Raw genomic sequence first — 119,511 nt, forward strand, 5'->3', positions numbered from 1 at the left:
CCTGGCTTGCAGATGTCCGGCAGTGAATGGATACTCAAAGGAAGGAGAGCATCTGCTGTCCCCTGTCTGGATCCAGCACTTTGAAAGAGAGGTTGTCCCAGGAAGACCAGTTCCAGTGTATGGACAGAAAACCTTAGCATCAAGCAAGGCCGCACGGTTGCTGAGAGCTTGGTGGCCATCCCGGGTAAGCGGCATCCTAGGGCCCAGAACGGACGCAGGTCAGTACACCTGATTAACAATTGTACTTCACTGTTTGGCGCCTAAAGTAACAGAGACTAGCCTAGGCCTTGTATGAGCTAGTTAGATAGGGTTATAGCTTTGTTAGGCCTTACTGTACTGGACTGCAGCGCAGTAATTGACTTGCAGGCTCTGCTGTGTCTGCCAGGTGTGTCTTCTATAGCGGCACAGTACGACTTGTAGGCTCTGCTGTGTACGCCAACAGGCTAGGCCTGTCCCTCGGACAGGGACGGTGACTGTGGGCCTGGGGTATTACTTATACTGTTTGTACTTGTGTTAATACTGTTTCCAAAGTAAAGTTTATATTCTTGCATATAAAGCTGGTGTCAGTGATGCTTCCATGTCTGTGACTTTGCTGTATCCTGGGGAGCCCACCCCGGTACACGGCTTACGAAAGTGAAATACATGAAGTTTAAAGATGGTGGTAGTGGGGGGAGACACGTGGCAAGGAACAGCTACAGCAAAAGGCCCAAACAATAAACACTGCGTCCGATCTCCAAACATGACGTCACGTGCAGCCCGGGTAACTCTTACTTCAGCCGGATTGCTGTAAAGAAACTTTTCATACGAGACGAACGAAGCAAAGTGAAACTTGTAAGATTTATAGGAACCAACTCTTATTACCAACAAACAAAAATGAAAAGCAAATGGAAGTATTTAGGCCCAAACGAGCAAACCTGAGGTAGCAGATTCTGAGGCGAAGCCTGGCGCGTGCATGCTATGGTAGCAGAGAGCAAAATAACAAGCTCCATGCTGCAAAGAAAGAATCCTACCACCAGAGAACCTAGTGTGCTAATGACACCCAGCGGCAGCTGTGCACCTGAAAACACACACCTGTGAGTGAGGGTGTGGCTCGTATATGAAGAGCCTCCGCCCCTCCCACAAATGCAGGCTGACTAATCAGCCTTACCAACTTGTAGCCCTGTGGTGTAATCCTAAGCTGACCCTGATTACTAAATATCAGGAGCAGCCTAACCACAGGGCACTCGTCATTAACCTGTTCCGAACACATGACGTAGGGGGGTCTTGTGACCTGGGTCCTGTGACCCTCCCCCCCCCGTGTCGGCGATCGCGGTTTGCGGCTTTTACAGGTTGTGGCGGTGCCATCGGGTCCCCGTGCAGCTGTAGGGGGGACCCGATGGCATGGAAGGCAGCGCCATGCCTTCCAGTGAAGAGCCTGTGAGATCCAGCCCCCTGGTATTGGAATGCATTGTAAAGGGGATTAGACCCCCAAAAGTTGAAGTCCCAAAGTGGGACAAAAAAATAAAGTGAAAAAATAAAGTTGAAAAAATAAAGTTGAAAAAATAAAGTTTTCCCCCAAAAAAATTCAAGTAAAAATAAACAAAAATGTCATATTAGGTATCGCCGCGTCCTTAATAACTTGCTCTATAAAAATATCACATGACCTAACCCCTCAGGTGAATACCGTAAAAAAAATAAAAATAAAGTCATACACACCCCAAAATAGTGCCAATCAAACCGTCATCTCATCCCGCAAAAATCATACCCTACCCAAGATAATCGCCCAAAAACTGAAAATACTATGGCTCTCAGACTATGGAGACACTAAAACATGATTTTTTTTTGTTTCAAAAATAATATCATTGTGTAAAACTTACATAAATAAAAAAAATTGTATCCATATTAGGTATCGCAGCTTCTGTGACAACCTGGTCTATAAAAATACGACATGATCTAACCTGTCAGATGAATGTTGTAAATAACAAAAAATAAAAACGGTGCCAAAACAGCTATTTCTTGTTACCTTGCCTCACAAAAAGTGTAATATAGAGCAACCAAAAATCATATGTACCCTAAACTAGTACCAACAAAACTGCCACCCTATCCCATAGTTTCTAAAATGGGGTCACTTTTTTGGAGTTTCTACTCTAGTTGTGCATCAGGGGGTCTTCAAATGGGACATGGTGTCAAAAAAAACAGTCCAGCAAAATCTGCCTTCCAAAAACAGTATGACATTTCTTTCTTTCTGCGCCCTGCCGTGTGCCTGTTCAGCGGTTTACGACCACATATGGGGTGTTTCTGCAAACTACAGAATCAGAGCCATAAATATTGAGTTTTGTTTGGCTGTTAACCCTTTCTTTGTAACCGGAAAAAAAATATTAAAATGGAAAATCTACCAAAAAAGTGAAATTTTGAAATTGTATCTCTATTTTCCATTAATTCTTGTAGAACACCTAATGGGTTAACAAAGTTTGTAAAAATCAGTTTTGAATACCTTGCGGGGTGTAGTTTCTAGAATGGGGTCATTTTTGGGTGGTTTCTATTATGTAAGCCTCACGTAGTGACTTCAGACCTGAACTGGTCCTTAAAAAGTTGGTTTTTGAAAATTTCTGCGAAATTTCAAGATTTGCTTCTAAACTTCTAAGACTTGTAACGTCCCTCAAAAATAAAATGTCATTCCCAAAATGATCCTAACATGAAGTAGACATACGGGGAATGTAAAGTATGGAAATAACTATTTTTGTAGGTATTACTATGTATTATAGAAGTAGAGAAATTGAAACTTGGAAATTTGTAAAAATATATTTTTTTTACTCCATTTTACCAGTGTTATGAAGTACAATATGTGACGAAAAAACAATCTGGATAAGTCAAAGCGTTTTAAAGTAACACCACATAAAGTGACACTGGTCAGATTTGCAGAAAATGGCCTGGTCCTTAAGGTGAAAATGCACCCGGTCCCTAAGGGGTTAAAAGGGCGACCCCGTCAGGAACCTCTACCTGTGAACTGGCCCTGGTTGGCCCTAATCTAGTCCCACTCCCTACATGCACGTTTCATATTGGAAAAATCATCAGGGGAAATTTAACTAGAACTTTAAAAATAGACGATCGGTTATAACACACCCATATGATCATCTGTTATGTATATGGACAAGTGGGAAAGGGACTACTAGATGAAGCTCCTCAACCACATATACGGGACATGTTGCTAGTCACGGGCAATAGATCTATACTATGATATTTAGTAATCAGGGTCAGCTTAGGATTACACCACAGTGCTACAATAGGGCTTATACTGACCCCGCCGCCTCCAGCCACCAATGGTCCGATTGGAGCAATACATCTGGTTTCATCAGGACACAGACTGCACCCTGGATTTTGACGACGGAGCGGTAGGACTACGGTTATCCTAAGTGCCGCCGTGCACCTTTATCTTATGTTTATTGTCTGGGTGCCGCCGTGCACATTTGGTCTTTACTACCGCTGCTTTTGATCTCATCATTATTTTGTATGATTTATATATTCAGGGCCTATCCATTTTAAGGTATTAGTAAAAGTTATGTTTTAATACAACAAATGACCACTACTTTATGTTCTACAATCTTGATTCATAGTGATGTCTACCTTTGACAAGTAAATATTATCATTTCTTGTTTATTAGGTCTTTTGCCGTCACACGATAGTCAGCCACCCTGGAGCAATTGTGACTTAATCTTAAATATTGCCCCTTTGGAATACCTTTTTTAAGGGCAGCAGGGTGGCAGCTGTCCCACTGTAGTAGACTATTGGTGGCGGTCTCTTTTTGAAACAGACATGTGCCTAGACCACATTCCTGGTTCCTGAAGATGGTCAAGTCCAGGAAGGTAATCTAATTAGCATGAATTTCTGACGTGATGTATAATCCCAATTCATTCTTATTGAGGTCCTTCACAAAGCTGTTAAACTCCATAGCATTCCCTGACCAGTACATCATCAATGTACCGTAACCATAAGTTCATGTGATTGGCCCATTTGTTGGTATCCTGTGCAAACACCACCTCTTGTTCCCACTAGCCTAGGTAGAGGTTGGCATAGGTGGGCTCCCAGGGGCTCCCCATTGCCACCCCCCTGAGCTGGTGGTAAGTGCAGAGATAAAAAAGGAACACTCTATATTACGTTTTTTTGTGAGGCAAGGTAACCAAAAATGGCTATTCTGGCACAGGTTCCGTTCTGGCAGGTTAGATAATGTTGATAAAAAAAATGGCTGCACAACTTTACACATACAAACAATAGAGCTGAGAAATGGGGATCATTCTAAATTAAAGTGGTAATATACCTACTATAAATGGAAAAATGGAAGCTCTCTGTGGACATTTTTGATCATACTTGTGTCGGGCCCATCTACCAGGCATCAAGGTGGCTTCTGCAGATGGGCACCGAACCTGGTAGATGGGCCCAACACAGGTTTGATCAAAATGTGCGCAAAGAGCTTCCATTTATAATAGGTATAATACCACTTTAATTTAGAATGACCCCCATTTCTCAGCTCTATTGGTTGTATGTGCAAAGTTGTGCAGCCATTTTTTTATCAACCATGTTTGCTTTATGGATATGCCGCTGTGACTATGAATGTGCCAGTCTAAATTTTCCTGTAGTAGGTTAGATAATGTGCTATTTCTATGGAGCAGTTTGTTATGGACGTAATGTTATTAAATGTCAACTTTCTTTGTTTGTTTCAGTTTTACATAATAAAGCATTTAAAAAAAAAATATATATGGTTTTGTGTCTCCATTTTCTGAATACCATATTTTTTTTATTTTTCTGCTGATTGTCTTGTGCAGGGGCTCGTTTTTTTGCAGGAAGCATTGACGTTTTTATTGGTACCATTTTGGGGTACATATGATTTTTTGATCATTCATCATTACACTTTATTTGGCACCGTTTTTATTTATTTATTTTTACAGAGTTCACCTGAGGGGTTAGGTCATGTGATATTTTTATAGAGAAGGTTGTTACGGATACCTAATATGTCAACTTTTTATTTTATTTATTTCAACACAATAAAAGCATTTTTGAAACAAAAAAAATAATTTTGTCCTAGGTAGGGTCTCATTTTTTGCGGGATGAGGTGAGTTTGGTACTATTTAAGGGGCATACGCCTTTTTGATCGTTTAGTGTTGCAGTTTTTGTGATGTAAGGTGAAAAAAAATTGCTTTTTGGCACTGTTTTTATTTCATGGTGTTCACTTGAGGGGTTACATCATTACGGATGCAGCAATACCTAATATGTCTAATTTTTTTTATTTATTTCAATTTAACCCAATAATAGTGAGAGCTATAGATTGTCTTGGGTAGGGACACATTTTTTGTGGGATGAGGTGACGGTTTGATTGGTTCCCATTTGGGGGCATACAGCTTTTTGATCACTTGGTGTTGCACTTTTTGTGATGTAAGGTGACAAAAATGGCTTTTTTGGCACTGTTCTTAATTATTTTTGAACAAAAAAGCCAGTGCAACTAATTATCAAAAATAATATCAACTTTATTGTAATAATATATATATAAAAATATGGAAGAAAAAAAGGCAAGCTGGAAAAGGATATACAGAGAAGCAAAGGGCAACACCTCAATGGACAGCCATGTACCTCCGCAGGATACCAGGCCATACGCTGTGTCTCACAATAACTGGTAATGCGTCTCTTAGGCTACTTTCACACTGACGTTTCTGGGTTCGCTTGTGAGATCCGTTTCAGGGCTCTGACAAGGGGCCCAAAACGGATCAGTTCAGCCCCAATGCATTCTGAATGGATAAGGATCCGCTCAGAATGCATCAGTTTGGCTGCGTTTGGTCTCCGTTCTGCCTTAGAGGAAGACACCTGACGATGCGGAACCATCTACAAAGGGAGCCTTGTGCTTCCGCAGCTGGCGTCACGTTTACTTGCTCTATAAGAGGGACATGCTTCGTAGAAACCTCCTAAGGGGCAATGGATACCCCAGACATGGCCCTTTAGTGGAGCATTGCAAAATCCACATGTTAAATATCTGCAGCAGGTAGGATTGTGTGCTGTGTAGTTAGTGCAGAGTCTGCAGTGTGTAAACAAGGCCTACAGAATAGGACAGATCTGCTCCCAGCAGTGAGGGGTCTCACTAATAACATGTATATGAGGGGATTACTATTTCCAACATAAGAACTGGCAAAGTACATGTAAGGAGTTTAGACTTGGACACATCTTCTGACTTGAGGGTCTCAATGACGTCAGAAGACGCAGGCACAGAACACCACACAGCCTCTGGGCGCACGGCTCCGGGGTGCTGTGACGTCACGAGCCGCATGACGCAGAGCTGACGGGCTCATTAGGAAATAGACGTCCGCTCGGAGAAGCCAATCAGCGGGAGGGGGCGTGGCTCCACGTCGCCTGTCAGAGGTCTGTTCCGTACACAGACCATGGCTGGCAGGAGCGCGGTGCTGCTGGCGGGCTGTACGTGTGTGGCGGCGGCTCTGCTGCTGTCTGGCGCTGGCCCCGCGTGTCTTCTCTCCGCCCTGGCTCTGGTGCTCGCGCTGATATGCGGTAGCGGCTGCGGTATCTCCGGGAGCCCGTCCCATGTGTGTGTGCTGGTCCTGGGAGACCTGGGCCGCAGCCCGCGGATGACGTATCACGCCTTATCGTTGGTTAGGAACGGGTTCAGTGTGACCCTCGCCGGCTTCCGTGGTAAGACAGCTGAGCTCAGCCGGTAGGCTCTGATTGGTGAGCGCTCCGGGCTGCCCCTCCACAGCAGCCGTGTCCGCTCCCTGTAGAAAGCGCTGTACGTTAGGGATGGTTACATCTGCCCTCCGATGGAGTGCCCCACGTGGGGTCTGCACTTGTGACATGCAGGTGTCATCATCCCTTACAGTTGAGTGAATCAAACCTGACAAAGTGGAATTCAATCAGAATTTCAGGGAAAACTTGATTTGCCACGAAGCCGAATTTCCTTATGCTTCGTGGTAACGAATCGAATTTCCCTGAATGACGGTAAAAAAAAAAGAAATCATACTTATCTCATCCGTTTGATCGCAAAGAGCTGACCGCCACCATCTTGATTGAACATCTTGCGTAAAATCCTGTCCACTGTGACATTTGACATCACCATGGACCACATAGGATTTTGTGCTGGATCTACAATCAATATGGCGGCTAGCTCTTCGCGATCAAATGGATGAGGGCAAGTATTCATTTTTTTTACATTTTATTTTACACTGTAAGGCCTCATGCAAAGGGCCGTTGCCCGGCCTGCATACAGCGGGGCCGCAATACACAGGGACTGGCCGTGTGCACCCTGCATCACGTATGTGGACCCATTCGCTTGAATGGGTCTGCAATCCAGGAAATGCAGCGCGGCATGGAAGCACGGATCGGAATGTTGAATGTGTCTCGATCCGTCCCGGCCGCCGCACGGATGTTGCCCTTGCATTGTGGACCGCAAATTGCGGTCCCCAATACACGGAACGGCCGCGCAACGGTCGTGTATATGAGGCCTAATATTGATATCAGATGCCGCGATCAGCTATGAACGCGGTATCTGAGGGGTACAATGATGGGGGCGGTGCAATCAGATTTTTTATTTTATTTTTATTCACATAGGACGTGCTACCAGTGGTAAATCTGTGCAGATGTCTTCTGCAGCACAGCGAGGGCTGAGCAGTATTAAAGGGATTCTGTCACCTCCCCTAAGGCAAAAAACGATTTAAAACCAGCCATGCAGCACAGCTTACCTGGATTAGGCTGTGCTGTTCAATCTTGAAATCCGTCCAGCAGTTAGTTCAAAAAACGAGTTTGATCAATGAGGAAATGCGTCCTGAAGGTGCCCAGAGGGGCGTTTTTTTCTTCTGAGAGAGCCCAGTCCCGCCCCTTTTTCAGTGCCCAGCCCGCCTTCCTTTTACTTCCTAACTGCCGCCTCCAGCCTGCCACAGCCTCCCCTTCCTCTCCTCCCCCTCCCTCTTGCCGAACGAAGTCTCGCACAGGCGCAGTACCCACTGAGGGCTGCGCCTGTGCGATCATCAGGAGACTGAGGGCGGCAGCTTCATCTTCGTCACTGGGCATGCGCCGAGCCCAGTGACGTCCGATGCTCGCTCTTCCCTGCTGACTGAGGGAAGAGCGAGCATCGGACGTCACTGGGCTCGGCGCATGCCCAGTGACGAAGATGAAGCTGCCGCCCTCAGTCTCCTGATGATCGCACAGGCGCAGCCCTCAGTGGGTACTGCGCCTGTGCGAGACTTCGTTCGGCAAGAGGGAGGGGGAGGAGAGGCAGGAGAGGCTGTGGCAGGCTGGGGGCGGCGGTTAGGAAGTAAAAGGAAGGCGGGCTGGGCACTGAAAAAGGGGCGGGACTGGGCTCTCTCAGAAGAAAAAAACGCCCCTCTGGGCACCTTCAGGACGCATTTCCTCATTGATCAAACTCGTTTTTTGAACTAACTGCTGGACGGATTTCAAGATTGAACAGCACAGCCTAATCCAGGTAAGCTGTGCTGCATGGCTGGTTTTAAATCGTTTTTTGCCTTAGGGGAGGTGACAGAATCCCTTTAACCGCTTCCCTACATAGTGCGTTATGGTGACTTGCTGCATTTTGATGTACTAGTACGTCATGGTAATCGGGCGGGCACAGGAGCGGTGCGCACCCGATCACTGCAGGGGCCCGGCAGTCCCTGATAGCCGAGCCCCTGCTGCATCAATGCTGGCAGATTAACCCAGTGCTGACCACGGCATAAAAAGGTGCGTGCGGCGGGTGAGGGAGCCCATCAGGTCCCTTTCCCCTGATTTTATAATAAAAAATAGAAAAAAAAAGGAAAAAAAAACAAATATTGGGTATGACCGCGTCTGTAACAACCAGCTCTATAAATATATCACATGATCCACCCCAAAAAATAAAAACTGTGTAAAAGAAAAAGCTATTTTTGTCACCTTACATCACAAAAAGTGCAACACCAAGTGATCAAAAAGGTGTACACAAAATGGTACCAATAAAACCATCACCTCATCCCGCAAAAAATAAGCCCCTACATAAGAAAATCGCTTTATAAACAAAACAAAAAACTATAGCTCTCAACATAGAGACATTAAAACATCTTTTTTAGTTTCAAATATGCTATTATTGTGTTAAAGTGAAATAAATAAAGTATGCATATTAGGTATTGTCGCATCTGTAACAACCTGCTCCATAAAAATATCACATGACCTAAACTCTCAGGTGAACAACATAAAAAAAGAAAATTAAAAACCGTGCCCAAAAATTTTTTGGGTCACCTTACATCACAAATATTACAACAAGCGATTAAAAAGGCGTACCAGTATGTCCCCCAAAATAGTACCAATCGAACCGTCACCTCATCCCGTATAATTTGAGACCCTACCTAAGACAATCGATCAAAAAATAAAAAAGCTATGGCTCTCAGACTATGGAGACACTGAAACACAATTTTATTTGGGGGGTTTAAAAAATGCTATTATTGTGTAAAACTTAAATAAGAAAAAGTATACATATTGGGTATTGCCACGTCCGTAACGATCTGCTCTATAAAAATGTCACATGACCTAGCCCCTCAGGTGAACGGTGTAAAAATTAAATAAAAACAGTTCCAAAACAACCAATTTTTTGGTCACCTTGCCCCATAAAGTGTAAAAATTATAAAAAAAATCATATGTACCCAAAAATGACAACTTTTCCTGCAAAAAACAAGCCCCTGCCCAAGACGATGGGCAGAAAAATAAATAAAAAATATGGCGTTCAGAAAATAGACACAAAAAAAATTACTTTTTTTTTCTAAAATGCTTTATTATGTAAAACTGAAACAAAGAAAGTAGACCTATTTGATATAATTGCTTCTGTAACAACCTGCTCTATAAAAATAGCACACTATCTACCCTGTGAGATGGATGTTGTAAAAAATAAAAGCGGTGCCAAAAAGGACATTTTTTGGCTACCTTGACAAAAAACATAATATAGTAATTTAAAATCATATGTACCCCAAAATAGTACCAAGAAAAACTGTCACCTTATCCTATAGTTTATAAAATGGGGTCACTTTTGGGGAGTTTCTACTCTAGTTGTGCATCAGGGGGGCTTCAAATGGGACATGGCATCTAAAAACCAGTCAAGCAAAATCTGCCTCCAAAAACCATATGGTGCTCCTTCCATATGGCGCTACCACATATGGGGTGTTTCTGTAAACCGCAGAATTAGGGTAATAAATATTGAGTTTTGTTTGGCTGTTAAGGGTTTCTACCACCAGAAATACTGTTATGTAGCTGACTGATATAGCGATGCGTTAATGTCAGCACTACATAACAGTATGTTTCTGACATTTGTCCCTGCAGCTGTTTTTGTAAAATAAGCACTTTTATCATATGCTAATGAGCCTCTAGGTGCTATGTGGGCGTAAAATCAGCACCTAGAGGCTCGGTCTACTCACCCTTTATCCCGCCCAGGTCCTCTGTTTTGCCCACCCTGCTCCTCTTGATTGATGTCACTGTTCCCTGCATCGCAGACGAAATCCTGCGCCGTTCACTATTGTATTCGGCGCAGTGAGTGAATGATGCGCTCCTGGTGCCGGATTCCTCACTGCGCCTGCGCCGACTACGTCACAGTGAGGAAGCCGGCATTAAGAGAGCGGCCTTCACTCTCTGCGCCTGCGCCGAATACAGAAGTGAACGGCGCAGGCGCGGGATTTCTTCTGAGATGCAGGGAACAGTGACATCAATCAAGAGGAGCTGGGTGGGCAGAACGGAGGACTTGGGCGGGATAAAGGGTGAGTAGATCGAGCCTCTAGGTCAGGCATGTCCAAACATGCGGCCCTCCAGCTGTTGCAAAACTACAACTCCCAGCATGCCCTAATAGCTGTAAGATCCAGGCATGCTGGGAGTTGTAGTTTTGCAACAGCTGGAGGGCCGCAGTTTGGACATGCCTGCTCTAGGTGCTGATTTTACGCCCACATAGCACCTAGAGCAGGCATGCTCAACCTGCGGCCCTCCAGCTGTTGTAAAACTACAACTCCCCAAATGCCTAGCTGTAGGCTGTTCGGGCATGCTGGGAGTTGTAGTTTTGCAACAGCTGGAGGGCCGGAGGTTTAGCATGCCTGACCTAGAGGCTCATTAGCACCTTCCTCCATACATTTTGGGAGTCTCCCACACGCCTTTTCACAAACTCACAATGTGCCTTTTTGTGATATTTATTTTCTTATTTTCCTGTAGTGCCTGTTAGTATGAAAAATATGGTAGATTTATTGCACACAGTGATCTATTCCAAGCGTCTATTTCTTTTAATGTTGATGATTATGGCTCACAGCTAATGCAAACCCAAAAGTCAGCATCTCGTAAAATTATAAGATTGTGAAAAAGTTCAATATTGTAGACTCATGGTGTCACAGTCTAATCGGCTAATCAACACAAAACACCTCCAAATGTTTCCTAAACCTTTAAATGGTCCCTCAGTCTGGTTCAGTAGACAATCATGGAGAAGACTGCTGCCTTGACAGTTGTCCAGAAGACAGTCATTGACACCCTCCACAAGGAGGCTAAGCCACAAAAGCTCATTGCTGAAGAAGCTGGCTATTCACAGGGTGCTGTATCCAAACATATTAATGGAAAGTGGAGTGGAAGGAAAAAGTGTGTTAGAAAAAGATGCACAAGTAAGGGCCCTAGCACACGACCGTAGAGACATCCGGTCCGTGAGCAGGCCATATGTCCCGGAGCAGCATTGATCATGCGCACGGGAGCACAATGATACTGTGCACATCGAGCTGCCTGTGGGGCTATTGTCCCGCACTCATATAATCTTATTAGTGCAGGACAATAGTCCTGCGGGCGTTTTAACAGGCACAGCATCGTTGTAATCTATGATGCTGTGTACACCCGTGCGCATGATTAATGCCGCTCCGGGGCATATGTCTCGGAGGGCATACGGTCGTGTACAAGGGCCCTAACAGGGATAACCGCAGCCTTGAAAGAATCGTCAAGTAAAGGCCATTGAAGAATATGGGGGAGATTTGCAAGGAGTGGCCTACGGCTGGAGTCAGTTCTTCAAGAGCCACCACACAGATGTATCCAGGGCATGGACTACAACTGTCTCACTCCTTGTGTCAGGCCACTCATGACCCAGAGACGTCAGAAGTGTCTTACCTGGGCTAAGGAGAAAAAGGACTGGACTGCTGCTCAGTGATCAAAAGTCCTGTTTGTAGATGAAAGTAAATTTTGAATTTCATTTGGAAATCGAGGTCCAAGAGTCTGGAAGAAGAGTAGAGAGGCACACAGTCTAAGTTGCTTCAGGTCCAGTGTGAAGTTTCCACAGTTCTTGATGGTTTTAGGAGCCATGTCATCTGCTGCTGTTGGTGCGCAGTGTTATATCAAGCCCAAAGTCAGCACAGTCTTCTACCAGGACATTTTGGAGCACTTCATGCTTCCTCCCACTGACAAGCATTATGGAGATGCTGATTACATTTTCCAGCAGGACTTGGCACCTGCCCATAGCATCAATATCTGGTTTACTAACCACGGTATCACTGTGCTTGATTGACCAGCAAACTTACCTGACCTCAGCCCCGTAGAGAATCTATGGGGTTTTGTCAAGAGGAAGATGAGAGATACCAGACCTAAGAATGTAGACGAGCTAAAAGCCAACTATCAAAGCAACCTGGGCTTCCATAACACCTCAGCAGGGCCTCAGACTGATCGCCTCCATGCCAAACCGCATTGATGCTGTAAGGAGCCCTGACAAAGTATTGAGTACATATACTGTACATACTTTTCAGTAGGACAACATTTCTGTAATACATTATATATATATATTTTTTTTTATTGGTCTTATATCATTTTCTCAGATACTAACTTTTGGGTTTTCATTAGCTGTAAGCCATAATCACCATTAAAAGAAATAAACTCTTGAAATAGATCACTCTGTGGGTAATAAATTGAATTACTGAAATAAATAAACTTTTCCATGGTATTGTAATTTATTGAGATGCAGTTGTATGTTATTTATATAATGAAAATAGTGCATTCGGTTTACTTGGACGTGTTTTTACGTTAATTGAGAGAGAAAAATATTCAAGATTATAATCTATAATTGAAAAAAGTTAAAATAATCAAGATTACATTTTTGCCAGAAATGCCTAAAACGTAATATGAACAAGATAAGTTACAAACTGGTACAGGCGGAGAGACATCTGTAACGTACGTATTTGCTTTCTGATGGTGAATTACTGCTGCAAACAAACCAGTAGTAGTATGTACTTGTAGTATGTACTTGTATGCTCTGGGCCCACACTGAACCTAATGACACCTCCAATTGTATATAAGAAAGTCACGGCATGCTCAATTACATGCCATTATATGGAGGTATTCATCTCTTCTGCAGCATCTGAAATCCCTACAGGTCCGTTTTGGATGATATTTGCCCCAAATCTGCAGTATGCTGGTGACACCGGGTATAGATTTTCCCACTAGTTCTGCAGCCGTAGTTTCACACGTGTGTAGACTCAGCCGGAGCACTGGAGCACACTGCCATAGTTTGGTCGGTGTTGTATTGATCCATACAGACACCTTTAGAAACACGTTACAAATGACGTATTAGGCCATGTCCACATTTGATGCCATTTGCAGTGGAAATATCTTCTGCCACGTGTCTCCCACCAAATCTGCGGCACATTCACCATGAGTTATGCAGATGTGTTGTGGATTTGACACAGACTTTACCTTCTTATTAATTGCAAAGGATAAAATCCACAATGGCAATCTGCAGCATAAAGTGACAAGACCAAGGCCAATTTCCACAGCAGATTTGTTTCCACAGCTTCACTATAATCTCGCCCATGTTGCTGACTGTGCAGATCTGTATCCCTTGTAGAATTGCTTCCAGGGGAGAATGGTGGCCATCATAGTCAGTATGAGGTCTTAGGGCAGCCTCCTCGTGGAAGCCGTTTCAGACATAACTGTACTGTGCGGGTTGTGAGGTTATAATGTTTCATTTTTCACTCTTTTCTATTTCTAACAGAAACTGAGCCGCACAAAGATGTCGTGGACCATCCAAAAATCAAAATCCACCAGCTTTCTGACTTCAGGGTGCTAAAAGGTAACGGTCACTTCCTCTGATTTGTCAGGTGAAGAGGTGTATAAGGCTTGTGCGTTAAGCAGATCCGGCAGGAACAACCTGCCGGATCAGTCACTGCCAGAATGCCGCCTGGCCCCATTCACTATAATGGGGACCGGCAGAGATCCAGACACAACCCGCCAAATATGCAGAGGAGAGGCTTGACAAATACCAGGGCGCAGGGATATTTGTTCGGCTGCTCCACTGCAAATTTTAAAAGGTGCGTCCGAATTTCCGCCGGTCCCCGTTATATATGGACGGAATTCCGGCAGTGACTCCGCAGATGTGAAACAGGCCTTACTCGAAACGTCTTATCTATGAGATTCAAGCTGAAACATTTGGATCCAAATATTAGTTCCCTATGAAGGTTGTGCCTTATCTCGGGTTTTTCCCCTTGCTCTACGTTGCCCTTCCTCCTTAACCATGGTGAGGCCTGCACACTTAGTCACATCTAATCCTGGAAGGGGAATATATAGGGAAACCTGCAATAAAACGAGAGACATTTCTGTCTCCAGGTTAATGGAACTGCATTTCTGTTCCCTCCACCCTGATAATTAAAACCACCTCCTAATATTGCGTACATCGCCCTTGTGTTGCCAAGAGTCTGGGCCTGTTGTGGAGGCACCTTTCCATCATAGATAGTCAGCTACAACTTTTTCATCTAGTTTGCTACACTAGGTTTGTTCATGTCAGATAAGGCCAGACTGGATAGCCCACGCTCCTCACCCGCATCAGTGAGCCTTGGGTGCCCATGATGCTCTTGCCAATTTACTGGTGGTTCTTCCATGAACCACTTTTGGTAGGCACTAACCACTGCAAACCAGGAATGCATCAGTCCTGGTGTTTTGGAGGGAATTGGATCCACTTGGCTAGCCATCACTATTTGGCTTTTGTCAACAACGCTCAGATCCTTCTGCTTGCCCAGTTTTCCTGCTTCTAACACACCAACCCCAAGAACTGACTGTTCACTTGCTGCCTAATGTATCCAACCCTTTCATCATGGGTGCCGTTGTCATGCGATAAGCAGTGGTTGCAGGCTGAGTTTACACAACCCGTTTTTAGATGCAGTTTTTGAAGCTAAACCCAGGACTGGTTTTGGTTTCAAAAGCTGCATCTAAAAACCTGAATGTGTAAATCCAGCCTCAAAGGGGGTAGTCTTATCTTAAACATTGGTGCCATATCTCTAGGATATGCCACCAATGTCAGATAGATCTGGGACCCATACTTATCTCCAGAATGGGGCCACTCATGTGCGGCCGCCCTCCATCCATCACTTTTGGAGGCCCATTCTGGAGATATTCTAGCCACCAATATCTCAGATAAGACAACCCCTTTAATGTTGTGACTAATTAGTAAATATAATGAGAGAACTAGGAATTAAAATCATTCTGTAGTGGAAGCTATCTTTTTTCACACTTGGTATTGAAGTTACAGGCCCCACGCCTGAGACTGCATCAGTTCTGATGACAAATCTGATATCTGTCAAATGCTTGGTTTTCATGGAGACCTTGTGTGGATTAATACAGGCTTCAGTCTGTTTGGTCCCTTCATTCATACAAGGTTTTCAAGACAATCCTGCACCTGACAGACGTCTGGAATAGACGTGCTTTCATTAGTGCCTCGGTAGTGCAGCCTCAGGCTTTTGACCTAAAACTGCAAGTGACTGTATGTCAGCATAGACAGCAAAGAAAGTGTCAGCTAGAAATTTCTTCTAGGAGGTATCTGCTTTGCTTCAACTGCTGTGACTGAAATGTAAATGAATACGAGTGTGGACGCACAGAATAAATGGTGAGCATTTTGAGAAGTTTCTGTGTGCCAGAAGCCATTTGTCACATCATAGTAATTTCATTTTGCACCTTTTGGCTTCTACAGCTTTTGGTCGCGTGCACACGAACGTGGTGTGTTTTGCGTTCCGCAAATCGCGGATCTACAAAACATGGATGGCGTCCATGCGCGTTCCGCAATTTGCAGAACGGCACGGACAGCCTTTACGTATAACTGCCTATTCTTGTCCGCAAAGCGCGGACAAGAATAGGACATGTTATAATTTTTTTGCGGCGCAACGGAACGGAGCAATGAATGCAGACAGCATACGTAGTGCTGTCCGCATCTTTTGCGGCCCCATTGAAGTGAATGGGTCCGCATCCGAGCTGCCAAAACGGCGCCTCGGTGCTCGTTTGAATCGTTCTATTATGGAATCGGCCTGATGTTATCGTTCTCTCCCCACCACCACCCCTATTCGGTTGAATATTCATCATAGGCAGCACACTGACCTGATTACACAGGGCAGATAGTCGAGCGTACGTAAGGCTGCGGCTACACCTAGATCAGCTTGAAAATATCTTCCAGCTCTAGTGAGTAGCTTAGAATCTGCTGGAGCAATTTAATCGCTAGAGATTAAGGGGAAATTTATCATTCCTCTACGCCATGGATTTGGCATACAAAAATTAGCAACACCCAGTTTTAGTCGCAACTGCCATTTTTATGCCACCCTCATGGGGGCGATCAGCTCCAGCACATTTATCTTAATTTCTGCCAGAAACTGGGGCAATGACTGAAATCTATGACAACTACAAGCTGGAATAGGTGATAGTCTGGCGCATGGACTGCTGAAGGTGGCCCCAGAAGCCCAGGGGCCATCAAGACAGAAGTGGCACACAAATTCCCAAGATTCTCATGTTACTCTGTGAAGGAAGAAGCAGCTTGGAGATCTCTCTGAAGTCCCAGCATTAAAGAAAAAAAAAAACCCTAGCTACTAGTCTGCAGCAATTTCATCTCTGGCGATTATAACCCTCCAGCTGTACTCGCTTCAGCCATTTTGAATAGATTTTCAATGCATTTCCTATGGACAGTGATTTATATTTTTATAGCCGCAGCCTACACCTAGCCGTCAAACACTCCTATGAACGCTTGTTCTCCATTATTAGCCCAAAATCGGGCAGTGTAATAGGCCCTGAAGAGGAGCTGAACAGATTGAACTAGAGTTAGGCCTCATGCACACGACCGTTGTGTGCATCCGTGGCCGTTGTGCCGTTTTCCGTTTTTTTTCACGGACCCATTGACTTTCAATGGGTCCGTGGAAAAATCGGAAAATGCACCGTTTGGCAGCCGCATCCGTGAGCCGTGTTTCCTGGCCGTGAAAAAAATATGACCTGTCCTATTTTTTTCACGGCCAACGGTTCACGGGCCCATTCAAGTCAATGGGTCCGTGAAAGAACACGGATGCACACAAGATTGGCATCCGTGTCCGTGATCCGTGGCCGTAGGTTTTAGTTTCATACAGACGGATCCGAAGATCCGTCTGCATAAAAGCTTTTTCAGAGCTGAGTTTTCACTTCGTGAAAACTCAGATCCGACAGTATATTCTAACACAGAGGCGTTCCCATGGTGATGGGACGCTTCTAGTTAGAATACACTACAAACTGTGTACAAGACTGCCCCCTGCTGCCTGGCAGCACCCGATCTCTTACAGGGGGATATGATAGTACAATTAACCCCATCATATCCCCCTGTAAGAGATCAGGGCTGCCAGGCAGCAGGGGGCAGACCCCCCCTCCCCAGTTTGAATATCATTGTGCGTCCCCCCCCTCCACTGTTGTTAACTCGTTGGTGGCCAGTGTGCGCACCCCCCTCCCTCCCTCTATTGTTTTAATACATTGGGGCCAGTGTGCGCGCGCCCCCCCAACCCCCCCTCCCTCCCTCTATTGTTTTAATACATTGGGGCCAGTGTGCGCACCCCCCCAACCCCCCCCCCCCCCTCCCTCCCTCTATTGTAATCATCATCGGTGGCAGCGGAGTAGAAGATTTTCATACTTACCTGGCTGCTGGCTGCTGCGATGTCTGCGTCCGGCCGGGAGCTCCTCCTACTGGTAAGTGACAGCAATGCGCCGCACAGACCTGTCACTTACCAGTAGGAGGAGCTCCCGGCCGGACATAGAGATCGCAGCAGCCAGCAGCCAGGTAAGTATGAATCTTCTACTCCGCTGGCACCGATGATCGGGGGGGGGGGGCACACTGGCCCCAATGCTATTATTACAATAGAGGGAGGGAGGGGGGGGGGGTTGGGGGGGCGCGCACACTGGCCCCAATGCTATTATTACAATAGAGGGAGGGGGGGGGGGGTTGGGGGGGCGCGCACACTGGCCCCAATGCTATTATTACAATAGAGGGAGGGAGGGAGGGGGGTGCGCACACTGGCCACCAACGAGTTAACAACAGGGGAGGGGGGGCCCACTGGCCACCAATGAGTTAAAAACAGGGGGGGGGGGGGGGGGGTCTGCCCCCTGCTGCCTGGCAGCACCTGCCAGGCAGCAGGGGACAGTCATGTACACAGTTTTTTTGTATATTCTAACCTGAAGCGTCTCCATCACCATGGGAACGCCTCTGTGTTAGAATATACTGTCGGAAATGAGTTTCACGATATAGCTCATATCCGACAGTATATTCTAACATAGAGGCGTTCCCATGGTGATGGGGACGCTACAAGTTAAAATATACCATCGGATTGGAGAAAACTCCAATCCGATGGTATAACAGAACTCCAGACTTTACATTGAAAGTCAATGGGGACGGATCCGTTTGAAATGGCACCATATTGTGTCAACATCAAACTGATCCGTCCCCATTGACTTGCATTGTAATTCAAGACGGATCCGTTTGGCTCCGCACGGCCAGGCGGACACCAAAATGACTTTTTTTTTTTCATGTCCGTGGATCCTCCAAAAATCAAGGAAGACCCACGGACGGAAAAACGGTCACGGATCACGGACCAACGGAACCCCGTTTTGCGGACCGTGAAAAAAAACGTCCGTGTGCATGAGGCCTTAGTGGGAAGCTTCCGAGTGTGTGGTGGCGTGACTTTCCAGTGTGAACACGACCGCCTACTGGACTCGTAAGGCCACTAAATGACTACATTTCACGTTCTAGGGAATCATTCCCCACTGTCGCCTGCTGCCCACAGATAGGACGGCATGTTTAACCTGACAGATTCCCTTTAAAGGAGTCGTCTGGTACAGAAAACGTACCTTATCTTGGTAATACATACCTTACTCACAAGTCCCCTTCCAGGTTCTGTCTGCTGGCCTCCAGGGGTGACGTTTCGGCATTGTCATGTCACTGGTGCAGCCTACACATCATAGGAAGGCATGATACAGAGACCATTGGGGGACCTAGGAATCGTCAGGGGATTATTACCCACGTTGTTATTTTAGATGATTTTGCACTTAGTCAAGCATTTCAAGGGTCCAGGCAACACCTTGATCATTCATGTTCAGTATGACAAATCTCAGACTTGGCAAATAAAATAGTTATTCTATTTCTATTCTATTTTAGTTGGACCAAGAGTCTTTAGGTATGTCCTAAAGGTTACTGTGCAGGCTTTCCAGCTCTTCTGGGAACTGCTGAAGATTGATCCTCCATCCTTTATCCTTCTTCAGGTAAGGATTGACTTGATGTAAGGGGAGTGTCCTTTCTGCTGCATGTCAGGAGGAGTGTCTTTTCTGCTGAAACTAAGCATGTGCGGCCATCTCGGTGAGCCGGACACATATAAATAACAAGAAAAACAAACAGCAGGTGGCGCTACACAGATACATTTTGTTGAATAACTCAGTGGCTATGCGTAATTTTTAATTACATGCAGTTACAAAAATAGTCAGATCCAGGGGCTGGTTTAAAAACTGTATATAAAAAAAAATATAACCCCTGCCCTATGGAAAATGAAAAAGGGACACCTCAAAAATGATTTTGGTAGCTCAAGAAATAAAAATGTTTTGGGCCGTTTTACCACCAAGTGCACAAATGCTCCAAAAAATATCTGGTCCTTTATGATTATGATTAAAACACTGTGGCCATTAAGGGGTTAATGTAATGATATTAAAAGAATTGTGTTGCTTTCATGGTAAAAGTGCACCATGGTATTAATCTGACTGCAGAGGGAAGATGTCGGCTCTGGATGTGTAACTGACGCTTCCGAAGTGTCACAGTTACTGAAGGTCCACCGTTGATTTGCACCAGTGATAGTAGGATACAGCTCTGACATGATCCTGAACTGCTGCACTGGCCGTCCGGTTTAGAAAACCCATTCTTTAGTCAGTTTAGGAAGATCTCCGATCCACGGATCCGCAAAACACGGACATAGGCAATGTGTGTTCCGCATTTTGCGGACCGCACATCACCGGCACTTAATAGAAAATGCTTAATCTAGAATAGGACATGTTCTATTTTTTTCGGGAACGGAAGTGCGGACCCGGAAGTGCGGATCCGCATTTCCGTATCCAGGCAGCACATTGTGCAGCCCCATAGAAATGAATAGGTCCGCAATTCCGTTGCGCAAAATGCGGTGTAAATGGACCCTTAAGCATCTCCTTCACTGGATAACTTTGTAATGCTTCACTTTTCTTCTGCATTGGAAATATGCCCCCCTGCTACCCTCCCTACAGATTACAGGACATGTCTGTGGACACCCTGCCATCAGTTTATCATTGGAGGGATTTGTCTTTAATGACTAGTATCATGTTACAAATAAGATTTATAAAATTTACTAGATAATTTCTACATTTCCAGTTTGTATAAGATTAAAGGGGTTTTGTTACCTCAGCAAATAGCATTTTTCATGTCGAGAAAGTTAATACAAGGCACTTACTAATGTATTGATAGTATCCATATTGCTTTCTTTACTGGCTTGATTAATTTTACCATCACATTATACACTGCTCGTTTCCATGGTTAAAACCATCCTACAGTCCAGCAACGGTGGCAGTGCTTGCACGCCCCATTCACACGACCATATTTTTGGTCCTCATCCAATCCATATGTTTTGCTGTCCGCATCCGTATGTCCGTTCTGTAGCCCCGCAAAAAAAAAATAATAATAATCGAACATGTCCTATTCTTTTCCGTTTTGTGGACAAGGATAGGCATTGTTACAACGGATACGCAAAAAACTGATGCAACACGGACTTCATCTGTATTTCTTGTGGATTCACGTTTTGTGGACGGCACACATGCGCAGCAGCTCCTGTCCTAGCCACCTTGTATCCGTGCTGCAGCCGTAGCCATAACATCTGGAAATAAGCAGTGTATAATATGATGGAAAAATGAATCCAGACAGCAAAGGAGGCAGTATAGATAATAACAATACATTAGGATTTGTATTAACTTTCTCTATATCTTAAATGTCATTTGCTAAAGTGAGACCACCCCTTTAAATTTCCTTCTTTATGTTGGTAAAATCTAAAGGGGAAATTGATCAAACTGGTGTAAAGTAAGTTTGCTAAATCTCCCCCTAAGTCTTTTATTCTTGTCTTTTTTTAAGGTAGAATCCTCCTGGTTTACCTGCCATAGCAGTGACACGGTTCTTCTGTCTTCTGAGAAGATGTCAACTGATAATTGATTGGCATAACTATGGGTACACTATTATGGGTCTGACGAATGGACCTCGTCATCCAGTTGTACGTGTTGCAAAATGGTTTGTATATTTGTGTCATTTAATACTAAAGAGATGTAGTTGATTTTGTATCTCCTTCTCTAAACGCCTCCTGCACTGATCACTTTGGGATGTATCAGACCTACAGATGGTCGGGTGGACCATCACTAACAAGCAATGATCTGCCTGTGTAATACTGCTCATTCATCAGGCAATCACAATCTTTAGACAGGTTAAAAAAATTGTTTGCCGGACTCGTATTGTGTTGTCTAATCACGATCTTCTGCTGACAAGTAATGATTCTGTATGGGGGTGAGCTATGGTATTAGTGATCAATTCTCCCGATACTGTGGAGGAGATTGCTGCATGTAATAGCAGGCAATTATATTACACACCCTGATCAGACAGATGATTGTTGAGAGTAAAGTGTTCCTACTGGAGGAGACCACTACTATTACATGCAGCAATCTCCATGCTGTACAGTGGTTTGCCGGCAGCAGCTTGCTGAAAGATCTGGATTGCCTGATGAACGTTTGCTTGTTCATCGGGCAATAGGTGGCAGTATTACACTGCAAGATGATCGCTAATGAGTGTTCATATTGTATGTACGCTCTTTAGCGATCATCGGACAGAAAATCTGCCCATCTAATACACCCTTTACACCCTGACCTGAGAGTAAGGCCTCGTGCACATGGCTGTTCATTTTTTTTTTTTTTGCGGTCCGCAGATCCGCAAAAAACAGAAGTTGCCCGTGTGCCTTCCGCAATTTGCAGAACAGAACGGAACGGGTGGCCCATTGTAGAAATGCCTATTCTTGTCCTCAAAACGGACAAGAATAGGACATGTTCTATATATTTTTTTTTTTTTTGCGGGGCCACGGAACGGAGCAACTGATGCGGACAGCACACAGAGTTCTGTCCGCATCTTTTGCGGCCTTATTGAAGTGAATGGGTCCGCATCCGAGCTGCCAAAACGGCAGCTTGGATGCGGACCCAAACAGCCGTGTGCATGAGGCCTATACAGGAGGCAGAGCCACAGTTTCAGCTTCACTGAGAGGTCAGGTTACAGTTGCTATCCAGTTCAGGGACATGCATTTCCGGGCGCCGGGCAGTTAGTTTGTTCAGTAGCTTAGCCTTTCTGCGGGCTAGTAATGATGTCCGGTTCATGAACGAATCGTTCTTTTGAATAGATTCATTTCACTGAACCGGAGGAGTCGCTTCATCTGACTGAGCTGATCCATGTGAAACATCTGTCAGATAGCAGAGCAATAGCAGAGACGCTGGCAGCAGGGAGGAGTGAAAGCCAGCCCCGCCCCTCCCCGCCCTGCAACCAGAGCTAAGGTACAAGCACAGAGTCGCATACAGTACATGGAGTCGTACACTGAGTCTGAGAATCCAATGATCCTACTTAGTTATAGACTCATCGTGTGTGTCTAATGACCAGGTTGTAGCAGTATAAAGCCCTTTAAGTGCCCTCCATACAATAGAATGCCCTCCACTCAGTATAATGCCCCTAAGCACCCTTCCATATAATAGAACGTCTCCAGAAGTGCCCCCCTACTCAGTATTATGCCCAAATCAGTGCCCCCAGCTCCCCCTTCCTGTTCTAGTCGTCAGTCAGGTCACCACTGATGTAACACTTAGTACCTCTCCGGCTCCTGTCCTTCGGTTCACTTGCTTGTTAGCCCGAGTCATCCGAGAGCCGACTCAGCAAGTGAATTGAAGATTCAATCAACTGTGCATGCGCACCACCTGAGCTTCGGTTCACTTGCTTGTCAGCCGACTCAGCAAGTGAATCAAAGATTCGATTCATGAATCGGTTCTTCTAAATGAACTGATTCAAATGAACCGATTCATGTAAAAGATCCGAACTTCCCATCTCTACGGGCAAGTAGCAGGGCTGAGATGGCTTTGTTTACTGAAGTGGTGGATGCAGTGGATCTGCGACGAGCTGGGGGCATGGAGCGGCGGTGACCGAGCAGTGGGCGTAGAGCAGTGACGCAGCCGCGGTGACAGAGCGGGGTGGTGTAGTGACAGCGTGGGGAAGAAGAAAGTACAGAGCTGGAGGGGCGGAGCAATGAAAGGTTCTGTCACGTCTCCGGCTCGGCGGGAGGAGCAGTGACAGAGCCGTTACAGAGCCAGGGGCATTGATAGAACTCTCAACTCTGCCAGCATCCCTCAGAGGACCCCCTTTCTGCAGGTGTTGTCAAACTGGGAAGGTGAAGGGGGTCCTTTCCATGCCACATCAGCAGCTAATTTGCCTAAACCACCTAGAGGTACGGGTAGTAATGTGCTAAGAGCAAGAGTGTGCACTAAACTAATTGCTGTGATCACATTAAGGCCTCGTTCACACCAGGCAGTGTGTTCCGGCCTGATTCTGTCCAGAATGCACTGCACCGCATTGCGGCCGGGTAACTATATTGTGTGGTCTGTTGAAGTGATATACACCATAACCATGCCCAACGGCTGCAATGAGATCGGCTGCACAGGATCGCAAGAACATTATGCCGGAGGTCCAGTCCAAACAAAATGCTGCAAGCAGCATTTTGACCGGACCTCAGGCATAATTGTGCCTTGCGATCCCGTGCATCCGATCGCATGTGGCTACGGTGCCATTCACTTCAATGAATCGTCACGCCCCCTCCTGCCCCCCAACATAGTGAGCCGGACGCGATGTAATTCTGGACAGAATCATCTGGTGTGAACGCGGACTAAACGTAGTCATTTTACACCACAAAGACTGGAACGCAAGCCAGCCACCTCCCTGCATAAGGAAGCGTGGCGGTGCATTGAACTATGCTTTTGATTTAAAATTATTTTTTGTATCAGGACAAGTAGATTGTCATGAGGGACAAGTAGATTGAGCCCCCACTTTAGTCCTTCAACAAGTGTTTTTTTTTTTTTATTTAATTTTTTTATTTCCACACCCCTGCAGTTTATGGATTGGAATGAGGAGCGAGTGATGACATAAAGAGAGCACCACATAGATGCTTCTGCTGTGTTTCTGTCTCGCTCCAGTGTCCAATATACAGCTACACTGCTCATTACTGCTGCATAATGACCATGCTGTTTGTGTGTGTGTGTGTCGTGGGGGGATAGAGATGGGAGTGCTTGATCTCCTCATAGTCTCCAACTCCCACATTCTCCCCACCCCCTCTCCATTGACTTCTGTGGGCAGCAACTGTAACCTTCTCTCAGTAAGCTGAACATCAGTTTACTCTGTACTGCCTGTGTAGAGATTTTCTCAGTGGATTCAGAATGAGTGACTTGGGCAGAGGGGAGTCTGATAAGTAAAGAGAGAGGCATTTTTCTGTAATAACCTACTGCATATATTTGTCAAATCAATAATAGGAGTTACATTTAGAGGGTTATCCCATGATTAATGTAAAAAATGAAAATCAGACATTGTATAGTACATGACAGTCTCTTTGTAACAAAGCTAGAACCAGCCCTGTACCTCACATAGATCCAGAGATCTCTCCATTCATTGCTGTACTAGATTTATATCAAGCTGACAGCTCAAGGGAATGTCTTTCCTGCCGCAGCTCAGGAGGCGTGTCCTTTCTGCTGGCCCTCTACCTATCACAGCTCAGGAGGCGTGTCCTTTCTGCTGGAGCTCTACCTATCACAGCTCAGGAGGCAGTTGGAGGATGAAACTGAGCATGTGTGGCCGGACAAAGAAATAAGAAAAAGAACAAACAGCAGGTGGCGCTATACAGATACATCGTATTGAATAACTCCGGGGCTATTCTGAATGTTTTATTACATGCAATCACAAAAGTATTCAGATCCAGGTGCTGGTTTGAAAACTGTAGAATATTTTTCATGGGAAAACCCCTTTAACTCTCTTCCAGGTATGAAGAAATATTTGGCCGACTGTCAAATTACAATTTCTGTGTAACAAATGCCATGAAGGAAGACTTGCTACATAACTGGAAAATAAAGTAAGACTGCGTTACATAGGAGATGATGTAGTTGTGTGTAAGATTATTATATAAAGTTACATGGAGAACAGAATGAATCTTTTAAAGTGAAAAAACCACAGCACATAATCCAGAGAAACGCAGCCCACTCTTAATGTGACGGCATACGTTTACTTTCATTATGCCTTTAGAAGAAAACTACGGTACAGTAGTAGAAAAAGCGTTGGGTCCCTGATAAATATGGTAGATGGTGATTATAGGATAAACAGGTTGAAAGCTATATTTCTATGTACAGTAGCTATTATTTTGAATACTTGTGTCGATCTATGCATAGACTGTAAAAGAGGGTGGATGAGATCTGCTAATCCTTTACATATAGGGAAGGGGGGGATTTATCATTTCATTGGTGCCGCAGAACTCTTAAGCCTTTACTGCATTTTTACGTCACTGACGGTGCTTTTGAAAAAGGCATGCTTAGCAATATTAATTAGTATCACTCCAGATTGTTTAACTGCAGTTTTTTTTAAATGTCACAAAAAGATCTTATTTCAGTAGTGGATAGCGTGCAGAAACTGCAATATTATCGCTAGACAAAAGCACAATGTTGAAATATGCTCCAAATTCATCGCACACAATGTGATGTGTGATAAATTTGGTACAAATGACGCCAACACGGACACGACGCAAACTGACTTCATAAACTCCCCCTCAGTGAGCTGGACTGATGATCAATCAAAGGGAATCTGTCAGCAAATCTAACTGTATGTAACCCAAGCCAAGGCTACACAGTGCTGCCTAACTCAAGGAAAACCTTCCTTTCTTAGTATTGTGTGTATTTCTGTACTGCAGAAGGCGACTTTCACACTGGCGTTTTTGCTTTTCGTTTGAGATCCGATCAGGGATCTCACAAGCAGTTCAAAACGGCTCAGTTTTGCCCTAATGCATTCTGAATGGAAAAGGATCTGCTCCGTTCAGTCTCAATTCCTCTCTGGAAGCGGACACCAACACGCCGCCTGCAGTGTTTTGCTGTCCGCCTGACAAAACTGAGCCAAACGTCCTGGCACACAATGTAAGTCAATGGGGACGGATCCGTTTTCTCTGACACAATGGAAAACGGATCTGTCCTCCATTGACTTTCAATAGAGAAAAGGACGCATCCATCTTGGCTAGGGTATGGATAATACAAATGGATCTGTTCATGACGGATGCATGCGGTTGTATTATTGTAATGGATCCGTTTTGCAGATCCATGATGGATCCGCCCAAAATGCGAGTTTGAAAGTAGCCTTATATGTAAATGCAGACTCAAGGTGCCCAGTGGGGCATGTATAACTGTTATAGGAGCCCAGACACGCCTTCTGCTGGAGCCCATGTCCTCCTCTTTACATGTTCCCTGTACCTGCCCACTCCCTCCACTGCAACGTCACAATCTTCCTCCATCTCTGGCGATCTGGTTGGCATTGTCCCTTGGCAAAATCATCTGTCAGCTATTGCGTATTGAATGCCCTGCAGTGGGCATCGGCCTCCCTATTCTTAGTGCGCATGCACTGAGGCAGCCAGAGTTGAGGGAGGATCGGGGCAGGCAGTTAAACAGAGAAGAGGATGCAGCACACCCATGAGCGCCATGGCCTCTTCAATCAGGATAGGTCATCAGTATCAGATTGGGGGGTCTGACTCCTGGAACCCCTGCTGATCTGATGTAGATGACTCTTCCTGAGGTTAGATCATCAACCCCATTAACAAATTGTAGTGTTTCGTATCCCAATGTTAATTTTTCATGTATTCAAAAGAAAAAAAATTGTGTATTCTGATAACAGATTCATGTGCTTATTTATTCATGTTTCATCTTAAGACTTTTGATAGGACATAGAGCATGCTATGTGAGCACTTCTCTCTCCTCGTTCTAGTGATCGTTGGGGGTCTCTGCTTAGACCCCCACTGACCACAACTTTTGCTACATCTCTCTGACATGAAAAACCTTAGTGACCCTTTAATCCCATGACTTTTACTGTTGCAGATCCATCACTCTCTATGATAAGCCAGCATCAATATTTAAGGAGACGCCAGTGGAGCTCCAGCATCAGCTATTCATGAAGCTTGCAGTGGACTATGCTGCTTTTAAAGCTAGGTACAAACAATGTTGGATTATAGAAAAAAAGGATAAAGATGTGCTAAAAAGAAAAAAAAACATATAGAGAAGCTGATAAACGACAACAGGTTTATTCATGGCAAGTCTTTTATTGTACTGTTACTTAAAGCGACCCACCTGTTCAAGAAAATAAATTTACATTACCTGGGAAAAGAACACTTACCTGGTTGACCGCCCGTCCTTTTCCGCCTCAAATCTGCTAATTGCTGGGCTCCTGTTCTGTCATCCAAGATGGCGGCGCCACTTCTCAGACTACAAGATGTACACTGTGCATTGGTAATCCAGCTCTGCTCTTGTATCGGCCAGCACTGTTCACGTGAGCATTGACGACTAATCTGAGGGCAGCAGGAAGTGTCTTGGGCTAGTGTGCATCAGGTAGTCTGAGAAGTGGTGTGACCACCTTGGATGACAGAAGAGGAGCCCAGGAATCTGGTGGCTCTGCAGCTCAAAAAAGGAAGACCTCTTGGAAGTGTTCTGTTCCCAGTTAATGGGATTTTTTTTTCTTCTTAAACCTGAAGGTCACTTTAAGGGCTGTTTCACACGAGCATGTGCAGCCCCTATGCCGTCACTATGATCCTGTAGACGTAAGGTCATGCAGTGGCACACAGCATTATAAATCAGTATAATGCCGTGCACTACTGCAAGACAAGCAGCGTCCAGAACGGAGGATTACGCTTACACATGGAGCATGATTTCCAGACTGCACACGCTCGTGTGAAACAGCCCTAAGATGAACAGTTTGTTTAAAGGGGTATTCCCATCTCAGACAATGGGGATATATCACTAGGATATGCCCCCATTGTCTGATACTGTAGGTGTGGGTCCCACCTCTGAGACCCGCACCTATCTCGTAAACGCGGCCAAAAACGAAGCCGGCAAAGTGGTGGCCAGCAGTGCTGGGTCCGGCCACCACTAAGCTTTTGGCCCACCAAAAATAGCCGTGTGGCGCACTATTTTTGGAATCCCCATAGAAATGATAGAAATTGACCCTTTGCAATGTATAGTGTGAAATCCAGTGCCACTACCTTACATGTATCCACTTAAGCTGAGTGCAGGACTACCTACAGTATGTGCCAGTTTTCAACCTTTAGACTACTTTCACACTTGCGGCAGGCGGATCCGGCAAGCAGTTCCGTCGCCAGAACTGCCTGACGGATTCGGCATAATGTATGCCAACTGATGGCATTAGTAAGACTGGATCAGGATCATGATCAGTCTTAAAAATGCCTGATCAGTCAAAAAAATGCATTGAAATGCCGGATCAGTCTTTCCGGTGTCATCCGGCAAAACTGATCCGGCATTTACTTTTTTTCACCTTTTTTGGGGGTCTGCGCATGCGCAGACCGGAAGGACTGCTCCGGCATTCTGGTATTTTGATCCGGCACTAATACATTCCTATGGAAAAAAAATTCAGGTAAGTCTTTTTCGGTGCCGGAAAAGAAAAACGCAAGTGTGAAAGTACCCTTAGATGTAAAAAACTGAGTTTAAAGTTTTTATTAACTTGTATTTAATGAAAACTTCTTTAAGGACAATTGTCATGCAAAAAAGTTCATTTTGCATTAAAAGGACTCCTCTTTCTCATATATATATATATATATATATATATATATATATATATATATATATATATATATATATATATATATATATATATATATAGTGTGTGTGTGTATATAATTTTTATTTTTTCAGATCAGAATGTACAGAATCCCACATAGAAAGATCTGCATTCACAGAGAAAAACCTTACAACTGGTGCTGTGACCTACCGTGAGGGAAGACCTGCCTTACTGATCAGTAGTACAAGCTGGACAGGTATTGCTGCTTTTCATTCCCTTTTCTCACATGGGACAATAATAATTTAAATGGAGACTTTATATTTTCAGTATTTTGTAATTGTAAGTAGTCATTACCCTTAGTACGATAGAGTATTTAGGCTACATGCACACGACTGATGTGAGTTTTGCGGTCCGCAAAACACGGATGGCGTCCGTGTGTGTGTTACGCAATTTGCGGAACGGTGCGGACAGCCATTGATATAACTGCTTATTCTTGTCCGTTTTGCGGACAAGAATAGGACGGGTTATATTTTTTTGCGGACCACGGAACGGAGCAATGGATGCGGACAGCATACGGAGTGCTGTCCTCATCTTTTGCGGCCCCATTGAAGTGAATGGGTCCGCATCCAAACCGCAAAAACTGCGGCTCGGATGCGGACCAAAACAACGGTTGTGTGCATGAGGCCTTATACAGAGAAGTATTCTCTGAATTCAGCATAAATCTAGGACTCTATAATGATATGGTTTTACCCCTAGAACCACCATTTCTGAGACATATACCACAACTTGACTATTTCCTTGAATCCTTACGCAATCTTGTCTTCCTTGGAAAAAATACTTGCATTACAGCTATAAGAAGGGAAGGGCGCTGGTTGTATGCTACTGACTACTGGTCTATTGTGTTATAATGCAATATTTTTTTGTTTCTACAGAGGATGAAGACTTCAGTGTATTGTTATCTGCACTACAAGGTATGTGCATATTGTGATCTCTGCTTTTTTTTTTTTTTTTTTTGTCCAGCAAGCAGGATGTACTGTCACTCTCAAGATGTATTACACCTGGTTTAGAGAAATAAAAGTCCATCCATGATTTGATCTTTAATGGAACGCACACTTTGCAGGGATTGCTTGGCTGCTAATATTTTTTAAAGGCTTAGAATGGCATAAAAAGGAATCTGTACTCTCCTTACCTATCCCCTACTAACCCTGTTCTGAAACATCCTGGGTCCGTCGTTGTTCTCCAGTGATTAACTAAGTGGTCATTTCCTGTTTGTAGAGTCGGAACAGGAAGAGGTGACCAAGGGAGGGACCCAGAATTCATCAGAGCAGCAGGGGATCGGTGATGTCAGTATTGCTGTTTTTATGCCTTTCTGACCATTAAAGAAAATGACCGCCCTTTTAATATAATAGGTTGCAAGTCAGAAATCTGCAGTATAACCTTAGGACATTTTTTTAATACACTATGAGTATTAGGCTGTCTTTACATTAGTGCTAGAGATCCGGCAGGCTGTTCGGCAGGGAACAGCCTGCCAGATCTCTATGCATTGCCAGAAGCTTGAAAGTCGCGCAGCAGTTTTCTTCCGGACGATTCTTCATTTTTGCTAGGTTGTGGCCGAATCTCCACATTATAGTTAATGGGGCCGGACAGACGTTCAAGCTACCGGAAATGCCGGAATGTAGAGAGATCTGACAGGCTGTTCTGGCAGCTAGCGCGGGTGCCTTTTATACAGCTGTGCGCAGCTCCCATCGACCACAACAGAATTTACAGATATGTCTCCTTGTGGCCCCCAACAGGCGGCTAAGATTTTTACATGTGTGTGTGTATATATTATATTATATCTATATTATATATCTCTATATCTATCTCAAAGATTTGCTTTGTATGAAAGAAACAAGGCAACATCCAGGGCCATATAAATGATATCAGGAAAAAACATTTTAAATAAATGATGATAATATGCTGCTGTGTGTAAAACCTCCTTTTAGATTGCTTTTTAGTTAACCACCTCCCGTCCGCCCATAGACTATAAACGTCCCGGAGGTGGTTCTATATTTCTGAATGGACGTTCCAGAACGTCCGTTCAGAAACTGCAGCTGCACGCTAATCGTGCAGCTGCTGATCGGGTTGCCCACGGTCAGTGACAGCAGGGCAACCCTTAGAGAAGGCAGGGACAATGCCCAGGTGTCCCTGCCTTCTGGATCGCTGCATACACAGCGCTCACCGAGCGCTGTGTATGCAGAGCAGGAAGCGCTATGGAACGGAGAGTGCAGGAGCTGTGTGAGGTCTTTCACAGACCTCGATCAGCCCTGCAATGAGGCTGTACAGCGCAGTATAGTGTTGTACAGCCTCTCTGGGGGGGGCATTTCTCCTGTAACTGGGTCAGCCCCAGTTACAGGAGAAATCAACAGTGAAAAAAAATGAAAAAGAGAAGTGTCCCTCAGGGGTCTTGTATGACCTTATGGGGGACGAAAAGTGTAAAATAAAAAAATTAGAGTTAAAAAAATAAAATAAAAAAAGGTTTCACATGTAAAAAAAATAATAATCCCCAAGTAAGGAATAAAAAGAAAAAATGTTAAAAATAGAAAAAAATTAATAAAATAGACCTATTTGGTATTGCCGCGTCCGTGATGGTCGGCTCTATAAATATATCACATAATCGACCTAGTCCAATAAACACCATAAAAAATAACTGTCAAAAAAAGCCATTTTTGTCACCTTACATCACAAAAAGTGCAACACCAGGTGATCAAAAAGGTATATGTCCCACTAAATGGTACCAATAAAACGTCTCCTCATCCCGCAAAAAATAAGCCCCTACATCATAAAATCTCTAAAAAAATAAATAAAAAAAATATAGCTCTCAGAACATGAACACATTAAAACATATTTTTTTTTTGTTTCAAAAATGCTATTATTGTGTAAAACTTTAATAAATAAGAAAAAGTATACATATTAGGTATCGCCACGTCCATAACAATCTGCTCTATAAAAATGTCACTTGACTGAACCCCTCAGGTAAAAATAAATAAATAAAAACTGTGCTAAAACAACAAATTTTTTGGTCTCCTTGCCCCATAAAGTGTTATAATGAATGATCAAAAAATCATATGTACCCAATAAAACTGGCATCTTATCCCCTAGTTTCCAAAATGGGATCACTTCTTGGGAGTTTCTACTGTAAGGGTGCATCAGGGGGGGCTTCAAATGGGACATGGCATCTAAAAACCATGTGGAGTTCCCTTTCTTCTGCGCCCTGCCGTGTGCCCATACAGCAGTTTATGACCATATGTGGGGTGTTTCTGTAAACCGCAGAATCTGGGTAATAAATATTGAGTTTTGTTTGGCTGTTAACCATTGATGTGTTAAAGGGGTTATCCGACTTTAGGGCTGCAGCTAACGATTATTTGAATAATCGATTAGTTGCCGATTAATTTCTTCGATTAATCGATTAATCGGGAAAAACGACAAAATTACAAAACAGAGGTTTATATGATCTTACTTGAAAAATTATGTTCAAAGGCCATATTAAAACAAATTGTGGGCGACACTATTATGGGGGATCTGTGGGCGACACTTATGGGGGATCTGTGGGCGACACTTATGGGGGATCTGTGGGCGACACTTATGGGGGATCTGTGGGCGACACTTATGGGGGATCTGTGGGCGACACTTATGGGGGATCTGTGGGCGACACTTATGGGGGATCTGTGGGCGACACTTATGGGGGATCTGTGGGCGACACTTATGGGGGATCTGTGGGCGACACTTATGGGGGATCTGTGGGCGACACTTATGGGGGATCTGTGGGCGACACTATTATGGGGGATCTGTGGGCGACACTATTATGGGGGATCTGTGGGCGACACTATTATGGGGGATCTGTGGGCGACACTATTATGGGGGATCTGTGGGCGACACTATTATGGGGGATCTGTGGGCGACACTATTATGGGGATCTGTGGGCGACACTATTATGGGGGATCTGTGGGCGACACTATTATGGGGGATCTGTGGGCGACACTATTATGGGGGATCTGTGGGCGACACTATTATGGGGGATCTGTGGACCACACTATTATGGGGGATCTGTGGACCACACTATTATGGGGGATCTGTGGACCACACTATTATGGGGGATCTGTGGACCACACTATTATGGGGGATCTGTGGACCACACTATTATGGGGGATCTGTGGACCACACTATTATGGGGGATCTGTGGACCACACTATTATGGGGGATCTGTGGACCACACTATTATGGGGGATCTGTGGACCACACTATTATGGGGGATCTGTGGACCACACTATTATGGGGGATCTGTGGACCACACTATTATGGGGGATCTGTGGACCACACTATTATGGGGGATCTGTGGACAGCGTAGTTATGGAGAGGGGGATCTGTGGACGGCGTAGTTATGGAGAGGGGGATCTGTGGGTGGCGCAGTTATGGAGAGGGGGATCTGTGGACGGCGTAGTTATGGAGAGGGGGATATGTGCACTGTTATGGGCATAACAGTGCACAGATCCCCCTTCCCATAGCAGTGCTATACACAGACCCCCCTCCCCATAGCAGTGCCATAGACAGATCCTCCCCCCTCCCCATAGCAGTGCTATACACAGACCCCCCTTCCCATAGCAGTGCCATAGACAGATCCCCCCTTCCCCCTACCCCCTACCCCCTAACAGCCCCGGCCCCGATCCCGATGCTTGCATCTTTATTTTACCTTTTTACAATGACGCTCCCGCTCCTGTAACAGCCAGGCAGAGCGGACGGCGGCGTAACGTCACTCAATCACGTGACGCGCCCGCTCCGCCCACTTCATGAATGAAGGAGGCGGAGCAGGCGTGTCACGTGAGTGAGTGACGTTACGCCGCCGTCCGCTCTGCCTGGCTGTTACAGGAGCGGGAGCGTCATTGTAAAAAGGTAAAATAAAGATGCAGCGACCGCCCGCCCGCCCGAATAGCAACGAATCGGCGATTATTCGATAACTGGATTCGTCGACAACGAATCCAGTTATCGAATATAATCGATTACATCGATTAATCGTTGCAGCCCTATCCGACTTAAATAAATCTATTCTAATTGCTTTTATTGTAGACCAGTGAATGATTCTTAAAATCACTTTCATCACCTTTCTATCACTGTTTGGCCAGTTCAGTTCTGGGTCATGTGACCCCCGATGTTAGCAAGCCTGCTCTTCTGATGACGTTTCGTTTACAGCCTTTTCCCTGCTTGAGGGAGTGTCCAGGCTGTGTAAACGAAACGTCAGAGCTCTGGTGCCCTCCCCCCTCCAGCTCTTCTCACTGCCTCGGCTCTGCTCTGCTGATGACGTCTCGTTTACAGGCTTCTCCTGCTTGAGGGAGTGGCCAGGCTCTGTAAACGAGACGTCAGAGCCTCTGGTGCCCTCCCCCCTCCAGCTCTCCTCACTGCCTCGGCTCTGGTATGCGATCGCTCATGTGCAGTACATACCAGAGCCGAGGTGATCTCTTCTCCGGCAGCAGGGTATGTCATTCCCTCCTGCATTCACTGGGGCTAGAGGTGGCAGTTTGTAAACGTTCCCCTCTGCATCTGGGGATCATTATTACAGCCCTGCCCCCCCTCCCCCACTAGTACACATTGAACACCCCCTGGGAAATATAAATAAATTATTGGCCTTCATTATTATCATCATCATTATTCAGCTATATAAAAACCTTATCTGCCACCAATATATGTATTTATCTAAGCAATATCCATATTGAATATATATTTGAATAATATAGATATTGCTTAGATACAGATAATGCTAATGATATTTTCACACTAGCGGCAGGACGTATCCGACAGGCTGTTCACCCTGTCGGATCCGCCCTGCCGCTATTTGCCCGTGCCGCTGGACGGATCCGTTATTGCAATTCATTTCTAGACGGATCCGCACCTGGATCCGTCTACAAATGCTGTCCGTTGTCACACTGATCGGCGGATCCAGCAGGCACGCAGCTCTGACGACGGAGGTGCCTTGCGGATCCGGCGTTGCAAAACAACTGAAGGACGGATCCGTCCTTCCGGTCTGCGCATGAGCAGACCATGAAAACTGTGAAAAAGACTGCCAGAGGGATCCGTCCATCCACATGGCAAGCAGATAGACGGATCCATCCTTCCAGTCTGTGCATGCACAAACCGGGAATACTGTGAAAAAGACTGACAGAGGGATCCGTCCATCCGCATGACAAGTGTGTATTTTTTATTTTTTATGCAAAGTGCAGAGCAGGGTGAAGGAAAGGTCAGGTTGTTCACGCCCAGAAATATTCATGAGGCAGAGCTCAGGCTTTGTTGGTACACGCCCCCTCAGCATGTACTTCAGCATGTAAACACAGCAATAACACAACCATGAAAAGGTGTACATATGGGTTTTAACTTGATGAAATCTAGCTTAACCAAATTATATGTATATCCTGATGGATTTTAAGTGTGTTTTTTTTTTTTTCTATTAACTCAGATAACCCCTTTAAAGAAAAAATTGGATTAAAATGGAAAATCTGCCAAAAAAGTGAAATTTAAAAATTTGATCTCCATTTTCCTTTAATTCTTGTGGAACGCCTAAAGGGTTAACAAAGTTTGTAAAATCGGTTTTAAGTAACTTGAGGGGTGTAGTTTCTACAATGGGGTCATTTATGGGGGTATCCACTATGTAGGCCCCACAAAGTGGCTTCAGACCTGAACTGGTCCTTTTTAAAAAAAAGTGGGTTTTGACAATTTTCTTAAAAATTAGAAGAATTGCTTCTAAACTTCTAAGCCTTCTAACGTCCTAAAAAAATGAAATGACATTTCCAAAATGATGCCAACATAAAGTAGACATATGGGGAATGTTAAGTAATAAATATTTCATGAGGTATCACTTTCTGTTTTCAAAGCAAATTAAAATTTAGAAAATTGCGACTTTTTCAAATTTTTGGGTAAATTTGGGATTTTTTCATAAATAAAGGTGAAATATATTGAGGCCCCATGCACACGGCCGTTGTTCACGGCTGTGTGCGGGCCGTGGAACCGCGGCCTGGATCCCTTCCTGTGAGCTGGAGCGCACGGCGTCACTGGTTGCTATGACGCCGTGCGCCCCCTGCTGCCGGCACAGTACAATAATACACTGGTATAGATCATACCAGTGTAGTACTGTATTGCGGCGGCAGCAGGGAGCGCACGGCGTCATAGCAACCAGTGACGCCGTGCGCTCCAGCTCACAGGAAGGGATCCAGGCCGCGGTTCCACGGCCCGCACACGGCCGTGAACAACGGCCGTGTGCATGGGGCCTGACTCAAATTTATGACTATCATGAAGTACAATGTGTCACGAGAAAACAATCTCTGAATGACTTGGATAAGTAAAGGCGTTCCAAAGTTAGGCTACTTTCACACTTGCGTTCAGAGCGGATCCGTCTGATGTCTGCACAGACGGAGCCGCTCCTATAATGCAGACGATGGGATCCGTTCAGAACGGATCTGTCTGCATTATATTTTAGAAAAAATTCTAAGTGTGAAAGTAGCTTCAGACGGATCCGTCCAGACTTTACATTGAAAGTAAATGGGGGACGGATCCGTTTGAAAATTGAGCCATATTGTGTCAAATTCAAACGGATCCGTCCCCATTGACTTACATTGTAAGTCTGGACGGATCAGTTTGCCTCCGCACAGCCAGGCGGACACCCAAACGCTGCAAGCAGCGTTCGGGTGTCCGCCTGCTGAGCGGAGCAGAGGACAAATGGTACCACACTGATGCATTCTGAGCGGATCCGCATCCACTCAGAATGCATTAGGGCAGTACGGATGCGTTCGGGGCCGTTTGTGAGAGCCTTCAAACGGAACTCGCAAGCGGAGCCCCGAACGAACGCTAATGTGAAAGTGGCCTTATTACCACATAAAGTGACATATGTCAGTTTTGCAAAATTAGGCCTGGTCAGGAAGGGGGCAAATGGCCGAGATGGGAAGTGGTTAAAGGTCTTGTCTGAGTTAGGCCTCATGCATGTGACTGTGTTTTTCATCTGTGTGCTGTCCGTATTTTTGCGGATAGCACACTGACCCATTCATTTCAATGGGCCACTGAACTTGGAAAAAAAAAATTCGGGGGATCTGTGTGGCCATTCTATAAACTTTAGAACATGTCTTATTCTGCTCCGTATTGCAGACAAGAATATTCCTTTCTACTGATAGGAGTTAGAAAAATGTGGAATGCACATGGAAGGTATCCATATTTCTCGCCCAGTTTCCTTGGGGGACACAGAAGACCTTGGGTATAGCTCATCTCCCTAGGAGGCGTGACACTAAGAAAAAACTGTTAAGCCCCTCCTCCACAGCTATACCCTCAGCCTGGAGAGAAAGGCTGCCAGTTTTTGCTTAGTGTCCAAGGAGGCAAGACACTCCCTGCTACTGCAGGGCTGTTTTCTCCTTGTTTAAATTTTGATTTTTACTTTTTCTTTTCTTTTTGTTCCAGACAATCAGGGACAACAGAGTCGCACTTGACCTCTCTGTTTCTCCCGGGGTCGAGCTGCGCCAGTGCTGGTCATCCGCACTGCTGCCTCCCCCACAGAAGGCAAGGTGGACCAGGGCAGCCCAGCTCCCCTGCATCCCGCCAGCGCAAGGGTCGCCCGCACGCCAAGCCCCTCTTCCAGCGTCCTGCCACTACGGTGCCAGTAGCTGAAGGGGCGACCCTGCTGGAACAGACCGAGGGTGAAGACGGCTATGGTGAGAGAGTGGCTTCTCCAGCCCTACGACCCCCTCCCCCCACCCCGGTCTCCTGCGTGACTGACCCCCATACTTTAGCCTATCCAAGCAGAGTGGCTATTGGGTGGCTGGACCTAGGCTGGTCCCTGGGGTGTCGCAAGGCGGCAATCTGCTACAGCACTCACCCATTCCCTCTCTCCCCTCCATAGATCATAAGGGACGCGGCAGCCTCACTACAGGATGGAGGTCCGCGCAAAGAGGGGGCGCTTGCCGGTGCGTGCTCAGGGCAGCCGCAAAACTTTAGTCCACGTTCGCGGCCCGCTGGGCCGCACCATCCGGTGCTCCTTCCCGGGCCCCTGACTCTTCCTGGCCGCGGGGTGGCTCCCGCGGCCGGCGTTACATGTGCGAGCTATGCTCCAACTAGGCCCGGCCGACCTTCGGTCCGGTCGGCCGGACGCCGCAAATTTTGGCCCAGGCGTCGCGGCCTGCTGGGCCGCACCTCACGCTCCTCTCGGGTCCCTGATTCTTCCGGCCGCGGGGTGGGCACCCGCGGCCGGCATTGGCTAGAGCTGTGCTCCAACAGGCGCCGGCCGTCGGTGCATTCCGGCCGGCCGGGCGCTGCATAGTTTGTCAGGCTTCGCGGCCTGCCGACCGCAATTCCGGCACTCGGGGTGGTCTCCCGCGGCCGGTATGTGGGCACCCGCGGCCGGCTTAGGCCGGCCGGTACTTTAAATGCTTGCGGCCCCGGTCATCCGGGCGCCGGTAAAATTTAGGCCCCGGCTTCACAGTCTGCTAGGCCGCAAATTCAGGCCTCTGTGGGGGGGGGGCGGGAACTCTCCAGGCGCGAATTCTTCCCGCCTGGAGGTTCCCCCGCCCCCAAGAGTTCACAGCGCCGAGCCCCCCCCCCCCCCCCCCCCCCCCCAGGCCAGATGCCTGTTAACCCTTTGGGTACTGGCCGGCTCCGGATGGGCCTGTACGGCCTGTGCCCCTGTATGGTTGCCCCCCTTTCTGCCTCAGGGAGGCTGTAATATTAATAAATAATAATAATAATATAATAAAAAAAAAAAAAAAAAAATTATAATTTTGTTTTGAATAACTGGTCTTGTGGGCTGCGCAGGACGCGGCAGCCTCATCATTCGGTATGCTGTCTGTAGGCATGCCCCCCTTTCTTAGGCGGTATGTCGCGCTCCCCGGCTGCGGCGCTGGCCAGGGCATGTTCCCCCTCCCAGGCGTTTTCTTGCCCTCTCCCGGGATACGGCGCTGGCCAAGTGCATGCATAAAAATTTTTCGGGCCAGTATGCGTCACCCAGTTCTGGTGGCTGCAGGTGCATGGCCCTCCTTCCTAGGCGGAATACTGCACTCTCTTTGGCTGCGGCCTGGCCTTGTGCATGACCCCCCCTTTTTTCTAGGCGGACTGCTGCACTCTCACCGGATGCGGTGCTGGCCATGTGCACGACCCCCTTCCACAGGCGGGACGTTGCACTCACTGGATTCGCTGCCGGCCATGTGCATGAACCCCTTCATAGGCGGAATGCTGCACTCTCACCGGTTACGGTGCTGGCCATGTGCATGAACCCCTTCCATAGGAGGTATACTGCACTCTCCCCGGATACGGTGACGGCCATGTGCACGTTCCCCTTCCATAGGCGGAACACTGGACTCTCACTGGATTCGTTGCCGGCCATGTGCATGAACCCTTCCATAGGCGGAATGCTGCACTCACCGGATACGGTGCCGGCCATGTGCGTTTACCCCTCCCATAAGAGGTACACTGCACTCTCCACGGATACGGTGCCGGCCGTGTGCACGTTCCCCTTCCATAGGCGGAACACTGAACCTCACTGGATCCGTTGCCGGCCATGTGCATGACCCCCCCCCCTTCCGTGGGCGGTGTGCCGCACTCTCACTGGATTCGCTGCTGGCCTTGGACATGTCTCCTTTCCTCAGGCGACATACGTACACTCTCACTGACTGTGTTTGTTCTCTCGCCAGTGCGTTGCTGGCCATGTGCATGGCCCCATCCATGGCGGGGTGCTCGCACTCTCACTGGATGCGATGCTGGCCATGTGCATGGCCCCCATTTCTGGGCATGAGCATGCCCTCTAACTTGGGTGGAATGCTTGCACTCCCATGGAATCTGTGCTGGTCTTGTGCATGGCCACCCCTTATTCCATGGGCGGCATTTTGCACGCTCACGCGATCCACGGCTGTCCGTGTTTATGCGGTGCTGAACTGGTACACGTCCCCCTTCATTGTCGGAGTGGTGCACTCTCACGAAATTCGGTGTTGGGTGGATTTTTGCACAATCACTTAATGATAGAATAACCCTGTGCATGCCCCCTTTCCCTAAGTGTACCTTCCTGCGTTCTGCTGGACATGTGCGGCCATGGGCATGGCCCCCTTCTGGGCGGAATATGGTATGTCCTACTTTTCCATAGTAGGTACTGGCCTTGGTATCCCCCCCTTTTGGGGCGGGCTTCTGCACTCTTGCCGACTGCTGTGTTGGCCAGGTACATTTCCCCCCTTTTCTGGGCGGACTGCTTGCGTTCCATTGCATGCCGTGCTGGTCTTGTGCATGACTGCCTTTCAGGTTGCACTTGCACTTCCGTTGGTATGGTTGGACTCTGGCTGATCCTTCGCTGAGTGACTATTTTTTTGCAGTGAGCGGACTTTCTTGTGCGCTCTGTCCGTTGTTTGGGCCGGGTATGCCTTCTCCTCCCATGGGTGGGTTGGTCTTCTCACTGCTTACGGGGCTACTCGTACGTATGCCTCCCTTTCTCCTGCAACATACCTTTTTTCTCTTGAGATACGATGCTTGCAGCTAGCCTTGCGCTATCTCTCTAAAGAGCTCGTTCTGTCCACCTGTGTGAGCCTACGGTGGTGTTCAACAAACAGCTAATGAATGCCCAATGTGTTCAAAGGTATATATATATACCTTATATATAAGTAGACGAGCTCTACTTGTTCGCTACTGCACCGAGCTGGGTGGTACTCATTCCTTTCGTCCCTTCCGCCCGGGGTGTGTTCGTGGTCCCTAGATGCGTACCGTTCGTCCTCCCGCGGCATTGTTTCCCTGCGTTGGTGGTCACATAGTCGAGAGTGCTGTCTGCAGCGTCCCTCGAATTCTGCGTTTTCTCTGGCGGGACTACGGTTCCCTCGCCTACGACCATTCCTCCTCTTCAGATGCGGTGTGGTGTGAGTCCTTCCGGTTGGTGCCCTCTGCGCTTCAGTCTGATCTGTTACCAGGTTCGGGCCGCTCTTCTCGGGAAGATCACCCAACTTCTCTTGGGTGCTCGCGTACCCAGGTCCGGAGGACCTCCATCTTGGGTTCTTCAGGGTATTCGCCTTCTGCGGGCGGTGAACCGGGCGTCGGTGTAGCGGGGTTCTGCTCTTGAGCTGTCCTATGGCTTCCCTGTTGCCCACCCCTCCTTTCGGTTGGAGGGTGTTATGCCGGCCTCTGTCTCGACTGCCTTTTCTCGCCGGCTCTGTTTGGCTCCCGCTCGGTACAGTTCACTCCGATGTGGCTTCTGTCCCGGCCATGCTTCAGAGGCTTTCCTTCGCTGCCCTCCCCTCTGGGGAGAGCATGGTTGTTCATGTGGATGGTTCCGGTGTTCCTTTTGGCCTCGTACTGTTTCCCTTGTTCGCACTGGCTGTACTAGCTGTGTGCCTATTTACCGGGTCTGCCGCGTTCTGTCCTCCAGCTGGGTGCAGATTGAGTTTTTTTCCATTCTCGGCAATGGTTCTGCCATGGATTTACCTTCTCGGTAACTTGGGAGGACTACCATTCGGTCAGGGTTGCCCTTGGATCTCCCACACTGGGACTGTAGAACGGCTTCCGTTCTGGCCGTGTTACTGGTCTGCGCATGATCTCGTTGGGTTTTCACCCGCTTGCCAGGCGACTCTAGCGGGCTCGTTAGTGTTCGCTCCTGGCCGTGTTTCGTCCAGGTTCTGTTGTAGGACTTAGGGTTTTTACCTGGGGTTCTGTGGGAAGCTGGGCGTTTTCCCCTCTCTGCCTTTCTTTCTCCATGGTTCTGTCTTTCTCCAGTCCGGCCTGGACCTGGGACTGGGACCCTGTTGCTTCAAGTGTCGGCGCTGTCCCTCCTCTTTCAGCGTTCCACGGCCCTCTGGGCCTGTCAAGACCTTCTTCCATGGAGCGGCTCTTGGGTTCCCTTTGTACTGCCCTCCGGTACCGCCCTGGGATCTACATACTGGGTTCTTGGCGCTCCTATCTTTCCTTTGGAGCCGTTACAGTAGTTCTCTCTACTCCTTCTGTCCTGTGCGGTTGTGTTTCCGTAGCCGTCGGGTCTCTGACGGGTGCCTGAGTGGCGGTCCTTCTTGTTCCGAGCCTTCTGTCTTTCCATAGGACAGGGCTGTTCTCCATCCCGTCTCTTCCTTCCTTCTGAAGGTGGTGTTTGTCTTTCAGTTCCGCGAGGCATTCGTCCTCCCCTTCCCGCCCCCGGGAACGGACACTTCACCGTTTGGACGTTGTTTGGGCCTTGCGTTTTTGCTTGGAGATCTCCGGCTCTTGTCGACGTTTGGTCTCTTGTGTTTCTAGGAGGTCCGTGCAAGGGTTGCGGCCTCCAGGGTGGCTTCCTCCGCTTTCTCAGAGTGGCTATTGTTGTGGTTACCGCACAAGGGCAGGGTTCTGCCTTTGGTGTCACTGTCCATTTCACCAGAGCGGTCGGTGTCCCCTGGGCCGGAGGCATTGGGCTTCGGCCATGCATTTGTGCAAGGCGGTCACTGGTCTTCCTTGCACACCTTACCGAGTTCTACAGGGTGCATACTCGGGCTTCAGCGGATGCTGTCTTGGGCTGCCTGGTCTGCAGGCGGCGGTTTCTTGATGCCTTCGGGTGCTTCGCCTTGGTGCTGTAGTCCCTCCCCTCTTGGACTGCTATTGAACGTCCCAAGGTCTTCTGTGTCCCCCAAGGAAACTGGGCGAGAAAACGAGATTTTTGTATAACTTACCAGTAAAATCTCTTTCTCGCTCTTTCCTTGGGGGACACAGCACCCACCCATTCTTTGTTTTTATCTACGCGAGTTTCCGAGTTTGTTTTACCCGTTGGGTAGTTGGCTTGTTGGTTCCACTTCTTGGGCTTTGCCTTTTCTCACTACTTGGACACGCAACTGGCAGCCTTTCTCTCCAGGCTGAGGGTATAGCTGTGGAGGAGGGGCTTAACAGTTTTTTCTTAGTGTCACGCCTCCTAGGGAGATGAGCTATACCCAAGGTCTTCTGTGTCCCCCAAGGAAAGAGCGAGAAAGAGATTTTACTGGTAAGTTATACAAAAATCTCGTTTTTGTGGATCCATTGTCTGCACTGCTGTTAAAGGCACACTACTACCAATTTTTTTTCTCAGTCTATATGTGAATATTCTATGTATTTAATTTTTTTACAGAAAATAGGTGGATGGATTTCTGGATATAATTTTCTGAAGTCACTCCATGTATTCTACTTCCAGTCTCGATTCTTTAATTTCTTCTTTTATTTGCACTCTTAGGCCCCTTTCACACGGGCAAGTTTTCCGTGCGGGTGCGATGCGTGCGGTGAACGTATTGCACCCGCACTGAATCCTGACCCATTCATTTCTATGGGGCTGTGCACATGAGCGTTGATTTTCACGCATCACTTGTGCGTTGAGTGAAAATCGCAGCATGCTCTATATTGTGCGATTTTTCACGTGACGCAGGCCCCATAGAAGTGAATGGGGTGCGTGAAAACTGCACAGCATCCGCAAGCAAGTGCGGATGCGGTGCGATTTTCACGCATGGTTGCTAGGTGACAGTCTATTCACTGTATTATTTTCCCTTATAAAATGGTCATAAGGGAAAATAATAGCATTCTGAATACAGAATGCATAGTAAAACAGCGCTGGAGGGGTTAAAAAAAATTAAAAATAATTTAACTCACCTTAGTGCACTTGATCGCGAAGCCCGGCATCTCCTTGTGTCTCCTTTGTTGACTAGGACCTGTGGTGAGCATTAAATAGAGGTAAAGGACCTTTGATGACGTCACTCCGGTCATCACATGGTACGTCACATGATCTTTTACCATGGTGATTCACCATGGTAAAAGACCATGTGATGACCGGAGTGACGTCATCAAAGGTCCTTTACCTTTTCCCGCAACGCACCCGCCTCTTATCCGGGCAAAAAAACTGACGCATCTGTGAAAGAGGCCTTAGGGTACTTTCACTCTAGCGTTATTGTTTTCCGGCATAGAGTTCCGTCCTAGGGGCTCAATACCGGAAAAGAACTGATCAGTTTTATCACCATGCATTCTGAATGGAGAGTAATCCGTACAGGATGCATCAGGCTGTCTTTAGTTCAGTCTTTTTGACTGATCATGACAGAGATAAAACCGCAGCATGCTACGGTTTTTTCACCGGCCAAAAACACTGAACACTTGCCTGAATGCCCAAATTTTGTCCCATAGGAATGTAATAGTGCAGGATCCGGCATTCAAAATACTGGAATGCCTTTGCAGACCGAAAAAAAGGTGCAAAAAAAATAATAATAATATGCTGGATCCGTTTTCCCGGATGACACCTAAAAGACTGATCCGGCATTTCAATGGATTTGTAAGACGGATCAGGATCCTGATCCGTCTTACAAATGCAATCAGTTGGCATACGTTTTGACGGATCCGGCAGGCAGTTCTGGCGACGGAACTGCCTGCCGGATTCCTCTGCCGCAAGTGTGAAAGTATCTTAGCACAGCATACAGCCTCGCTTGACTTTTTCAGTTAGACCATTCACTGTGGCCGGAGGGGGAATGGGGTGAGTGACTCCATTAGATCATTAAATCTTACACTGATCAGGGCAATGCTCTTCCGTGGGCATCTTTATCTAGGCCTATGAAGAGAACAAAAGAGCCTTCATACTGTTATCCAGAGTCTACATCTATTTATGTATTTAGTTTATGCACTTATATAGCACTACTATATTCCACAGTGTTTTACAGACAACAACATCCAACTGTCCCCAATGGGTCTCACAATCTAAGTTCCCTATCAGTATGTCTTTGAAGTGTGGGAGGAAACCCATGGAAACAGGGAGAGAACATACAGACTCCAGGTCGGATTCGAACCTAGGACCCCAGTGCTTCAAGGCACCAGTGCTAACCACTGAGCCATCGTGCTGCCATACATCTACATTTATACTATCAGATAACTTCTTGCCTTCACAGCAGCAGTAAACTAGATTTTGTGCTACAGAAGGACAATATTTTGTATTTAATTTTCAATGGTATAGTACTTCTGAAATGAAAACCCACAAAAAGTCTAATGGAGCTCTGTAGTATTCACTTGAACAGACAGATCCGTCTCATAGAAGTGAATAGGGACGCCATACTTGTAATTACACTGCAATTGCTGCAGTGAGCAGGTCAACAGAACAGATAAGGCAGCGCTTGTACAAGCACCGCTTTTTCTTCAACAGCTGATCGGTGGGGGTGCCGGGAGTCGGAGTCTATCTGATATTAATGATGGACAGTCCTGCAATGCATAGTTTCTTAATACAGGATATTGTTTCCCTCCTATAGGAAAGCCAGGCTTCTCAGACTGCATTTAATTCAATGAAATTCAGTTTATTGTTGAAATTTGTTTTGCGTTTTGTTCCCTTTAGATTATGATACGTCTATTACAAATGGGTTCAAGCTTCCCTGTTTAGTCTGTGCTATAACAGGTAAAGGAACTTTGTTTCTGTTGTTTTAACCACTTTGTACTATTTTTGGAATATCACATTTATAAAAAAAAAACAAAAAAAAAAACTTGACCTACATTTTTTTTTTTTTCTTCTGAACTGGAGGTGGCTGACAAGTCTTAGTCTTTCTATAAAAAAAAAAAATGGAGTAGCAGCCATACTGCTAAGAAGTTAATTCTGAAGTGACCGTGTGCCTAAACCTTTTGTGGTCACTCTTGAAAATACACAATGGAGCAGATAAACCTTGGCTTACAATAACTGAGGTGTGACTTCAGCCTAAGGTGTGCCCTGTAATTGGCATCAAGGATGTCTTCAAACTTTTAATCAGTCAGTCTGTGTTTTATTTTATTTTTTTATACAAATGCCCAAGGTACCTGCTTTGTACTCCTGTGCAACAGAACTGTGCAGCGTGCCACACAAAAAAATGTGCATTAGGTTGTGGTCCATTGCAGGCCCTCTCCATAAACCATTCCTAGTTCCTCCAGGCCAGAAGACACCTGCAAGGGACAGAGACAAAAAGGCAACCCCTAGCCAAAGCCTGGAGTATGCCCTGGCAACCCTCAGCCGAAAGTACGCCAAATCTGTGCTCAGGTCTCTACCAAGGCGGGGGATGGGGGGGGGGTGTAGCCATCTGGTTCCTCCCTTCCCCCAAGACCTCAAGGAAGGTAAACCATAAGGGCACTGCAACCCCTAGAAATCCTTGTGACAAACGTGGAAAATGAACACAGTGAACATGAAGCTCAGCCCGGACATTCGGCCAGAATTATAAAAATGTCTCCACCTTACATCAGGCCGGAAGGCTGGGCAAAGAATAGAGTGTGCTCAAAATTTGTCAAAGTGCGTGATTTTTTTAAAGAGGGCATTCTAGTGTTTGGATATATTGTATTATTTTTAGAAGTCATTTTGATTAACTGTATTTTGGTCATGTGTCATTTTAGGTAAGGGGCCCCTGAAGGAATATTACTGTAAGTTGATTGCAGAGTTGCAGCTTAAGAACATCCAGATCTGCACGCCTTGGTTGGAAGCAGAAGACTATCCTGTCTTACTTGGTAAGGAAATGGTAGGAGTCGTGTAGGTTCCTTGTTCTGCACCTTTCATCTGTATCTTACCAATTCAACCTGGTTATTAAAGGGATGCTAAATGCTGAAAAACAAGAAGAATTAAGCATAATCTGCTAAGGAAAGTTTGTGTCTGCATGGACATCTGCAGGCTGCTGCAGAAAGCGGTTAAACGGATATTCTGCAGTCGGAGATGTATCTCCTTCCTCCTCGTCTCTCCATCTTCGGCTGGAGAACAGCTTTGTGCACTAGCGTGAGCTCCCAGGCTAGCTGGAAGTTTGCGGGGCTTAGCACGGCATTCACTTTAAAGGGAGGCTGTAAGCTACTTTTTACATTAAACTGTCCTCATTGTGTAGGTGATATAAACCGTTCACAATGCTCAAAAAACCAACTTTCAATTGATATGGTAATATCCCTATTGATATGCTTTTCCCTGTGGCCCTAGTTGTTAACGCCTACTTGCCTTGCCGGAAGCCAGCCCCATATCCTCCATTGTCCCTGCTCCTGAAGTCCTGCATCTGCACACATGACTGCTGGACCCAGGCATGCTCCGTACAATACCGTGGGCAGCTGCATCAATAAATGGAATGCGTCTGCACCATTTCCTGTTGTTAATGCAAGATCGGGAAATGGCACATGTAGATTTCGTGCATTAACCCCTTAGGGACACAGCCTTATTTCACCTTAAGGACCAGGCAATTTTTTGCAAATCTGACCAGTGTCACTTTAAGTGCTGATAACTTTGAAACGCTTTGACTTATCCAGGCCATTCTGAGATTGTTTGTTTGTTTTTTTTCGTCACATATTGTACTTCATGACACTGGTAAAATGAAGTCAAAAAAATTATTTTTTTTACATAAAAAAATACCTAATTTACCAAGTATTAGCAAATTTCAAAGTTTGTTTCTCTACTTCTGTAATACATAGTAATACCCCCAAAAAAATTGATGACTTAAATTCCCCATATGTCTATTTCATGTTTGAATTATTTGGGGAATGATATTTTATTTTTTGGGGATGTTACAAGGCTTAGAAGTTTAGAAGCAAATCTTGAAATTTTTCAGAAATTTGCAAAAACCCAATTTTTAGGGACCACTACAGGTCTGAAGTCACTCTGCAAGGCTTACATAATAGAAACCACCCAAAAATGACCCCATTCTAGAAACTACACCCCTCAAGGTATTCAAAACTGATTTTACAAACTTTGTTAACCCTTTAGGTGTTGCACAAGAGTCATTGGCAAATAGGGATGAACTTAATGCCTCATTTTCCATTTTAACCCATTTTTTCCACTAACAGCCAAATAAGACTGCATCTTTATTGCCCTGACTCTGCCGTTTACAGAAACACCCCATATGTGGCCGTAAACTACTGTACGGCCACACAGCGGGGCGTAGAGTGAAAAGTGCGCTGTTTGGTTTTTGGAAGGCAGATTTTGCTGGACTGTTTTTTTTGACACCATGTCCCATTTGAAGCCCCTCTGATGCACCCCTAGAGTAGAAACTCCATAAAAGTGACCCCATCTAAGAAACTACACCCCTCAAGGTATTCAAAACTGATTTTAATAACTTTGTTAACCCTTTAGGTGTTGCACAAGATTTAATGGAAAATAGAGATTTTTACTTTTCTCGCCCATTTTCCTTGGGGGACACAGACCTTGGGTATAGCTCAGCTCCCTAGGAGGCGTGACACTAAGTAAAACTGTTAAGCCCCTCCTCCATCAGCTATACCCTCAGCCTGGAGATAGAGGCTACCAGTTTTAGCTTAGTGTCCAAGGAGGCAAGACACTCCCTGCTACTGCAGGGCTGTTTTCTCCTTGTTGTAATTTTATTTTATTTTTGTGTGCAGAGATTCCGGATGGAGTCTCTCAGGTCCGCAGTGGCCTCCCTGGAAAGAGGGGATTTCATGGCCTCAATCGACGTTCAGGATGCATATCTCCACGGCGGATTTCCTGAGCCGGTCCACCATCGACCCGGGAGAATGGTCCCTGCACCCAGAGGTGTTCGAAGCCCTTTGTCTTCGCTGGGGTCGCCCCGACGTGGACCTCATGGCTTCCAAATTCAACCACAAGGTCCCCCGATACCTGGCCAGGGCACGGGACCCGAAGGCGTACGGCGCCGACGCGCTCGTTCTTCCGTGGCGCGAATTCTCCCTTCTGTACGTCTTTCCTCCTTTCCCCCTCCTGCCACGGGTTCTTCGGAGGATCGCGGCAGAGGGCGTTCCCGCGATTCTGATCGCCCCGGATTGGCCCCGCCGGTCTTGGTACGCCGACCTAATGTTGCTGTTGGCAGACGCACCGTGGCCACTGCCCTCCAGGGAAGACCTTCTCTCTCAGGGACCGATCTTCCACGAGCATTTAGGCTCGCTACGTTTGACGGCGTGGCTATTGAGACCGCCGTCTTAACGCGACGGGGTTTCTCCGCGGACGTAGTCCGCACCATGATCCGTGCTCGTAAGCCCGTGTCCTCTAGGATCTACTATCGGGTTTGGAGGTCCTATCTGGGGTTCTGTGAGTCCCGGAGCATCCCACCTCTCCGGTTTTCTCTTCCCACGATCCTGTCCTTCCTCCAGTCGGGTCTGGACCTGGGGCTGAGCCTCAGTTCTCTGAAGGGACAGATTTCGGCGCTGTCTATTCTTCTCCAGCGTCCCCTGGCCCCTCTGGGGCCAATTAAGACCTTCTTACAAGGGGTGGCTCACTCTGTTCCGCCGTACCGCCCTCCAGTTCCATCCTGGGACCTGAATGTGGTGCTCTCGGCGCTCCAATCAGCCCCCTTCGAGCCTTTACGGGAGGTCTCCCTTCGCCTTCTGTCCTGCAAGGTCATTTTTCTTGTGGCCATCACATCTCTCCGACGGGTGTCGGAGTTGGCGGCTCTTTCTTGCTCCGAACCTTTCCTGATCTTCCACCAGGATAAGGTTGTGCTTCGGCCTGTCCCGTCCTTCCTGCCAAAGGTGGTCTCCGCCTTTCACATCAATGAGGACATCGTCCTTCCGTCGCTCTGTCCCTCTCCTTCCCACCCCAGAGAACGGGAACTGCACCGTCTGGATGTGGTCAGGGCGTTGAAGATTTATCTGGAGGTCACCGGATCCTTTCGGCGCACGGACTCCCTGTTTGTGGTTCCGGAGGGTTCGCGCAAGGGTTTGGCGGTCTCCAAGGTGGCTATTGCCCGTTTCATTAAACTGGCGGTGTCTGAGGCTTATCGAGCCAAGGGTAGAGCTCCGCCTTTCAGCGTCACTGCTCATTCCACCAGAGCAGTCGGAGCTTCCTGGGCGCAGAGGCATCGGGCCTCGGCTGAACAGTTGTGCAAAGCAGCCACTTGGTCCTCTCTGCACACTTTCACAAGGTTCTATAGAGTGCATACGCATGCATCAGCGGATGCTGCTTTGGGCCGCCTGGTTTTGCAGGCAGCGGTTTCCTGATGCTCCGGTGGTGGTCCGCCTTGGGTTTGTGGTCCCTCCCTTCTTGGACTGCTCTTGAACGTCCCAAGGTCTGTGTCCCCCAAGGAAAATGGGCGAGAAAAGGAGATTTTTGTATAACTTACCAGTTAAATCTCTTTCTCGCTCTTCCTTGGGGGACACAGCACCCACCCTTCTGTGTTTTGTTACAGGGTTATGGTCTGGCGCCCCGTTGGGTTGCTGGCTGGTTGTTTCCGTTATTGGTTGTTATCCTTTCACTACTTGGACACGCAACTGGTAGCCTCTATCTCCAGGCTGAGGGTATAGCTGATGGAGGAGGGGCTTAACAGTTTTACTTAGTGTCACGCCTCCTAGGGAGCTGAGCTATACCCAAGGTCTGTGTCCCCCAAGGAAGAGCGAGAAAGAGATTTAACTGGTAAGTTATACAAAAATCTCCTTTTTTGGCAGATTTTCCATTTTAATATTTTTTTTTTTCCAGTTACAAAGCAAGGGTTAACAGCCAAACAAAACTCATTATTTATGGCCCCGATTCTGTAGTTTACAGAAACACCCCATATGTTGTCGTAAACAGCTGTACGGGCACACGGCAGGGCGCAGAAGGAAAGGAATGCCATACAGTTTTTGGAAGGCAGGTTTTGCTGGACTGTTTTTTTGACACCATGTCCCATTTGAAGCCCCCCTGATGCATCCCTAAAGTAGAAACTCCAAAAAAGTGACCCCATTTTAGAAACTACGGGATAGGGTGGCAGTTTTGTTGGTACTAGTTTAGGGTACATATGATTTTTGGTTGCTCTATATTAAACTTTTTGTGCAGCAAGGTAACAAGAAATAGCTTTTTTGGCACCGTTTTTTTTTTTGTTATTTACAACATTTATCTGACAGGTTAGATCATGTGGTAATTTTATAGACCAGGTTGTCACGGACGCGTAATACCTAATATGTATACATTATTTTATTTTTTTTATGTAAGTTTTACACACTGATTGCATTTTTAAAACAAAAAAAATGTTTTAGTGTCTCCATAGTCTAAGAGCCATTGTTTTTTTCAGTTTTTGGGCGATTATCTTAAGTAGGGTCTCATTTTTTGCGGGATGAGATGACTGTTTGATTGGCACTATTTTGGGGTGCATATGACTTTTTGATTGCTTGCTATTACGCTTTTTGTGATGTAAGATGACAAAAAATTTCTTTTTTTACACCTTTTATTTTTACGGTGGTCATCTGAGGGGTTAGGTCATGGGATATTTTTATAGAGCCGGTCGATACGGACGCGGCAATACCTAATATGTATACTTTTTTTATTTTTATTTAAGTTTTACACAATGATTTCATTTTTTAAACAAAAAAAAAAATCATGTTTTAGTGTTTCCATAGTCTAAGAGCCATAGTTTTTTTTTCAGTTTTTGGGGCGATTATCTTGGGTAGGATATGATTTTTGCGGGATGCGATGATGGTTTGATTGTTACAATTTTGGCGTACATGCGACTTCTTTGATCACTTTTTTATTACCTTTTTTGGGAAGTAAGGTGGGCACAATTTCAATTTCATCATAGTTTTTTTTATTTTTATGGCGTTCACCGTTCGGGTAAAGTAACATGACCAGGTTACCGTAATAGATCAGGTCGGTCAGGTCGGTCGTTACGGACACGGCGATGCCAAACGTGTAGGGATTTTTATTTATTTTTTTTCATTTTTAATCAGTGTTACCTCCCAAGGTAAGGAGTTTGCAAAGTTTCTGCAAAAAGCGCAGCAAACCGCAGGTCTGAATTGACCTGCGGTTTGTTGCGATCGCGCGCCCCCCCCCCGCATTTAGCCGAGGTGCCTGCTCAATGATTTGTACCGGTACGTCATGTGTCCTAAGAGGTTAATGTAGTTCCCCATAGTGGGCATTGTATTGCACATGCCTGGGCACATGCCTGTGCCATTTGTGAACTGTCTAGATCGCCTACAGTGCAATGAGGGCAGTTTAATAAGTGACAAGAAGCAAAAGCTGGAAGCTGCAAAACTAAGAAAGCTCCTTATAAAACCTCCCCCTGTATGTGTGCAGGGATACTAGACCTTACCAGGCCACTGACACTACTGCTTTCCCAGGCGCCTGAATGTCAAGTCTGCCTGTATAGCCAGGAGAGATTTCTGTCTGTTTGTCTGTCTGTCTAGGCAAATCTGTCATTGATCAGTGTTTGAGGCCTGCATTACAAGTCTTGTGGAGCAGCACACACTGACCATATACCGTTGCCCTCACATTGCGCGAGTAACCCAGCCTTCCCAAGGCCCTGAAAGGCGCATCTGCCTAGCTGTGGCCCTATTTGGGAATAAGGAATGATTTATTTAGGTATACTTATTACTTAGCAGTCCCTACTACAGGTCTGTATAATTAATTTATATTCTACAGCACTTTACAGGTATGATCATCATTAATTTGTTACCCAGCTTTCCCAGGACCCTTAATGACAAATCTGAGCTATGCTATAGCATGGAGGATTTGTCACTGGGATTCTGACTCAGTTTTTCCAGTCCCCTGCCTAGCTAATCTAGTTTAGATATTTTTACAATACTGGGGATTTTCCCACTCCTAAACGTGCTGATCTGAGAAAGCTGGGTAACAGCCTCTGTGGGGTGGTGATGGGGGTGTATAGGTTATATAAAATGCAATGCCACCCTGATATTGTGTGTGAATATCTCATATGGTACCAGGGCAATATAATCTGTTGTCACCAATGCAGCTGCACAGTGTTGTCACCCAGCTTTTCCAGGACCCTGAAGGGCAAGATGTAAAGCATACTATATATGTAGTTTGATCTCCAGCATACACCACATTACTCAGCTTTTCAAAGCTGCTGAAAGGCAAATTTTCACAATTATGCAGTGATGGGAATTATTATCACTACATAATTATGCAGATTAGCTATTCAGTATGTACTAGAGTTGCATCGGGTATCGAAGTTTCAGTACCCAATACTTTTAGACCCAGATCGATACAATACCGGGTCTTACTATTTAACGATACTAGGCTGTACTGCTGCACAGCCTAGTATCTGTTAGAGACCATGGCACGAGCCGCTCTCAGCTCGCGCCATGTTCTCTTCAGCAGCATAGTGGAGGAGTCCCTCCCTCCCACTGTGCCGCCGCTGCCACCAATGAGCGCTTAGTACTGGGAGGGGCTGAATGAATGTAATTAAAGGGGTTCTGCACTTTGTTTTAACTGACACCCGGGACCCCCGCTGATCAGCTGTTTGAGAAGGCAGCGGCGATCCAGCAGCCACTCCACTGATGTCACGACTAGTATCAACTAGTGTGGGCGGGGCTAAGCTCCATTTAAGTGAACAGAGCTTAGCTCCGCCCACGCTAGTTGATATAGTCGTGACGTCAGTGGGCCGGCGGTAAACAGTGAGAAGGCCGCGGCGCTGCTGGAGTGCCGCTACCTTCTCAAACAGCTGATCGGCGGGGGTCCCAGGTGTCGGAGCCCCGCCGATCAGAAGCTGATGATCTATCCAGAGGATAGATCATCAGTTAAAACAAAGTGCAGAACCCCCTTAACATCTTAATTCAAGTGTAGGCAGCGGGTGTCGGCGGTGGTATCACATAGTCGGCACCCGCCCTCTATGACAGGGTGCTGCGATCCCCAACAATTAACCACTCGGGGGTTGCACCATATTAGTTGTGACTTGTATTTCAGCTTGACTCCATTTAATGAGGTTGAGCTGAAATAATGCGCACAAGCTGTACAAATGCAGCCCTATTTATCTAATCGTGTACAAATGGAGCTGTACTTCTCACACAGTTCTGATTGTTCTAGGATCCGCTGACCTAGGAGTCTGTCTTCACAAGTCATCCAGTGGTTTGGATCTTCCCATGAAAGTTGTTGATATGTTCGGCTGCTATCTTCCTGTGTGTGCTGTAAAATTTGAATGGTAATATTTGATATGCTATTTATTCTTTATTCCATGGCGGCGTACATCCAGCTGGGGTCACACAAATATAGAAATATAAGAAACGGACAGTACAGAGGGGTAGAGGACCCTGCCCGCAAGAGCTTACAATCTATAAGGGAAGGGGAGGACACGGTAGGTGAGGGTATAGCATGAGATACAAGCCTAGATATGTTTAGAAATGTAAGAAAGTAAAAAATGTGTCTGATGCACAAGATGGGTGAGACTTGAGCATTTTCACCTCGGGAGTCCGCAGGTCCGCCTGTGCTCGTCGTGGCTACTGTAATAAATAGGCTGTTGGCGATGAGGGGAGAGTAAAGTGCCTTAAGGCCTACCTTCAATCACTAGGCACCTCCACGTGGATGTGAGGCAGGGGCACAGAAGATGCCAACACATTGGGGGACATTTATCAATAATGGCGTAATATGTGCAAAAAAATACTAACGTTACTAATCAAAAAGTGATTTATTTCACCTCATATCAAAAGGCGCACGCCACTTTTAAAATGTGACGTTTTAAAATATAAACCTGATTATCCGCCTATTTCTGTTTGCGTGATTTTAACACCAATGGCACTAAAGCGTGACATATTTGCAACTTAAGTAATGTTTGCGACATTTCCACTGGTAAATTGCAACTTGTCTCTAGTTTATAAAAAAAAGCCTCCTGTTTTTTAACTTACCTCTCACTTGTTCCCTCAATGAGTTAAAACACCAGCACATAAGCTGGTTTAATTGTCCGCAACAATTTGAGCCATTTCTGTCGATAAGCGGATTATAAAGGCGTAATATGCCCAAATTTGTTAGCCTTTTGCCCACTTTGACATTTATAACAAATTTTGGGAGCATTTACCATGTTTCTGGCACAACGTGCTCAATAAATGTCCTCCAGTGTGCTTTCAGTCAACTGTTAAAGTCCTTTACATTAAAAAGTGTATTTTCCTAGAATTTGAGACTGTAAAAAGCCAACGTACTGTACATGAATCGTATTTCTGCCAGAGACATCCCACTGCAGTATATACGGTGAATACGTCCTGTGCTCGGCCCCCCGTGTCTGAGAGGCACTGACATAGTTTACCACTGAGCTGTGCTGCATCCCCACACAGTGCGGAGTGTACAGTCAGCACTGCAACGTTACAGACTGCTATATACTGTACATGAATCGTATTTCTGCCAGAGACATCCCACTGCAGTATATACGGTGAATACGTCCTGTGCTCGGCCCCCCGTGTCTGAGAGGCACTGACATAGTTTACCACTGAGCTGTGCTGCATCCCCACACAGTGCGGAGTGTACAGTCAGCACTGCAACGTTACAGACTGCTATATACTGTACATGAATCGTATTTCTGCCAGAGACATCCCACTGCAGTATATACGGTGAATACGTCCTGTGCTCGGCCCCCCGTGTCTGAGAGGCACTGACATAGTTTACCACTGAGCTGTGCTGCATCCCCACACAGTGCGGAGTGTACAGTCAGCACTGCAACGTTACAGACTGCTATATACTGTACATGAATCGTATTTCTCCCAGAGACATCCCACTGCAGTATATATATGGGGAACACGTCCTGTGCTGCATCCCCACACAGTGCGGAGTGTACAGTCAGCACTGCAACGTTACAGACAGACTGCTATATACTGTACATGTGTCGTATTTCTGCCAGAGACATCCCACTGCAGTATATACGGTGAATACGTCCTGTGCTCGGCCCCCCGTGTCTGAGAGGCACTGACATAGTTTACCACTGAGCTGTGCTGCATCCCCACACAATGCGGAGTGTACCGTAAGTCAGCACTGCAACGTTACAGACTGCTATATACTGTACATGTGTCGTTACTCACAGTAAGTGGCTAAAAGTAATGAGCAGGATTATTTTCTCCACAGCTTACATGAACTTGTTAAACACAATGAAAACGGTCTGATATTTGAAGATTCCAAAGAGCTTGCTGAGCAGCTAAAGGTATTTAATCTGTCGCTTGTCTTGTATCTGTTACAGGGATTGTCTGCAGGTTAGAAATAACAAAGGTCCTCAGTGCTCCAGCGCAGATGGTCCAGAAGCTGAACTGTTTCCATTGCAGCGGCTATCATGCTGTACCGACATGTCACTGCTGCAGCCAATCATTGGTCAACAAGTCACTGCTACTCTTGATCATAATCATAGTGTATGGTGATCTAGGTTTAGCTCATCAGATAGATGTACTTCAAGTGTGTGAAAATCAGCCTAAGGGCCCATTCGCACGACCATATACGTTTTAGCAGATCAGCATTTTGCAGATCGGAGAGTCCCGCCCTATGATAGAAATGCCTATTCTTGTCCACAAAAACAGACAAAAATAGGACATGTTCTATCTTTTTTGCGGGGCCTCGGAACAGAAGGATGTGGACAGTACACGGTGTGCTGTCCACATATTTTGCGGCTACATTGAAATGGATGGGTCCGCAACAGATGCGGACAGAAAAATATGGTCATGTGAATGGGTCCTAAGTTAGTATTCACACGTTTCATTCCTATTACAGGTGAAACGCCGAAAATTTGAATATTGTGAAAAAGTTCATTTATTTCAGTAATGCAACTTAAAAGGTGAAACTAGCATATGTGATAGACCCATTATATGCAAAGCGAGATATTTCAAGCCTTTGTTATAATTTGGATGATTATGGCTTACAGCTTATGAAACCCCAAAGTCACAATCTCAGGTATGCTTTGCTCAAGGGGTATGGATTGATTAGCTGACTAGAGTGCGACACTTTGAGCCTAGAATATTGAACCTTTTCACAGTATTCTAATTTTAAGTTGCATTACTGAAATAAATGAACTTTTTCACGATATTCTAATTTTTGGAGTTTCACCTGTAGATTGTTTTTATCTTTTGTAAACCTTAAACCAGGAGTAGCCCCCCCCCCCCCCCCCACCCAAAAAAAAAAAAAAAAAAGTATAGGGGTCCATTCACACATCAGTACTTTTCTTTTCCCATTTTTTGCGGATCTGTGTTTCTGCAAAAACCTTCAATTTTTACCAATTGTACATCTGCATCCATTCCGTTTTTTTGCAGAAAAACGGAAGGATGAATATATATTGCTAGGGTACAAAAAAATGTTTTTCTATTTTCTGGAAACTGATCCGCAATTGCGGATTACATGGAGATGACATATTGATGCATTACGTATGTCATCCACATTTTTGCGGACCCATTGACTACAATAGGACCACGGACCGCATTTTGCAGACAGTAGTAACTGACGTAACTGATGCGCACAGCACACTGAGTGCTGTCCACAATTTTTTGATGGGCCTTGGAAATGAATAGGTCCGCATTCCGTTCCGCAAATTTGCGGAAACCGAGGCGGATTACAAATTACTAACGTGTGAATGGACCCTAAAAGTATAGTCTCATCCTGCGTCTGGTGTGAGGTCACACAGTCGTCACAGGTGAAAAATTTCAAATGTTTTAAAGAGGACCTTTCACCGGTCCTGAGATTACAATATCTGGCACTGTAGGGCATGTTTAGGAGATGTCAAATCGCTATTTCCCCCTGCTGTGCCCCAAGTTCTCTTTTGCCATCCTGTGTGCTTATCAATGGCATCGGTACAGAGAGAAGACGGCCGCGTTTCTCAGTGGTGGTGATCTGTCCAATCACAGTGGACTGTGTCACCACCATTAAGAAAAAACTGCTCACGTTCTCCGCTGTGATAGGACAGATCACATCCAGGGAGAAGGAGATGCCCCCTGAGAAACTCTGCTGTCTCCTCCTCCCTGAACCAATGCTATTGATTAGCATACAGGGCGGCAAAAGAGAATGGGGAGCACATCGCCACAATGGAGCAAAGTATGAGAAAAAAATAGCGATATGACATCTCTTAAACATGCCCTACGGTGCCAGGTATTGATATTGTAATCTCAGGACCGGTGAAAGGTCCTCTTCAAGTATTTGGGAGCAGAACAGCTGATTGGCAGGGCAGCCAGAAGTCGGACCCCTGCCAGCCTGATATTGGGAACCGAAGGATAGGCCATCAATACAAAATATAATATATAAAAGAGAACCTCCTTATATAAAGTAGTTGAGGTCTAATTGGGTTGTCTGACTGCTGTATAAAGGACTATGGAATAGTCTTTGTCTAATGTCATACACTTTGCTGGTCCTGTACTATGCGGTGGTTATACCACATGTAATCCACACTGCTGTATGAATGCCAGCATACTACCTGACACTTGATTTGTCTAATGTCATACACTTTGCTGGTCCTGTACTATGCGGTGGTTATACCACATGTAATCCACACTGCTGTATGAATGCCAGCATACCATCTGACACTTTGATTTGTCTAATCGTCATACACTTTGCTGGTCCTGTACTATGCGGTGGTTATACCACATATAATCCACACTGCTGTATGAATGCCAGCATACCATCTGACACTTTGATTTGTCTAATCGCATACACTTTGCTGGTCCTGTACTATGCGGTGGTTATACCACATGTAATCCACACTGCTGTATGAATGCCAGCATACCACCTGACACTGATTTGTCTAATGTCATACACTTTGCTGGTCCTGTAATATGCAGGTGGTTATACCACATGTAATGCACACTGCTGTATGAATGCCAGCATACCTACCTGACACTTTGATTTGTCTAATGTCATACACTTTGCTGGTCCTGTACTATACGGTGGTTATGCCACACGTAATCCACACTGCTGTATGAATGCCAGCATACCACCTGACGCTTTGATTTGTCTAATACAAAGTGCTACCTCGATGCAGAGGGGACCTATAAGGAACATAAGTGTGTCAGTCAGTTGTAGGCAAGAAAGCATTTAGTTGTTCAAATAATATAAACTATTTCTTTTCACAGATGTTATTTATGGAGTTTACAAGCAATTCAAGCAGACTGAAACTGTTTCGAAAAAATCTTCACAAATCCAAACAAATGAGATGGGATGAAAGTTGGGATCAGACTGTCCTACCGATATTTAGGGACAATTGCAAAACATAACGGCATAAAAGGCAGAAGTACAGGAGGAAACCTTTACCTCATACTGGAGTCGTCAGGATGCATGGAGCTGAAAAACATTTGAATGGACAGAAAAAGGCCCTGGTCAGAGGGTTTTTTCCAGTGGAATTTGGTGTGGACGCCTTTGCCAAAAAGCCACTGGCAGCAGAGCTGGATCTACCTCCCATTGTTTTCAATGGAAGGCCACGTTGCACTTCATGCGGCTGTGGTTTAAAGTCCGAACCGCACCTACTAAGGTCATGTTCTTTCTCGGCGCAGTGTCCAGATGGAAGTCTGTGGAACCAGCGGTCTGTGTCTGCTTGTGGTTTAGCGCCATTCAACAGGCCTAAACTGTGAGCGGATCTGCACCATTCAACCTGAGAAGCTGCAGCTGATTTTGTTTGTTTAAGCACTAAGTCCCAGATCTAGAGGTGTCGCACATTCCAAAGATACATTTACACCTTGTTACATAGATCACAATGAAAAGGACCAAAGTGCACTCTGATGTACTGTAGGCCGTCTGCGTATGAACGATCACACTTCCATGTGGACCTGCGCCTGGCTCCGTTATATAGCTTCAGAATTGGTTGAGTGGGTTTGCTTATCAGGTCCCTGCCTGGAGTGAGATGTCAGATTGGCCTGTAAATATTAAAGCTTGTTCTGGGGAATAAATATGGTACAATGTGTGTGTGCGGTAACCTTCCCATACCAGCAATAGCATAAGGCCACGTTCACATGTATGAATTTTCATAAGGCTGAACCTCAGACTTCTGCATGTGACTAACCTGCCACAGAATCTGCTTTCAAAAGTGACCTGTCACATTGGGTCGCCTTACCCAGGCCAGTAACTAGCACCCACCGATGATATCAATGTTGAATGGTTCTCGTTTGACCACTTTCCCCTGTACGTATTAGGGCCTTAGTGACCAAACTGTTTTTTTTTTTATCTTTGCGTTCCCTGAGCTATTAACCGTGGCATCTAAGGAGTTATAGCTCTAGGTTGTTTTTTCTGCCGATCTGGGCTGTTAGGGCAGGAGACCCATGCAGTGCCTGTGCTTAGGCCGATGTAAAAAGGGGGACATAATTCCATCATGTGAATGAATAGCTGAGGCTTTTCGTGCATCAAATCTACAGCATGGTACAGTACCAGAAAAACGGATGAGAATCTCATAGTAAAAATAAGTCCATCCAGTTCAGCCTGTGCTCCTGCAAGTTGATCCAGAGGAAGGCAAAAAAATAAATAAAAAAACAACCTGTGAGGTAGAAGCCAAAATTCCTTCCTGACTCCAATCAGTATAACTCCCTGGATCATCGGCCTTTCTCCAGAAATCTAGTAACACAGTGGAAAAAGTAGGGTCTTTTAACGTGAAATCCGCATGCCAATTTATGCTGCGCATCTCTCCTGTGGGTTTCTTCCTTTGCAATGGAGAGGGTAAAATATGCTGGCTTTTCTGCAGGAAAACTACATATAACTGTGGAAGTGCAGCAAAAACCATAGCCAATTTCTCTGGTGGATTCTCATTCACTTGTGAACCCAACCTAAGGGTCCATTCACACGTCCTGTTTTTTTTCATCCTGAAAAACGGTCCGTTTTTTGCGGATCCGTTGTTCCTGAAAATGTTTCCGTATGTCATCCGTTTTTTGCGGATCCGCAAAAAACGGGAGCATGTATACATTTCAATAATCAAATAAAGTTGTTTGGATTTCTTTGAAAAAAAATTAAAAAAAAAAAAAAAAAAAAAAAAAAATTTATGTGTTTCCAGGAACGGAATCCGCAAAAAACGGATGGCATACGGAATGACATCCGAATGTCATCCGTTTTTTGCGGATCCATTGACTTTGTATTGTACCAGGATCCGATTTTTCAGGACAAGAATAGGACATGTTTTATATTTAAACGGACATGCGGAACGGAACAACGGAAACGGACAGCACACATTGTGCTGTCCGATTTTTTCCAGGACCCATTGAAAATGAATGGGTCCAGATCTGGTCCTGATCTGTTCCTGAAAAAACGGAACAGATCAGGAAAGAAAAAACGGACGTCTGAATGGACCCTTACACTAAATTCATACACAAAACAAAGGATGTCTGTCATGGAAGCCCGAACCCTGCCTTCTGTTACCCTGGTCATGACCTCGAGTGCTAGTAAAACTGATGGTCTTAAATTGCACCAGCTATAATACCCCCTGTAATTCAACACACTTTCCTCCGCCATAGTCCAAGAGGTATCTACCTAATCCTCGACCAGATAATTATTGGAGACCTGTGTCTGGTAGATGAGTACACTGCCAGCATCCATAGAAAAGACACCCGTGAACCAGGGTGGTTTATACAGCACTTTTATCACTTACTATACACTGCTTTCAGCCTCTCTGTAAAATATTTACACTGATAAAGTCAATTTCAGAATTTGCACTGTACAGTTTTTATCATATGCAAATATACTCCTCTTGTGGTCCGGGAGAACCTGCCACCTTATCCCAGTGTCATCTAGCGGGAGACAAAAGAAAACAGATTCATCTTTAGGATTGAGCACACGTATGGCATCACACACAGCACTTCTACACTGTACCGTATGACTGTCATGAGGACAGAGCACAGGACTGTTACTTCACTCCATTAGTATTTAGGATGCAGTCTTGTGAGCATTCAGGGAAGGGATTTATTTTGTTTTTAAACTTCATGTCTTTTTGCAGTTTTGCTTTTCTTTGACCCAGTGCGGTAAATCTGTGTTAATAAGGCAGACCAACCTGCTGCTAAAGTACAATTCATAATGACGCAGATAGAATTCAGGACAGCGGCAGTGTACTTTCCAGGAGGAAGTCACACAATCAAAATTTTACTGACAATTGGATCTTTAAACCTTTAGTGACCAAAGAATCAGCTTTTTACAATGGTCAATGATGGGCCGACAGTGGCCTAGTCTAAGCACTGCACAAGCGCGGCTCTCAAGTGAGAGTCCGGCTCCTGCCCTAACGGCCGGATCGTGGCATCTAACAACTTTAGAGGGTGGTAGCTCCCTCTGTCACGCATTGGCAGTCCCGCATGTCTTAGTCTGGGAGCCCGGGGACTAATGAAAGCCCCATGCCTGCCTGGAGTGTTTGCCCATCAGGCTTTGTTTCTCTGGCAGTATAGCCCTGACAGGGTATAGGCAGTACAGTGTATTATAGAAGACATAAAAGCACCTATTCAAGTCCCCTTGTTGGACTAGTAAATGGTTAAAAAAAAAAATATCTTCAAGTAGAAAATGCACTTACATTTTTAGCAAAAAAATCAAATCCCCTCCACATATTTGTTGTTGCCGCGTCCATCACGATCCACACTACATAATTATCATGTTGTTTATGGTGCACAGTAAGCACTGGAAAAAAAAAACTGCTAGGCCCAAAACAGGCTGGTCACTAAAGGTTGTCCTCACCTGCCCTACTGATGGACTATCTGCAGGATAGCCCATCAATATCTAATCGGTGGGGGTAGCTCCAGAACTACACAGCTCCATCCATTGTGTAGTGGAGATGCTGATTACTGCATCAGTATAAAAGGAATGGACAACCCCTTCAAGACTGTTGCATCAATCGTAAAGGAGCTATCACACATAAGAACTTCTCACCGATCCACAGAATAAGTGATAAATATATGATTGAGGGTCCACTCACTAGGACTCCCACCGACCACGACAATGGAGTCCAGGGGTGAATGGAGGAATGGTGCATATGTGCTACTGTGCCATTTCTCATATCTTTATGTCAGAGATAGATAGCCGTACTGTGAAGAAATGATACGTTCTAATGGCCGGTTACTAAATGGAACTGTGGTATGTGCAACTCTAGGTGTTTATCTAGAAATGGTATTTTTTGCCAAATTAACACTTTGTATGCTGCAAGTGAACGAAGTAACTGCAATCGGACATAAACATCACTTACCTAACGCTGCCTGAAACAGTCGGTATGTGTCGGGATTACGAATAGTCGATGCGACAAAAACGTCAAGTTTATTTCCAGCTTTTGTACAGTGAAAAAGCTTCTTTAGTACTCTAGTAAACGAAGTTACAATCTCTGGATCATACACCACATCTAGAAATCGTAAAACATTGTTAGTATGGAAATACGTTTCCCCTTCCGACCTGTCTATGCATGACAAACTACAGCACGTTGGATTGAATGGACCCGTGGCGTGCTTAAAGGGGATGTCTCACTTCAGTAAGTGGAATTTCTGTAGAAGTTATTACAAGCCACTTACTAATGTATTGTTATTATCCATATTGCCTCTTTTGCTGGCTGGATTCATTTTTCCATCACATTATACACTGTTCGTTTCTATGGTTACAGACCACCCTGCAATCCATCAGGGGTGGTCGCGCTTGCACAATATAGGAAAAATAACCAGCCTATGTGCGCTCCCATGGTCCCAGCCACCAGAGAGGCTGACCCTTTTTTCTATAGTATGCAAGCAGAACCACCACTGATGAAGTGCAGGGAGGTATGTAACCATGGAAACGAGCAGTGTATAATGTGATGAAAAAATGAATCCAGCCAGCAAAGGAAGCAATATGGATAATAACAATACATTAGTAAGTGGCTTATATAAACTTCCTCTACATGATAAATGCCACTTACTGAAGAGAGACATCCCCTCTATAGAGGTTGTCCAGGATTTATCGAGTGGGACCTGGGAAGAGAGCTAAACTTGCCTCTCCCTGCCCTGTCTACATGTCACCGCTGTGTTATATCTGAGGCCAGTCATAGGCTGCAGTGTTGCATGTGGCCCCATCTATGAAGGAAGTCTATACACAGGGACTGAAAGTCCAGTGAAGACAGCCGAAGGGCCCGAATGAAGCGGCTTGCGGAATGGTGCAAATTTCACTGAACGCATCCTGAGCCAATCCATCCTGCTCATGTGAAAGGGGCCTTACTCTGTTCCATCATTGGTTCTCTAATACTAGAAAAGTCAGTTCAGACAGTGAGACCTGCCGAATCTGCAGACTGGTAGTCTCCTGATATCAGACACTGGGTTAAGGGAAACTGGATTTTGATCTGCCTAAGGGCTCATGCACATGACTACAAACAGCAGATCCACAATATACGGGCACTGGTGCGGACGGATCACAGACCCATTAAAGGTGAATAGATCTGCATCTGTCTATGCCAGCGACACACAGACTGCCCGTGCAATGGGCACTGCAATCCACGGAACAGGTGGCACACATTGTGCATGAGCCCTAATCCTTTCATCCCCTGGAAGATAATTGGTGCCTGAAAACTGTTTAAGGCCTCACGCACACGACCGTGCTGTTTTTTGCGGTCCGCAAACCGCGGATCCGCCAAAAAAGGAAGGCGCCCGTGTTGCCTTCCGCAATTTGCGGGAACGGCGATATAAATGCCTATTCTTGTCCGCAAATCACGGACAAGAATAGGACATGTTATATTTTTTTTGCGGGGTCGCGGAACGGAGCCACGGATGTGGACAGCACACTGAGTGCTGTCCGCATCTTTTGTGGCTCCACTGAAATAAATGGGTCCGGATCCGAGCCGCCAGAATGGCGGCTCAGATGCGGACCCAAACAACGGTGGTGTGCATGAGGCCTAAAGCATATTGGTGTAAGAAATATCCACAGGATATGCCATAAATGTTTGACGGGTCCCAGAGGTAGGACCAAAATCTATTAGACATTTATGGGACACGATATAATGTGTATATACCATAAATGACTAAGGTGGGAATGGAGCTGTTGGGATGACCCCCCCCCCAGTATAGCTGGACCTGCAGAGGGAATCATAATTACTGGATTCCCGCAGCTGGGTTCTAGCTCCTTCGCACCCCTGCCGGTCTCCCTACGTCATCATCCGGTTTGATGTATGTCATGTGGACACTGGAGCCAATGACTGGACACAGTGGTGACATGTCCCCCATGTGTCTTGTGACCCAGTGAAGTGACATGACTCATGGGGGACATGTCACCACGGCAGCCACGTGACCCGCAGCAAACTGGACTTTGACGCAGCGAGGGGCGTCTTCCCAAAAGATGTGGGTATGCATGTTTGTGGAGGAATAAGGAGAATGCTGACATTTCACAGGTTATAATTTCCTGGTACCTGATGCAATGACCACGTCCGCTTCCAGGTTCAGAAGTTGTTGTTCTGTAATGGATTCCCAGTCGAGCTCCATTACTGACACAGTCTTTGGGTCTTCACTCAGCATAAAGCCATTGAGCTGAATGTTTTCTCTGAGCTGCTGAAGGACTTTCTGGTGACAGTCAGTGAACGTGTATTTCTTGGGAGAACAGCTCTTACATATGGCCAGTCCAGTCAGACCAATTCCACTCCCGAGCTCTAGAATTGTTCTCAAAACATAAAGAACAACGTTAAAATGTCACCACTCAAAATGTACAATTCATCAGCCAACATTGTCTTAATGGGAATGTGTTCTGCACGAGGCAGCATGAACTGGAGACTGATATCCATCAGGTTAGCATTGTACTTCCTTTATGCTCTAATATTTAGCCTCCCTTCATCCTCGGTGGGTGTAGTGCTATGATCATTTGGTCTAGTGACACCTTGGTGCATTTACAAGTGCAATGATAGACGTAAGACTGGGGAATGGACTGCAATTCTATATCTTCATGCACAAGGTACTATGTATGGTGGGAGATCCTATTCTTATATATGCAGGAGGGATTTATTACCTCATTACAATAACGATATGGTTGTAAGTGTGACATATATTGGGACCTAGTGACTGGGGGGTTTCACTATCACAGTACCTTCTGCATTGACCTTCAGTGTCGATATTTATGTATTGTATGTCTTTTTAATGAGACACAATAGAGATGTTATTTGTACTGCATGTGTGGTGTCTGTTTGGCTGTTTGAACTGGAGACTGATACCGTGAGCAAAACGCTGGGTTACTAATTGGCGCGGTCATTTTATTAGAATTAGTACTGGACAGCAACAGCAGAGCCGAGCACTGGAGTCCGCTCAACATGGAGCATGAGAGTCCTGATATTTATGAGCTTCCAGCTCTACCACCGCTGACTGCCATAGGGAGATAGCAGTCAATCTGCGGTGGGGAGGGGAGCGGAGCTCATGACTATGAGGACCGCAGAGCTTGTGCAGTGGACTCGGTCATCTCTAGCGCTTGACTGGTTTTAAAGGATTTACACAAAATGATAGGGTCAGTTCAAGTAAATGTCTCAGAAATGTGCTCAAGGTATCTGTCCCCAGTTTATGCTGCCTTCAGATAGGACAGCATAGACTGTTAACAGATTCTCTTTAGAAGGGGTTATCCTCGTAAGGATAATTGTTCTGCCCCAGAACAGGGAGATTCATTTCAGATCACGTCTTTCATTTCTAATTCATTCTGCTGCAATTCTCGTATTGCTGTAGTTATTAGTGTGGTAATAGCACCATCTAGCGGTGTTAAAAATGTACTACACTTTGTTTTTCTGTTAATAAAGATTATTGTATTGTGGGAGTGTCTACAGTCATCAGGGACACATCACATCTTTTTCTTAAACTTCACCATCCTTTTGCGAGCATATCTGGTGAGACATATACCTTTGTTTCATGGACATTGTGTTATGCAGAGCTGTCCAGCTAGTTCTAATCGGTACTCAGGAAGTTGTTTTAACTGTTAGATGCTAGGCATGCAATCCATGTATAGGCAGCCATTTTGAACATATGTTTTCTCTGTTACTGTAATATTATTGTACATGCCATTCTATATGTTTTACTTATGCGGCTATTTGTATGCTTATAGTTTTACCAATCTCAAATACTCCTGTTTTGCCAATAAACAAGTTAGACTGCAAATAACAGTCCTCTTAGTTGGAAGACAGGAATGGTTTATGCTGAATGTCAGACTGCACACTGTGTGAACATGCATGAAGACAGAACAATAATGATGACATTATATTATATTATCACATTGTCAGGGGTCAGAGACGCGGCACCCCCGCTGATGGATCTGTGTCAGGGAGCTTCTGCGCTCGTCGGATCTCCTGTGAGCGCTGCAGCCTCCTGGCAGTGGGTGGTGTTGTAGCTCAGCCCTACTGACTTGAATGGGGCTGAGTTGCAACTAGGCCATGTGACCGGTATATGGTGACATCACATGCACCTAGCCTCTTCTAACAGCTAATCGGTGGGAGTCAGACCCCCGCAGATTTGATATTGATGAACGATCCAGAGGACAGGTCAGCAATGGTAATTCCTGGAAAACCCCTTTAATGGCATGGAGAGATACAGGCATTGCATATTAGGAAAGTCTGTATTCTCATAATCAAATCTGTATATTTACACATGCCGGCTTACAGGCATTCTATTGGCATGATTTGCATCAGGTGCACATACGCATTAAAGGGGTATTGCTGTAAAGTAACTTAATTAATTTTGAAGAAGGGCTCAGGGAATGCTCTGAGCAGAGTTAGAATATACCACAGCCTGTCAATCACCATGGAGAGGGGCACATTGAGTGCTCTGATCATTAAAGGGGTATTCCGGTAAAGTAAACATTTTTAAAAAACTACATTAAGGCTGCAAGCTGTGACCCAACCAGAACGCATACATATAACCAGAGTTTCAAATTACCTTGCAATCCATTTGTCTAGCTTCTGTGTGAGCCTGCAGCACACAGAGTATCATGGGAGCTACCCAACAGCAGATGTCCAGGGTGGGATCGGCCTGCAATCTAATGTGCATAGGAGCTACCCAACAGCAGATGTCCAGGGTGGGATCGGCCTGCAATCTAATGTGCATAGGAGCTACCCAACAGCAGATGTCCGGGGTGGGATCGGCCTGCAATCTAATGTGTATAGGAGCTACCCTACAACAGATGTCCAGGGTGGGATCGGCCTGCAATCTAATGTGCATAGGAGCTACCCAACAGCAGATGTCCAGGGTGGGATCGGCCTGCAATCTAATGTGCATAGGAGCTACCCAACAGCAGATGTCCGGGTTGGGATCGGCCTGCAATCTATTGTGTATAGGAGCTACCCAACAGCAGATGTCCGGGGTGGGATCGGCCTGCAATCTATTGTGTATGGGAGCCAACCAACAGCAGATGTCCGGGGTGGGATCTGCCTGCAATCTATTGTGTATAGGAGCTACCCAACAGCAGATGTCTGGGGTGAGATTGGCCTGCAATCTAATTTGTATAGGAGCCATCCAACAGCAGATGTCCGGGTGGGATCGTCCTGCAATCTAATGTGTATAGGAGCTACCCAACAGCAGATGTCCGGGTGGGATCGGCCTGCAATCTAATGTGTATAGGAGCTACCCAACAGCAGATGTCCGGGTGGGATCGGCCTGCAATCTAATGTGTATAGGAGCTACCCAACAGCAGATGTCCGGGGTGGGATCGGCCTGCAATCTAATGTATATAGGAGCTACCCTACAGCAGATGTCCAGGGTGGGATCAGCCTGCAATCTAATGTGTATAGGAGCTACCCAACAGCAGATGTCCGGGGTGGGATCGGCCTGCAATCTAATGTGTATAGGAGCTACCCTACAGCAGATGTCCAGGGTGGGATCAGCCTGCAATCTATTGTGTATAGGAGCTACCCAACAGCAGATGTCTGGGGTGAGATTGGCCTGCAATCTAATTTGTATAGGAGCCATCCAACAGCAGATGTCCGGGTGGGATCGTCCTGCAATCTAATGTGTATAGGAGCTACCCAACAGCAGATGTCCGGGTGGGATCGGCCTGCAATCTAATGTGTATAGGAGCTACCCAACAGCAGATGTCCGGGTGGGATCGGCCTGCAATCTAATGTGTATAGGAGCTACCCAACAGCAGATGTCCGGGGTGGGATCGGCCTGCAATCTAATGTGTATAGGAGCCACCCAACAGCAGATGTCCGGGGTGGGATCGGCCTGCAATCTAATGTGCATAGGAGCTACCCAACAGCAGATGTCCAGGGTGGGATCGGCCTGCAATCTAATGTGCATAGGAGCTACCCAACAGCAGATGTCCGGGTTGGGATCGGCCTGCAATCTATTGTGTATAGGAGCTACCCAACAGCAGATGTCCGGGGTGGGATCGGCCTGCAATCTATTGTGTATAGGAGCTACCCAACAGCAGATGTCCGGGGTGGGATCGGCCTTCAATCTAATGTGTATAGGAGCTACCCTACAACAGATGTCCAGGGTGGGATCGGCCTGCAATCTAATGTGTAAAGGAGCTACCCTACAGCAGATGTCCAGGGTGGGATCGGCCTGCAATCTAATGTGTATAGGAGCTACCCAACAGCAGATGTCTGGGGTGGGATCGGCCTGCAATCTAATGTGTATAGGAGTATTTGGCGAGTAACAATGCTGCAGTGGGCATTTTATAGTGGATTTTGAATAAACTTTTCTTACCGATTGTTGAAGACATAATTATTTTGAATTGCCCATTCAGCTAAGAAAAGAGCAGCTTCCCATGTCACTAGGCCTGTGGTTCCTGTGGAGATTATGGCAACGTTTTCAGACAATGTAATGAGGTCCCCTGTAGGCTGCAAAAGAAATGCTGCAACTGTATTACATTGGAAAGTGTTCTTCTAACTGTGGCAAATGCTAAAAACTAAACAAAAGGGCCCTAAACTGCAAATAAAATGGCCACAATGTGACCAGAAATTCCGGGATGCAATCTGAAGTCAGCAAATTCTTTTTTTTTTTTTATTTTTTTATTCTGGAGCCATAGTTGTATTTATTTCAAAGTCTGGACGGTGCATTGTATATGGTAACATTTCAGTAACTACCGGTAAATTCTAATTTCATAATTTGAAGATCGCTTTCCTTTTAGTCATCAGCACAATGTAGAAAGCCTGATTAATTAGACTGCATTGCAGCCGCATCACTATGTTATAAAGCAACCAAGCAGTGACTGCTATGTATCTCTATGTATCTGTATAAGGAATGCTAACTCAAATTCAGAATAGGGGCTCATGCACACAAACATATATTTCTCCATTTTCGTGGCGTTTTTTTTTTTTTTACAGACACAGATATGGCAAATTTCAGGTTCTGCAATTTATCAACTGTGCCATGGCGAATGGGTGTGCAATGACCTGGGTACTACACCCCCTGGAGATCAGCACAATCTCTGTCCTCTCCTTGTGTGTTAATCACACACAAGGAGAGGACAGAGATTGTGCTGATCTCCAGGGGGTGTAGTACCCAGGTCATTGCACACCCATTCGCCATGGCACAGTTGATAAATTGCAGAACCTGAAATTTGGCAAGCAATTTGCCAACTGTGCCATGGCGGCTGGGTGATCTGTCAGGGAGCAGGAGTAAAGGTACGTGACATTTAAGTCAAATTCTCTATCCAATGCACATGTCACATGCACCCCTTCGCATTAGAAAATAGGATGGCGTTCCCAGCCACCCATGTCTGTCTATTCAGATACCTCCATACAATTGGACCATCCTGGATATTAGATAATTATACTTCTGTAAAATAATTGTTTGCTGATGTATATCGGCTTGTGGAAGGACACTCTCGTCATCCACTGGGTCAACGGGCCTCTATGGACACACTGGTTGTATGCACTGGGAATTTTCCTTGTATAGTATACGTGCACTGCAAACACGTGTGAACACAAAACCCCAGTTAAGATTTATAAAACAGATTTTCAGTTGCAGACATGTCAATGAATCTGCCTCATGTGAACATACTCTTGGGCCTTATAAACATATGCCTGTGGCATCTTACTGTGGAGCAATAGGCTCTCCATATGCTGTCATATTACAGAGATATTTTCCCTAAAGGGGTTCTCCCATGATTTATGTAAAAATTGAAAATCAGACATCATATAGTACATGACAATGTCTTTCTAACACAGCCAGAACCAGCCCTGTACCTCACATGGATACAGAGATCTCCACATTCATTGCTCTGCTAGATTTATATCAAGCTGACAGCTCAAGGGGAGTGTCTTTCCTGCTGCAGCTCAGGGGGCGTGTCCATGCTCTCCCTATCACAGCTCAGGAGGCAGTTAAATGATGAAACTGAGCATGTGCGTCCATCTCAATGAGAAGGACATAAAAATAGGAAAAAAATCAAACAGCAGGTTGTGCTATACAGATACATTTTATTGAATAACTCAGTGTCTACGCTAAATTTTTAATGCCAAGCAATTACAAAAGTATTCAGATCCAGGTGCTGGTTTGAAAAGTGTAGAATATTTTTCGTGGGACAACCCCTTTAATACAGAATCTGATAGAACAGTTAAGATTATTTCTCTGTTGGACTCAGGACCACTCAGGCTGCCCCTACACTGTATGGATCACGCCGTGCGCCATCTTTCAGAGGTATCCATGTAACTTATAGACCCAGATGTAACGGAGTCTATAAATGTAATGTGAACAGAGCCTTATGGGCACAAAACTCAATAATTAATACTGCATTCAAATTAAGACTGTTCTCTTTCAACACATGAAGACATGGGAAGGAAGCTTAGTTCTAGTCTCACCGTTCTTCCCATTAGTGAACACGCCAACGCTTACCAAACAGTAACTTTTGTAGCAGACTGCAGTGTCTTCTGAATTTAGGATTTCAGCCAGTGCACTGTATAAATCATCGAGCGGTTCTGCTCCAGTACGCTCATGCTGCAGAGAACAGGGTGAGAGTTACTGCCTTAATATCTGTCTTCACCATGCAGCCTCATATTTAACCAGAAACAATAGAATTGTACTAGTGTTATTCATAGACGATCTATAGAAAATAGCAAAACCGTAAGGGGAAGCCATCATCAGCTGTCTGCATACACACCGAGCTGTGGTCCTATTCTTTTCTAGATCAGACGCTCCGTTCCCAAGTTATGATACTTTTTTTTTAATATACAAATTAGGCCTTTGGTGCAATGAGGGCATCACCATTGCTCTTGTTGCACCCATGCCTAGTTCCTTTCTGTAGCCAGCCCCTCCCTCGCTGCTTTACCGCCGCCTGGCCCTGTCAATCAAAGCAGCCAGGAGAAGGCTTCTCCCAAACTCGGTAGCACTCTGTAATAGAGGCTCTCTTGAGTTATAGAGTCAGACTACACTACAGCCTGTCAATCACCAAGGAGAGGGGCACATGGAGTGCTCTGATCATTAAAGAGGTATTCCGGTCAAGTAACTTAATTTACAAGACTACAATCCCCACAATCCCTAGCTTTCCTGCTGTGAGTGTTGCCGTTTACTGATTGGCTGCCTGATATACAGTCCAGTCATGCCCCTTCTACTCAGTAATCACCAGCACACTTAGGCTCTATTCACACGTCCATAACATGTTTTGCGGATCCACAAAACACGGACAGCGACAATGTGCGGTCGGCATTTTGCGGTCCGCACATTGCCGGCACAAATAGAATATGCCTATTCTTGTCCGCAATTGCAGACAAGAATAGGACATGTTCTATTTTTTTTCGGGAACGGAAATGTGGACCCAGAAGTGCGGGTCCGCATTTCTGGAGCCGGGCCACACATCGTGCGGCCCCATAGAAATGAGTGGGTCCGCAATTCCGTTCTGCAAAATGTGGAACGAGATTGCAGCCATGTGAATGGACTCTTTGTTTCACAAGACATTTAGCTAGAGAGCTGATAGCACCACACTGAGCATGCTCGACCTGACAAAGGTTCAGAACTACAGGTCGATGCCACGGTAATTTATGAGGAAACACAGTGGGTAGAAGGGGAGGAAAACTACTTTTATAACTAGTGAACGGTAAATATGTGAAATTTACATTATATTAGGTAATTAGTGGAGATGAATTAGTATAAAACATAACTTATTTTTATGTTAACCGGAATACCCCTTTAATATAGCAGACTCAATCTAGGAGACCAGTGTGTTGTTTCAGTGTCCATAGTAGCCAAATAACATAACATTTTCTTGTGCTGTTTTGGCAACTATTAGTATGGACTTGTAGATGCAGATTTATACCCATGAACCTGTTACATGTGCACTTGGCAGCTGAAGGCATCTGTGTGGGTCCCATGTTCATATGTGCCCGCATTGCTGAGAAAAATGAAGTTTTATCATATGAAAATGGGCATATAACAGCAACGGGGACTCCTAGGGGCTCTGCTCTGTCTGCTGCTCTGTGATTGACAGGACCAGGCAGTGAAAACATCAAACTGCAGAGGAAGCAGAGCCTCTAGGTGTAACGGCAACGCCCCCGTTGCTCTTATATGCTCATTTGCATATATTAAACCACTATTTTTCTCAGCAATGTGGCACATATGAACATGGGACCAGCAAAGATGCCTTCAGCTGCCAACCTGCAACAGGTCAGCCAGTATGATAGGTACGGATCTGGGGACAGAAGGGAACCCTGCTAACCCTTGATTTTTTTTCTGTTATATACAAGTAGAGTCCTATGAGCCAATAGATTAAAAAAATGGTATCGAGTGAAGATCATGTTCCCCTGGATTGTGTATTTTATTTCTAACCATTACTGACTGATGTACATAGTTAGATGTTTTATATTGCAGTGCGAAATTTTGTGAAATACATTAAAATAAAAAATCCAGGGGGCATAATGTTTACTTGATCCACGAGATCTATCCCTCTTCTGTGTGACAAACCACCTTTTTGATTAGCTCAGACAAGAAGAGTCTTCGGTACTGTAATGATGGCGGGCACTTCTGACACACTGGATGATTCACGGTCTAGAAAGAGAAAACCACTCATTAGGAACCACGTACCCCACAGTATAGCTAAAGAAGCTCTGCTATCTGGCACACTACGGGGGTCATTTATGATGTGAAGTATGCCACTTTTTGGTGTACTTTTGATCAGGGCTGTGGAGTCGGTAGATAAATGCTCCGACTCCGACTCCGACTCCTCAGTTTTTTGTACTTCCGACTCCGACTCCGACTCCCCGACTCCTCTGTATTTAATATGCAAATGTATTTTATACATTCCTTGAAGGAAAGAAAGAAGTTCTTCTAAGCTCTTCTAGCACAGAGAGGTAGTTGGGCAGAAGCTGCTGCCTTCTCCTTTGTGTGCTGATCTTCTGCTGAAGACAGGGCAGTGGGAGGATCCAAGAAGGGACATTTATTTTAAAACATGATTTCCCTAGAAGAATCCCATAGTCATGTTTAAAGTTTAAGATAACATTCTGAGTTTACACGTTTTATAGCCTTAGCTGAATGACAGCAGTTTTTCCAATGGTTTACAGCAGGGATGTCAAACTCGTGGCCCTCCAGCTGTTGCAAAACTACAACTCCCATCATGCCTGGGCAAACTACAGCTATCAGGGAATGATAGGAGTTGTAGTTTTGCAACATCTGGAGGGCCATGAGTTTGACATCCATGGTTTACAGCTTCAGTCTTGAACTATTGACCCTCCATTCCCTTCACTTATACAAGTGTCTCTAGTCCTGCAAAACACATATTTACTTAATCCCTTATCAGTGAGAGGCTAGGCTAACCATGGGCATTGTGTTCCCTGTAACATCAGAACACAACACAATGCAAAGTATATGTATTGCCACTCCTAATTGTGCATTGCGTACCATATAGTGAAGCATATGAAAAGCATGCTTCTTCACATCACTGAACGCGTTTGTTTTGCGGTTACGTGAGGCACTGCATGCATTGGCCTTTATTCTTACAGTAGAGAAGTCATTAATTATAACTGTTTATGAATTCGGACATTTAAACTTGCTTTTTTATTTTTTTATTCCAATTTAAATTTAGTAGGAGTCGGAGTCGGAGTCGGTTCATTTTTTGCCGACTCCGACTCCAGGTACCCAAAATTGACTCCGACTCCGACTCCTCGACTCCGACTCCACAGCCCTGCTTTTGATGCAGATTTGGTCACAAAGGGGATTTGCGGCCAAATCTGCGACTTTTCCCTGCTCACGCCACTTTTCTGAAGTGGCAGAAAAAGGGGACGGGCCAGCTAGCTCGTCTCATTTATCATTTTCCACTCCTGTTTTTGGCATAGAAAATGACTTAAATCTATGTCAGCAAGGGAGCTGGCGTAGACCATGGCCAAGCGCCAGCAGAAATGGACTAAGATGGGGCGTCTAAATCGCCGGTCTTAGTAAATGTCATCTACAGCTGTGGTCTCCAACCTGTCACAAAACTACAACTCCCACAATGATCTGACAACCCCATGGGTGGCAGTAGCTTGTTCTTAAAGGGGTTGTCGCTTCCCATAAGAAAAGGTTATGTGGAGGAACAAATTCAAACATTACACTGCATTGAAAGACATTTTGTAAGTCATGTGAATAAAGTCCTGCTCGTCCATTGTAGACTTCCAAAGGGTTCCATCTGCGGAGAAGTGCTGCAGGGCAGATACTCCCAGTCTCATGTTCGTTAGAAATAATTCCAGCTTTTTAATCAATGTAGATAAAAATGCTTATTACATAAATACACACGGAGAGCCTCTGAAAGATCTCCACCTGACGCCAAATGCTAATGTCTCCCAAGCCTAGGAAAGCTCTAGTGTCCCCACTGCTGTTCGGGGGAAGGTAACAACTTCATATGAAGTCTTCCTGTTCAGCTGTATACCGTAAATGCAGCTGAACAGGAAGAATCAGGAAAACATCCAGTCAGGACCGGAGCAGAAGAGCCGCATCCAGTCCCATCAGTCACAAGAGACTGCGGACTGTGCAACGGAGGGGTAAGTACTGAGCAGACTATCTTCTCCACAGATTAGACATGGGAGGATTTGTTAGCAAGTCCTGGAGAACCCATTAAATAGCTAGAAATGTTCTCTTCTCCTTTGTGCTACATTAACATCAGATCCCGTTATTGATGGGGGAAACAATGAGAACGGATCTTAGAAACACAGTCTCAAACCAGTGTACAGTGGTTCCTCAAGATACAATATTGATTGGTTCCAGGACAACCATTGCATGTTGAAACCATTGTAAGTTGTGTAATTGGTTCCAAAGCCCCAAAATGTCATCCAAGATCAGAGAAAATGAAGATTTAAGAACAATAAGCCGATAACTAAGACAGATAAAACATGTCCTTACATATAGCAGTCAGGAATAGCTGCTAACTATCAACTACTACAGCTATTTTACCAGAGAAGTGACCATGCTTGGTTGGATCTGAGTCTGAGGCATTGTATGTTGAGTCTGGTTTCAACTTATGATGTGTCAGAAAAGACCATTGTATCTTGAGGGACCACTGTATTATGCACCCATATGACAGATGAGTGTCCAGGCCCGAACACCAATTTTCTGACCTGAACTCACAGCATCTTAGGGATTTTTAATCCAGAGAATTCGGGTAAGGCTACTTTCACACTTGCGTTCGGAGCGGATCCGTCTAGTGTCTGCACAGACGGATCCGCACCTATAATGCAAATGCTTAGATCCGTTCAGAACGGATCCGTTTGCATTACCATGAACAAAAAAAATATATATATATATTTTTTTAATGTTCATGATAGTGCAAACGGATCCGTTTTGACTTTACATTGAAAGTCAATGGGGGACGGATCCGTTTGAAAATTGAGCCATATTGTGTCATCTTCAAACGGCTCCGTCCCCATTGACCTACATTGTAAGTCTGGACGGATCAGTTTGCCTCCGCACGGCCAGGCGGACACCCGAACGCTGCAAGCAGCGCTCCCGTGTCCGCCTGCGGAGCGGAGGACAAACGGTGCCAGACTGATGCATTCTGAGCGGATCTACATCCACTCAGAATGCATTAGGGCTGGACGGATCTGTTCGGGGCCGCTTGTGAGAGCCTTCAAATGGAACTCACAAGCGGAGCCCCGAACGCAAGTGTGAAAGTAGCCTAAGTAAACCTTGCAGTTGGGTCGAGACACTTATTTGTATTGCAGGCGCATAAATCTGGTGATAATAGAGTCACGTGACACTGGCCTTAGGCCGGATGCACACACTGCATTTTCTAGCATTCTACATGATGTTTCCAATGCTATTTTTAGTGTTTTTTTGCAATTTGGTTTCTGCTGCTTTTCTATCAAAAATGAAAAGTTTTAAACGTTATGTTACAAAATAGCAAAAAAGACTTGAAATGCTACAAAAAAAAGGCTTGAAACTTGTGTTTAAAAGGAAGCCATTTAATATCTGAACCGTCATGAGTAGGGATGAGCAGATCGACTTCGGATGAAACATCCGAAGTTGATTCGCATAAAACTTCGTTCCAATACTGTAGAGAGCAGGAGCTCCGTACAGTATTAGAATTTGGGATTAAAAAACTATTTCCCGAACTCGGGTTCTGTTCTAAGTGGTACCTTGGAACCAAAACTGAGTTTGGGAAATGGTCTTTTACAGTAAAAATGAAGTAATTACCCAAAGTCTTGCGAGACTTCGAGAGGCAATAACTTCGGCTCATCGGAGCCAATACCTTCCAATACTGTACGGAGCTCATCCCTAGTCATAAGATATACAGTTTCATCAGGCGTGAAGCCCAGCTAGCGCTGTACGCTGACTCTGCACTCGCTCACCATGCGGTTGTAGTCTACACCATGTCAGAGGTACGTTTTTACCTTTTCCAAAATAATGAGAGCAAATGATGGCTGTAGGGTCAACTGATGGTCCAATTCCTGGAGAAGAGAAGCACTGAGTAATATCAAATAAATCTACAAACTACACAGACTATGCCTTCTCTTAGGGGTAAACGAAGGACGCGGGGGGCTTCCCAATAACGGGTTTTTAGGCAGGTGAGTTCCAATATGATACGGCTGTGCTACTGGATCAGATACGTTTGGTCTGAGATAGTGGATTTCTGACATATTTACTGGACTGGTAACTCCAGGATCATTTTAGGGAATCCATCTTGAAGGATAAACCATCAATGTAAAATCCCCCTCCACCTTTATTACATTTCAACAAAGACTATATGGCCAATAATTACGTTACTGATCGGACCAAGTCTCACCTTCCATGGTAAGGATCCAATACGTCTACAACACAGAAAGTCTCGCTGGAATGTATCGCACAAAGAAGCTTGAGCAGTGGACATAACGTGATCATGTAGAGCCATCTGTGCAGAATTAAATGTCATTATCGTAATTGTTTTTCCACATTGTATATACAGCTTTAAGGGTCGGTCCACGCAGGGTTAAACGCTGCGGATTCGTGTGAGGCAGATCAGCAGAGTTTTGCTGTATCAGCAATATGGATTGCACACGGCTGGTGACCCGTGTATTGCGGAACGGCCGTATGCGGCCCGCAATACAGCCATGTGCAAGAGGCCTGACCCTAAGTTCACACCTGAGCGTTTTACAGCGCGTTCAAACGCACTGTAAAACGCTCAACACGTGAAAACCAATGCTTCCCTATGGCCCTGGTTCACACTTGAGCGTTTTACAGCGCGTTTGAACGCGCTGTAAAACGCCCGACGCATAAACAAGTTCTTGAGCTTTTTCTTGGGCGTTTGTCGCACGTTTTGGCCCATAGACTCATTGGACAACACTGCAGTCAATTACACAAACGCGCGTTTACTACTGCAAAAAACGCGCATAAAAACGCGCGACAAATACGCGCGTCTCAGAAACGCTCAGGTCTGAACCCAGGGTGAGGCTCCTTTCAGATAAGCGAATTCCACATATCGGACTCGGAGCGTGAATATGAGACAACACCCGTCCTCACCTCCCAGCACTGCTCACAGTTCTGAAACGTACTGTATTAGGCCCCTTTCACACGGGCGAGATTTCCGTGCGGGTGCGATGCGTGAGTTGAACGCATTGCACCCGCACTGAATCCTGACCCATTCATTTCTATGGGGCTGTTCACATGAGCGGTGATTTTCACGCATCACTTATGCGTTGCGTGAAAATCGCAGCATGTTCTATATTCTGCGTTTTTCACGTAACGCAGGCCCCATAGAAATGAATGGGGTTGCGTGAAAATCGCAAGCATCCGCAAGCAAGTGCGGATGCGGTGCGATTTTCACGCATGGGTTCTAGGTGACAGTCTATTCACTGTATTATTTTCCCTTATAACATGGTTATAAGGGAAAATAATAGCATTCTGACTACAGAATGCTTAGTATAATGGTGCTGGGAGGGTTAAAAAAAATAAAAACGTTAACTCACCTTATCCCCATGATCGCCTAGTTCCCGGTCGGTCTCTTCTTTAGCTGTGGCTAAAGGACCTTTGGTGATGTCAGATCACATGCTCCATCACCATGGTGATAGACCATGTGATTGGAGCATGTGATCTGACATCACCAAAGGTCATTCAGCCCAAGCCCACAGCTAAAGAAGAGACCGACCGGGATCTACACAATCATGGGGAGAAGGTGAGTTAACGTTTTTTTTTTTTTTTTTAACCCTTCCAGCACTATTATACTAAGCATTCTGTATTCAGAATGCTATTATTTTCCCTTATAACCATGTTATAAGGGAAAATAATAGAATCTTCAGAACATCAATCCCAAGCCCGAACTTCTGTGAAGAAGTTCGGGTTTGGGTACCAAACATGCGCGATTTTTCTCACGCGAGTGCAAAACGCATTACAATGTTTTGCACTCGCGCGGAAAAATCGCGGGTGTTTCCGCAACGCACCCGCACATTTTTCCGCAACGCCCGTGTGAAAGGGGCCTTACACTGACAACATAACGTCAGTGTTATCCAATACATTCCAGACCTCTAAGGGTTATATAGCATCATAAATCAATATAATGCTATGCAAACTCGGCAGTGCTAGGAGGTCAGGACGGGAGCTGTCTTATACTCATGCTGTGAGTCTGGAGCGTGACACTCGCTCGTCTGCAAAGGGTCTAAAGGTACAGGGACTCCTAAATCCGATTTTTGTTGCGGATTTCAACCTCTGCATTGTAAAGTGTCAAATCCATGGGGGAGATCTGCAGCATAAATTAGATTATTATTATTTTTTTTATCATATCCACTTTGATGGTACTACAAGCAAATCTAAGGGCACTTTCACACTAGTGTTAAAGTTTTCCGGTATTGAGTTCCGTCACAGGGGCTTAATAACGGAAAAAACGCATTCCGTTCAGTATGCATCAAGACGTCTTCAGTTCCATCGCTTTTACGGTATTTGGCCAGAGAAAATACTGCAGCATGCTGTCGTACTTTCTCCGGCCAAAATTCCGGGACACTTGCCGGAATGCCAGATCCGGCATTAATTTCCATTCAAATGTATTAATGCCGGATCCGGTACCAAGTGTTCCAGAAATAACTGCATTGTCGGATCCAGTTTTCCGGTCTGCGCATGCGCAGACCTTTAAAAATGTGAAGAAATACCGGATCCGTTCTCTCCAGATGACACCGGAAAGACAGATCCGGTATTTCAATGCATTTGTCAGACGGATCCGCATCCAGAAACAAATGATCTATGTTTGCATGAAGATTTCCGGATCCGGCAGGCAGTTTCAGCAACAGAACTGCCTGCCAGATTCTTCTAAGGCCTCTTTCACACGGGCGTTGCGGGAAAAGGTGCGGGTGCGTTGCGGGAAAATGCGCGACTTTTCAGCACGAGTGCAAAACATTGCAATACGTTTTGCACGCCCGTGAGAAAAATCTGCATGTTTGGTACCCAAACCCGAACTTCTTCACAGAAGTTCGGGCTTGGGATCGGTGTTCTGTAGATTGTATTATTTTTCCTTATAACATGGTTATAAGCGAAAATAAAAGCATTCTGACTACAGAATGCATAGTAAAATAGCGCTGGAGGGGTTAAGAAAAAAAAAAATTAACTCACCTTAATCCACTTTATCGCGCAGCCGGCATCTCTTCTGTCTTCTTCTTTGCTGTGTGCAGGAAAAGGACCTGTGGTGACGTCACTCTGGTCATCACATGGTCCATCACATGATCTTTTACCATGGTGATGGATCATGTGATGACCGGAGTGACGTCACCACAGGTCCTGTTCCTCCCCACAGCAAAGAAGACGACAGAAGAGAAGCCGGCTGCGCGATCAAGTGGATTAAGGTGAGTTAAAAAAAATAATTAACCCCTCCAGCACTATTGTACTATGCATTCTGTATTCAGAATGCTATTATTTTCTCTTATGACCATGTTATAAGGGAAAATAATAATGATCGGGTCCCCATCCTGATCGTTACCTAGCAACCATGTGTGAAAATCGCACCGCATCCGCACTTGCTTGCGATTTTCACGCAACCCCATTTATTTCTATGGGGCCTGCGTTACGTGAAAAACGCACAAAGAGGAGCATGCTGCGATTTTCAAGCAAAGCACAAGTGATGCGTGAAAATCACCACTTGTGTGCACAGCCCCATAGAAATGATTGGGTCAGGATTCAGTGTGGGTGCAATGCTTTCAACTCACGCATTGCACCCGCGCGTAATACTCGCTTGTGTGAAAGGGGGCCTAACACTAGTGTGAAAGTACCCTAAGGCTACATGCACACGAACGTTGTTTGCTTCCGTTCCGTTTTTTTTCTTTGCGGATAGGATGCGGACCCATTCATTTCAATGGGTCCGCAAAAATTGTGGACAGCACACCGTGCGTTTTCTGCATCAGTATGTCTGTTCCGTTGCCCTGCAAAAAATAATTGTGCATGTTCTATTTTTTTCTAGTTTGCGGACAAGGATAGGCATTACTACAATGGGTCTGCAAAAAAAAAAAAAAAAAAACGGATCCGCAAAACACATCCGGTCATGTGCATGTAGCCTGAGCAGACATTCACAGCGTATCCTCTAGGTGCTAGGTGTGAAGGTGCAATCTGTTCTGTGGGTCCTAGAGTAGAGTGAGCTCTCCACTGACACACTGCGGGAGAGTAATCCAACTGGTGGAAAGGAGAACTGGCTTAGTTGCCCATAGCAACCAATTAGATTCCACCTTTCATTTTTCAGAGCTCCTTTAGAAAATGAAGGCTGGAATCAGATTGGTTGCTGTGGGCAACTAACCCGGTTTTCCTTTCCACCAGTGTAATCTCCCCCGATAAGTTATGCGATTACTGGATGTGTTTGCTGGCAGCTCGGAGCAGTGTCTGTGCGGAGCTGCATAGTAATGAGGGCAGAGAGCACCCGCTATCATCTCAACCCCTGTCCACACACAGCAGTACCTTACAGCCGCAGCACGGGAGCACGGGCTACACGTTACTCTCGAGGAGGAAAGGACCTTTGATGACGTCATGCCCATGTGATCAGTCACATGACTAAGTGGCTGTCTCTGTGTCTGTGTCAGTGTCTCTGAATTCCAGAAAAAAAACGCATGAATGCCTGCACCCTGTACATACACAGTACACAGCTCTGCACAGCACACAGTTCATAGCTCTGCACCCTGCACAGCACACAGTACACAGCTCTGCACCCTGTACAGTACACAGCTCTGCACAGCACACAGTTCATAGCTCTGCACAGTACACATACACAGCTCTGCACAGTACACAACACACAGCTCTGCACAGTACACATACACAGCTCTGCACAGTACACATACACAGCTCTGCACAGTACACAACACACAGCTCTGCACAGTACACATACACAGCTCTGCACAGTACACATACACAGCTCTGCACAGTACACAACACACAGCTCTGCACAGTACACATACACAGCTCTGCACAGTACACATACACAGCTCTGCACAGCACACAGTTCATAGCTCTGCACAGTACACAGTTCATAGCTCTGCACCCTGCACAGCACACAGTACACAGCTCTGCACAGTACACATACACAGCTCTGCACAGCACACAGTTCATAGCTCTGCACAGTACACATACACAGCTCTGCACAGTACACAACACACAGCTCTGCACAGTACACATACACAGCTCTGCACAGTACACATACACAGCTCTGCACAGTACACAACACACAGCTCTGCACAGTACACATACACAGCTCTGCACAGTACACATACACAGCTCTGCACAGTACACAGCTCTGCACAGTACACAGCACACAGCTCTGCACAGTACACATACACAGCTCTGCACAGTACACAGCTCTGCACAGCACACAGCTCTGCACAGTACACAGCTCTGCACATACCCTCACACAGCTCTGCACAGTACACAGCACACAGCTCTGCACATACCCTCACACAGCTCTGCACAGTAAACAGCACACAGCTCTGCACAGTACACATACACAGCTCTGCACATACACAGCACACAGCTCTGCACAGTACACAGCTCTGCACATACCCTCACACAGCTCTGCACAGTAAACAGCACACAGCTCTGCACGGTACACATACACAGCTCTGCACATACACAGCACACAGCTCTGCACATACACAGCACACAGCTCTGCACAGTACACATACACAGCTCTGCACAGTACACAGCACACAGCTCTGCACAGTACACAGCTCTGCACAGTACACATACACAGCTCTGCACAGTACACATACACAGGTCTGCACAGTACACATACACAGCTCTACACAGTACACATAAACAGCTCTGCACAGTGCATGTACACAGCTCTGCACAGTACACATACACAGCTCTGCACAGTACACATACACAGCTCTGCACAGTACACATACACAGCCCTGCACAGTACACATAAACAGCTCTGCACAGTGCATGTACACAGCTCTGCACAGTACACATACACAGCTCTGCACAGTACACATACACAGCCCTGCACAGTACACATACACAGCTCTGCACAGTACACATACACAGCTCTGCACAGTACACATACACAGCTCTGCACAGTACACATACACAGCTCTGCACAGTACACATACACAGCCCTGCACAGTACACATACACAGCTCTGCACAGTACACATACACAGCTCTGCACAGTGCATGTACACAGCTCTGCACAGTACACATACACAGCTCTGCACAGTACACATACACAGCTCTGCACAGTGCATGTACACAGCTCTGCACTCGGCGCAGTACACGTACACAGCTCTGGACCCGGTGCAGTACACAGCTCTGCAAACGGCGCAGTACACGTACACAGCTCTGCACCCGGCGCAGTACACGTACACAGCTCTGCACCCGGCGCAGTACACGTACACAGCTCTGCATCCGGCGCAGTACACAGCTCTGCACCCGGCGCAGTACACGTACACAGCTCTGCACCCGGCGCAGTACACAGCTCTGCACCCAGTGCATTACACGTACACAGCTCTGCACCCTGTGCAGTACACAGCTCTGCACCCGGCGCAGTACACAGCTCTGCACCCGGCGCAGTACGCTTACACAGCTCTGCATCCTGAGCAGTACATGTACACAGGTCTGCACTGGACCTTAGGTTACATGCTACATGCACGTGAAAAAAAGTCAGTTAAAAATTGACAAACTGTACATTTTTAAATAACTTTTTTTTTTCACTGATGCCTTTCCAAGAAACGGACGTTAAAAATGGACCCATTCAAAATTGTATGGGGGCAGTCGGTCAGTGAAAAACTAACAAGATAGAACATGTTCTATTTTTTTATGTCCGTTTTTCACTGTGGATAACCCCATAGACAACCATTGTTCTTAAAATGGACGTGTGATGTACATCACTTGTCTGTTTTTGTAACCTTAGGGCTCATACACACGACTGTCAACAACCACATCATGGATGCGGACCTATTTAATTAAATGGGTCCGCAGTCCGGAAGATATGATGCGGAATGGAGGCATGGACTGGAAGCCCACGGAAGCACTACGGAGTTTTCTGTCCATGTCTCTGCACTGCAAAAAAGCTGTGTACGCACTACTTTTTTGCGGTGCGGACCTTCAGATGTGGATCGCTGACCCCATTCAAGTGAATGGGTCCGTGCCTGCAGGTGGCGGGTACATGGTCGGTGCGGACCGCTATCTGTGATCCACAGTACGGGCAGGGGCCCTTACACACAGCTTTGTATCCTGCACTCCACCCACACAGCCTGCACTGCGTGCCTTAGGCTATATGCACACGACCGCTGTATGTGTTGCGGTCCGCAAATCGCTGATCCGCAAAACACGGATGGCGCAATTTGCAGAACGGCATGGACAGCCTTTACTATAACTGCCTATTCTTGTCCGCAAAGCGTGGACAAGAATAGGACAGGTTATTTTATTTTTTTTGCAGACCACGGAACGGAGTGTTGTGGAAATATTAATAGATCTGCTCTCCAATATCTTTGTGTAAGGAAATGTAAACCCCCTTTCCCTCAGCCGCAGTCAGAGCCAGACCCAAGTGTTACCATCTTGAATTCTGAGCAACTCCTCCTCCTCTTCCCTGCCCAGTCTGTTTCTTTTATTTACTCACAAAAGGTGTAAAAGGAGCTGGCCCAAGACAAGGATACAGGAAGTGATGACATACAGGAAGTGATGACATGTCAAAGGACGGGGAAGGGCATCAATGTGGCTGGACAGACAATACACACACCCCATCACTGTATAAGGAAGGATGAGTTACGTCCATTGTCTGATCAGCCAGGTGGCTGCCCACCCCCCATCACTGTCAGCATGGACCTCATTCAATACTGCTCAAAGAGACCAATATCTAGTGAAGATCATTCTACTGGTTCTTATAGGTTTGAGATTATCTGCCGGACATTGCTACAGCTATTGTCAGTATACAGTACGAGTATACCGACAAGGCAGATATGCATGTCTTAATAGCAGATATGTATCCAGAAAAGGATAGCGAAGCCGCAGCAGAGGTATAATATGTATCTCTCGGTATGCAGACTTCACTTCTCTAATGTGTATAGACATTTGAAGGGAAGAAGCCCAGTGCTTGCACTTAGTGCTCACAAACCGGCAAATGCCCCCCTACACACTGAGAACACGTCTCCAAGCCCATGAGAAGGTTTTCATACTGGCGGTTTTACCACTGGTCCCGATTCAACCCAAGTACCCTCTGCTAGAGCGTTCTTTGGCCAAATCCGACACAGGGAGACAGATGACAATCTAATAAAAACACACACACATCCCAAGATAAAATGTCTGCATAATAAAATTTCCACAAACGGAGAAACGGATGCGGACAGCTGTGGGAAAGGCCGGTCTCATCCCCCATGTTCAACCTTCCAAACAAGCTTTAAGACATAACAGCATTATAACCAGTGCATGCCTGCCATGGAGGCAGACCATATATCTGCTTTGGGGCTAGTGCTGATCTCCTGTTTCCAACATAAATTTACAGCATGTTCCAACAGCCACCACTACGGAGAGCACCATGTATTCATTCTTATGTGCTGAGCTCCCCCTAGTGGTGGCTGCAGGCTCACTGTTTTATAACATACTTTGTAAGTGGTAGCAACAGACATACAGCTCATGGAGTGATATTTGTCAATGTATTCATGCAAGCTGTCTGATGTGCAATGCATTTGGAAAGTCTTCAGACCCTTCCACTTTTTCACATTTTGTTATCTTGTGGCCTTGTGCTAAAATATAATAAAAAGTTTGACATTTTCCCCCATCACTCTGCACTAAATACCCCATAATGGTTAAGTGAAAACCGAATGTACAAAATCTTTTCTAATTTATTGAAAATGAAAAACTAAAACATTTCCTTGACCGATGTATTCAGATCCTTTACTCAGGAGTTAGTTGAAGCACCTTTGGCAGCGATTACAGCCTCCAGTCTTCCTCGGTACGATGTCGCAATGTTTCTACACCTGGATTTGGGGATATTATGTCGTTCTCTACAGATCCTCTCAACTTCTCTCAGGTTGGATGGGGGCGTCGGTGGACAGCCATTTTCAGGTCTCTCCAGAGATGTTCCATTGGGTTCAAGTCAGCGCTCTGGCTGGGCCACTCAAGGACAGTCAGAGAGTTGTCCCTAAGCCAGGGCCGGTTTTAGACAAAATGTGGCCCTGGACAGAATTAAAAGCGGGGCCCTAAATTATGAAGTACTTGTCACGGATGATCCGCGAGAATATTGAACTGTCCTCCCAATATTATCAATATTACTCTGCCTTATTGATCAGTAGGTCTATTAAACAGTAATTATTTCCCTAGGCCCCAGAACCTACAATTTGATTATTCAGAGCGTCTCCTTCTGTCCTTCTGTTGTACCCAGAGAACAACATAGTCCTTTTGTTCAAGTCAGTCAATAGATGCCCAGCAGATAACGCAATTACAGCTGGCTTCCTCAGGTTGACAAAAGAACTTCCCTGTCTGCAGAGATATCACAGCTAGGTGTGAAGACTGCACCTGGGGGGGAGACATTTGGTGTCGCTGCCATAAGGGGTCTGTAAGCTAGCTTGCTGCAGACAGGCCGGCACCAAGGTTTCCCAGACTGCAACATGAATCTGAGATATGATTTTTACCTTTTTAAGAGAGCCCATGCATCTTACGGACGTAAAAATTACATCATCGTGTCACTCAGAATTCACTGGACGTTTACATAGGACAAACATAACTCTAAGATGTGCCCAGGTAAAGTTATGGTGTTACCCCATCATAGAACCAGTTATAATAGTAATATTTGGTATCCCTGAACTCCATATTTTGTGGGGAATGTGAATATGTGCTTGTTACTTGTGTACAGCGGAGACATCCCACGATATGGCACATGCCATATTTCAGAACTGACATTCACCTCAGGAATACAGCCTGCCCAGCAGGCGGACTCTCAATTCCCCGCCTTGATTCTAGGACCCTTTATAACACAGACCTAGGATCTGCTAAAGGAGTTCTCCACTTTTAACACCTAAAGAGGGCCTCAGCCAGAGAACCTGTGGGCTGTAGGCATATTACACTGGACAAAGGCTTCTTGGACTTTATCCCTGCAACGGACTATTTCACCAGCGGACATCTTTTCTGCGGAAACTAAGTATTTTCTTTCTTTTTCTCCCTTTTGTTTATTGGACTATACTTTCCTTGATTATTGTGTTAATAATTACTGTGCATCGTGATAATTTGTATTGTATATAGATATATAATAAATGACCTCCCAGTCATTTCTCTAGCCATATGCCTGTTTTCAAACACTGCAAAAACTTACCCTAGCCTATCCGAAGAGAAAGCTACTCTGTTGTGTTATCTAGATAGTGGGTTCCTTGCTCCCATAAATTGCAAGGTGGTGGCAGTTAAACTACCCTGTGTGTGGTTCCGGTCCAGTTCATCACACGCTTACTTGCGGTCGGTCGGCGGTCCACTCCCTGCGCTTTCAGCCTATCGACTGTACGGACTCAAGTTAGACTGTCGGTGTGCTGAAAGTGGCTGGGAGGCCTGTTTGCGGATTGACCACTAGGGGCGCTGTGACGGTTTCGTGACGTATTGTGGCCACGGCGGTCGCAGTTCGTCACATATTGGTAGGCAGCTACTGGGATTCCTTTTTGCATGTGTTTAGAACATCTGAACAGAGATTAACTAATTTACCTCTGTCAGAACCAAACCAATTTGGCGGTGGTGTGGCTGAGTGCAATACATTTATATGTGTGTACAGAGAGACTGTGTAGTCCAGTACCCTCCCCGAAATCTTGTTTTCTTTATCTATCTTTTATTTGGCGTGAAAATGTCCGGGGAATACAAGAAAATGGCTTTGGCAGATCTGGAAAATCTGTGCCAAGAACGGGGCATTGAAGTCGGTCGCAAGACGAAGACCGACCTGATAAAAGACTTGTTCCGATGGGATAACCAACAACTGCGGCTGTTGGATGTGTCTACTGCGGGAGACACCGGCCCATCTGACTCAAGTCCTGAGGAACCGGAGACTGAGAATCCTGACTACTCGGAGGGGGAACATCCTGCGGGCCCTGTTGGCCCCCCAGCGCAGTATTTCAGTACGGATCCTAATTTTTCTTTAAGTACTCGCCCGGAAGCGGCCAGTACCGGACTATCTATTTGTACGGACCCTATGATGCAGCAGGCCCTCCAAAAACTAATGGACACTGACTCGGTAAAGTACCTGCAGTACATGGCGGAGCGCGAAGAACGCCGAGCTGAGAGGGAGGCCACAGAACGCCGAGCTGAGAGGGAGGCCGCTGCTGCAGAAAGCCAACGTCGGCATGAACTGAGCATGGCCAGAATACACCAACCCAGCCGAAGCTCATCACCCAACTTTCCTGCAGAAGGAGCAGCATCACACGTGAGTGCAAAATTTAAATTTGCTCCCATTGAAAAGGACACTGACATAGACTTGTTTTTGCGATCCTTTGAGAAAGCCTGCCGTCAGTATCGTCTGCCCCAAGAGCAGTGGGCCAGACACCTGACCCCCCTGTTGCGCTACAAAGCGCTGGACGCGTTTGCAGAGTTATCCATGGAGCAGGATGAAGATTATTCCGCCATAAAAGACGCTATCATTGCTAAATACCGGCTGACCCCTGAAGTCTATCGGAAAAGGTTTAGGTCCTTACAAAAGGATCGTACGGACTCTTATCCGGATGTGGTCAGCAGCTTACGCACTACATTCCGCCAGTGGACTTTAGGCCTAACAAAAGGGTCTTATGACATCCTAGAGGACTTGATGGTGCTAGACCAGCTACTTTGTATTTGCCCTGCGGATCGGAGACAATTCGTGCTAGAACGGAAGCCTGCGTCAGCAACCGCTGCTGCAGACTTAGCTGAGACTTTTGTCACAACCCGAGTGCCCGATCTGCGTAAATCTGCACCATCTCACTGGAGAGGAGGTCTGCCCAATGTCAGGGCAGACCCCCCTGCCACCACAGAGACCAAGTGCAGCTACTGCTTCCAGACCTGGGGCACCTAATGGAATCACCTGTCACTACTGCCGCAAGCCTGGACATATGAAATTCAACTGTCCTGAGCGGAGACAGCCACAGCCAGCATCTGAACCACCTGTACCTCGCCCACGACAGACACAGCCAGCCAGCGCATCCCAGCGTGAACCATCATCTTCAACTGTTTTGTTCGCCGGTGGGGAGGAGATTCACCCCATCACCAGCAATCACCAGCTTGTTACAGTGAATGACCAGCTAGTCACCGGTTTCCGGGACACGGGAGCCGATGTCACCCTGGTGCGTCCGCACCTTGTGCCCACAAAGGACATCATCCCAGACAAGTACCTCACCCTCACTGGGGTGGGGGGCACTCTTTCTCACATTCCCCAAGCCCGAGTTTCCATCGACTGGGGGGGTGGGTGTTCAAGAAAAGGTAGTTGGTATCCTAGACCAGCTACCAGTTCCTGTTTTGTTGGGGTCCGATCTAGGCAAGCTGGTATCCTATTATGAACCCGCCACGAACCCCTCGGGATCCCAGGAAGGGGGTCCGCCCTCTGCCCCCACCCAGGTGCTTGGCACCCGGGGGCAAAAGTCTGGGGGAGGGGGGTTGAATGTATCTAATATTAATGTTGATGATATGCATGACGTACCTGCTAATGTGATTTCTACATGTGAAATGCTAATCTGCCTTGCTCCGAAGTCATACCTGTCCTAGCTGTGACTCGGAGTCGGGCCACCCAAAACTTGAACTCAGAACAGGGGGAAGAGGCTCCGGTCTCCTCCCACTCCTCTGACCCCAGGGAGGGTGACTGTCAGCCACAGGCCTCGTACGGCACGGGCCAGCTGGCTGAAACGGATCAGGCGGCCTTCGAGCACGCACTTCGAAAAGATCCTAGCCTCGAGGGTCTCAGAAGACAGGCTGCTGAGCCCCTCGCGGATGGGGCCGGGTTCAAAGTGTACTGGGAAGGTGGGAAGTTGTATAGTGAGGCGATACAACCCACCGAAGGCGAAATGACCGTGAGTACCAAGTCGCTTGTGGTACCTAGTGCCTTCCGGGGGCATGTGCTGAAATCCGCACATGACATCCCCTTGGCAGGGCACCTAGGAATTCGCAGGACACTTGACCGTATTCAGGGGCATTTCTACTGGCCTAGAATGAGGATAGATGTCATCAATTATTGTCGCTCCTGTATGGTTTGTCAGAAGGTTAAACGAGCTGGGAATCCGCGCAAGGCTCCCCTGTGTCCACTGCCAATCATAAGTGAGCCATTTCACCAAGTGGCAGTCGACATAATTGGACCTCTGCCCATTCCCAGCCGCAGCGGCAAGAGGTACATCTTGACGCTGGTGGATTACGCGACTCGCTACCCAGATGCGGTCGCCCTCTCCTCCCTGAGGGCAGACAAGGTAGCAGACGCGCTAATTTCCATATTTTCACGTGTAGGGTTCCCTGCGGAGATGCTCACAGATCAGGGACCCCAGTTTATGTCTGAACTGATGGACGCCCTGGCGGCAAAGATCCAGATGACTCACCTCGTCTCCAGTCCATACCACCCGCAAACCAACGGCCTCTGCGAGCGCTTTAACGCGTCATTAAAGCAGATGCTGGCCACATTCGTTGAGTCGCAGGGTGGGGACTGGGAACGATACCTGCCTCATCTGCTGTTTGCCTACAGGGAAGTACCGCAAGAGTCCACCGGGTTCTCCCAGTTTGAACTCCTGTATGGCAGGAACGTCCGAGGGCCACTACAGCTGATGCAAGAGACGTGGGAAGGCAAGGGTGATCCCACGGATGTCTCTGTAGTGGATTACGTCCTGAAGTTCAGAGACAAAATGGAGTCACTCTCTGCCATGGTAACGGAGAATCTGGCCCAGGCCCAGGCCAAACAGAAACTATGGTACGACCGCACCGCAGGAGACTGGGCATTTGAAACAGGAGACAAGGTCTATGCCCTTCTTCCCATAAGGCACAATAAGTTACAGGCGGCATGGGAGGGGCCATACACCATAGAGAAGCGTTTGAACCCCCTGACATACTTGGTGAACATGGGGGGTAGAAAACAGAAGGCCTTTCACATTAACATGCTGAAGGCTCACCACGATAGAACCCAGTATGTACTCCCAGTGTGCAGCCGGTTAGAACAGGGCGAGACAGACCCTCTGGTAGATCTGCTGGCTGACACCCGGGAGACGGACGGGGACATAAATGTCAACCTGCAGCTCTCCCCGTCCCAGAGAGAGCAGTTACAGGAGGTGTTAGGTCGGTACCACCGGACCTTCTCAGGTATCCCGGGACGGACCAATCTGGTCGCTCACCGGTTAGATACCGGAGCACATCCCCCCATCAAGCAATCCGCCTATCGCGTCTCTCCGGAGGTGCAGGCGGACATGCAGCGTGAGGTGGGGGAAATGCTAGAACTGGGGGTCGTTCAGCGGTCCTGTAGTCCATGGGCGGCACCCGTCGTCTTGGTACCCAAGAAAGACAAGACAACACGGTTCTGCCTGGACTACCGGAAGTTGAACGCTGTAACCACTACGGACGCCTACCCCATGCCTCGCATCGATGAGATGCTAGATAAGCTGGCGGCTGCCAGCTATCTATCAATCATGGATCTGAGCCGGGGGTACTGGCAGATCCCTCTTGCCCCGGACGCGCGGCAGAAGTCGGCCTTTATCACTCCCTTCCGGCTCTTCGAATTTACGACGATGCCCTTTGGAATGAAAAATGCGCCTGCCACGTTCCAGCGGGCTATGAACGACCTGCTGGAGGAAATGCAACCGTTCGCTGCAGCATATTTGGACGATATTGCGGTGTTTAGCCCCACCTGGGAAGAACACCTCAAACATCTGTCCCAGGTACTGCAACGAGTGGGAGGGAACACCCTGAAACCGGACACGGGAAAGGTTGACGCCATCTTAGCGTGGCCTCGGCCTATCACCAAGCGACAGGTTCAGGCATTCCTGGGGACCGCGGGCTACTATAGGAAGTTTGTACCGGCCTATAGTGCCATCGCGAAGCCCCTGACGGATGCCACTGGTAAGAAGCACCCAAAAGTGGTTACGTGGACCCCTGAGTGTGAGAACGCCTTCCGGGCCTTGAAGGAGGCGTTAGCTAGCGCCCCTGTGCTTCAAGCCCCAGATTTCAGCCGTCGGTTCATAGTGCAAACCGACACATCAGATTACGGTCTCGGCGATGTCTTAAGCCAGGTGGATGGAAAAGGGGACGAGCATCCTCTTCTGTACCTGAGCCGGAAACTTCTTCCCCGAGAGGTCTCCTACTCAACTACAGAAAAGGAGTGTCTGGCGATTGTGTGGGCCTGCAGAAGCTTCAATCCTATCTGTACGGCCGCTCCTTCACAATCATTACGGACCATAATCCTCTCAGTTGGCTGAACCGTACTGCGGGGTCCAACGGAAAGCTCCTACGTTGGAGCTTGTCGCTGCAGCAGTACGATTTTACCATCCAGCACAGGGCAGGCAGCAGACATCAAAATGCGGATGGCTTATCCCGGTGCAACGACGATCCAGACCGATCAGCGCAGGTTAGCGGCGACGCCACCCGTCTTGCGGACGGATGTCTAGCCACAGACGCGGGGGGAGGTGTCACGGATGATCCGCGAGAATATTGAACTGTCCTCCCAATATTATCAATATTACTCTGCCTTATTGATCAGTAGGTCTATTAAACAGTAATTATTTACATAGGACAAACATAACTCTAAGATGTACCCAGGTAAAGTTATGGTGTTACCCCATCATAGAACCAGTTATAATAGTAATATTTGGTATCCCTGAACTCCATATTTTGTGGGGAATGTGAATATGTGCTTGTTACTTGTGTACAGCGGAGACATCCCACGATATGGCACATGCCATATTTCAGAACTGACATTCACCTCAGGAATACAGCCTGCCCAGCAGGCGGACTCTCAATTCCCCGCCTTGATTCTGGGACCCTTTATAACACAGACCTAGGATCTGCTAAAGGAGTTCTCCACTTTTAACACCTAAAGAGGGCCTCAGCCAGAGAACCTGTGGGCTGTAGGCATATTACACTGGACAAAGGCTTCTTGGACTTTATCCCTGCAACGGACTATTTCACCAGCGGACATCTTTTCTGCGGAAACTAAGTATTTTCTTTCTTTTCTCCCTTTTGTTTATTGGACTATACTTTCCTTGATTATTGTGTTAATAATTACTGTGCATCGTGATAATTTGTATTGTATATAGATATATAATAAATGACCTCCCAGTCATTTCTCTAGCCATATGCCTGTTTTCAAACACTGCAAAAACTTACCCTAGCCTCTCCGAAGGGAAAGCTACTCGGTTGTGTTATCTAGATAGTGGGTTCCTTGCTCCCATAAATTGCAAGGTGGTGGCAGTTAAACTACCCTGTGTGTAGTTCCGGTCCAGTTCGTCACACGCTTACTTGCGGTCGGTCGGCGGTCCACTCCCTGCGCTTTCAGCCTCTCGACTGTACGGACTCAAGTTAGACTGTCGGTGTGCTGAAAGTGGCTGGGAGGCCTGTTTGCGGATTGACCACTAGGGGCGCTGTGACGGTTTCGTGACGTATTGTGGCCGCGGCGGTCGCAGTTCGTCACATTACTGTCACATTTATTCACTTGACTCAAGGGGAGAAGTCACCGCTGTGGCCCACGATTGGTTACAGGCAGCGTCAAAATGGATGATGACATCCAGGGACCTGAGCAGAGGTCAGAGAGCACTGAAGCTGAGAGCCAGTGTCAGCAAGCAGGTAAGGCCCAGTTCACACTTCAGTTATGTGGTCAGTTATTTCCCTCAGTAAGGGCTCTTTCACACTACCGTTTTTTTTTCTTTTCGTTTTGCGGGCCGTATTTTGCGTTCTGTATACGGAACCATTCATTTCAATGGGTCTGCAAAAAAACGGAATGTACTCTGTATGCATTCCGTGTCTGTGTTTCCGTATCTCCGTTCCGTGCAAAGATAGAACATGTCCTATATTTGGCCACAAATCACGTTCCATGGCTCCATTAAAGTCAATGGGTCCGCAAATAAAACGGAATGCATACGGAAATGCATCCGTATGTCTTCCATATCCGTTCCGTTTTTTTTTCGGAACCATCTATTAAAAATGTTATGCCCAGCCCAATTTGTTCTATGTAATTACTGTATACTGTATATGCCATACGGAAAAACGGAACCGAAATGGAAACACAACGTAAACAAATAACGGAACAACAGATCCATGAAAAAAGGACCGCAAAACACTGAAATAGCCATACGGTAGTGTGAAAGAGGCCTTCTTGTGAGCCCATACCAGTAGTGAAGCCTACACAGAGATAAGGTATAATGAAAGCATTTCCCCCTGTTCTGTGTTTTTGACCCACACCTGGTTTTGGCTCACAATAATTGATGGAAATAACTGAAGTGTGAACTCAGCCTAAGGGCCCATGTAGACGACCATTGCCCATCTGCAATATCTGGGCACCGACCGTGGGTCAGTGGCCAGATGAAGCGCTAGCCCACCGCGAAACGATTGTCGCTGCTACTCCTGCTGTGATTAACTGCATGTATGCTCCAGCCCTGCTGGAGTACTCCCGTGGGGTTTCTGTCTGTGCCTCCGCACCGCAAAAAAATAGAACATGTTCTATTTTTTTTGTGGTGCGGACGGTTCATGGACCCATTTAAGTTGAATAGGTCTGTTTTTGTCTGCGGCAACCACACGGATGATGCCCGTGCAGTGGGGACCCCAATGCACGAAACGGCCGGGACACGTTTGTGTGCATGAGCCCTAAGTGTGCTTCCTTTAGCAAGTTTGACCAGGGGACCTGCTTAACCCTGTTAAATAATCAGAAGACACCTGAAAATAGTCACTGTTACCAGTGCTCTGTATATAGAGACAGCAGGGACATGTAGATAATTTGTTCTATACAGTCAAAGTAAAACAGTAAATAACGAATAGAAAGAAATCAGATTTTTTTTTTTTATGCAAGAAAAAAAAAAGAAAAGGGAGCACTTTGTTTCACTGAAGTCAGAATTCTGCCTTTCTTCCATAATTTTAGATAGATAGATGAGATAGATACAGATATGAGATAGATAGATATTAGATGATAGATACAGATATGAGATAGATAGACAGATAGCAGATAGAAGTGGCAAAAAACTGTTGAATCTTTGCCAAAGCCTAGGACTCCACATCCTCAACGGTCACACCAAGGGAGACTCTCTAGGAAGGACTACATTAAACTCCCATGTGGGTAGCAGCGTAGTGGACTATGCCATCACAGACATGGACCCCTCAAACATTGGGGCCTTCATAGTAAGCCCACACTCGCACTTGTCTGATCACAACCAATCATCCCTATATTTTAAGTCCACAAACAAACCACCAGGACAAATACCTCAGCAGGCCGGGCTCTTCACACTACCTCCATCTTATAAGTGGTCCAAGACATCGGCTCAGAAATATAAAAGGTGCACAATAAACCAGAAATCCAAGGGATGCTCTACTACTTTAACAACAAGGTGTTTGAGAAAAACCCAGGAGTCAATCAAGCTGTAAGAGATCTTAATAATATATTTTACACCAAGGCAGAAATGGCTGATCTGAAAAAGTATAGCCACCTGAAGCAACAAGAAGATAACCTCAACACTTGGTTTGATAAGGAGTGCAGAGCTGTACGGAAAACCTTAAGATCGGCATCAAATAAGCATAGAGATCCCAACAACACCAACCTACAGGAAGTCTACGACACAATGCAGAGGCAATCCAAAACCCTCCTCAGAAGGAAAAAGCGAGAATATACCTCAACCAAACTTACACAGTTTCAAGATGCCCTCCAAGATAACTCCTTCTAGGAACTATGGAACCACCTGGGCACAAATGAGAAGAAAAACAACCTCTATATTCAGAACGGCAACATCTGCCGATTTTCGCCGATCTCAAATTTGCTAATTTATGGTGAATATTTGTAGTGCCCCACTACGTAAAGGCGGGCACTACTAAGAGTCATGTTGCCCCTACCTCCTGAGATTGGTATTTTGTATTGCATAGTAATGTGTATTTTCATGTTATCTCCTGTACCAGGCCTGCTAGGGGTGTAGTCTCTCCTCCTAAGCTGTAGAGGTAGCTAGGGACCTCTTAGTATATATAGTTAGGTCCAGTCAGGAAAGAGTCAGTCCAGTCTAGTCCAGGAGAAGACGTTTTCTCTTGAAGGGATCCTGCATCTTGCAAAGTACAGAGCAGTGCCAATCTTATCCAGCCAAGTAGAAAGCTGAAGGGCAGAAGGTTATTGACAGCAAGTGGACTTATACCAGAGGAAGGTTTCCCTACCCAAGGATAAAGCCAGCTATTAGGCATACGGGCCTTGGAGAAAGCCAGACAGGATTCTGCAGAAAGTACAGCCTGATCTGTGAGTTTATTCCCTCTGAGTTATCTTGCTAGGATTCTACCTGCCATTGATGTAAAGCCTGCCTGTTACTAAAATCTTTCATATGGAACTGTTTAAAGCCTGTATATAGTTGAACTGTTCAGTAAAGAGGAATGTTTGTTCACTACAAATGTGTGTACCTCCATTATTCCTCCAACAAATCGGTGTGCCACCATTATCGGCACTGGCGTCACGAAAAATCGCGGTGTGAAACTGTACATTGTGGAGACTGTTTGCTGATTTCTGAGTCACTGCTTGCTGTTAGTGAATTGACAGCATTATGCTGCAAGATGGCCGCCTAAGCTGACTGGATTATCATTGCGCCATCGTTGTGTTCGCCTGGCGCGAAAAAGAAGAGAAGGCGCCGCCCTGCCTGCAAAGAAGACACCATCTACCACGAATCTTGAAGTTCAGAGAGACCGTGCCTATCTCCTGACGCTGCGCGTGGGACCTCCGCACGACATAATCACGTACCTTGCGAGACTTGGAACTTCTGTATTAACCGGCCCCTTTGTGTTTAAGTGCCGGGAAGATTCCGATTCTTGCTGGGAGACTGGGGGAAAGTCCCTCATTAGAAACAAAAGACTTGATTCGGGGGAAGCACATCCAATTTGGATTTTGACCTGCTCCGCCGCTCCTTAAAGGGCCAAACCCTCTCCGTGGTCACCATTAGCAACGGCCTGGGAGAGCGAAGTCCAGCGTGAGTCTGCCTACAGGACTTGCGTCCATAGACCACGCCATGTCCACATCTGAGGAAATGGGGCAGGTGGCCCTCAACGAGCCTTCTGTAATTCACGCAGCTGAGAACAGGGCGCCCCCTCCGCTGCTGCGGCAGCATCCAGTCTGATGCCGCTGACCATGCCATATTATTTCGGGGCCCCCTGGTTCCCGCAATATTCCGGGGAAGCCCTCAAACTGAAAGACTTTAAAGACCAGATCCTGGCCTTATTCCTGCTCTATCCTATCTCCGCTGAGCAACAGATGGAGATTCTCTTAGCGCAGTTAGAAGGGGCCGCCCACAGGGAGGTCATATCATGGCCCAGCTCCGAAAAAAATAACATGGAACAGATCTTTAATCGCCTCGGCACCACGTTTGAAGCCAGGACAGTGTCGGAAGTTAAGATGCGATTTTTCAGCCGAAAACAACAGCCCGGTAAGTCGCTCCGTGATTTTGCTTTGTCTCTGCAAGAGACCTTGAGGGCCGTGGTCCAGGTGGACCCCCAGGAGGCTGAGGACCAGGATCTGAGAGAGCAGTTCATTACGGGTGTAAACGCTGAGCACTTAAAGGGCCAGCTGAGGATGCTGTTGGCCCAACACCCCAATTGTGCGTTTTTGGACTTTAAAGACTTTGGACTTTATCCGTCTGCCTGCCACGGAGACGTCTCAAACCGCACAGAGCAGCAGCGCCCCTACCAGTGCCTCTTCAGTATCCTGGTGGGAGGAACTTCATGTGGGGAACAAATCCACCCCGAAGGATCAAATAGAGGGAGTCCTGAATCTGGCAAAAGAGCACCACCAGGCCTTTAGCAAGCACTCCACGGACTATGGAGAGGTTAGTGTAATCAAACACACCATACCCACTGGCTCTCATCCTCCTATCAAGGAGAGATACAGACCCATACCACCTACTACCTACCAGTCCGTAAAAGAGATGATACAGGAAATGAAGGACTCTAATATAATCCGGGACAGTCATAGTCCCTGGGCTGCGCTCCTAGTTCTTGTTCGTATAAAAGATGGCAGCATTAGGTTCTGTGTGGACTATAGAAAAATCAATCAAATCACCCACAAAGATGCTTATCCGTTGCCACACATTGAAGAGTCTATGACTGCCCTGGGGGTCATCAGCCTACTTCTCAACTCTTGACTTAACCAGTGGATACTGGCAGGTACCTATGGCCTCGGAAGACTGGGAAAAGACCGCTTTCACTATGCGTATGGGCCTGTTTGAATTCAACTACATGCCATTCGGTCTGTGTAATGCTCCAGGGACGTTCCAGCGGTTGATGGAGCGTTGTTTAGGCCATAAGAACTTTGAGACTGTATTACTGTACTTGGATGACGTCATTATCTACTCCAAGACATATGATCATTTAAAACATCTGGCTGAAGTGTTTCAGGTCCTCGTTAAATATGGCCTTAAAATCAAGCCAAGTGTCATCTGCTGAAACCAGCTGTAAAGTACCTAGGACATGTTGTTAGTGCAGAAGGAGTCCAGCATGATCCTGATAAACTTGCTGCTGTCCGCAATTAGACTACTCCTACAACCGTGAAGGAGGTGAGAAGTTTCCTCAGCTTTGCAGGATATTACAAACGCTTCATCCCGCATTTTGCACAGATTGCGAATCCAATCCAGGAACTCCTAAAGGCATCCCAAAAAGAGTCCAAAGACTCCTATCCCTGTTGAATGGAATGAGGAACGGGAGATTGACTTCCAGTTCCTGAAGAAGAAGCTGACTGAACCTCCTGTTCTGGGTTACCCGGATTATCAGAAGCCGTTCAACCTCTATACGGATGCCAGTAAAAGAGGCCTCGGAGCCGTGTTGACTCAGGTGCAAGACAACAAAGAGAGGGTAATTGTCTACGCCAGCAGATCCCTGAGGGGAGCTGAGAAAAACAATCAGAATTATAGTTCCTTCAAGCTGGAATTCCTTGCTATAGTGTGGGCTGTGACGGAAAAATTCAAGGACTATCTTGCTGACACTCCATTTGTCGCCTTCACTGACAACAATCCCCTGGCGCATCTGAATACAGCCAAGTTAGGGGCTCTGGAGCAAAGATGACTTTACTGTGAAATACCGGGCAGGCCGCTCAAATGAGAATGCTGATGCCTTGTCTCAGCTTCCCACTACAGAAGCACCAGATGAGTCAAAGGATGCCTGGGAAGAAGTGGAAATGCCGGCGTTTTACAACAAGTTTGCTCAACAAGATAATGTTCACACTGAAAATAATTCAGCTGCTGATCCCTCTCCACCGAATAATCCTGAGTCCAGGGGCGAACAATAAAGGTGGATTAAGCTCCAGTCAGAAAGTAGAGTCCTTGGTGAACTGCTCGACTTCCTTACTAGTGGAAGAACTCCTGAAAGAGTCCGCAGGAAGAGTGCAGACCCAGAACTATTGAAATTGTGGAGACATCGCCACCAACTCTTCCTTCAAAAAGGCCTGTTGCTAAGAAGGAGCCTGGATCCGGTGTCCTGTGATAGGGTGTACCAGATTCTCATACCATGTCGAGATGCCGGTCTTGTATTAGAGATGTATCATAACCGGTCAGGATACTTCGGCATGCAGAAAACTGAGGCCACCATTCGCAGAAGGTTCTATTGGATTGGGATGAGGGAAGACATTGAAAAATGGTGCCAGGAATGTACTGCCTGTGCCGTCAGGAGAAGTGAGCGCCATGACCAGAGAGCGCCTCTCCATCCTATTGTAAGTAAAACTCCCCTGGAGCTTGTTGCCATTGATCATGTGATGTTGGAGCCAAGTCGCTCAGGTTATACTTATGCCATGCCCATTATTGATCATTTCACTAAGTTTGTTGTAGCAGTGCCCGTGAAGGACCTGACAGCCAAGACTGCGGCGGAAGCGTTCTGGAAACATTTCCTCCTGCCCTACGGCTGCTCAGAGAGAATCCTCACCGACCAGGGGTCTGCCTTTGAATCACAGTTGTTCCAGGAGTTGTGCCTGCTATACAATTGCCAGAAGGTGTGGACCACAGCCTATTATCCGCAAGGTAACAGACTCTGTGAAAAAATGAATCAAACTCTCATTGAAATGTTGAGAGTAGTACCCCCTGAGACAAGGAGTGATTGGCCTACTCGGCTGCCACAGCTTATGTACACGTATAACAATACAATTCACTGCTCCACCGGGTACACGCCTTTCTATTTGATGTTCGGCCGTCAAGGGAGGCTGCCTGCCGACCACTCCCTGGATGTGCAAGTACCCGACGTCATCAACCCACTACCAAAAACTGATTGGGTGGTGGAGCATCAAAGACGTCTTCTTAATGCCAAAGAGAAGAGATTGTTCAGGAGCGCATGGAAAGTGCCCGAGAGCGGCAGCAGAGAGACTATGACCTGGCTGCTCATGCAGAACCTCTTGCTATAGGAGACGTGGTGTGGTTGAGGAATAACCACCGAACCAGTAAACTGGACAGTAAGTGGGAGAGGACTCCCTACGTCATAACTGCTATTCCTAATGCTGAGACCCACGTTTATCAAATTTCCAGGGAAGGCAAAGGCTCCCAGATCGTACACAGGAATCGTTTAAAGCCCTGCAAAGAAGAAGAAATTACGGCAGAGGGCATTGAGACAGAGTCTCCTGAGCCAGAGTCGTCAGCCCAACCTGTTGAACTTATGTTATTATTGCATTTTTATCATTATGGACTATCCTGGTTATTCCTGAAACGCTGTACCAGGTCAGCGCCCCCGTTCCATGTACCAAGAGAACAACTGCCCTTTTCACCACACTTGTCCTTTGCCAGCGGAGTTGCCTGAAAATTTTCTTGCAAATGTAGTGATTGTTGTACAGTATATGCCTGCTTTGCATTTTTGTCTTTCAGGTCCCAGTTTCCAGCTGGGCAGTTCTCCTGTGTTGCACCGAGGTCGGGCAACCTCAAAGCAGTGGTGTATGTAGTATCCCACTACTTAAAGGCGGGCACTACTAAGCGTCATGTTGCCCCCACCTCCTGTGGGAGATTGGTATTTTGTATTGCATAGTAATGTGTATTTTCATGTTATCTCCTGTACCAGGCCTGCTAGGGCTGTAGTTTATCCTCCTAAGCTGTAGAGGGAGCTAGGGACCCCCTAGTATATATAGTTAGGTCCAGTCAGGAAAGAGTCAGTCCAGGAGAAAAAGTTTTCTCCTGAAGGGATCATACATCTTGCAAAGTACAGAGCAGTGCCAATCTTATCCAGCCAAGTCGAAAGCTGAAGGACAGAAGGTTATTGACAGCAAGTGGATTTATACCAGAGGAAGGATTCCCTACCCAAGGATAAAGCCAGCTATTAGGCATACGGGCCTTGGAGAAAGCCAGACAGGATTCTGCAGAAAGTACAGCCTGATCTGTGAGTTTATTCCCTCTGAGTTATCTTGCTAGGATTCTACCTGCCATTGATGTAAAGCCTGCCTGTTACTAAAATCTTTTATATGGAACTGTTTGAAGCCTGTATATAGTTGAACTGTTCAGTAAAGAGGAATTCTAGTTCACTACAAACGTCTGTACCTCCATTATTCCTCCAACAAATCGGCATGCCACCGTTACCGTCACTGGTGTCACGAACTGTAAGCCATCAGCACGCTAAACTTCCAACACCCAGGGCACCTCACCTACCACCTTACCTGGTCCCTATATCCAGAGAGTGCCCCAGAGGATGTGCCAGCCTCTCCATCACTGCTGTACGCCTGCCCAGGGTATCCTACAAACTGTGTACTGAGAGTAACACTTGGTCCGTTAACTGACCCCCGTGACCTCACATTCGCTCACCCTGAAGGACTGGCGTACTGCATATTTGCTTAAATATTCACTAAATATTGCAAATTCGAATATTGCCCCTGCCGCTCATCACTATAACACTGCAGGAGATAGCAGAGAGAATATCAACCATAACAAGTAAGAAAGCCAGCAGCACAGATGGCATCCCACCTGAAATTATTAAGTACAGCCCACCAGCAATACAGGCAGCCATGTCAAAACTTTAAACATTGTGCTAAGCGCTGGCTTCTTCCCCCAAGACTGGAACCAAGGTGTCCTAACCCCAATACACAAGAGTCGGGACAAGTATGACCCGGCCAACTACCGAGGGATATGTGTCAGCAGCAATCTGGGGAAACTATTTAAGGCCTCTTTCACACGAACGTGTGTGCCCTGTGGCCGTATTGCGGACCGCATTTGCGGATCCGCAATACATGGGCACCGTTCCGTGTGAATTCTGCATCACTGATGCGGTCCCATTCACTTCAATGGGTCCGCAAATCCGGAGATGCGGAATGGTGCGGCTTTCTCACCCAGCACAACGTAGTCAGTAAAAGCCAAGCAGGGTTCATGCCAGGCCACGTCTACACCCTGCACTGCCTCATCTAGAGCCATGACCACAACACAAAGCAGGGAAAGATATACGCTTGTGTCATGGACTTCAAAAATGCCTTAGACTCAGTATGGCACCCAGGATTTCTCCTGAAGCTATTGAGGGGGGAATAGGAGGAAAGACATGCAACATCATCAAAAGCTCCTACACCGAGAACGGCTTACTTCCAGCAGAGCCGAGGAGTCAGACAGGGCTGCAGCCTCAGTCCAACTCTCTTTAATATTTACATCAACAAGCTGGCAGCGGCTCTGGAGTCTTCCTCAACACCAGGTCTTCTCCTCCATGACACTGAGGTGAAATTTCTCCTGTATGCGGATGACCTTCTCCTACTATCACCAACTGAGAAAGGTCTCCAAGACCAGCCAGTCATTCTGGAGAAATTCAGCACCACATGGGCCCTTCCCATCAATTTAAAAAATACCAATACTATGGTATTCAGGATAAGGAAAACAAAGTCACCAACAGGTACACCTACCTGGGCCTGATAATTGACCAAACTGGGAGCTTTAAATAAGCCATTGAGGTGCTGAAAGACAAAGCATACAAGACCTTCTACAACATCAGAAGACGACTGCCTCAAAGCACCATTGAGGGTCTGGCTTATAATCTTTGACTCCATCATTGCACCAGTCCTCCTGTATGGCAGTGAAGTCTGGGGCCCTCAAACATACCCCGACTGGTCAAGATGGGATTCAAGCCCAAAATAAATATTCCACCTGGAATTCTGTAAGCATCTACTCCAGGTCCATCGAAGCACCTCTAACAGTGCCTGTCGAGGGGACCTGGGCAGATTCCCTCTACACTTTACAATCCAGAAAAGGGCGCTATCATTTTGGGGCCATCTACATGGTAGTAGTGAAGGCTCCTATCACCATAATGGAAATTAAGATACAATTTCTGTTCAGAAATTTGACCCTCTAGCGCTGCAAAATCCTGGACACAAGTGAGCAAAAGTCCACACAATACAATAGAAAAAAATGGATTGCGCTGCAGGAGGGTATGCTAGAAATAATTAAAGTCACCAAGTTATTTGTATTTTCTTCTTATGTCAATCTTCGGTCAAAAGGATTCATCCATGTACATCAAACACAAACTGGAATGTAGAGTTCTGAAATAAACAGAGACCGCACGATGGTGTAGTAACTTCTAAATTAATGCAACCTAAGTGCAGGTTATACTCACAAGATCAGATGGTAATGAGCATAGAGAACCGGCTCAGCGCTGTCCTGGACCCAGAAGCTGCACACCTCAGATGCGGTTCAACCGAACCAGAGGGACGGATGGAATCTTGAGTCGTTTACACAAGCACAAGCCGGATCACCAGGTGAGAACCACTTAGGCAGAAGCTCGACCTTAATGCTCCTCAAAATCTCGGAAGAAGGATTTCAACCAATAGTGAAGTACATACCGCAATGTTGAATCGAAAGAATTTATTATACTCACAAAAAAAACAAGTTTCGGAGCAATTTAAAATAAATACAAAGTGCCCGACCCGGGTTTCGCCATAATGCTTCGTCTGGGGCATATGTTCCTAATTACATGCAGCTGAATAAAAAGGATCGTGAGGATCCAAAGAACCTCCCTTTTTGGACGTCATAGAACTTAACAAAAATGACTACTAAAATATATAAATAGACACACATAAAAATTGTTGCCTTTCCCGCACACAGACGGGTAGGAAAACATGAGAGGTTATAATCACTAAAATAAGTATTAAAAAAATATAAATAGATTAATACAATCAACTCGGGACCTAACACCTTAATGCAATCATCTCGGGACCTAGCACCTTTCTATCGTGAAAACACCCACCTATTGGAATACATACTGGTTTTAAACTATGCAAGCATTCACATCACATTCTATATTGAGACCCAGCGGTGGAATGGTGTTTAAAAGAAACATCCATTCCACCTCCCTTTTATTGAGTATTGAGATGAAATCCCCCCCTCGTATGGGGGTGCGGACCAGCTCAATACCAGTAAAAAGAAGCCCTCTGGGATTTTTCTGATGGTGAATTTTAAAATGAAGAGAGACACTATGGGTCTCCAGACCTTTTTTAATATTTCGAATATGTTCTTGAACTCGGGTTTTTAAACTACGTGTGGTTCTACCCACATATTGGAGGCCACAAGGGCACTCCAATAGATATATGACACCCACATTATTGCATGACAGATTACCTTTTATTTTAAAACTGCTACCTAATCTTTTATTTGAGACTACAGAGTCGACACAAATTTTTCGATCTTTAGAGATGCGGTTTTTGCACGGTATACAAAAACCGCACCATGTGAATTTACTCATACGTGCAATCTGATCTTTTTTATTATTGGTAGCAAAGCTAGCACTATGTACTAACTTATTTGTTAGATTACTAGCTCTTTTAAAAACTAAAAAAGGTTTTTCTGGGAGATCCTTTTTCAAAACCAGATCATTTTTAAGTATGTGCCAATTTTTATGAATAATCTGTTTAATAAGACCCGCTTGGTTGTTATATTGTGTTATTAACATATATCTAGAATCTTTCTTTTTTTCATCACTTTTTTTATCTTCACTTATTGTGTCACCTATAGTAGGAGTAATGTGCCGCTTGTCTTCTATTGCTTTTATACAGTGAATGCAATTTTATCCAATGAATCCTCTTGGTATCCTTTTTCAAGGAATCTAGTTTTGATCATCCTTCCCTGTCCCTTGTAATCTTCCAGTTTAGTGCAATTTTTCGATATCCGTTGGAACTGACTTTTAGGGATATTTCTAAGCCAAGAAATAATCTTATAATCTTTGACTCCATCATTGCACCAATCCTCCTGTATGGCAGTGAAGTCTGGGGCCCTCAAACATACCCCGACTGGTCAAGATGGGATTCAAGCCCAAAATAAATATTCCACCTGGAATTCTGTAAGCATCTACTCCAGGTCCATCGGAGCACCTCTAACAGCGCCTGTCGAGGGGACCTGGGCAGATTCCCTCTACACTTTACAATCCAGAAAAGGGCGCTATCATTTTGGGGCCATCTACATGGTAGTAGTGAAGGCTCCTATCACCATAATGCCTTGCTACACGAAGAGATCCCAGGCAAGGCAAAGCCCCAAAATCAACTTACTGAAACCCAGCCCGACCAGATAATCACCCTACACCACCATGATATACCACAGACTCCTATACACCAACCTGGATGTGTCCCCATTTCTCAACCTCCTATTTCCCAAATGCGTTGGCAATACTAATGTATAATTTTGGAACTGCCAATAAAGCTTTATTTATTGATTGATTGATATATAGATTGATATATATTAGATAGATATTAGATAGAGAGATGTGAGATAGATAGATAGATAGATACATACATATATGAGATAGATATATAGATAGATAGATACATATATTAGATAGATAGATACATTATATTTAGACATCTATGTTCCAGGCAGCAAAAAGTAAAAAAAATAAGCTACATTGGGGGAGAAGGGGGGGTGCAGAGGACGGGTCCTGTATATTCTTTGCAGGCTGTCTCCCTCCAGCTGTACCTATCATAGCATGTTAGCCAACAAGCAGTCCTTAATTTATTGCAGCACAGAGAGATGAGAGAGGGGCAGCAAATGTGTCAGGTCATAAGAGGGGTGGCATTCTAATCTCACCAGTAAACCTCGGGAGCAGGCTAATGGAGGCTACTACATTCAAAGTGCAGGTCCTCCGATGAGAGAGAGAGAGGAAGGAGTTGGGGCCAAGGTCTGCCTGACTGCTGTGGGGCCGGTGCTATGGATGCAGCACCCAGCTCCTCACTACAGCATAAGGACCCTGCAGGCTACAGTGGGCGGGAGACCAGGGACTAGTGCTCCTTGCTGTGCTGTCTGTGCTCTTCTCAGGTGCGGCCACTCTTACACATGTGTCTGGGCAGCTCAGAAGGGGGCCCCATTTAGGGATGGGGCCCTGGGCAATTGACCTGTTTGCCCTGTTTGCCCCCCCCCCCCCCCCAACGCCGGCCCTGCCCTAAGCCTCTCCTGTGTTGTCTTGGCTGTGTGCTTAGGGTCATTGTCTTGTAGAAGGGTGAACCTTCAGCCCAGTCTTAAGGTCCAGAGCACACTGGATAAGGATTTCAATAATAATATCTCTGTACTTTGCTCCATTCAACCTTCCCTCAACACTGTCTCCCTGTCCCAGACACTGAAAAACACTCCCACAGCATGATGCTGCCACCACCTTGCATCACTGTAGGGATGGTATTGGTAGTGCCAGGATGGTTAGAATAGAGGCCAAAAAGTGCAATCTTGGTTTCATCAGACCAGAATATCTGGTTTCTCACAGTCTTTTTTTGCAAATGTTAATTTGTCTTTTACTATGGAGAGGCTTGTCAAATGGGATCATCCACCCCGAAAAGAAAGGTTCTATGTCATAATCCAGTCCTCTTACTCCTTATTATGCCCATATTCTTCCTACATGTTTTGGGGCCTGGGCCCCTGATGTTTTGTCCCAGGCCCCGAATGTCCTGCCTGCCAGCTAGATACAACTGTATTGCCGAGGAGGCAATACACTTGAATCTTACGCACTGGAAGAGTTGAAGGACCTGTGATGACATCACAGGTCATGTGACCAGTAAAACAGGCAGTGGTTGAGAAGGACCTGTGATGATGTCACCATCATGTGACCAGTGCAGTAGAGGGCAGCAGTGAAGAGGAGAAGTCCTGGAGGAAGAAGCTTTGGTGATGTCTGTACACGAGGAGAGACAAGTGAAGGGAGAGGCAGAGCAATGCTGGGAGTTGTGGTTATTTAACTAGGACTGTATGTTAGGGCTGAAGGGAGGGATATTATTCACATTGGACTGTATGTTGATGGCAGCTATGCTAGGGAGTGATGTTATTTAAATGGGACTGAATGTTGGAGGTGGCTGGGGCAGGGTGATGTTATTTACATGGGACTGTATGTTGAAGGCACCTGTGGGAGGGGATTATGTTATTTACATGAGATTGTATGTTGATGGCGGCTGTGGGAGGGAGTGGCTATATACATGGGACTGAATGTTACAGGGGTCTGAGGGAGGGAGTGATGTTATTTACATGGGACTGAATGTTTATAGAGGCTGTAAGAGGGAGTGAAGTTATTTACATGGGACTGTATGTTGGAGAGGGCTGGGGCAGGGTGATGTTATTTATATGGGACTGCATGTTGAAGGCGGCTGTGGGAGGAGATTACGTTATTTACATAGGATTGTACGTTGGCGGCTGTGGGAGGGAGTGATGTTATTTACATGGGACTGTATGTCGGAGGGGTCTGAGGGAGACAGTAATGGTATTTACATGGGACTGTATGTTAATGGCAGCTGTGGGAGAGAGTGATGTTATTAACATAGGACTGAATGATACAGGGCACTGAGGGAGGGAGTGATGTTATTTACATGGGACCTGTGTTGAAGGTGGCTGGTGGGGAGAATGATGTTATTTACATGGGACTGAATGTTGATGGGGTAATGTTTACATGGGATTGCATGTTGGAGGCGGCTGGGGAGGGGGGGATATTATTTACTTGGGACTGTATGTTGAAGGCGACTGTAGATAGAGAGGGATGTTATTTACATGAGACTGTATATTGGAGGGGGCTGGAGAGATGGTGTGATGTTATTTACATGGGACTCTATGGCGGAAGGAGGTAAGTAGTGTTATTTACATGGGAATGTGTATTGGAGGGTCTGAAGGGGGGAGTTATGTTATTTACATAGGACTGTATTTTGGAGGGGACATGAGAGATGATGTAATATTATTTACATGGGACTGTATGGAGGAGGGAGGAATATAACTACAGGGGACATTAGGCGTTCCTCTTACTACTGGGAGGGACTTATAGATCCGCCTTATTTCTATATTTCTACTTAGAGCACTATGGGTGCCTTATTACTACTGAGGGGCCTGTAGAGAGCTTTATTACCACTGGGGGAACAATAGGGGGCCTTATTTCTACTGTGAGCTCTGTGAGGGTATTATTAATACTGGAGGGTTCTTCTACTAATGGGGGCACTCTTGGAGAGCGTTATCACGGTTGGGGGCTCTGTAGGGGGCAGTATTACTATGGGGTAGGGATCGACCAATTATCGGAAGTACCGATATTATCGGCCGATATTCAGGATTTTGTACGTTATCGGTATCGGCATCTAACTGTGCCGATATGCTGACAATAATAAAGCGAATACTAGTGAGCGCTTCCATTATGGAAGCGCGCACTAGTATGCATCGGGTTCCGGGAGCGAGGAAGAAGCACAGCAAGCGCTTCCGATACTCATCCTTCCTGGTCTTCTTTGATGGTGCCTGCGCTGCACTGTCCTGACCCCGTACAGCGCCAGGACGTAGTGCGCGCACTATCACCTGACACTGCACGCTGTCAGGTGACAGTGCAGCGTGGGCCGGAGAACACAGGGGAGCGAGGCGCCGGACCCAGAGATGAAGAGGAGCCGTGGTGCAGGAGAGGTGATGAGTTTTTAAATTTATTCATCTGAGGTCTGATAGGAGTTAATAAAGGTCAGTTCTGAGGTCTGATAGGGGTTAATAAAGGTCTAATCTGAGGTCTGATAGGGTTAATAAAGGTCTGACCTGAGGTTTGATAGGGGTTAATAAAGTCATTGCAAAAATACCAGTGGGACCAATTATCAAAAAATATACCAACTTTATTTCAATAATGTATATAAAATATGGAAGAAAAAAGGCAAGCTGAAAAAGGATATACAGAGAAGCGAGGGGCAACACCTCATTGGACAGCCATGTACCTCCGCAGAACTGTAATAACAGTCTCCGGATACCAGGCTATACGCTGTGTCTCACAATAAATGGTTATAAATCTTCTAAGATAGAAGGATATATATATATATATATAACAACTGTGGTAATAATATATATCACCCACCCCTATAGGGGAATGTGTGGTACGACTACTATTGCCAATCAAGCAGTAATCACCATTCAATATGAGGCAACAGCATAAGCCCCAAGTAACTATGTAAAACAATATACACCAAGTAGGTGAAAATTATTCCATTCACAACCTCAGTATGTAACATAGGCCTAATATGGACAATGTGGCATAACGATATAATCATGGACATATACTAGGAGAGATGTACCTGAAGACATGGTCTGACCAAAGGGAGGTAAGGGAGCCCCAAGTGCAAGACCTCTACGTGCGTTTCACCTTAATGGCTTCGGCTTCTGACAGAGAGGTTTTGTAGGTTTATATATATATATATATAGGGGTTAATAAAGGTCTGATCTGGGGTTAACAAAGTCAGTGAGTTGGGGGGAAGGGAGGGTGGTGTGGAAATTGACATTTGCCACTAGTGTATTATAAATGTAAATTATAAATTGATTACCAAATAAGGGCTTTATTAATTTAAAATGTACATTTATAATATACTAGTGCCAAATGCAAACTTCCACCACCTCATTGACTACCAACTAATATATATTATAAGATATAAAATATAAGCCTGAAAGTTCACAGGTTATCGGTATCAGCTCTAAAAAAATCAATATCGATCCCTACTATGGGGGCACAAATTTTTCTTCAGGATAGTATTTGGGGGTATTGGGGAGCGCAGCGAGCAGCAGGATAACACTGTGGGGACTCCAGGTTTGGGGATAATGATAGAAAATGTGAAGAAGCTAAGATGCCTGTGTGTCACACTCTGCATAGACAAGACGCTGCTGAAAGAAGTTGTCTGGACCAAATGGAGAAGATGACAGAGAAGATCTACATCAGAGGAGACGTCACCTGGGAGGCCCTGGATGTGACAGGTATGTGCTGCTGTATAGCAACTATAGCAAAATGTGGTGTGTGGGGGGAAGGGGGACGACTTAGAGAACTGGGTCCTATTCATTGGGGCTTGGGCCCCGGATCTTTTGAGGCCCTAGCAACGCCCATGAATGTAGGTTTAAACAAATCCTGTTATATTACTCATGGTACCCATGGGTATCATAGTATATGTCTGCCGATCCCAAGGGTTTGTATGCTATTAAATGAGCTTTCTCTACAATGGAAGGGGAAGGAGGGACCTCTCCACTCCCCTGTTGTCTCTATGTAGTGGGCCGTGGCATCTGATGTCATTTCTGGGCTTCTCAAATATGGTGAGAGCAAAGGACACACCCTGTGACACGCTAGAGAGCTTGTTTCCTGTGGGGGATAAGCCTTTTCCCCTCTGACACCCAGTTTTGTGAAGTAGCTTCCATAACCAAATACTTAATCCGTTCAGTCTATGGAAGATGTCCACAAACTACAAGCTGACTTGAACACTCAATGATTGGGCATCAACCTGGCAAATGAGGTTCAATGTGGACAAATGTAAAGTTTTGTATCTTGGAGTAATAATCTCTGTGCTTCATATGTCCTAGGTGATGTAGTACTGGGAGAGTCACTTATAGAGAAGGATTTGGGTGTCCTTGTGGATGGTAGATTAAATTATAGTATACAATGTCAATCAGCTGCTTCTAAGGCCACTAGGATATTGTCATGCATTAAACGAGGCATGGACTTGCGGGGCAGGAATGTAATACTACCACTTTACAAAGCGCTGGTGCTGCCTCATCTGAAATATGCTGTTCAATTCTGGGCAACAGTCCATAGAAAGGATGCACTGCAGCTGGAAAAAGTACAGAAGAGAGCGACTAAAATGATAAGGGCCATGGTCCTGGTCTTAGTTATGAAGAAAGATTAAAATAATTGAATTTATTTAGTCTTGAGAAGAGACGTCTAAGGGGGGGACATGATTAACCTGTACAAGTAAATAAATGGCCCATACAAAAAATACAGTGAAAAACTGTTCCATTTAAAATGTCCTCAAAAGACAAGGGGGCACTGCCTCCGACTGGAGTCTCCGGAAGCGTCAAAACTTCTTTACTGTAAGAACTGTGAGTCTGTGGAATAGACTTCCTCAGGACGTGGCCACAGCAGGAACAGTGGACAGTTTTAAAAAGGGTTTAGATGAATTCTTAAAAGTAAACAAAATTAATGCTTATGAGTCAATCCGGAGATTTCCGCGCTCTGCTGGAGGTGCAGTGGTGGGGTTGGTTCCATTACACACATCTGGTTTTCATGCCCTAAAATTGCCCCTCTGTGTCAGATACTCGCTGACATGTATGGAACACGTGTAGAAGTAGACGAAGGACTCGTCCTACTGGGACTATATAACAAAACACATAATATAATAAGACCGATTATTTCCCTTTTTACTTGCGGCCTTAAAGACCATCATACCTAGACACTGGTTGAGTGTAGAAATACCTACTATACAGGATTGGCTAACGGAAGTCTTAACTATTAGTCGATTCGAAAAACTTAGATGGACTATTGCCGGCAACCCCAAAAAGTACCTCGGGATCTGGACCAAGTGGTGCGATTATGTTTCTACAAACAGGCTCAAATATTTTGACCGAAACATATCTTTAACCCTTTGAGGACCAAGAGACGTATTTGTCCCATGTTTTTAATTGCCTGTATCGTCTGATTAAGAACTTAAAATACTTTTTTTTTTTTTAAATCAAAATATTAGTTCTTATCAACAAATGGATCTAGCTTTTTGCCAGTTATTTCATGAAATGGCCGAACTTCAGTTGCTGTAACAAAAAAATTTAGCTTCTTTTGGCCTTCCATTGAAAGTAATGTAAAAAATCACATTTGTCCCGTGTCATAACTCCTCCCCCAAAAATGACACAAGTGTGGAAATGGTTTTATTTATTGTTAAATTCATTCTTAAATGGAAAAAAATTGAATTATTTTTATATTGATGACGGTAATCTTATGGTCCTCAAAGGATTAACAAGCGATTTTTCTTTTTCTCTCCTTCCTCTCTTTCTTAGATTACTTACTAAGAACATGTGAAAATTTTTGTTCCCCACTGTTTGACCCCTTGTTTTGTTTTCCTTCCCCTCCCCTTCCCTCCCCCTTCCCTCCCTTTCCCTTCACCATTCTATGAGTCCTTCCTTGACTGACTTATATTGGTTTACTCAAATCGTTCTCATATTCAATAAATGCTCTCCATGTTATGAATCTTGAATGGATTATACACTGGATGATAATCATTAGAAGTGTTTTTTTCACTAGTGATTTTTTTTTCTTTGTTTTGAACTAGGAAATAATATCTTTTTGCTGTTGTAATAGGACATATTGCTCACATATTCACGTCCCCGTCTTTTTTCAACCGTATTAACTATGTAACTAGAGACTATGCCCGGTTTTATTTTTGAATCTGTGGGATCGGAGTGTTATGTGGAACCATAAAGTTATATGCATTCTCATCAATTAATTTATACTGTTTAGCCTCCCCAAATTTCAAATAATCTGCATATTGACCCTGGACACCTCACATATCAGAGTACTCTTCCCTATCGAGAACTACCACTCTTCCCTCTCATCTAAGGATTTCATTATCACATTTTGAACTTGCTCTAAGGATTGTAAACCCAGGAATTCTTATCACATTTGGTCCAGTACCCTTCCCAGTTCATTTTTTTAGATCATCAGTGACAAGAATCAAAAATACATCAATACATGATACATCTCCAGCCGGGGGAATTTAGCTGCATTTTCATCTACATGACAAAAACTGACCCTCCTCTATCAAAATGTCATTAGATTCCAATAATTCTGCTAAGATTCACATCACCCTTTTCGCTTTCCGTTCTTCTGATCCATCAGAAGAGCCAAAAAAAAACAGATCCGGTATTTTAGGCATCAGTTATGCACATTTTGCATCCATATTAGCCATTTCCATCTGAAATCCATTGTTTTAGATGGGAAAAAAAAAGTCCTGCATTCAGGATTTTATATGGTAATGCCTTATGCAAAATTTGCATAACAGACGCCTAAAGTACAGGATCCGTTTTTTTTCTCCTGCTCTTCAGGTGGATCACGCCCAATTCCAAACACTTCCTTCTTTCATGATATTTAAAAACGTGTGCAATTTTAGCCTCCTGGTAAATAGCTGCACATCTTTTACCCAATCATGTGCGTCATGTTGACCATCAGGACATGAAAGTCACTTGCTTAGAATTTAGAAACAGAAATTTCCTGGAAGAGGGTCTTAGGCCTGTTTCACATTGTTGGCAGTAGTTCCAGCAGGCTTCACTTGCTCTGTGCTTGGTACTGCAGTCCAGGTCTATTCACTTGAATAGGACTGAGCAGAACATAGGCCTTGTAACTAATGAACATGACATCAGTGGTCTAGGAGTCCATAGCACTCACCAGGCCCCAACACAACCTCTTCAAACAGCTGATCAGTGGGGGTGTCACGAGTAGACCTCCACTTATCAGATATTAATGACCTATCCTGAGGGGGATAGGTCATAGATATTTAACCCCCCCCCCCCCCCCCAAAAAAAAAAAAAAAAAAAAAACTTTTCTACTAATCCTTTCTGACCCTCTTGCTCTTGCATTGTATTTGCTCTGAGAGGGTATTGGATGAAGTTCTTCTTTGGGAGGGGATATAGCGGTTACAGAAATTATTTCCCCCTCACAAAATAAAAATCTAAAAATAAATGTTTAAAGGGTTTATACGACCCCTAAAATATCTCCCCCAAAGGCCCAGGCCTCTCAAACTAGTCATACTTACCCCGCTCCCCGACACCTGAGTCGCTCCTGATGTGATGCTAGGCATGCTCGTTTCCATCACAGCCAGCTCGCCGGATGTTTTGATCCACACGACGGGGAGATGCAGTGGCAATAGTGCGGGTATCAGAAGTGATGGGGGTGCCAGTTAAGTATGACCAGTATGAGGGGCCCTGGCATTTTGGGGGGCATTATAGGGGTTAGATAACCCCCTTTAACCTAAAAACATGACACATATTGCCTTTTAAATAATCCTTACTGCCAGCAGCTGCCACTAGAGGGAGCTAGTTTTATACAGATTTCCCAATTTCCACCCTCTTCAAATACATTCTATGCTATTATATATCTATCCAAAATTATTCTTACATGAAAAAGGTATGTCATTAGGGGTTAATAAACTGTTAAGGAACCTAAATTAGGCCATTGACTACATTTGAATAAGACAAAAATTTTACATCTACAATAAAAAAGTGACACTCTTGGGATGTTTTTTCCTATTTTAATTTGCCTGTTAGGAGGTTAAGGAAAGCCCTTTTGTCAGCACATGATATCATTTGTTGAAATACAAAATTATTGAAAAGAGTTAATAAAGTGAGGACACAACAGAGAAAGTTTTTATTTCATTTAATATATGACTCAGTATGTTTGTTTTTCTCATAATTAATATAGTATCAAACAAAGTTATGCAGATGTCAGTACCAGCAGCCTGAGGTAATTGTTGACTACTGAATCATGGAGCCTCGTTAATCAGAACAAGTAGAGTTTATTTTTTTCTGTGACTTTTATTTTATGAAATTCTTTTGTTGGAAAACATTAATTTATTCATTGTATCTTGAAACTAATTACTTTGCTGCATCTGAATATTCCAGAAGTGAGGAGAATAAATGTTCTTTTGTAGCTCAGAAATGTCATCTGATGTAAATGCTTGTGTTTGTTATTGTTTCTTTAAAAATTAGAGGGTTAAATATTTGCCCTTATTTTGCGCATGTGCATATTTTCGCCTATATATTTTTTCCAGGTTGTCAATATAAAATTGGTGGTGGCTCAAAATGATGTGCCCCCATCAATCAACTGGGCATTATCTAGGTCCCCAGGAATATGAACTCTGCTGAAGGGGCAGCAGCAGGTTTCTATCTTTTGTAGTAGTCTCTGTTAAGTGGCTGCCGACCAAGAGGGGTTAAGAGACGGTGCAGAGCCCTGAAGCATTATGTTAAATGGTAGTCAGGAAAGAAGTCTTTGTCAGGTCAGGCAGTGTATGAGCAATTCAGTAAACAGTCTAAAGGGCAGGACTGGCAGCTCAGGATCAAAGTAAGGAATGTTCAAGTCAGGCAGCGAAAGGTTGAATCTGGGAACAGGCAGAAATTGGTACACAGGCAGGCAAACAAGAAAATAGCACACTTTTGAAGGAAACCAGCTAACTAGAACCTATTGCTCAGGCATCTACCTCAGTCAGAGGATGCCTTAAATACCATAGGGAAGTTTGGCATAGGCTGCAAGCAACAGGAGATATGTGTGTATTGGCTCTTTAAGAGGACAAGAGGAGCTTGTGTGTCCTATGAAGCCCTTTTCAGGCTGCTGACAAGATGTAAAGGCCACACAGGCCTGATAAGGACCCAGGGAGAGTGCTTTGGTGAATGAGGCCGCCAAGGAGGTAGAGGAGGACACTAATGGATACTTGTCACAATAGATGCATAAGGAGTTGAGTAAGTGACCTAGCAGCTATACCCACTGAGAGCAGAAAAGCTCAGTCCGGCACAGCCACCAGCATAACAGCCATGTTGGACTTCCACTAAGCATATGTCATGTAGAAGCAGGATAGCCCATTTAAGAATTTTTAGCTTTGTTAACCTGCAAGGTGTTCTTAGGGGTTTTCCATGTTTAAATGGTCACTAACCTTTTGCACAAATTTGCTTAAATCAATAGTGCGCAGAGATATAAAAACTTTGTAATATATCTTATCATAGCCTCTTTCACATCTTATCAATTCCTTCCCTTCCCCCTGCTAACATTCTCTCGGAATGCTGGCAGCTCATTAGAAAATCAGATTATAAGCTCTCATAAAATTCTATAGAGAGGTAAGAGTGAGCTGCAGAATGAAAAACAAGCAAATAGACAGACATACAGTGACACTGCAGGGGTTAATAGTAAACTTTCCATCTTACTCCAAATCCTTTATTCCTATCTATACTGCTCAGTACTACTTCATATGTCATATAAGGTGTGTCTGTGTGATTTTAAGTGAGTGAGAGTTAGGAAACAGAATCTCCTGTCTTTATATGCATTCAATGGGGAGACATCATAGCAGCTAGTCTCCACTCACCTGCTCAGGAACAATTGAAAATCAATAGGGGTTGTTCCCCTTTGCGGGGAGAGGGTTTAGCAACCCCCCTTCCTCTGGAAGAGCTGCAAAGGCAAGCATACTTAGCTGCTTCCTAACACTGACTCCCGACTCTTCTCTTCCAATCCTTGGGTTCTCCACTTGGCTCCCAGGATGTAAACTTACGTTTTGACTCTGATGCAGCCAATCGCTGGCCGAGCGGTGACCTGTCCCCCTTGTGTCATGTGACCATTTGACATGATGCAAAGGGTGCAGGTCACAGCTGTTGATGTTTTTACACTAAGTTCAACACTTTGGAGTGGTGGGGGGATGCTGGGGGCTGGAACATTGGCTCTGGCAAAGTTACTAATATATATGCCTGGAAATGAACTGAATCCTACGGCAGCGCAAGGGGGAAACAAAGACTGGCATAAAACCCTGCTGTTTTGATGCAACTGAGATGCTTTTCTGAGGCCGCAAGGAGGAATGCTGTGACTCCTGGTACCAAGGCATGGTATCAGACTCAAAGGTGTCCTCCACATCATCCTGCTATGACTGAGGAGTGAGCCATCCAGTCCACAATCTCATCCTCTTTGTCCTTAATAATAATCTGGTGCCTATCGGAAGCAGGAGACCTGTGACCTACTATTACAACTAGTACTTGTCAGATGGCTGATTCTGCTACTGCTGTTTGCATTACTACCCACATTCTGACTCTTGGATGGGTCACATAGGTCTTTCATCTTACACTATTACATTTGCCAGACATTTTATTATGAGGCCTATAAATGAAAATTCAAGTGTTTGGTACACAGATTGTTAAATGTACTAGCAAAATTACAAGTGTTTTTTCTGTAATTTAAATTAAATGTCCTTCACCTTCTTCAAATACACTGCACACTGATATTGACAATTTACAATGATAATAACAACGTTCACTAATAATGCATGGAAATCTTGACATAAAGCAGTGTGTTAATAGTTAACTGATATATAAATGCTGTTATTGCAGCACAACTTCATCAATAATGCATGGTAATCTTGACCCAATGCATTAACGGTTAACTTGTATATAAATGCTGCTATTGCAGCATGGTACACATTCACTAATTCGTGGTATGTTTTAGTTTTTGTCTTTATAAGGGGCAAATGCTTAGTGTTTGCAATGTGTGCTATTTAGATAATGCCTGCCAAGCCCACTCCACCACAAAAGCCTGTATGTGTGGATTGCAAGTTAGGGCGGCACCACCAGTTATCAGTCTCAGCCTACATAATACCAGTATTTCATGGGCTGCATATACTCAATCTATCAAGAGTAACAGCTAACTAGGTGGTTAGGGGGTGATGCTGAGCACCAAACAAATACTTTGTTGATGGTGCCTTTGCAAGATACACATCTCATTCACATACAAAGGGCAGTCTGTTTTATCTACCAATGCAAGATTGAGGCAGAAGATGGAACAGTCTTTGGGTAATATTACTTGTAGCTACTCACCTTGATACATTTAGTGTATTGAGTGGACAGCAAAGTTTCACTAAGCTATTTGCTAACTCAAGAGCCTTCAATTTGTCTGTCCACACTGTAACGGGGTGCCGAAGGCACACTCGGTCTCCCATCAGCCGCAGACCTGCTGCTTAGCTTTGGGAGTGAGGATCTGTGTTTGACCTCGTTCCCAGGGTGGCTTTGCTAGCTGGGAGGCTCCCTGCTCCTAGGTCTGCCTTGAGCGCCGAGCTGATCACTCGGTGCTCGACTGGTCAGTCTGTCGGTCATGTGACACTGGCCACGTCACATGACCCTCACTCCCCACTATAAATGCAGGCAGCCTGCTGGCCACAGGTTGCCTGTTAATTTAGGTTCCTGGCAGTTGTTGGATAGCTGTGTACTTACCTGATCCTGTTCCCTGACGATTCTTTGCCTGCTCCTCCTGTACTGCGCATCCTTCCTGGTATATTGACCTCGGCTTCCACCTGACTATTCTTTGCGGACTCCTATGGTACTTCTCGACTCTCCTGGTATTTATGACCCCGGCTTCTCCTAACCTTTCTTTGCTTATCCCTCTGTACTGCGTTGTCCTCTTGGTTTTGACCCGGTCCGTTCACTATCCGTTATTTGTCTTGTCTGTCCTTCCCGCAGGTATCCTAAGTTAGGGACTGCCGTCCAGTTGTCCCCTGTCATCAGGACTCATGAGGCAAGTAGGCAGGGCCATGGGTGAGGGTGGAGCGCAGTGGTCACTATCCTCCCCCCTGTGTGTGTGTGTGTGTGACCGTTACACACACACTACCTGATGTCTCCCTACTGGGTTTGCTGGTGAGACTGATACTACCCTGTTGGGTGATGTGTATCTCTACATCTGTTTACTTCCAGTGTACCAAAAGGAGGGGGATATACACTACTCTATTTTGAGTGACTTTTCATTTTGGCTACATTGACTTGTCCCTTAAATACTTAGAGTGAGCAGGAATTGTTTTGTACCATTCTCCTGTTATACGCATATATCTTCACACAAACCTGTCTCTGAGCTCTACGGGCATTTTCTCCACCTCATGGTTTGTTTTTTGCTCTGATACGCACTGTCAGTTGTAAGACCTTGTATAGACAGGAGTGCGCCTTTCCAAATCATGTCCAATCAACTGAATTTACCACAGGTGATCAAGAGAAATGAGACACTCCAGAACTAAATTTCAAGTGTCATAGCAAAGGGTATGAATACGTATAGCCATGCAAA

The 119,511-nt window shown here is 45.8% G+C and overlaps 2 protein-coding genes across 5 annotated transcripts; one reads left to right on the forward strand and one right to left on the reverse strand.

The window, feature by feature from the left end:
• The first annotated feature begins 5,762 nt into the window (after window positions 1-5,762).
• On the forward strand, window positions 5,763-59,588 carry ALG1 (ALG1 chitobiosyldiphosphodolichol beta-mannosyltransferase). Of its 3 annotated transcripts, XM_044305103.1 has the most exons (13): window positions 5,763-6,666; window positions 13,976-14,053; window positions 19,403-19,506; window positions 21,387-21,535; window positions 25,347-25,436; window positions 27,433-27,543; window positions 29,257-29,378; window positions 30,055-30,093; window positions 45,441-45,500; window positions 46,457-46,567; window positions 53,787-53,901; window positions 55,806-55,881; window positions 58,781-59,588. In XM_044305103.1, the coding sequence occupies exons 1-13, from the start codon at window positions 6,402-6,404 to the stop codon at window positions 58,919-58,921; spliced, it is 1,461 nt and encodes a 486-aa protein (XP_044161038.1). In that variant the 5' UTR covers window positions 5,763-6,401; the 3' UTR covers window positions 58,922-59,588. The 3 variants fall into 3 exon arrangements, with proteins under 3 accessions (XP_044161038.1, XP_044161039.1, XP_044161040.1); XM_044305104.1 differs by lacking the exon at window positions 5,763-6,666 and having other exon boundaries at window positions 14,020-14,053; window positions 21,383-21,535; XM_044305105.1 differs by lacking the exons at window positions 5,763-6,666; window positions 13,976-14,053 and having other exon boundaries at window positions 19,405-19,506; window positions 21,387-21,518.
• A 1,656-nt stretch (window positions 59,589-61,244) lies between these two features.
• On the reverse strand, window positions 61,245-81,934 carry EEF2KMT (eukaryotic elongation factor 2 lysine methyltransferase). Of its 2 annotated transcripts, XM_044305106.1 has the most exons (9): window positions 81,869-81,934; window positions 77,751-77,855; window positions 77,359-77,415; window positions 73,469-73,549; window positions 71,405-71,506; window positions 69,275-69,408; window positions 65,014-65,261; window positions 62,845-62,994; window positions 61,245-61,411 (listed from the first exon to the last, which is right to left on the reverse strand). In XM_044305106.1, exons 2-9 carry the CDS (start codon window positions 77,853-77,855, stop codon window positions 61,305-61,307), a joined length of 984 nt encoding a protein of 327 aa, XP_044161041.1. In that variant the 5' UTR covers window positions 81,869-81,934; the 3' UTR covers window positions 61,245-61,304. The 2 variants fall into 2 exon arrangements, with proteins under 2 accessions (XP_044161041.1, XP_044161042.1); XM_044305107.1 differs by lacking the exon at window positions 73,469-73,549.
• Window positions 81,935-119,511: the final 37,577 nt, after the last annotated feature.

The sequence above is a fragment of the Bufo gargarizans genome, chromosome 8 (genome assembly GCF_014858855.1).
Source record: "Bufo gargarizans isolate SCDJY-AF-19 chromosome 8, ASM1485885v1, whole genome shotgun sequence".
Classification (NCBI taxonomy): Eukaryota; Metazoa; Chordata; class Amphibia; order Anura; family Bufonidae; genus Bufo; species Bufo gargarizans.

Excerpts from the sequence above, each read along its gene's own strand:
- ALG1 (XM_044305103.1), top strand. The coding sequence starts at position 6,402 with ATGGCTGGCAGGAGCGCGGTGCTGCTGGCGGGCTGTACGTGTGTGGCG. Across the intron at positions 14,054-19,402 it reads TGACTTCAGGGTGCTAAAAG|TTGGACCAAGAGTCTTTAGG; the intron begins GTAACGGTCACT and ends ATTCTATTTTAG. Across the intron at positions 45,501-46,456 it reads TTTAGTCTGTGCTATAACAG|GTAAGGGGCCCCTGAAGGAA; the intron begins GTAAAGGAACTT and ends GTGTCATTTTAG.
- EEF2KMT (XM_044305106.1), bottom strand. The coding sequence starts at position 77,855 with ATGGCTCTACATGATCACGTTATGTCCACTGCTCAAGCTTCTTTGTGC. Across the intron at positions 77,416-77,750 it reads TTGGATCCTTACCATGGAAG|GAATTGGACCATCAGTTGAC; the intron begins GTGAGACTTGGT and ends TCTCTTCTCCAG. Across the intron at positions 73,550-77,358 it reads CTCTCATTATTTTGGAAAAG|ACCGTGAATCATCCAGTGTG; the intron begins GTAAAAACGTAC and ends TTCTCTTTCTAG.